This window comes from Lontra canadensis, unplaced genomic scaffold, assembly GCF_010015895.1.
Source record: "Lontra canadensis isolate GAN:19392208 unplaced genomic scaffold, GSC_riverotter_1.0 scaffold68, whole genome shotgun sequence".
In the NCBI taxonomy this organism is placed as follows: Eukaryota; Metazoa; Chordata; class Mammalia; order Carnivora; family Mustelidae; genus Lontra; species Lontra canadensis.
Window position 1 is genome coordinate 392,392 of NW_022631062.1, and position 144,179 is coordinate 536,570.

At 40.1% G+C, this 144,179-nt stretch overlaps 1 pseudogene; it reads left to right on the forward strand.

Moving 5' to 3' along the window:
* The first annotated feature begins 1,302 nt into the window (after positions 1–1,302).
* On the forward strand, positions 1,303–69,660 carry LOC116880841 (annotated as a pseudogene).
* Positions 69,661–144,179: the final 74,519 nt, after the last annotated feature.

Genomic DNA, 144,179 nt, shown 5'->3' on the forward strand with positions numbered 1-144,179 from the left:
CATTACTGATTGCTTTTGAATGCAACTAAAATACTATAATTTCAAGTATGCTTTTGTTAAAAATCTAAAAGTATCAAGTATTAAAATAGAAAAATGATGACCGTTTTGAGATTGCTAGAAGAAAATTAAGTGGAACAAAAAACAGTGTATCAGTACAACAGTAGACAAGTAAAAGAAGAAATAAGGGCAAAGTCATGGTAAAGAGAACAAATGAAATAAGATGGCAGGAATCAATCCAAGAATAATAACAGTTGTATTAAATGTAGATAGGTTAAATATACTTTTTTAAAAAAAAGGAAAAGAGATTGGTTGAACAATTTAAAAAAATCTAGCAATATGCTGTTTACAAGAAATAGCCTAAAGGTGAAATAACATCAAAAAATGAAAAAGTAAAGGTTAAAAAAGATACATCATCAAATGCTAGAGTGAAAAAAAAAAACACAAGGGCAGAAATGTTAATATTCGTAAGAGTGAAAGTCAAAAGTAGTAAGAGAAAAAGAAATGATGCTGACAACAGATCCATGTCTTGAAGACAGTATAATGGCTCTGAACAGCACAATTTTGAAGTAGGTAAAGGAAAACAAATAGAAATACAGAAGAATAGACAACTTGTCAAATATATTGGTAAAATTTAACACAACTTCCCAGAAACCAATATCCACAACTCAAAAGTATTGGTATGTAGAGCTTTTCATTGCACATTTATGAAGTTTAACTTGATATATTTTCATAACCAACAGACTGATGATAAAATTCTTTCCAAACATGAAAGACAACAAATTCTCCAAAGCAGGAATCACAGGCCATGTTTTCTGATCCCCATGCCATAAGATTAGAAATTAGTGACAAAATAAAAGTCCAAATACCCCAAATTACTTCTGCAATGAAGAGGACATGAATGCAAATTATGAGGTTAATCAAAGTCAATGACAGTCCTACAAAAAACAAAACATGGCAGGCTGGGGCTGTCCATGTTGCTGGCGCTGCCCATGGTGCTGGCCCTGAGCCTCTGTCTCTGCCCAGAGGCCAGGCCCTGTGGCCTATACCACTCCTGGTGCAGATGTCTCCAAGCCTTCTGCACCTCTCCTCCTAGAACTTCCACATCAGCCACAGCCCCTCGCCCACCACTGTCCTGCTTGCTCCCTCCTGCAAGAAGGGATTTAAGGAGCGTGTTTGTTGTGATGAGCACCAGGTGATGTATGGAAGTGCAGAATCACTATCTTGTATACCCGAAACTAATACAACACTGTTAACTGTTAACTAACTGGACTTAAAAACTTAAAAGCAGCATTTCACCGGTATCATGACTATATTTTTGGTCTCTACAAGGCACCATGGCCCTCCTAAACTTAATACTGCAGTCAAGTTACAGCAACTTCTAGTCTAGATTGTCCTTGATTCAGAATGTGATGTTTCCCCCAATATCTCTGCAAATGAATTCTATACTTTGAAAGGACCTGTGGCTTTATGCAAAGCCATCAGAGTGTGGGGAGTATTACGAGGATGCCATGGCTTTTAATAAGTTTAATGTTCTGCCCTGGTTGATGACTAGTCTTCCCCTTTTCAGAGCATCGCTTTTCCCAAGTCAAGCAACAAAGGAAGCTATTTTTTGTCTCCTGTTTCTACACCGAATGATGTCCATATGGTGATCTCATATGCCCCACTACAAGGGACCTGAGTTATACCAGAATTTGACAACCCTGGATATACACAGTCTTCAGGAGAAGTTCAGAAGACCTTGTGACTCCACGTTACGGAGGACCTAACCTGTCTGGGATATTTAGAGCTATGAACCCTATTCTGAATTCAACTTAACAGCTTCCTATCTAAATTTTTCAAAGAAATTAGTACAGTGTTTCCAAATATTTCATTCATTTGGGAGGAGATGAAGTGGAATTTAAATGTGGGGAGTCCAATCCAGAAATCCAATTACTTCATGAAGCAGAAAGCCTTTGTGAAGATTTTAGAAGACTAGAATCTTTCTACATTCAAAAGCTTGTGGGTCTTGTTTCAACCATAAACAGGGATCCATAGTCTGGCAAGAGGTTTTTTGATGATTGTGGGAAGCTTCAGCCAAGGACTTCAGCTCAAGTATGGAAAGAGCAAATGTATAGTGAGGAACAGGGCAAAATCACAATTGCTTGTGGTCCTTTCTGCTCCTTGGTACTTAGATTTGATTAGTTATGGACAAGACTAGAGAAATTCCTATAATGTGGGCCCTCTTGATTTTGATGGTTCTCAAGAACAGAAAAAAATCATCATTGGTGGAGAAGCTGGTCTATGGAGAGAATTTGTGGATGCAACTTGCCTCGCTCTGAGATTATGGCCTTGGGCAAGTGCCACTGGTGAGAGACTCTGGAGTCAGGGGAACGTCAAAGATAGAGAGGATGCCTGGACCAGACTAACAGTTCACCTCTGCAGGATGGTCGGATGTGGAAGATCTGCAGAGCCTTTTTATTTTTTTTTAAACTGGATTTTTTTAAAAAAAGATTTTATTTATTTATTTGAGAGAGAATGAGGGAGAGAGAGCATGAGAGAGGAGAAGGTCAAAGGGAGAAGCAGACTCCCCAAGGAGCTGGGAGCCCGATGTGGGACTCGATCCTGGAAGTCCAGGATCATGACCTGAGCCCAAGGCAGTCAGTCACTCAACCAACTGAGCCACCCAGGTGCCCTAAACTGGATATTGTAACCATGAGTACAAAATATAAAAATGAGCCCAAAGAAGAAAATAGGAGGGGACAAAGCCCACAGCAATCTGTACTACAATCAACTTGATTTTGAAATCATAGAAATAAAGATTTTGTATTCTGTTTTTGAATAAAATGTATCATTTAATGATTTAAAAAACCCCACATGGAGTACAGCCAAAAAAAGTGCTTGAAGAAAAATAGAGTTATAAATACATTTCCTAGAGAAGCAGAGAAAATGAAATTAACAGTGAAATCTAAAATCTAATAAAAGAACAACAGAAAAAAATTTTAAAAAGAAATAAATATAAAGGCAAAGCAGATGTTAATAGTATTTTTCTAAAAATTGTAGTTAATCAATATAACACAAATCTGATTCTTTTAAAAGATCTCCCAAATAGTCTATCCTTTAACAAGTTGTGATGTCAAGAAAAATAAAGACATAAAATAAAAATAAAGACCTCAGGTGCCATTTTTTTGAGTAATTGTTCCAAAACCTCACAAAATCTCACATAGATTTCATGCTTTGTAAACTATTGCAGAGCGTTAACAATCTGATAAGCTCACAAACTCACTTTTTTTAAAAGATTTTATTTATTTATTTGACAGACAGAAATGACAAGTAGGCAGAGAGGCAGGCAGAGAGAGGAAGGGGGGGGAAGCAGGGTCCCCACTGAGCAGAGAGCCCAATGTGGGCCTCGATCCCAGGACCCTGAGATCATGTCCTGAGCCGAAGGCAGAGGCTTTAACCCACTGAGCCACCCAGGCACCCCCAAACTCACTTTTTGATGCTACTATCACACAGAAAAATCAGAAAACTACCCTCCTCCTCCAACCCCAGCATTTGGCTAACCTCGCCTTTGAACTTCTATGCAAAATCCTAAGTAAATTCAGCATTTTAAATCTGGCAGTGTATTGAGCCAATATTATATAATGGTTAAGTAGCATTTATCCTTGCCAGGAATGTAAGGATGGTTTAGAATTTGGTCATTATAGGTTATTTATGACCGCAACAGATTAAAGGAGTCAAACTCAGTAATCATCTAATGCATGCTAAAAAAAAATACTTGATAATTAAATTTAAGTCTGATTTCTCCTGTGCTTAATAGAGAAATGTAAGAGGCATTTTTATTAAATCCAGGTAGGATACAAAATGTCCATTTTCACCACTGTACTTCCAAAGCAGGAAGACAGGAAAAAGATACAAGAGGTGTAAATATTGGAAAGAAGAGAGAAAAGTATCTTTGCTTGAAGATAATACTGATTATCTGCTTTGAAGATCTAAAAGATTTCTCTGAAAAAATGATTAAAACTATGAATAACATTCCTATGATTAAGGAAATAGAAAATAAAAATATGAACATCAATACCTTCTTATACTAGCAATAACCTATTTGAAAGTGGAATTTTAAAAAATTACACTCACAGTATGAACAACCATAGCAAGTATGTTAAAGAATAAGTAAAACCAGAGCTAAGCCCAATACAATTTGTAAGCCTTAGTTGAAGAAATTAAAAATGAACTATTTACTGAAGGATATAAAATAATGCCTGAAAAATGTAGTTGTGTCATATTTCTGAATGGCAAAACTCAATGTTGTAGAAATGTAAGCTTTTGACAAATTCATCTATAAGGTCAGTGCTTGCCAACCGAAATCCCAACAAGGAATTATAAAAGGAAGTTGACAGTCCAATCCTGAAATTCATATAAAAGTGAAAATGTAATAAAAGGAAGCAAGAGAGTTTTTATTTATTTATTTAAAGATTTTTATTTATTTGACAGAGACATAGCGAGAGACACAGTGAGAGAGACACAAGCAGAGGGAGTGGGAGAGGGAGAAGCAGGGCTCCTGCAGAACAGGGATCCAGAAGTGGTGCTCAATCCCAGGACCTTGGGATCATGACTTGAGCGAAAGTCAGATGCTTAATGACTGAACCACCCAGGAGCCCCAACATTGTAGTTTTTATATCTTTAGTTAAATTTTTCATTTCCTAACAACTAAATTTCAGTTGGATTCAAGAGCTAAATGTAAAATCAAAATATCAAAATTATTAGAAAAGATTTAGGAGAATATAAATGACTAAAATAAACTCCAAACTTTAATATTATTTAAGTGGAAAAAGAAATCACAATATAATACATATGGTGTATTTTATCAAAGTAGACAAAAATAGCTGGATAAAGAACTAGAAGGATCCTTATCAATATGCTGAGAAGCTAAGAAGTAGTTACTTCTAGAAACCATCTAAGTGTTCATCAGGAAAAAAAAAATGATCTCTAGGACATCCTGTTAGTTGAATTAAAAAGGCAGGTCACCGGGACACCTGGGTGCCTCAGTCAGTTAGGCGTTTGTCTTTGGCTTGTATCCTGATCCTGGGGTCCTGGGATTGAGTGCTTGCTCAGTGGAGAGCCTGATTCTCTCTCTGCCTATCTTTCCCCCCACCTCTCTCTCTTTCTCTCTGATAAATAAATAAAATCTTTGTTAAAAGGCAGGTCACCAAGTAATATGTTTATGTACAAATGTGCATGATTTTATATTTATAGTGTAAAACCATAGTAGAAGTAATTTAAGGTAGAAGAAGGACTAGAATAACATTTAATAGTTTTTAAGGAATGGTAGCATCTTAGGGAGGGGCTGGGAATGGGGTATGGGCAGTGATTTGGATCCTTTGCTGTTTAGCCCTTGCGCAGAAAACAAAACTTTCTGTATGAGGGAAATGTTCCACTGTCTGTGCTATCCCAGGAGCCCCTAGTGACATGTAGCTATGGAGCCCTCGAAATGTGGCTAGTGTGATGGGGGAAGTGAATCTTTCCTTTTACTAATGTTTAAAACTTAAATAGCCATGTATGACTAGTGGCTAATGTGTTGGAGAGTGAAGCTCGATATACCTTTATATTGTTTGAAAAAAAAACTTTAATTTTTTTAACAATAAAAATGTCTACCTCTGTTATGGTTTAGGTTATGCTGGGATGACACACTGCCCTTTAAAAAAATCTGTGACTTGGGGCGCCTGGATGGCTAAGTGGGTTGAGCCTCTGCCTTCAGCTCAGGTCATGATCTCAGGGTCCTGGGATCGAGCCCCACATCGGGCTCTCTGCTCAGCGGGGAGGCTGCTTCCCCTTCTCTCTCTGCCTGCCTCTTTGCCTACTTGTGAGCTCTATCGTCAAATAAATAAATAAAATCTTAAAAAAAAAAAAGAATGGAAGAAGGAAAAGCCAGGTGAGAAAACTGACCTCTATGGTAACATTCATAAAGGCTTAATTGGTGTTTGAAAGTTACTCACCTATCCAATTCCCCTTTTAAGTAAAACACAGTTATCTTCAGAGTTCCTGGTGGCTCAGGTGGTTAAGCATCTGATTCGATTTCGGCTCAGGTCATGATCTCGGTGTCATGAGATCGAGCCCCATATGGGGCTCCATCCTTAGCTTGGAGCCTGCTTAAGATTCTCTCTCTCCTTCTCCCTCTGCCCCTCCCAACTTGTGTGCCCCCTCTCCAAAAAGACAAAAAACAAATGAAAAAAAAAAAAAACCCACAGTCATCTTCATTTGTGTAATTGGAGAACTTAGCATATACTGAAAACGTAGGTTGTTACTTCTCGAGCTATTTTGGTTGACGACCTGGGGAAATATTTCAATAGGATTTAGCAGTTCTCATCTCCTAAAGCATTCAGGCTGATACTGAATACACATCTGTTTTTTCCCAAATAATAATTTATTTTGAGAAAATACACCAATTACCGATAATACTCTGATTAATGATATTTCTGCCACAATGTGCATGTGTCTTCTAGTAATATGATAGTGTACAATTTTGATGGCATCTGGAAAATTGGTAGAAGTGAGAATTTGCTGCTCATTTCCACTCTTCTGTGACTGCAAATGAAAGCAATACCATATAAGAAAGTATAAAATACTTATTGCAAAAAATGTGAAGGTAAATGAGCCAGGAATTTGGAACACACTAACTCTAAAGAATGAGTCTCTGGGTCCCTGTAAGAACGGATTTTGCTTACTATGCACAGGGTTGAATCTTATAAGAAGCCAATATGCGGGGGGAAAATCCATTTTATCTATGGAACCTTACTTTGTCTTGTTGGAGTCTAGGAATTGATGGGAGAATATGTTACTGACTATTCTATTCAAAACTTCTAGAAAAGGGACATTGTACTTTATCGGTGACTGCTTCCTGCATCTGTCTACTCTCAGCATGTTGCCTAGCCTGGGCCAATCCTAAATTCACCTGGTGATACTATTCAAGGATCCTTTGTGCTGTTGAGCAGTGCTTGAAATTCAGTGTTTCAAACCAGACCTACATCAGAGCGCTTAGCCCTTTGAATGGGAAGGAGTTAACTGAAGGCCCGCTGAATGGAAGGCCTAAGAACAGAGCATTACTCAAACAGTGTTAGGTGCATGGAGCTTGTTGCCATAAGAAATACCATCCCTTGGAAGAACCGTGGCCATCTCAGTAAGAGGGATCTGGGAAAGGCCTCCTTAGAGGGCTTACGCTTGTGCTAAATCCTCTAAGGAGGATTTAAGAAATCAGGGGCTCTTCTGGCTTGCCTGTTACCAAGGAGCCGTGACAATTTGGTGACTGGGTATTTTAAAATGATGTTTATTTAGGAGACAGGAGGATTAAAGCAAGGCTAGAGTGGTCAGTGGTAAAGAAGCAGCAGTCACTCACGCTGATCATAAGAGAGGAATGTTCAGTCATTTCTGTGGTTGTGGATTGACCTTGTCCGAGCATAGATAATTTTTTTTTTTTTGGTCAGCTTTGCTTATCATCAGTTGAGCATATCAGCCTCCAATAGGGCTGTTTTTCGCGGGCACATGGCTGCCTCCATGTTTAGGAGCTGCCCCTTATCTCCTGTATTTAATTACTTCAGTAGATTGAATTTCAAAGAAAGAATGCATTGTTGAGGTATTTGGAGAAAAGAGGACATTTAAACAGATTTCAGTAAGGTGTAATAGGGCTTCTGGTAGAGGACAAGTATAGACAAAGAACCTGAACCAGACAACTATTCAGTTGTATAAATGACTTGACTGTTTGTAGATGAGGGCCAGTACGTGCTAATCATCACAAGTTGGGGCCTGATCATGGCTTGTACGCACCTGGAAGAGGAATGTGGTGATTGCAGAAATGGCTCCACTTCCTTCCTCTTCCCCACATCTTTACTCTTTGCCTTGGCCTTATCATAGTATTTATCCACCCCTTTTGACTTTGGACTTGGCATATGACTTGCTTTGGCCAATGGAATTTTCAGCAGATGTAATACAAGCAGAAAAGACTTCTTTGAGGAAACAAATTAAAACCATGATCTGAAAAATGAGAAGGGATCAGCTAGGCAAAGGAAGGGGGCAGGCATGGGAAGCATGAGCTTTCCAGGAAGAAGGAAGAGTAAGAGATCCAGAATAGGAGAGCACAGAATTCGATGGAGAGGGAGTGCATTGAGACTGACGGGAAAGGCAGGGCCTAGAAAACACTCATCTTCTACAAGCTGCGTGACAGATTTGGGGATTTCTCCTAACAGTAATGGAAAGCTATGGAAAAGGTTTAACCTGGGAATGACACGATCTAATTTACTTTTGTGAAAGATTGCTTTGGTTGCAGAGTTGTTATTATAATTAGAGATAGAATTTGGGACAAATGAGTCCCAACATTTTCCTATCTTTGTCAGGATGCCATGCAATTCAGATTGGTTCTCTCATTTGTTCTATTAAAATCAATGACTTTGTTTAGGCAAAGTGGCTTCTGGACATTATCCCAGAGAGGGGTTAGAAGGGTTCTTCATAATATTCTAAATTTACTAAATTAAAATTAGAGAGTGACCAAGAGGATTGATTTTGGGGTGAGCCAACAGTCCTTGGTGGCACTAGGCCAAGCAAAGGAGGGCCATTAGGCTGGGCTTAGAAGGTTATGGCTGTGGGTAATGAAGGGCTGCCATTTTCTTAGAGTGGTGACTCATTGTGGAAATGAGGTTGATAAGAATAAATGGAATTTTTCTGTATGAGAACTAAAAAGCACAACCCTTTCCAGCATAGCCTCTCTCTAATTACTCAGATTTGACTATCATCTGGAGGTACACTTTGAGGCTATGTCCTATGTCAGAATATTAGATGCTCTCATTTAGAAACTCAAGAGAGCTGATATCACATAGCCTTTCATAAGAACACACAATTAAGACAAGAGTGAGCTCAGATGACACGAAGTCTCAGAAACTTGAAGTCCTGAGAACAGGAAATAAAATTACAAGAAGAAATTTGGCTTGCTTTTTGAAGTTGGCTTATTTGTTTTTTAAAACAAAAAAATTGAGAAACATTCCCAAAACAGGCTTGCAGATTGCTGATTTTACTGGCTACTTAAGTTTTGGGGCCTGGTTTATCTTTATAACCTGATGTAGCCATGTTTTTATTTCCAGAATGAATGACTTACAAAGGGAACTTTGGTGGCACCAAAGTCGTCTGCAGGCTGAAATGTTACAAAATTGTTAGGAAAGCTCAATTTTAGGAAGTGGAATTATGCAAGCGTAAATTGTATTAAAGTGTTGACAAAGGTTTTAAGGGTTTCTCAAGTTTCACCCTGTTGACATTTTGGGCTAGATAATTCTTTATTCTGTGGGTCCTTGGATGTTCAATACCATCTCTGGCCTCCACCCACTAGATGTCAGTAGCAATCCCCCCACATGCCAGGAGTGACAAATACAGATGTCTTCAGGCATTACAAATGATCCCCGTGGTGCCAAATCACCCCAGGCTGAAAACTGCTGGGTTAGATACTATCTGTTTTTGAAAAAAAGGCTTCTTAATATCTTGTTCTGTGGTTTCCATCATGGCTGAAGCTGTATGAGTGAGCACAGAGGTCAAATATCAGAGGTGTTTGTCGCAGTTTTGGAAAATGTGTTGCTGGCCTCTGATAAGGGAGAGAGAATTTTAAAAATGTGTGTGTGTGTGTGTGTGTGAGAGAGAGAGACCCTCAAGATCTACTTTTTTTTGAATATTTATTTATTTGGGAGAGACAGAGATAGTGACAGAAGCACGAGTGAGGAAGAAAGGAGAAGCAGACTCCCCGCTGAGCAGGGAGCCTCATATGGGGCTCAATCCTAGGACCCTGGGATCATGACCTGAGCTGAAGGCAGACGTCTAATCTAACCGACTGAGCCACCCAGGTGCCCCAAGATCTACTTTTTAAAGAGTTTGCCAAGGTCTCATGATTCAATGTATTTTGTACATGTGACAGAGCTTAAAAAAATAAATATTCATTGAATGAAATATTCATTAAAGTCAAGTTTGCTTTTTCTATTTACCTTTAGATATTAGAATAGGAATTGAGAAATGCTATGGATTACCAGGATGAAGGGCTGCTGACTGAGGTCATGTGATTGTGTTTAAGAGCACGTAAGAAGGGCCAAATAAAACTGGTGACTACAAACAAGTGATAAAGGAAATTGAGAAGATGGTTTTAGAAATGAGTTTCATTTAAAGAATTACTGGAATATGAAATGCAGAACGAGGCTCCTTAAAGAAATAGCTGAAGTCACCAAGCGTCAAGTAATTTGAAATTGGGAAGGGATGACTCATAGCATGTCTTCAGAGAATTTGTCTAGCCCTGAGATACTGATGGGATGATTAGCCCAGAAAAATTAATGAGATAAATGTATGTGTCACCAAGTTATCACAAACAGCTAAAGATGAAAATGGAGAATACAAGTAATCCATTCTTTCAAAAAGAGTGAAACCCACAGGTGCCAATAACTTTGTAAGGGGCTAACATGGAGTCATCCTCCTCTGGCTGGAGGAGGCCCAGCCTCCCCACCTGTGGCTAATACTGGGTGCGGGAGGAATGATAGCAGAAGCACACATGGGATTCTGGGAAGCATAACAGAAGGAGTCTGATGTCCTGTGCACAGCGGCCATCAGGGAGAGTTTGCTGGCAGAAAAGGGCATCAATCTAAGGCCTTTCTTTTCTTCTCCCCAAGAGCTCTGAGATCCATTCATTTAATTCCAATCCCCCTTCCATGTTTTCTATCATCTCTTATCTTCTGACTACTCAATCCATGTTCTGCCTGCAGCCGTATGATGATTCTAAGAAACGAATCTGCTCACGTCACTCCCATCCCCATCTCCACCTTCACCCCTTTACTGACTTGTCATCCCCTCCAGAGCAAGCCAACCTCCCCCAGGGCAATTACCATTCTTCAGTTCTGGTCTGTGATCCTTTATCAAGACCTGTCTCTCCCTACTACCCCTATGCTCTCTCCACACTAAAACACATTTCAGCTGAAACCTGCTCCACATCCTACGTCATAAGGAAAATGCAAATTACAGTGGCAATGAGATACTACTACCCACCTGTTAGAACAGCCAAAATCGGAATGCTGACAGTACCAACTGCTGGTGAGGATGGGAGCATCAGGAGCTCCCCTTCATTGTGGGTGGAATGCAAAATGATATAGTCACTTTGGAAAGCAGTTTCTTGGTTTTCTACAAAACTAAACGTATTCTTACCATCTGATTCAGTAGTTGCACTCCTTGGTCTTTACCCAAAAGAGCTGAAAACTTCTATCTACACAAAACCCTTGCACATGGATGTTTATAATAGCTTTCCTTGTAGTTGCCAAAACTTTGAAGCAATCAAGATGTCCCCCAGTAAGTGAATAGATAAATAAACTGGGGTCCATCAGGGCAGTGGAATACAGGAACACCTTGGGGATACTGCAGGTTTGGTTCTAGACTACTACGGTAACGCAATTTTCACCATAAATGGAGTCAAGTGAATTTTTTGGTTTCCCAGTACATAGAAAAGTTGTGTTTATACTATAGTGTAGTCTACTAAATGTGAAATGGCATTATATCTTAAAAAAAAAAAACCCTCCAAGGTACATACCTTAATTTAAAAAATGCTTTGTTGTGGGGGACCTGAGTGGCTCATTTGGTTAAGCATCTGCCTTTGGCTCAGGTCATGATCTCGGAGGTCTGGGGATCGAGACCCCACATTAGGCTTCTTGCTCAGTGGAGAGTCTGTTTCTCCCTCTCCCTCTGCTCCTCTCCCCTGCTTGTGCGCGCGCTCTCTCTCTCTCTCAAATAAATAAATAAAATCTTTAAAAAATGCTTTATTGCTAAAAACTGCTAACCGCTCATCTGAGCTTTCAGCCAGTCATAATATTTTTGCTGGTAGAGGGTCTTGCCTCAGTGTTGAGGGCTGCTGACTGATCGGGGCAGTGGTCGCTGAAGGTTGGGGAGGCTATGGCAAATTCTTAAAATAAGATGACAATGAAGTTTGCTGCACTGATTGACTGTTTCTTTCATGAAAGATTTCTCTACGGTATGTGATATTGTTTGATAGCATCTGACCCACAGTAGAATTGGAATTTCTTTCAAAATTGGAGTCGGTCCTCTCAGACCCTGCCGCTGCTTTGTCAGCTAAGCTCATGTCATATGCTAGATCCTCTGTTGGCATTTTAATGGCCTGTGTCCCATCTTCACCAGGAGGAGATTTCATCTCAAGAAACTGGTTTCTTTGCTCCTTCATCAGAAGCAGCTCCCCATTCATGATCCGAATCATGATCATGATTCATGATCTGTTAAAGCGGATCATGAAAGTACAGTGATTTAGTCCCAGTTCTAAATTATTTAGTCCCAGTGATTTCAGGCTCCAGTTCTGATTCTAGTTCTGTTGTTGCTTGAACCCCATGTGGAGTCAGAACCCACATAGCATGTATTGATGAAGGTTGCCATCTTAAATAGGTGCGATTCACAGGGCCCCTGAATAATTACAGTAGTAACATCAAAGATCACCAATCACAGAGCCCCATGACAAGTAGAATAATCCTGAAAAGGTTTTGAAAGAGTGCAAGGATGACCAAAACATGCCACAGAGGCAGGAAGCAAGCAAACGCTATTGGAGAAATGGCACCGACAGGCTTGATGCAGGGTTGCCACAAACCTTCAATTTGTAAAAAAAATGTAGTATCTGCAAAGCACTATGAAGTGAAGCCCAAAAAAATGAGGGCTGCCTGGACTTTCAGTTTCCCCATTTTACAGATGAGAATACTAAGGCTCAGAAGCCAGGGTGGACCTCGTCCTAGGTCTAGAACTAGAATTAGGTCTACCCAATAGTGATCGTCCAATTGCTCTTAGATGTTGAGTGCTAAAATTATTTGCTGAACTTAAGGGCTCAGCTTTGTCCATATGGCACCAGCTTATCCTCCAGTCTATGGCATGAGTCAGTTACAAAGATTTAAGGAAGGAACTGTACTTGAACTAAGTCTTAAAAACCAGGGGATATTATGCTAAGCAAAATGAATCAGAGAAAGACAAATATATGATTTCACTCATATGTAGAATTTAAGAAACAAAACAGATGAATATAGAGCCTGATGCGGGGCTTGATCCCAGGACCCTACAATCATGACCTGAGCCGAAGACAGGGATTTAACTGAGCCACCCAGGCGCCCCACCATAAGAGAGTCTTCATGATGTAAAACAAACCGAGGATTGCTGGAGGGAAGTGGTTGAGGGGGTGGGCTAAATGGATGACAGGCATTAAGGATGGCACTTTATGTAATGAGCACTGGGTGTTATATGTAAGTGAGTAATCACTAAATTCTACTCCTGAAAACAGTACTACACTAGATGTTAACCACCTTGAATGTAAATTAAAAAACAAACAACCAAAAGTCCAGTGGCTAGCTAAGATTTGAATTAACAGAAAAAACAAGTAAGGGCCATGCAAGGGAAGAGAAGTAACATTTGGAAAATTAGGAACATTAATACCTGACCAGTGGCTTATGTATTAACCTCAAAATGTGATTCACCAGCTTTTTGTTTTAAAGGAATAATGGCCCCAGATTTTCATTGCCTACTCTAGCAGATCTGATCAGTTACCAGCTTGCCAAGAAACTTCTAAAATCCCCTTCCTCCCTGAGACACAAATTTCAAACATGTTGAGACATAGGGTACTGTAAATGGTTAAAGGCAGAGATAATTAAACCCAAGACTGGGTTCTGTTTTGAACTTTTCCAGGGAAAACAATGGAAGCCTTCACATGGAATCTATTCAATAAATATGGTCTGAAAGTTGAGCTGAAATTAGCATGTTAATGTCATCCATGATGCAATCAGTCTGATCAGTTACAGCACCTTGAGAAGAATCACCAATAAAAATACTAAAATAAGCTTCACAAGAGATGGGAGTATCGTGACATCTGTTTTTAGAATTACTCTGCTGTAGTTGTTGAACCTCATTATAGATGGTAAAAATTATTTTCTTTCACCTGGGATAAGAGTATGTGCTTTTAAATAGCATCACTCGAGAAATGAAGAGTAGTAAATCCCTGCTAATTGCACCGTCGTGTCGTGCCTGCCGTAAAGAGAGGATCCTTGCCAATGATTTGTATCACTAAGGATGGTTCTGGCTATAGGCAGTGATAAGGCTCACATCAGATTGACTTAGGGAGTTAATGTAAGAGCACGCGCAACAGGGTGTCCAGAAGTAGACTGAGCTTCAGGGAGTCAATAGCGCCATTAGGGATGGGAGTTCTTTCAATTTCTCCCCTCTGAGGCTGTGGTTGCTGGATGCTCTGGTAAGAGCTGGATGACCGTGGGTGGCCAATCTGCCTCCCACCCACCCTCCTTTGGTTCTATCAAGTGAGGGGAGGCCCCTCCTGGGTCTCTCCTAGAACTGAGGGAGCTTTTTCTCAGATGCCGTCAGCAAGGCTCTCCTAACTAGCGTCTCTCTTTGGTCCAAACTGGCTTAGGCCTGCCCAGATCTGAACTTATGACCGGCAAGAGGGATGGAATTTCCATGGTTGGCTCCAGAGGGGGCAGGGGGAAGGAAAATGGATTCTGGAGAATTCCCCACAATATCCACCACACTCTAATATTTTTCAACTCCATGTTAAACCTTCGTAGGACAGTAAGAAAGGCCACTCTTGAAAATGGCAGTAATCCCAGGAAGCAAGATTTAATTTAGCCACCAAATCGGTCTCCTTGGATGCATGGCAAACCATCAACGTTAGAAGTAGGACTACCCACCATCATAGTCCCAAAGATTTTGTGGCAATATAGGCCACGCTCAGAGAAGTAGTTCCTTCAGCAAACTTCCCTAGGTCTGTTCCCTGATCTCAGTATCCCTTTGCTCTGACATTTGCAAAAAGAAGGGAGTAGTTTCTTCTTAAAACTAGGCCCCATGGTTCATGAACTTTCCCTCTATTCCAGTGTCCAGCAACACCACATCATTCACGTTTACTGCTGTGGTCCACTCTGTTCAGGTATACAACTAAGTTTAGGATAACTCTGGAAAAGTGTGGGATCAAAATAATAACTGCTTACTGGTTGGTTGCTGTACAGTTAAGCTAATTCACGTGTGTAGTCCTGATTGGGCCACAGTTATACATCCCTAGGTCTATGCCTCTCCCCCTTTCATGTACATATGAATGACCATGATCTTGTTGGAGCCCAAATTCTGGTACAGTGAATCCTCAGAAAGGATTATGTGAATGTCAGAGTAAGGAGAGTTCCAGGAGGGCTTGGTAGGATGATGGTACACGAGGACAAGGGTGGGAAGAACAAAATAAACTTCGAGGGAGGTTGCCTTGCAGTCGTGTATGTAATTCCTAGAGAAGGTGGGAGACTGAAGTGGGGGGATTGGGTTGGCTCTCTGTGGTCCACGAGACTTAGCACAGCCTTCCCTTCTGCTCACACATGCCTCTGTCACCCATAACAGACGACCTCGGGTATCCAGGTTGCTTTGACTTTTTCTGCTCTTGCATTTCCGGGTTCTAGATCTCATATTGAGTAATATACTGATTCACAGTACTGCAGCTAGACAGCTTGCCAGATCCTTCACCCAGTTTCCCAGCTGGACACCTGACCTCAATTCATGGCCCTTGTCAAGTTGCTTATGAAGGTGCCAGCCAGGCACCGGTGGTCCCACGAAGAATGATACCATCTGCTCCTCTGTCTTCTGGTGTGACATTCTTCATCACATACCTGACCTCAGCCTCTGGAGACCCCACAGGACCAGGTTTGGATGACCAAACCAGAGCGCACATCCTCTCCAAGATCTTCAGTGAATCTTTTCCACTCTCCATTTGAGACGCATCCACACGGGCATGATGTTCATGAGATCTAGAGGGAATCTCTGTCACCTCAGTGCTCTTTGCTGGAGGGGCCTTCAGAACCATTTGAGTGGATTCTTGTTTCCCCATTAGACTGGAGTTAGGAAGAGCGATTGACAGAGAATGATTCTATTTCTCTCATCTAGTTCAGCACCTTTTCCAAAATAAGCATTTCCGTTTAAGCGTTGCTGGAAACCATTCATCCAGTTTCTGCTTGGACTCCTCTGAGGCAACCCATTCCTTTTTTTTTTTTTTTGACAGCTCTATATTTTAGAAGTTCTATATTCTTAGCTGGGAACTGGCATCACTGTATCTCTTTCTCACTTTGGCTCTAGTACTATTTTATTTTTCATTCCTCTTCTACTAGGAAAGCCTTCAAAAGTTAAAGGCAGTTATCAATTTCCCTAAGGTTTCTCTTTTCCTCATAAAACATGAAGGGTTCCTTTAGCAATTCCAAATATAACATGATTTCTATACTTGATTATCTGTAACTCTTGCTTGTGTCTCTTTTACTATTACCCATCTCAATACTGCCCAGGACTTTACCCATTAAATTTAAACATTAGGACCATCTTTTTTTAAAGACCATCTCTTTTGATGTGAGTACTAGATAATAACCCAGAATAAGAATCACTTCATGCTTGCACAGACTTTAATGGCATTTGGGCCAATTAGAACATCTAGAACATCTAAAAACATCCTGTTTTTTTCTTTTTCTTTTTCTTTTTCCTTTCCTCTCCTCTCCTCTTCTCTTTTCTTCTCCTCTATCTCCTTCCTTCCTTCCTTTTTCTTAAAAAGGAGCAGCTATTAAATAAGCCATTTCTCATCTCAGGATATGGTTGACATAGTACAAAAAGCATGGTACTTAGAATCAGAAGACATGCATCCAAGCTCTGGCTCTCACCACTTACCAACCTCGAACAAGTCACTGTCCTCTTTGGGCCTCCATTTTCTCACTTGGAAAACAGGACTCTTCAGAAGATCTGCCTTACCTAACAGATTGGGTTCTTTGGAAAATCAGGCAATACATATCAGACACTTTTCTTGATTGAAAACATGATATAAACTTTAGTAAATCTTGGATATTATTCCATGCCTGTGTTATTCCATTCATTAGGACAGTACCTATTCTGTTACCCCGTTCATCCAATCCTATTTAATTCTTGAAGATATTAAGTCTGAATTAATGCATTGAGATACTTCCTGAGTTCAGAAAGACAAAGTGAGTTAATAAGTTTTGAACATAAGTTTTAACCCTAGGTTTATTCTAAACCAGTTTCAAGATGATCACTCTCCTTTTAAAGTCCATTTTGGTTTTTATGCTTATACTTTGAGAAGAATTTGAGGCAAAAAGAGAAATAAAGTGTCTGAAAAGAATCTGTGAACAGACGTTGTTGTTTTGTGTGCCATCTTTACTGTTGTGTTTTTACATGTCTAACAAATAGAACATTGCAGATGGAGTTGAAATCTCCTTTGTCCTCCTTTCTGGTCCCATCTCCCATCCTCTCCAGAGTAGACTGCCGGCACAGAGAAGTATGCACCTGCCCAGTCCGTGTTTCCATGTTTGACCACACAGATAGACATCTGTGAACAACATATAGTAGTGCTCTGTGTGTTTAAAATGACATGGAGGCTATTGTACTATGTGTATCACATGGCAAATTGTTCTGTTTACTCAGTGGTACGTTTTAGAGCTCTATCTGTTGTTGAAACATATAGTTCATGTATTCATTCTAGGCAACATATTCAATCTATGCACATAGCATGCTCCATTTATAAATTCCTCTACTGACCAATATCTAGGGTGTTTCTCAGTTGTTTTGTAGTTAAATGGATGCTAAAATGCACATTATTCTAGAACTCTCCTAATGTTTCTGTGGCAGACTTTTCTCTGGGGTTAATCCCTCAAAGTGAAACTCTGGAGTTCCAGGCCATGAACATTTTTAATGATAATAAATGCTGTCAGATTGGTCTCCAGAATGGTTATATCCACTTCACTTCTACCAGCAGTGATGAAAGTTACTTTAGCCCTACATCGTTTCCAACCCTTTGTATTTATGGGTTTGAAGTAGCATCTCATCTTAATTTCTGACTGTGAGGGTTTCTAAATTCTATTTATTAGGCATTTATGTTTCTTGTTTTGTAAGTTGCCTGTTTCTATATAAATTCTTTTCCATATGCTGCTGTATCAGATCGCTATAAGTCAGGGCAGTGGCTTAAAACAACACAAACTTATTATCTTCTTTTTCTGGAGGTCAGAAGTCTAAAATGGGTGTCACTGGATTAAACTCAAGGTGATGGCAGGGTTGCACTTCTTCTAGAAGCTTTGGAGAAGAGTCCATTTCCTTGCTGTCCTGTGTCTTGCAGAATGTTTAGTAGCACTCCTGACCTCTGTCCACTAGAGCCTTAGACATTGCAAATGTCCCCAGGGGACAGAATCATCCCTGGTTGAGAAGCATTCATCTAGAACTTTATACTTTGAATTAGTATTCTTCTTTTCCTATGATACTAACTGAAGGTTTTGCCAAAGGGAGAGCTGGGTACAAAGATGGGAAAGAAAGATCCCTTATTATGTGGCAGTTAGAGTCATATAGATAAATTAGACAAGTATACATAAGACTTTAAATCTTAGTAAAATGAGATAACCTGCCACAAGAAGGTTTAACAAAAATGAAACAAATATGTATATTCTAGATCAGTTTATATTTGAGAACATGAGTGGAGATATCTCTAGTTAATAATATGCTTAGAAATAAGACTTCTGTCTATGTTTATTAGGTTACTTATAGATGAACATTGTTTCAACTTTCATACATACAAATGAAGTGAAGACCTCTTTTACATTTTAATCTACTTTCATTTTATATTAAAAAGAAACCATAATCACTTATTATAGATAGTGGATGAAAATAGGTTCTTTCAGATTTCACTGTGAACCTGAAAATTGGCTGAGAAAATAATTATGGTGTGAACAATTTCCAGATAATTATAGGATACTTCTATAATCTCTACAATTTTTCCTTTTTAAAAAGCCCAGGGTCTCATCAGGTTTATATTATTAAATTGCCCTAAAGATCCAAGACACTTGCAGTTAGAATTCTGAGTTTCTGTCTATCTCCTTCTACACTTGAGTATATCTGAAGAACCTAGATCATGTCTCCCAAATAAATCTTTCTTTTCTTGGTCCAACTGACTTAACTTTTTTTTTTAAAAAGATTTATCATTTATTTGAGAGAGAGAGAGAGAGAGCACAAGCAGGGAAGAGAGGGCAGAGGGAGAAACAGACTCCCAATCCAACAGGGAGCCCGACGTGGGGCTCGATCCCAGGACCCTGAGATCATGACCCAAGCCCAAGGCAGATGCCCAACCAACTGAGCCAACCAGGTGCCCCAACATTTTATGATTGTAAGATATGTCCAGATAGACCAAGGTCAGTATAATTACACACACAATTCACGAACCCTTTTGCCATTCCTGTTGATCGTGAAGATCCAAATTAACCCTGAGGAGTAGGAGAAGCAGGGTCTCAGAGTGGCAAGAGGAGACATGGTGAGCAAAGCCATGTCTTGAACATGCCTGGAAGGAACTGAGAGCTGGAGGAAGAGGGCTGAGAGGAGTCACAGGCCTTGCCAGCAGCTCCCGCTCTTCTCAGTTTCCACTCCTGGAAAATGAGGGAAGAAAGACCATGCAAAGGTGTGGATTCCATACTGTTTGGATACATGCCCAGACTTGCAGGAGGACAGGAGGACAGACTGCAAACCCACCCAGATGTACCTTTTCTGAGAATCAGAGAGACCTGTATGTTGGGAGAGGATGAAGTCAGGGAGAGCAGGCCTCTCTGGGGAGAGCTTTTGGTTTTTCAATTCACAAAGGGTAAAGGAGCCTTTCTACAATGTTAGCTCCGACATTAGAATTTAAGCACATTCCACTGGCAGAAAGTATAACTCTTACCAGGGCCACTTATAGCAGCCTACTCAGAGCAATCAAGTTTAATTCATTTTAAATATTAATAATGTCTGATTTTGCTAAGGCCTTCTGCCCAAGTTTCCTTGCCTGATGAAACTACCCAATTTTAGGGTCCACAGGGACAGTTAAAATACAGTGTGTTGAATGCTGCAAGAAGGTCACATGTAGAGAGCAGGAAGAACAGAAACCAGAGAAGATTGAAATATACATATATTTTTATTCTGGATTATCTTAATGTTATCATATAACTTGCTTATAATTTATATTACATTTTTTAAAAGATTTTATTCATGTATTTATTTGAGAGACAGAGAGAGAGGAAGCATGAGCCAGGAGAGCGGGGGAAAGGGAGGACAAAGGAGGGGGAAGAATCTCAAGCAGATTCCTCTCTGAGCACAGAACCCAGTGCGGGGCTTGATCTCAGGACCTGAGATCATGACCTGAGCTGAAATCAAGAGCTGGATGCTTGACTGCCACTCCGGCGCTCCTATATTGCAATTTTAAATAGACATTGGTTTTAATGTTTACTCTTTTGTGTATGTGCTACAAGATTTTTTATTAAGTTTCTTATTTTAATTCTGGTATTGTTAACATGCAGTGTTATATTAGTTTCAGGCATATAATACAATGATTCAGCAATTCAATACATTTCTCAGTGCTCATCATGACAGGTGTACACTTTAATCCCCATCACCTATTAGACTTTAGGTTTGTTTGTTTGTTGGTTTTTTTTTTCAGACTTTACCTTTAGAGCAATTTTAGGTTCACAGAAAAATTGAGCAGTGGGTACAGAGATTTCCCATAACCCCCCTGGCCCACACATGCACAGCCTCCCCCATTAGCAACACCCCCCACCAGAGTGGGACATTTGTTAGGGTTGATGAACCTATACTGACACATCATTATTGCCCAGAGTCCATAATTTACATTACAGTTCAACTTTGCTTTTGGACATATGCCTAATGAAATATGTCCATCATTACAGTATCATACAAAGTATTTTCAATGCTGTAAAAATCCTCTGTGCTCTACCTATTCATCCCTCTTTCCTTTCTAACCCCTAGCAACTGCTGATCTTTTCATGATCTCCATAGTTTTGCCTTTTCCAGAATGTCAGGTAGTTGGAATCATACAGTATGCAGTCTTTTCAGATTGGTTTCTTTCACTTAGTAACGTGCATTGAGGGTTCCACCATGCCTTTTCACAGCTTGATAGTTCATTTCCTTTAGTGCTGATGTCTAACTCAAAAGGTCGTTATGAGGATGAAATGACATAAACCAAATAAGGTCTTAATCCAGTGCCAAGCATATGGAGAATGTTTGGTAAAAGTTGTTATAATTATAGTTTGCACGTAAGATTTTAGTGGGCTGAGATATATATATACTCTTGGGGTTGAGGGATTCTGTATTTTATTTATACACTGCATATATATACATATACTAATTTTGCTTATTAAAAAAGGAAAATCTGTATTTTATCTCCTTGGCTCAGCTCAGGCTCTGGGTTTCATTTTAACGACAGCAACTTCTCTTTAATCAGATGATTTGGAATCTTCACAATAGAAAAGAGGCTCTTTTACTGATGTGGGCATCTTAAAATACATGTGCATATACATATAAAATCAAGATTCATAAGTGACAACGAACCCCTGAATTTTCTTTGAGATTTTGAGTAGCAGCGAGAGTTCATTCAACAAATACCAAGCATCTGTTGCTGAGAGGGCATGGCATGGCGCCTGGACAACTGTGGGAAGGAGGAGAGTATGTGGGAAAACCAGTCAGTTCTTATAAAGAAATGTTTCATGGGTTGTATAAGCAAAGTAGCTCATTTTAGAGGCAGAAACTACTGTCTTTCAAGATAAATGAGGATCAATGACACCCCGCATTTACCTTCAGTGTATATTTTGCCTTACATGAATATCCTCCTTGGTTTCTGGATTTTTCTTTTGAAAAAAAAAACAGAATACTGGCTGCAGTCCAAACTGAGAAATTTGGATATGAATCCTGGCTCCACCACTTACTCCGTGAGTGACCTTGAGAAACTCATTTGACTTCTCACTACTCATTTTTTTTTCCAGCACCATTTGTCAGCAAAAGGGAGTAAATGGTCTTTATTGGCTAGTATTATACATTAAAGGGCAAACAAACTCAATTTCTAGTTTTGTCCATTGTTTTTGCTTTTATTTTGGAAGGCCTTTTTGGGTAACCAAGTCCGCTGAATGCCTTCCTCAGTTAACTACTGTTGGAAATTCTATTAGTATTCAGGAAAGATAGCACGATTCACCAATTCCTTCAATTACTCTCAGTTATTTTCCTAAATGTAATAAGGGAGAATAGAGGCCATCCGGGAAGTTACCCAGTATTTCTTAAAAATGATTCGACCAAAGTGTTCATTTCTTGTAGAGCACATCTGAGATGAATCTGGGGGGAGACACACGCTTGCGTGTTTATCAACGTTCACCAGGCAAGTGCTCACAATGAAGATGACAGATGTGAGCTGAGTCATTTAGCCAACTCTTGCCACTCTTTCTTTGTTATGAACGAGATAACGCATGCAGAAGCCTTTGGAAATTCTAATACCCTGTGTAGAAAGAAAACATAGGAGAAATTTTATTATTGTGGAGTGGATAAAATAAAGCACATGGATTTTGTTTTTTGGAAAAAATCCTGTATATCAAGAAATACCACAAATATAAGGCAAACAAGAAAAAAATTAGTTGCAACACACATCAGAAGAACTCATTTATTTCCCTGCTCTATAAATTGGTCATGTAAATTAGCATGAAAAGAACAACAATTCAATAGAAAACTGGTCAAAGGTCACAGAGTTAGCTCATAGAAGATGAAGAACAAATGTCTTATAAATAAACAAAAGGACAAGGTTTTGCTCCTAGTTAAGAAAATGAAAAGAAAACAACAATTACCATTTTTGACCTCTTATACTGGCACACAATTTTAGATTTAGATCACACCAAGTTGGTGTAGGTTTGGGAAAACAGGTAGACCCTTGGGGCATTCTCTTTGAAGGTCAGTGTGTTAGTTTCTCCCCAACCAACAATTCCTTGTATAGGAATTTGTTTTCCATATACATATATATATATATATATGTATATATATATATATACATATATATATATATATGTACACACACACACACATACACACAGAAAACTGGATATTTGAGATTATTTACTGCAGCATGGTTTATAACTGTATGTGGCTGAAAATAAGCCTCACCATCCATCAGGTGGGACTAGTTAAAATCTGTTATGGGACAGCTGTACAATGGCAAAATCTGTAGTCGATTACCTGTCTGACTCTTGCTTTGGCTCAGGTCAGGATCTCATTATCTCAGGGTGGTGAGATGAGCCCTGTGTCGGGCTCCATGCTCAGTGCAGAGTCAGCTTGGGATTCTCTCTCTCCCTCTCCCTCTGCCTCCTCCCCCTGCTCACGTGTTCTCTCTCTAGGTCTCTCAAAATAAAATAAAATCTTTAAGAACAAAACAAGACAGCATATAGGGACTAATGGGACTAAGACATTTCAACTAAATGCAGTGTGTGGACTTTGAATCCTTATGATGGATCAACTTTAAAAGTTCATTTATGGAAAGGGGACCCTTCCTACACGGTTGGTGGGAATGCAAGCTGGTGTAGCCACGGTGGAAAACAGTATGGAGGATCCTCAAAAAGTTGAAAATAGAGCTACCCTATGACCCAGCAATCGCACTACTGGGTATTTACCCCAAAGATACAAATGTAGTGATCCGATGGGGCATACGTGCCCCAATGTTTCTAGCAGCAATGTCCACAGTAACCAAACTATGGAAGGAGCCCAGATGTCCATCAACAGCTGAATGGATAAAGAAGATGTGGTGTATATATACAATGGAATACTATGCAGCCATCAAAAGAAATAAAATCTTGCCATTTGCAACGATGTGGATGGAACTAGAGGGTATTATGCTGAGTGAAATAAGTCAATGAGAGAAAGACAATTATCATATGATCTCACTGATATGAGGAACTTGAGAAACAAGACAGAGGATCATAGGGGAAGGGAGGCAAAAATGAAACAAGATGAAGCTAGAGAGGGAGACAAACCATAAGAGACTCTTAATCTTAGGAAACAAACTGAGGGGTGCTGGAGGGGAGGGGGGAGGGAAGGGAAAGGGGGGGCTGGTCGATGGAGAAGACCTGCAACTATGAGAAACAAAACAAAATGAAACACCCCCATCGAAGCGGAAACGTGTTTAAATTCTTAGAATGGTTTCTTACTTTACATTGACCATCAATTGAATGTTTTCTCCTAAAAATGATACATTAGAGCGCTGTGAATTGTGTACGACGGATGAATCACAGACCTGTACCCCAGAAACAAATAATACATTATATGTTACTAACAAAAAGTGCATTTATAAAGTTATTGGGGGACATGTGAACACTGACTGGAAATTCTGATAATACTAAATCATTATTTTTTTAAGTTTGGTAATGATGTTCAAGTTATATTTAAAGAAGAGTCTTTCTATTTCAGAGTAGCCTAATAAACATTCTGGGGGAAGTCATCTGGTGTTTGGGATTTCCTTCACAGTCATCTATAGATTATGAAGGTAATAATATATTCAGCTCCAGGCAGGAAGGAGACCACAGATGACACAAGATTGACCCTGAGTTTAAGACAAATGTAGGCGTTGATGGGTACACGGGGTTTCAATATACTCTAGTTTTGCTACTTGAGTGCTTCCCTAATACAAGTCAAAACTGAAAGGTAAAACCTAAAGCCAAAAATGTTCAAATCAAAAGCTAAAAATTAAACAGAAACTAAAAATGAAAAAGCAAGGTGGATAATTGTCAGTGTAGTAATCTAACAAGTAATGTGCCCAGAAAAATTCTGGAAAGAAAGCCTGTTGCTGTTTTCCTTCTTGGGAAGGCTAATGGAGGCCCAAGATACTTACTTTTCAGTATTTCGATAATGTTTTAAAACAAAGCTATAAAAACACAGTGCTGTACAAATATTCAATCTCCTATTAGAAATAATGTATGCTGCAGTTAAGTCCAAAGGAGCAAAGGTTCTCAGCAGGGCTCTCCAATTAGCACATTTATTAATTTCAGGTCCTGCTCAGACTTCTACTGACGCTGTTTTAATTAAAGTCTTCAGCCTACTTGCAGTCATTTAGTATTTGGTAGAAAATGTTAGTTAGCTCTATTCTTTTATATTTATGTATCATTAAATATAAATATAATTAAAATATATATTGATGCATCTTTAATTAAAATATATATAATTAAATCTGAAGGCTTGATCTCATTCATTAAACTTTTATTGAAATACATATACATTTTTCAAATAAACGGAAAAATATAAAGAAATATAATGGACATCTATCATTTGATTTTTTCCCCATATTTGCTTCATCTATTTGTCTAAAGTATTTTCAAGTAGCTGAAAGACGTTTTGACAGCTCACCCTTAAATAGCTCAATATGCATCTCTCAGCTATGTCCAGTCTCCTAATAAGCCCATTAAAGGCATTCTTCATTTCTGTTACAGTGTTTTTGAGTTGCAACATTTCTTTTTGGTTCTTAGGATTTCCATCTTTTCTTACATTGCCCATCTGTTCGAGCATGATGTCTGTCCATTAGAGCCCTTAGCATATTAATCACAGTTGTTTTGAATTCCCGGTCTGATAATTCCAATATCCCAGCCATGTCTTTTTCTCTTCCTTGCTCTGTCTCTTCAGACTGTGTTTTTTGTCCTTCAATATGTGTTCTTAGGTTTTCTCAATAGCCAGACACAATGTACCAGGTAAAAGAAACTGTGATAAAAACAAGCCTTTAGTAATTTGGTGATACAGTATGGTGGTGGCGAAGTATTTTATAGTCCTAGGATTAGGGTTCCCCCCCCCTCAAATGGCTGTAGAATTTATTTGCTTGATCAATAATGGTCCTGGCAAAAATTAGTTCTAGGATTGGGTCTTAATATTTAGGGAGCCTGTGCCTCTAGACTGTGAATTTCACAAGTCTTTCTCAGTTTCCCCTTTCTCCCCAAGTGGAACAGGATGGCTAGAGTGGGCTGGATATAGTCGGGTGTTTCCCTTTCCCCAGGACATTTGGGTTCCTGTTAAGTGACTTTTCCGGAGGGTAGACCTATGTTAAGAAAAACAGAGCACTCCTGTGTATTTCAAAATGGTTCCTTTCCTCCTCTCCCTGTTGGAAGCACGATGGGATTTTTCTCCAGAATTTCCTGTGGGATCCTGGTCTAGCTCCTGGAGTTAAACCTCACGAGTGTGAGGGCCCTTCTGTGACTGGGTCCCCCTAGACTTGGTAACTCTCGGATTTGTGCGCTCTGGCCTCTAGCAGCTGGTCAATTACAGTTGGTCAATTACAGTTCCGCTTTTCCTGCTCCTACCCTGGTTCCCGAGGCTGCAGCTCCTGTTTCTGCTCCGGTGAGTTGTGACTCTCCTTATTGGCCTGTTTCTCCAATTTGGGGATTTGCCTGTGACCTTACTTTCTCACAGATCTGAGTTGGTTTTGCAGTTTGTTCACTTTTTCACTTGTAATGTTAGGATGGATTGGTGACTTTCAGGCTCCTTATAAACGGGACCAGAAACTGCCAAGTCCCATTTCTCTCTGTCTCTCTCTCTCTCTTTTTTCCTCCATTGACTGGAAGAGGGCCCCATTGGAGATTTAGGGATTATTCCCCTAAGGAGACAGAAAGAATCGCCCACTGACCGCACTTAACTGTTTTTTTCCAGGTTTCCTGCCGCCTCAAACTGGCGGCTCTCCCTCCCCTTTAGCAGATGCTGCTTCACATTGTCTCAGTGGCCCACAAGCCTGTCGGGTGCTCTCAGCAGAGACATCCAATGATTCAGTACTTATTGACCACTTGGCCTGAGTCCAGAATTCCCAGATTCCCTCTGCTCACGAGGCCACTCATGAAAGGGAGTCCCTTTTTTGTAATTTCACCCATGATGCTTTCTGCTGTGTACACATCCTGCTGTAGAACTCTCGGCTTATGCGTGCCAGCCTATATTGTGAGAAGATTGTAGTTGTTTGTCCAAAGCCTGGTCTGATTCATAGGGTCCAACCTGAAGCTGCGCTTCAAATGATAGTTCCGTAATAGTTCCTCTTACAGGACTTGTTCCCGTTTTACCTCGTGGAGTCATTTCCCTTGCCCCGCTGTGCCCTGTACTTGCTCTAATATGGAAGTTGGAACTTCCGGCTTGGTTCACTGCACATTAGACATTTACTGGGCAGAATACTTCATAAGTGATGGTGTGTGTTTCCCACTGCATCACCTCAGGGGACTCATAAGATCTGATTGTCCCATTATTATTTGAAAATGCTGACTGATCACTGGGTTAAAGTGGTGACAGCCCAATCCCTTGTAAAGTTACATTTTCCCCCTGGCAAGCAGCTTGTAATCTCTGGGGTGATTCTTTGATACCATGTGATTATCCAATTCCCCATTAACATTTTACCTAATGACTTTAACATCTGTGGTTAATCCTTGCCCTAATGAAGGACTACATAAGAGGCTACCGATTGGTGGTTTTTTACATCAATCATTCCTTCTACGTTCATCAGCTGTTACTCTCCTTTGAGAAAGAACTTTCTCGCCAGTTGTGTCAATTTGATTACACTGAGACATAGTTCCTTTTGCAAACCAGGATAAATGTTTTCTTCAGTACAAATTCCAAAGTAAGAAGGAGGTGTAGTAATCTTTGTCGGTGATGGCAAATGTGTGTTTCGTTGCTGTTTTCTTCGGGCACACTCGTGGATTTTAATATAGTTAATGCATTTCAGTCAGCGATAGTCACATTTTTCAGAAGGCATGTGATTTTCATTTATTGCAGGAGAGATTGATAAATATGCCAGCTAATTTTGATTAGAATATTATGAAAATTAGTTTGCATTCAAGTGTATATCTTTGTTGGGTCCATGGTCAAAGGAGCGAGACTGATACAAAGCGAAGGTCAAGCAAAGCTTTATTTCGCGCCAAGCATCGAGAATCAAACTGACCGGCCAGGGCCGTCTCTTGCAAAGAGGCAACCCCTCCCAGCCTCACAGACTAACTTTTATAGAGTAAAGGCCATGTGGTTGAGCCTGGCCACACACACAGGTGGCCAATTGAATTACAATTCACCCTATAGTAGTTATTTGAACTAGCCTATCACTCTGGTCAGAATTGGCGCCCAAAAGGTAGGGCCCACATTCTTGGGTGGTTAGGGAGGTGCTTTCCTGATTGGATGTCTCCACCTGGCTTGGCTCATCCTTGTATTCTGGGCTCTGTTACCTCCCCCTGACCTGACATGTCCTGGTATATGGGCTCTGTTATCAGGGCCTGGTCATATTTTTCTGGTTTCCCAGACTTGTTTCTAAGTAAGTTCCTCTGGGGGGGCAGGGTCAATCTAAGTTTACTGCATAAACAACAAAATGGCTCGCTCTGGCTAAGTAGGCCCTTACAATCTTTATTCTGTTGTTCGATTTTTAGCCCCAGATCTGGTTAGTTTTTGAGTACTTCCTTACTTTCTAGCTCAACAGGCCGTCCCGTGTTCACCTAGCATTTCCCATATCCCATATCTAGACACCACTCTTTCTCTAAGAAGTACTGCTTTTTTTAGTATTTAATGGCCTTTAGGAATCATAGTTTCTGGTATCTCATTATTTCCAGGTGCTATCAGCAGACAGCCTTAGCACACACACACGCAATGAGTTTACATTGATTTTTACAGCATTCAGTTATTTGGTTTTATACTTAGGACTCTTTTCTCTTACACTGAAAGATTTTGGATTCTATCATTTATTTATTTTATTCTTTAATATACAAAAATGGCTTCAAAATAGTAATACAGTATGACCACTAACCATAAAGCTTCTGAATACAATTTAAGATTTTTTTTCTTTTTCTTATGATGTATCACCGAGGATGCAAAACAAAATGCTGTGTTTTAGAGACACTTGAAATAATTATTTCCTATGGTTATAATGCCAGTTTGATATATAGCTGGGTTCATTTGTTTTAGTTTGTTTTCAACTTGAGGAATTACTATTTTTTTGACATTCTGAAATGTTTCTTAGCTTTTTTTAAATTACAGAGGAACCCATTAGTTTTTATGGGCATGAGTACCTAGCCTCCTTTTAGTTAATGTCCCTGTGGATATCTACACAGAACGTCTAATCTTAGAATTTTTGGTTGGTTCTCCCAGCTCTCGATAATGGCCTCTGTGTCAACTTTTCTAGTAATTAGGCTCTTATAAATATACAATTACAGATACTTACTGAATTTGATAAGTGCCTGAAATTATTTCATCTATAGGCACCTGTTTTAATTCCCTCCTCCCCCCAAATTCCAATTCTTTTTCTTTTCTTTCCTTTTTTTTTTTTTTTTTTTTTTTTTTTTTTAGAGAGAACGCACCTGTGCATAGGAGCCAGCCCTTGAGTAGGGGGAGAGGCAAAGGAAGAGGGAGAGAGATCGCCTCTGCAGGAGGCACCACACCCATCCTGGAGCCCCAGGCGGGGCTCCATCTTAGGACCCTGAGGTCATGACTTGGGACCAAATCAAGAGTGGGACACTTAACAGACTGAGCCCCCCAGGTGCCCCCAGTTATTTTTTTTTCAATAGGCTTGGGGGTTTTAAACGATTGGTAGAATAGCAACTGAAAGAAGACTCACAGGCTCTAAAGAAAGAGGAAGTAGGGGTGCCTGGGTGGCTCAGTGGGTTAAAGCCTCTGCCTTTAGCTTGGGTCATGATCCCGGGGTCCTAGGATGGAGCCATGCATCGGGCTCTCTGCTCAACAGGGAGCCTGCTTCCTCCTCTCTCTCTGCCTGCCTCTCTGCCTACTTGTGATCTGTGTCTGTCAAATAAATAAATAAAATCTTAAAAAAAAAAAAAAGAAAGAGGAAGTAGCCGAAGTCCCCTGGCTAGGTCTCCTGGAGAGGAGGTTTCTCACCGCAGGACTTTTCAGGGGCTGCACACCCACGTGGCTGAAGGAAATATTGTTTACAGCTGGCACCCTATTGATTGGTTTCCCTGCCTGACTAGTCATAACATATTTTTAATAACGTTCCTGTTTGGAGGCCTTAAGATTTCATTTCCCAAATCAATTCCTGTCCTTGTCGGGATCTCTTTCAAATAAAGATAAGCAAGAACAAACTTCTTATGTGATTAGAAACTTCATAAGGAGTCTGCTGAGCAAATCTGAAGCAATTGAGTTTTCTTCATATCCTTTTATCCAAGAAGATTAAATACAGTCGTTTTCCAGTGCAAGCTAATTAGCGTCTCTCTTGTGTCCGGGGATGGAACACACATTTTGCTTTCATAAAGACAACACGCTTTTCATGGTAATGTGCCTCTGGCTCCAGAGGAGAATGAGAAAAGTTGCTGTTGAAAAATTGATTGCCTTCTTTCCCCCCTCTAGATTATAGAATCAAATACTGAAGGTTTTCTGGCAATGTGTAATTTGGATGTCCTTTACCTTTGAAGAGTGAGGGTGGAAAAGAGCAAAGAAAGAACTCAATGAAACATTAAAATCCCTTTTGAAAAATATGGGCCCTAGAAATAAAACTCAGAAAATAAGAAATAACAAGTGGAAAATATGTACCTCATTTTTGTTAAGGGCTGTACCTGTGATTTTTAAAATAAGGATTTTTTTTTTCCTATCCAAAAATGTGATTCCCCAACACAAAATACTTGGTAGCGGTATTAGCATAGTTAAATAGCTACTTATAAATAGATGTTGGAAGTCCAAATTCGTCAGCCTATCTGGAAGACAGACTGGAAATGTGCCTCAGAAAGCTAGATACTCATTTCCCAGGAATATATTCTAAGGACATGATAGGAATGTAAGCGTCAATTTATGGAAAACAATAGTCATTGTAATACTATTATGGCAGAGAATTAGAAATAAAAGACATGTAAAGACAAAAATGGTTATAGAAATTTGGTATATCTATGTAGTAAAATCTTAGGTAGCTTTCAACTATTTTGAAAGAACGTAGGATGGCATGGGAAGTGTTTATAGTGAAATAAGTGAAAAGGGAAGATATAAGGGTTACAATTTTGTAAACAAAACAAAAAGCAGAAAACATTCTATCCCCACTCTTTCCCTCACACTTCCGTACACATAAATGAAATACTGGAAAGAAATACACTAACACATAAAAATAACTTGATTTATTTCTTTATGACTTGAGTATTTTCCAAATTTTTAACAATAATGATATATTACTTTATACAAAGTAAATGGAGGATGATTTCTAGAATATTCATTGGAACAGGCATATATACTTTCATCTTCCAATTAATACCCACCAAAATGTACACAGGAAAATCTTAACTCCAGTCCTTACTTGGAAACTAGGAAAAGACCCTAACTCTTTACCAAGTGTCTGGAGAACAGTGACCAGGTACAATAAAATTAGTCAAAGTTGAGAAGACTTTGGAGCCAACAACACTTATGCCTGCGTGTGAGGCTGGCGCTAGAGGTCTAAAGGCGATAGAAGGTTCTAAGGACCAGTCCAAGGTAGAGCTGAGGTGTGAGTGGTCTTTAGCAAGAGTGATGAGGAGAATTACTTGTTTAAGCCTTTAAAGTCTCTAGTTTGCAGCTGAGTCTAAATTTTCTTGATACAATGACATAAACAATTTTAATATGAGTAATTGGGTTAAAAATCACAGAGGCAGTCACACAACTGGGGGGTGAGGAGAGTTAGAATTTTCCCTCATCTCCCAAAAAATTGTTAGGAGATATCATTCCATTTCCATTTAACATTTAAAAAATTAATATATTGTATACAGGTGATGTGTGTTTGTTAAAATTATAATTTAAAATAAAATATATACCTATAAACTTACCAGAGAGGGACTAAGAGCTAACAAAAGAATTATGCATGTTATGCTCCCCCAAAAATGGGTCCCTGATTAAAGGAGGGAGACTGATAAAAAGCGAAGGTCAAGCAAAGCTTTATTTCGTGCCAAGCATCAAGAATCAAACTGACCGGCCAGGGCCGCGCCTCTTACAGAGAGGGTGACCCTTCTCTGTTTCACAGACTAGCTTTTAAGGTCAAAGGCCATGCCGTTGGGCCTGGCCACGCCCAGGTGGCCAATGAGATTTTAACACACACAGGAAACTCCACAGTGATGCTAGGTGACCAACTGAATTACAATTTACCCTGTAGTAGACATTTGACCTAGCCTATCACACCTTGGTTAGAATGGGCGCCCAAAAGGCTCCCAAAGGGCAGGGCCCTTACTCCTTGGTAGCTAGGGAGACAGTATGCAACCTCCCACTGACCGGATGTCTCCACCTGGCTTGATCCACCCTTGTATCTGGGCTTTGTTACCTGGAGCTGGTTTCCGGGACTTGTTTTTAAGTAAATCCCCTGGGGAAAGGGGAGCAGGGACAGTTTAAGGATTAAACAAGGTTATTGTTTAACCTTAATGGAAGCCTCTTGCTAAATAGGTCCTTACGTGCAAAAAAGAAAAAATAAAAGGAAATGTCAAAAAGCACTTAAAAAGTAAATACCATGGAAAATTTATAATCAAGCATTTGTTTTCTTATAATATATAAACTCTTTTCCATTTAATAAGATAAAGTTCCAAAATGGGTGTTTAAAAAACAAAAGTACATACTCTGTGCAAGAAAAAACTATAATACAATTATATGCTGAATGTAAGAGAGAAATGCATACAAATGAATTGGATTAAATGATTTAAAAATAAAAGAATGTGGGAAATACATTAGGCTGATACAAAGCAAATAGGACTTCATTAGTGATTAAAGAACATTTAGCAGGACAAAAGGGTCATTTTAAAACAATGAAGGGTAAAATCCACAACAAAGATGCACCTGTCAGAAGCCATTATATCCCAATTCACATAATAAGAAATAAAAAAAAAAGTTTTGCAAGAAATGGGATAATAGTGGAAGAATATAACCTCTCTGTGTGACAGATCAAGTACGTAATAAGAAATTAAGTTCAGATTCCTCTCCTTGCCTATTCCTGCCTTTCTTAGTATCAGAAGCCCCTGATAATTGGTAACACCAATGTGCCCAGAGTACAAATACATGGCATTGTTCAGCATTCCTTGAAGATGGGGGAGGCTCAGTAAGAAGTAAGCAGAAATTGTGGGTCAGCTTTCCTGGAAAGTTTTTTTTTTTTTTAATTGCCATAAGAACACTTAACATGACATCTGTCCTCTTAACACGTAAGTGTACACTATTGTTGACTAGAGAGACCGTGTGTGCAGCCGATCTTCAGAGCTTATTCATCTCTCTTAACTGAAATTTTATGTCTATTGATTAATAACTCCCCATTCCCTTCAATTCCTGGCAACCGTCATTCCAGTCTTTGAGGTTATGAAATTGACTGTTTTAGATTCCTCCTATAAATGGAATTGCACTGTACTTGTCTTTCCACGCCTGGCTTCTTTTCACTTAACATAATGTTTTCATTATGTAGCACGGTGCAGAATTTCTTTCTTTTTGAAGGCTGTTTGAGCAAACATCGATTTGAAGGGGGCAGTGTTGCAGTGGAATTGTTCGGGGGACTCCAGCAACAGGAGCTAAGGGAAGTGTTTTTACAGAGGAGATGCAGAGGCGAAGCATATATATGTATATGTATATGTATATTGTGGGAGGCCGCAATAAGGCTTGAGACGAGGACCAAACCAGGCCCTGACTTGTGCCTCCTTTAAAGTCCGAATAACCTAACAGAAGGTTTAGGACGGAAAAGTTGAGTAGCACTGAGGAAGGGTCTGTGCTATGTGTTGTGCGCTCGCCTATGTGACTTCCCACACGCTTGCTAAACAAATGAGAACAATTCGGTTGGGGTCAAAAGTTCATTGCTGGTCCTTGCTGCCCTAATACTGCTCATAAATTACTTTCAGGTTTGCTGTATCAATACAGAACAATTGTACTATCATCAGCCGTTTGGCGTCATGAGGTCTGCTTATAGTTAAATGTGAAACTTATTATGGGAACTCGTGGTTGTTTAACTAGACACAGGTGTATTGCTTCTCCTATCACTATATATATGGCCTTAATGCTTTGAATAAACTTAGCACTGTTGGACATCCTCCTCAGTGCTCCTCCTACCCCCATCTCTTTGTCTCTTAAGTTCTTTTCACCATCCTCTTCCCCTCACGTTCCTGGTTGATTTGTCGCACTGGCCACGAAAGTATATGTATACATTTTTTTAAAGTAAACTGTACCCGTAGTGTGGGGCCCGAGCTCACAACCCCAATATCAAGAGTCATATGCTCTACCTCCTGAGCCAGCCAGGTACCCCAAGCAAGGAGATTATTTGATTGGCTGTAGCTTAAGTGGTTACCTCATTTGGGAAAGCCTAGTTGGCTGTTTATAACTGGTGGTTCTTCACTTTTGATTTCTTTTTTTTTTTTTTAAAGATTTGATTTATTTGACAGAGCAAGAGAGGGGGAGAGAGTACAAGTAGAGAGAGCAGCAGAGGGAGAGGGAGAAGCAGGCTCCTGCTGAGCAGGGAGCCCATCATGGGGCTTGATCCCAGGACCCTGAGATCATGACCTGAGCTGGAGGCAGCTGCTTAACCAGCTGAACCCCCCCCCGCCCCAGGTGCCCCTAGTTTTAATTTCTTAACCTTGAGGCATTGATAGGAATTGACTCTGGCTTTGGATTCATTCTGCTTACGTAGGCTGTCAAAGCGTTATTGCTAGGTCTAATAGCCTCCCTATTTAATTACATTTTATTTTTTATTTTAAAAAATAATCCCAAGATCAGGAGTCATACGCTCCACTGACTGAGCCAACCAGGCGCCCCTCCTGGATTAATTACTTTAACAAAGGCCTAATAGTTTTCTTTTATGTGTACACGTTTTTCTTATCCAGTCACCTGTTGATGGACATTTAGGTTGTTTCTACATGTTAGAAACATCTTATTACAAATAGTCTTACAATGAACATGGGAGTATTCAGTCTCTTTGAGAGTCTGATGTCAATTCTTTTGAATATGTACTCAGAAGTATGGATCCTATGGTAGTTTTATTTTTAATTATTTGAGGAGCCTCTGTGTTGCTTACCATAGTGGTGGCACCATTTTGCATTCCCACCAACAGTGTGCGTGGGTTCCAAACTGAGGGGCGCCTGGATGACTGAGTTGGCTGAGCGGTTGCCTTCAGCTCAGGTCACGATCCTAGGGTCCCAGGGTCGAGTCCCAGGACTGAGTCCCGCATCGAGCCCTGCATCCAGTCCACATCTGGTTCCCTGCTCGGCAGGGGGTCTGCTTCGCCCTCCACCTGCCCCTTCCCACTCTTGTGCTCCTTCTCTCTCTCTCAAATAAATAAATAAGATCTTAAAAACAAAAGTTTTGTGGGGCACCTGGGCGGCTCAGCAGGTTAAGCCTCTGCCTTCCCCCAGGTCATGATCTCAGGGTCCTGGGATGGAGCCCTGCATCGGGCTCTCTGCTCAGCAGGGAGCCTGCTTCCCCCTCTGCCTGCCTCTCTGCCTACTTGTGATCTCTCTCTCTCTCTGTCAAATAAATAAATAAAATCTTTAAAAAAAAAAAAAACCAAAAGTTTTGAAGGAGACTGGTTCAGATGAGAAGTCAGTGGCCTTTTTCTATCCTGTTTTTCTCTTCTTTCTTGACCTGATAGGTATTTTTTCGTTGACCTTTCACTATAGTAATTGTAATTTATAATTGTTGATACCCAAATATTAAAAAAATTATTGAATTTCTAGAATGAAAACTAGTTAAGATGTTCTAGTCACATACTGGTAGATTTTTTAGGATATTTAATATTTTTACATCACAGTTGAAGGGATTTAGCTGTAGTTTTCTAGTGCTTTTTTAATCAGCTTTTGGTATTGTTATTTTATATTTATCTGATAAATACAGTCTGATCTTACCCTGAGGAATTCCCTTCCCCCATGCCTTAAGATTCTTAGAAAGTGTCTCTGTCAGGGCTCTCCAACTTTTTCTTCCTTAGCAGCATGGGAGAAAAGATAATAAATCCAGAAGGCAAAGAGAAGCAAAGTACAGTGAGTACAGTGAGAAATCATTAGAGATCGATCCTGGATGATATTTCAGCCTGAGGATCCAGTCATTGTTGATCTACCCATTAGATTTTCAGTTACATTATCCAGCAAATTCCCCATTTTGCATAATTAATCTGAATTTGTTTTTATCACTTGTGGTCAAAGATTCCTGATCTACAGCCTCAACATACATTGATTGGAACTGATTAAAAATATCATGGCAGATAAATGCAGTAAAGAATTGTTTAGCCTCTAGAAAAAAATGTTATAAATCATTGATATGGAAAGGTGTTCATGACACATTACTGAGAATAATTAGTACTTGTAGTATGATTCCATTTAAGTAAAATAACATAGATACATATATGTGTGTGTATGTGTATATATGTAATTTTTAATACTCAGTGTTAAAAGAACTCAGAAAAGAAGAAAGCTGAGAAGTTTGGTGAAGCAAATCAGAAATGGGCTGTTGAGTTGTTTGTTCTTCCATGTGGCTTTATTTAAGACTGAGTAATGGGAATTTTAGGAATTGAACTTATGTGATAAATGGTTAAAAAAAATCAGAGTATGTCTTCATTGGAGAAGTGTCTGTTCATATTTTCTGCCCATTTTTTGATATGATTATCTGTACTGCTCCAGTGAAGACATACAAATGGCTATCAGACACATGAAAAAATGCTCATCATCACTAGCCATCAGGGAGATTAAAATTAAAACCACATTGAGATACCACCTTACACCAGTTAGAATGGCCAAAATTAGCAAGACAGGAAACAACATGTGTTGGAGAGGATGTGGAGAAAGGGGAACCCTCTTGCACTGTCGGTGGGAATGCAAGTTGATGCAGCCACTTTGGAGAACAGTGTGGAGATTCCTCAAGAAATTAAAAATAGAGCTTCCCTATGATCCTGCAATTGCACTACTGGGTATTTACCCCAAAGATACAGATGTAGTGAAAAGAAGGGCCATCTGTACCCCAATGTTCATAGCAGCAATGGCCACGGTCGCCAAACTGTGGAAAGAACCAAGATGCCCTTCAACGGACGAATGGATAAGGAAGATGTGGTCCATATACACTATGGAGTATTATGCCTCCATCAGAAAGGATGAATACCCAACTTTTGTATCAACATGGATGGGATTGGAAGAGATTATGCTGAGTGAAATAAGTCAAGCAGAGAGAGTCAATTATCATATGGTTTCACTTACTTGTGGAGCATAACAAATAGCATGGAGGACAAGGGGAGTTAGAGAGGAGAAGGGAGTTGGGGGAAATTGGAAGGGGAGGTGAACCATGAGACTATGGACTCTGAAAAACAATCTGAGGGGTTTGAAGTGGCGGGAGGTGGGAGGTTGGGGGAACCAGGTGGTGGGTATTAGAGAGAGCACGGATTGCATGGAGCACTGGGTGTGGTGCAAAAACAAGGAATACTGTTATGCTGAAAAAAAAAAATCAGAGTAGTCCCATAACTGAATTTGTTGTTTGTCTCTGAAAGGAGAGCTGTGTTGCTCAGGTGTGAGTTCAATGCACCCCTCTGCCTCTCTGAACAGAAATTAAAAGGGTGAGATACAGAGCAGAAAGGAGGGAATCTACCAAATGAGACAGGTCATACGTATAGTTCTCTGGTTGGGACGAGGGCAGGCTGGCTGTGATAGGATGCCTTTAAGCTGATTCCAGGAAGCTGATTTCAAACAAGTTTGGGATGGATTCCTTACGTGTCCAGTGGGCCCAGGGTCAGTTGCTGGAAGTGCTCATATTCTCATGCTTGATGCCGAATAGACTTTTCCATTAGTAGATGTCCCCTGACTTCTGTTGAGGCCATATGGTTGCAACACATCTTTGTAATGGAGTAAGTGTTTGTATCTACATAGCATGTCAGTTTTCCTTGTGATCAGCCTGTGAAGAGGCTCATTTGGCTCATTAAATGAGGAGTGAGATGGCCACTATGACGGAGTAAGGAATTCTTCTGTTTCTGGAACCTAGGGTCAAAATTAGACTTGTTCCTCGTGGTGGGAAGTGTCATATGCCATATGGAGGCTGGGAGCAAGGCTGAGAACTCCCCTCCTTGAGGGACTCTAAAGATGGGTCTTCATTTGGGTACTGCTATCAAATGATTCTTCTTCTTTTTTTTAATTGTGTTATGTTAGTTACCATACAGTACATCATTAGTTTTTGATGTAGTGTCTTTTGATTATCACCAGCTTTACAGGAGAGTCTTGGGAAAAGGCATAGCCTGGTTTGTGATATGCTGATAAGAGATCTGGAAAAGGGTATGTTCCTAGTGTGACAAGGATGGTGATGGGATGATAGCATTCCATTGTGGAAAGTTAAGAAGCAGCAGTGGTCACCCAGCAAGGATAGCCGTTCCCTGCAGAGCCAAGACCCAGCTCACAGTACTCTGTAATAGGGGCGGCAGCAGGTTGGCCATGTAACAGGGATGCTGGAGTGGAGTACACTCCCCATCACATGTGAGGTGCTCCCTGAACTTCTGATAAGACTGGTGGAGGACCTTTGGCAATCAAGATATATACGTGCATGACCCCAACAGTTACACTTAGGTGTGTGTGTGTGTGTGTAGACCATGAGAGACAAAAGTGGAGGGGAAATTGAGAGTGAGCAATTCAGAAGGATGTCTAAATGTTCCAAATTAACTGTGGTGTGACTTCAACTGATTTGTAATTTCCTTGTGCTTTTCTGATTCTTTGACTTCTCTTTTTGAATAATGAGAAGAGGTCACTAAAATATGTAGACATGGGCTGAAAAAGGAGCCAAATTCCCGGGTTACCAGATTTAAAGCAGCACTTAGTAGGAATTAAATTTTCTATTTTGTGTCTAATTTTGGAATAGATGCCACTTTGGAAAATACTCCTCACAATGTGGAAAAGCCAGTGGGTTCTTTCATAAGACAAGGGCTCAGATTTTCTCCTTCCCAGTCAATAGCTAACATGCATAACCTCAGATGAGTTTCTTTACTTCCTGAAACAATTTCAGTTGCCAGTGAAAAGAGAAAGGTAATTTCTACCCTATGGAGTGGTAGTAAGGTGTAGTTGAGTTGTATGTACCTGCTATGAATTATTACAAAAATTTGGGGTTTTATTAGTGTTATTATTATTGTTGTTACTCATATTGGAATTATGATGATGTCAAATTTCAGGGAAATAATTTGCTTTCCCATTTGGACATCTGGCTGCTAAAAATGATGAAAAGGCTTAATACAGGCTGTCAAAAGAACACAAATAAAACTTGGGTCAAAAAAGAGGAATTGAATTTGTGAACTGGAATTTAATATGTAATGCATGAAATGCCTTACAGAGATGACTTAGAGCACTCAATAAAGGCCTGTTGGTTGATTTGATTTAGAACAGCAAAATCCATGAAAATAAACACTGACCCATCTACCCAGGAAGGGCTTTGCAAATCAAATAGCTTTTGGTCAACAGGCCTGATGACAATATGAGAAATTCAATATAGTTCACATCTACTTTCATATATTGGATTGGAATATTGAGGCTTTTTTTGTAGGACTCTGTGGCGGAAATTGAGTGTTTCAGCTGCAAGTTGAAAGTATGAGTCAGTTTAGTGAGCAAAGAAATATATGTTGTATTACTGCTTAGGAATATGATGTGGGGTGTAAATTGTGTATGTGGGTGAGGCATTAATAAAATACCATGAGCCAAAATACATTTATTCTGGTCAAATGTTCTAAAAACTATTTGCAAGGCTCTTTTTAAAATATGGCAGGCTCCAGAACCCCTACAGCCCAATAAAAGGACAGAGCTCAATAAAAAGTGGGCAAAAGACTCAAGCAGACACTTTTCTAAGGATACTGTATGAGCAGTCAATAAGCACATGAAAAAGTCCTCAACATCATTAGTCAACAGGAAGATTCAAATTAAGTGCAAATGTGTGAGATACTCCCTGGGACCTCTGCTATGGTTCCAGGGACTACCACTACCCACCAGAATGGCTAATGGTAAAAACAATGACCAGACCACGTGTGGCAAGGGTGCAGAGGTTGAATTCCCTCATACATTACTGGTGGAAATGTGAAATGGTACAGATGCTTGGGAAAACAGTTTAGTTTTCTTATACAGTTAAACACCAACTGGGGTGCCTGGGTGGCTCAGTAGGTTAAGCATCCAACTCTTGATTTCCATTCAGCTCAGGATCTCAGGGTTGTGAGATTGACCCCTGCATCAGGCTCTGTGCTGGGCATGGAGCCTACTTAAGATTCTCCTTCTCCCTCTGCCTCCCCCCTACCATGCATGTGCTCTTTCTCTCTCTCTCTCTCTCTTTCAAACAAACTAATACAACCCCCTCCTCCCCAACACACACCTACTTTTGTCTTAGCAATTCTACTTCTAGATATTTACCTGTAAGCAGTGAAAATGTATTTTCAACAAAGTGGAATTGAACAAGCTCTGGCTCAGAGTTATGTCCTGGGGGGTGAAGCTAGTGGGTTCAGTCTTCTTTCTGAGCTCTACTTCATTTCACAAGGATTTGTGGGATTAGGTGATTTATAAGGTTCCTTAAAGCTCTACTTTCTAGGAAATACTCCCTTGGGATGTGACTCATATTGCAGAAGTCATGCAAGCTTGGCGTACTTGCTGCCATCATAAGGGCTCAGATGACAAGTTGTTCCAAATGTTTGGTAGCTCTTCAGGTGTTGTCTCCTTTTCAGGGAAAGCTCTTCTGATCTTCTCCCCATCAGGGCTTAAGGAGAATAAGGATAGAGGTGTGTTAATATATTTAGAGTCGCTCTGATCATGTGTGTGAATATGTTAAGAAACCCATTCACTAACAAGTATGGATAATCAAAACCATATAAACATATGAACTAGATGACATTTTAAAATAGATGCCTTTTGTTTCATGAAGATATTTAGAAGTAAAATAAGTTTGTCATGTCACCTAGCAAAGCTCTTGATGGTTCTATTTAAGGAACAGAGAAAAATGGTGTAAAACTAGAAGTAAGTGTATCAGTATGAATCAAATCCATTTTAAGTGTGTGATATTAACTGTCTCCAATCTATGTGGAGTTTATTCAACAGAAGCAAACTTTGGCCCAAGTCTCAAATCATTCACTGATGACGATAAATCAGTGGAATCTGAAATTGAGACTCTTAGGCATTTAATGTCCTCTAAATAAAATTCAAGCAGTTGTTTCTAAAACTGATCCTTGACCTACCACAGTGTGGCCATTTTACCCTGCAAGCTGAATCATGTTAGCAGGAGTCATCCTCTTTTTCATTTCTGAATCAATATTTGTCATTCATTTTTAAGTAACCATTCTTTAAGCTGCTATTGCTACCACGGTCAATGAATCTTTGACATCATTTAGATTTGTACGCCTTAAAGAGCCCTCCACAAATTATGTAAGCTTCTCCATCATCCACTGACCTTGCACTTGCCCCTCATTACTCACTCTATTGTTAATAGCTATCCAGACTGTCTTTGCATACATAAATAGCTATTTTTTTCCTTATATAAGTGAGGGCTGAAAATCACTGAGGTGGATGGTAGGGAATAGAAGAAGGCAGAATATTGGGAATAATGGGCTTTTTTGTTCCGTTGAGATACATGAGTGGGAGTGGAAAGAGATCCTAGAATTAATTTGTATTTTCTCACAGATGTTTGGCCTGGAAGTTAAAGAATCTTAATTAAATAACTGAGAGAGGCAGACTGGCTTGGAGCAATAGCCTGAACCCAGGTAGCATTAGACACAGAATGAGAAGTTCAGAAGCTGAACGGTTTTATTCTCTGCCTTGACAGAAAATCATTTGGCATGTGATCATTGAAACTTTTGAGCAGTCAAAGGGCTCAGAGCTATAGCTGTGGCCTTGTGAAAAGATGTTAAGGCATAAAGCATTAACATAGACTTCGTACCATACGGAGAATTTTTGTGACGTTTGTACCAGATGGGGGAACATCACTGGACTAGGAATCAGGAAACCTGGTCCATATTTTGGCTCTTCCCCTATCTGGCTGGGTGACACTGAACAGCTCCATTCTTGGAGTCTCACTGTCTGTCTGGAAAATGAGGATGAGCTTGGAATTTAGAGTCTTACTTCTCCGACCGTATGGCTGAAGCATCAGCATTGTATTTCCAATTCATCATTGCCTGATGCTTTTGTGAAATACAGCAAGAATGAATTACTACAAAAATCATGTGCTTGGCTGTTGACAATAATGGCAGTGCAAGTTTCTAAATGCTTACTGTCAGTTTCTGTACCTATCTCATTCTGGACTCTTGAGAATCACTTGTTTTAGATGGGCACTGGTCCATGACTGCATTTTAATAGGACCTGGTTCAGTGTGAACAGGTGTGGCTGTGTGCAAAGGAAACTTACACATTGTCTATGGTTGCCTCCAGTGTTACGACGGCAACCTTGAATTACTGTGACTGAGACCCTGTGGCAGCCAAAGTATTGACTTGCCCTTTATGAAAACAAAACAAAACAAAACAAAACAAAACAAAACTTTGTCCCCTCTGGTTTAGAGGGAACAGAAAATAAGGGAGCTAAATTAATTTTCTAAGGCCCTTTCAAGCACAAAGAGATATTAATTCTGCCAAGATGCTTGGTAACAGGGAAAATTGGCTGTCTGACCCCAAAAGAGAAATAGCCACAAAATGCTGTCCCTTCTGGTAAATTGGATCAGTATGTTCTATAAAGATGTTCTGTTCTGAAAGGAAATATTTCCTTTTTTTCTATCCCTTTATATTTCCAATATTTCAGTGTATTCTATCTATGCACTCTGATTACATATATAATTGTATATTTAATCAGTTGGGGCCATTCAAGGTTAAAGCTCTGTTTAGATTTCTGGCTTAGCTCGTTGCTAAATTCCTGGAAATGTGTGCTCTTATTTCATTTCTGAAACCTAGGGTATTCCTAAGTAATCATTAAGTCTCTATTTACTGCAAAGACCTTTCTGGAATAAACTGCAATTTCTGGGCAGGACTTTGGAGGTTCTTTCTGGTTAAATGGCCTTCATTTGTAGGTGTTCAAGGAGTCCTATTAACATCCCTTTTTACTCTCTGGGCTCTAAACTCACAGGGAAAAACCACTATTTAGGATATTGGAGAATGTGGTTTATATTTATGGACAACTGGATTTCCAGAATCAATCAGATTTACTGTATCAAGTGACCAGTGTCCCTGGAAAACCACAAGTCTCTGATAAAAGGGTGGGCTGAGAAGTCATTCTTAGATGGAGAGGCCAGAAGGACAACACTAATGGATATCCCTCCATATTGAAATATCAGACATGGAAAGAACTAAATACTCCCAACCCCAGCATCACTTAATATGAAACCTACTCATTGATTTATCTTACTGTTTGTTACAGAAAAGGAAGCTGCACTAATTTCCCACTTACTGTCCTAGGTTGAGAATGCCATTGCCACAAGGGAATTAGAGTTCTAGAATCACATCATAATGATAAAATATTTGCCTTTCTTAACATTGTGGAAACTGGAAAGTGAATGGATTCCTTATCTTCAATACAGATTCCTTATGCCTCATACAGATCTCTTCATTTTTCTTCAACAAAACTGACCTAGCACCATATTCTTACATTAGTGATCAACTCAGTTCTCTATCTAGCCTTTTAGCTAGAAGTATCAAGTTCATTCTGGAGTTTTCTATTTGGTCAGTCATGAGCCTTGTCATTTCTTTCTCAGATGTCTCTTGAAATCTTCTTCCCCACCCCCACTACAACTGCCTTGGTTCAGGCTATGAACAAAAAGCATTTAAAGTCTATTTCCTGTAACAGACACCTTTTTCCCTAAGTCGCAACCTTCTAGTTTCAGCACCTCTGAGGTGGACAGTTCCACGTACCTTAAAAGCATCTGACCTCAAGCATTGCTTTTTTTTTTTTTTCCTCCTCCCTGCCCAAAGGCCCCAGAGGTTCTGTTAACCTCTGGAAGGCACAACTAGAGGTGCTAGGGAGTTAATATCTGGTGGCAGCCTTCAACAAGTGAAGTCTCTCTGGATAAATGCATTAGTCACTGCCCTCTGCTTCCTTTAGAGAAACAACTCTGAGAATCTTTCTACATGGATGCTTAGAGAATGCCCAGTGGGTGTGAGTTTGAGTTATTCATGGTGGTAACAAGATGATTCATGAAGTCTTTTTATTGTATGTTTTTCATTCTTCCTATTCCCTCATTCCTGCTTTATAGGACTACCTCCCAAGTAAACCATCTGCTCTCCAGTCCTTGTCTCAGGCTCTGTTTTGTAGGGAACACAAACTAATATATTTGCTCATTATTTATGAAGTTGGAAGGTTTTATTACTATTGATTTAACGATGAGAAATCCAAAGAATGAATAGATGAAGTAACTTCTTGAACGTTTTATTTCTAGGACATGTCATAGTGAGAATATATCCTAGTCCACTGTTTCCACACCAGTGTCTCCTTTCCACCCAAGATCCAAAGCATTTTCCATGCAATACCTCATTTACCTGTATAAAAATTCAGTGGCAGAGCCTAGGGTATTTTATAACTCATTTGTAGAAAGTGGTCCCTTTGCAATTAGGCAAAATGGTAAATACTTATTAGATGAGCTTTGTTCAAGTGCTAGGACACATTCATAGTGAATCAAAGAATGGAAATTTTATTAGCTCTTTATCTGTTTGTTTTCTGAGCCATTCATATTACAAGTATTGTTTGCCATGTTGCATTTCTTGAAATACAGCCAAATGAAGCACTTTATAAGCACAATAGTCCACTCAAATGATTTATTTTCATTCACAAATCAATGAAAATGCTCTAAAGCTGAACAATTAAGCTTTCAAATATAAGTACTCAAGGTCGGCTTCATCATTTAAAAAAATTCAAATTAGCTTTAAAGTCTTAGCTCTAATTTCTGCTAAGCAGGGAAGAGAATCCCTATCAAATTGTGAACACTTTTGCCTTTCTTGGTCTTTTAAAACATTGGAAGGATGAAGACAAGAAATTTTGCTTAGCATCCTGAATGGTCGTATATAATGGCCAGGAGCTAAGATAGCCTAGCAATGCCCCCTCTTGTAATCTTGTAATCAAACAAATGAACTGGGAAGTTGGGCTAGGGAAAATGAGTAATAGGTCAGAGTCCCATAAGAAAGCAGTACATTTAGTTGAGAGTTTCAAACATATCTTTTTAGTGAAAAAATTATTTAGAGGAAATGGTAGAGTTGAGGGATGCTGGGGTACCCCCCTCCTTCTGCCATAAGAATTATTATCACAGAAGAATGGTATGGGACTAGGAGAAAGCCACAGGAATAATTATTTTGACCTTTTTTTTTTTTAAATCTGTGCTCTGATTACTCTCCAGGTGACCCCCATTAGCTAAACCTGACCAGAAGCCAGAGGTTACAGAGGTCTGAGTGATGCAGTCCATAGAAGTCAGCCTCCTGGGGCACACAGAAGAACAGAGAAAGATGGAGGAGAGATCTAGGGGCTGGTGAAGGAAGAGGGAGGTTCTCATTTTGTTTACCCACTTGTGAGTCAAATCTGAAGTATATACAAGCAAAATCAGTTTTAGGGGTGCTTTGGCTCCCCAAAGGATAGGACTTAGACATAGCAGTTACAGTAACCAATTGAGGCACACCTGAATTAGTTTTTAGCTTATACTTTAGATTATCTACTAACAGTTGTGAAAGTCTATACACATTTGGGTACATACTTAAGTAGAGAACTGTGATAATGACTGTTCTAGGGAGAGAGAGTAATAAGTACTGATGAAACATAATGGTTTCTCTCTTCATTAATATTTGAAATACTAAGGTTACACATATATTGGGTGACTAACTATTGCATCCATCTATCTCTAAAGTTTGTTTACTCTAATTAGAAAAAAATACTTCATTTTCCCTCCACATATTCTTGTTGAGAAAATGGGGAGATCACCAGTTGAGCTTCTAGGTTTTGCCCTAGGGGACTTTGGCTTTTATTGGAGTGTGATACTATGCTTATGAGTTTGCTGCCCTTCATTCATTTATTCACTCATTTATTCAGTGGACACTTTGTGAATATCAAGCAGTGTGCTCAGTATAAGCAATAAATTGCAAGATGGTCCTTGCCTTGTTCAATATTACATGCTAGTTTGGGAGATAGATAAGAAACAAGGAAATTCTTTAATAAAATATGTGCAGATTATGATCAGCATGGTACAGGAAATGAAACTGTGAGGGGCTGAAATAGAACTAGACAGAAGAACCAATCTCAAGTAGACAGGCTCGTATTTTGAGATCCTTTTTGAGAAGAGAACATGACAGACAACTAAAGCCTGAGGGATGGGGAGGAGCTGGACCTGCGAAAAGCAGGAGAAGGAGTAACCCAGGCAGAGCAAACAGCAAATGCAAATGCCTAGTGGTAGTAAAGGGCCTAAGTCTCAAGGCAATGTGTCTTCATCTTTCCTTAGGATAGGTTGACCTGTACTTCTTAAGGTACTTCTTAAGTATGGATTTCTGGGGCCCCCATCCCAGATTCATTGAATCAGGACCCAGAAGGTAGAGTCCTAGGAAATAGGTGAATACTATCATTAGGAACATTTGGGAGACCCTGCCCGTAAAGAACTATCAGTGATATTTGGACCAGAGAGTAGTCAAGGAGATGGGGACTGAGTGTAAATAATACTGGGTAATCTTGTCGGTTTTTCTTAGTGCTCATTTCTGTAGTGTTCAACCTCTCAGAAGCAGTGATCAAAATTAGCAAGTTCAAGTGTATCAGACAACAGCCTACTCCCTGGGCCCTGAGTCTGCCATCTGTTTTAGATATGTAAGTCCTAAATGTGGTAGATGAAATTCCAAAGCTGTCTCCTCAAGATTCCAATCCCCTAGTTGTTCAATCAAACACTAATCTAGACATCGTAGTGAAGGGATTTTGCCAATGTAGTTCTGGTTATTGAACCTTAAAATGGGGAGATTAACCTGGATTACTTAGATTGGATTACTCAATCTAATCACATGAGCCTTTATAAGCAAAGAAATTTCTCTGGCCCAAATCAGAAGAGAAATGCAACAGAATAGGATGGCAGAAGACGCATTCAGAGAGATGCAACAGAAGCAAAGTTGTAGAGATTCAAGGCATGAGAAGGACATGACCTGCTGGTGCTGGGGTTGGAGGGCATGCAGAAAGCATAAGAAAAAATGTGGGCAGCCTCTAGGAGCAAAGGCCAATCCCCGACTGATAGCTGGCAAGGAAATTAGGACTTCAGTCCTACAACCATAAGGAACTGGATTGGGCCAATAACTTGAATGAGCTTGAAAACGAACTTTTCTTAGAGTCTTACAACAAGAACCCAGTCAAGTCAACACTTTTGTTTTGCCCTTGTCAAATACGAAGCCAGGGAACCAACTAAACTTACCAGGATTTCTGACCTACAGAACTGTGAGATGATACATTTGTGCTGTCATAAGACACTGGGTTTGCGATGGTTTGTTATGGCAGCGATGGAAAAACTAGTACAGGAGGTACCAGTCAAACTTAGCTTCTAACCTTAAGGCCACCTTTTATACCACGCATCATTAGGATTCTCACCAGTGGTTTAGTGAATTGAGCCATGCAGCAGTCACTTAACTTCTCTGAGACTCATGCTTCTGATTTGTAAAATGGAGATAAAATCATCCCTAAGTCATAGGGTGGACTTGACACTCTAATAAGATGAAAGTGCTGTATAACCTTTGCAACAGCACACAAACATCTAGAGATTGCTTCGTTGATTTGGAGGCATCAGGATGCCTTTTAGCAAGGTGCTTGCTCTTAGGCTCTCCTCATTTAGTACAAGCAGGGTTGCCTGGGCAAATGGTCTAGGATGGTACTTGGAGTTAAGGGCTGAGGCATTTACTAGGGATTGTTGGGGATCAGCACTTAGAGCAGGGAAGGAAAGGAAGCAGGATTGAGCTAGAGAGAAATCAAACTGGGATGCACTCTAAACAAAGGGGTTAGCCCATCCCTTGGGGGACATTAGAGCTGGGATGGCCCTTCAGACTTGTCCAGGCATGTCCCTCCCAGAATATAGGCCTTTATGCCTCCTGCATTATTCATCATTGGATGAAGTTGCCCTGAAAAGGGAGTGTGAGCTTGGTGCAGTCTCTTAGATTCAGCTGACATAGTCCCTTGCAGAGAGCTCACAGAATCTGGAAATATAAGTCCTTCATTCCTGAGGGGACATCTGGGAAGTCCATCATAGTGTTCACCACAATATTTCTGACCTATATAGATCTATAATAATGTGTTTTTCCATAACACAAGGGAGAGCATATCTTCTCCAGGAACAATTTTGACTTCTAAATCTTTCCTATGGGTCAGCAGTTCCAACTCTCAATGGTCTCTTGAATCAGCCCATTCTGTAGGGCTTGCTAATACCCGTATATTTCTTGGCCAGATTGAAGCCTGCTTAAACTCTCTAGCATATATGTCTGCCAACACTGTGTCAAGGAAATAACAGTGGGAAGGAACTAAGGAGAATCCCTCAGGAACCATCGTAGAATGTCTGTGGGCTAAATGCTTAAATGAAAACTGCTGGGGTCCCCAAGTCTCCGATTTCCTGTAGTAAAAGGGAACATCTTGTGCAGTGACAGCCATAGGGTTCCAGGAAAAGTTTCAGGAGAGGCCTTTTAATATTTCATTTTCTCAAGCCTCTTCTCTATTTCAAGTGGCATAATCAACTGGAAATGTCTTACGACCTTGGAGTGTTTTTATATCCTACTGCAAGCCTTACAACTTACCCTGGAGTATGAGAGCTGAAATGTTTTGTTAATATGTGATTAAAAAGGAAGGAACTAGAGAAAGAAAGGAAAAGGATAGAAGAGACATGATTTTTAAATTTCTTTTCAGTGTTCCAGAACTCATTGTTTATGCACCACACCCAGCGCTCCATGCAATAAGAGACATGATTTTTAAAAATCTTGTTCAGTTCTACTTCCTTGGCTGCCAGTTTTATGCCTTTGGAGTCAGCATCAATTCTTCCCTGTCTATCCTGAATGTTATTGTTTGGCCATTTCAGGGAGTGGGAAAATGTTGAGTTGCATTGAAACCTTTGGCATAATTGAAAAACCATATTTTGACAGATGGAATTTTTGGTAAATATACTTTTCCCCCTGGGGCACCTGGGTGGCTCAGTGGGTTGAAGCCTCTGCCTTTGGCTCAGGTCATGATCCCAGGGTCCTGGGATCGAGCCCCACATCGGGCTCTTTGCTCAGCGGGAAGCCTGCTTCCTCCTCTCTCTCTGTCTGCCTCTCTGCCTACTTGTGATCTCTGTCTGTCAAATAAAAAAATAAATAAATAAAATCTTTAAAAAAAATACTTCTCCCCCAAAATTTCCCAAGTGAATGTTTTCCCCCCAATGATACTTCAAACAAAGACATATTCCTCATTCTTAGAGAATAATAGACAAAGGGAGAGGAAACCATTCTGACTAGAGAGCATATAATCTTGATCTCTACCTAGATATCCCATGAGCAAAGCTTTTTCCAAAATTGACTTCTTCACTGAATCTGCTTGTATGTATGTATGTAAATACTGAATGTATTTATTGTTTTGGTAAGTGGCTCAAATACCCTCTCAGTCGCCTAAACTAGAAACTTAAGAATTAAAGAAAGTGAGGTAAGAGAAAATGGAGAATAGGAAGTTTCCCACGAAATTAGGAAATACAATTTTCTTTTTTAAAATATTTTTATTTATTCATTTGAGAGAGAAAGAGAGAAACAGAAGGAGTATAAGCAGGAAGAGAGGGAGGATCAGAGAGAGAGGGAGAAGCAGTCTCCCCACTGAGCTGGGAGCCTGACGTGGGGCTTGATCCCAGGGCCTGGAGATCATGTCCTGAGCCGAAGGCAGATGCTTAACCGACTGAGCCACCCAAGTACCCCGGAAATATAATTTTCTATAGCTGAATAATAAGATACCTTCAAATTGAAAGGGAGAACTAAGTAGCCATTACAATAAAATAAAAAAAAATACCTACACATCCTATGATTTTTTTTTAGAACATTGAGGATAAAAATAAAAGTCTATATACTTTGAAGAAGAAAATATGTTACCTAGAATGGAACAATAATTAAATGACTCTTTTTATTCATCAACACCACCAATGCTGAGAGCTACAAGGACCATGTAATTTATTGTCCAACCCAGGATGTCCCACCCGGGATAGCATATATAAACCATGACTATCAGAAGCACACTGGGACACACGATCACTCTACTAAGTGCTGTTAAAGGAAGAATCTCAAAGTATTTTATTTAAACAATATTGTATTTATTTTAGAGAGAGAGAGTGTTGGGGGGCACAGAAAGGGACAGAGAGAATCTCAAGCAGACTCTGTGCTGAGCACAGAGCCCTACGTGGGACTCCATCTCACAATCCTGAGATCATGACCTGCTCTGAAACCAGGAGTCGGATGCTTAACTGACTGAGCCACCCAGGTGCCCCAGAATTTCAAAGTTCTAAGGGAAAACAATTTTAACCTAAAATTCCATGGAGAATATATAAAAATCATGTGAAGACAGAATAAAAACTTTGAGAAAGTTTGGCACCCATTGCATTTTTTCTTAAGCGGTTACTTGAGAATACATTTTATTTAAAAAAAAAATGACAAAATAGGGCATGTGGGTGGCTGAGTTGGTTAAGTGACTGTCTTTGGCTCAGGTCATGATCCTGGAGTCCCAGGATCAAGTCCCACATTGGGCTCCTTGCTCGTCAGGGAGTCTGCTTCTGCCGGTGACCTCTCTCCTCTCATGCTCTCTCTCTCATTCTCTCTCAAATAAATAAATAAAATCTTTAAAAAAGATGCAATAGAACCAACTATATAAAAATTTTTAGAAACTAAGAATTATGACTGCTGGCCAAATTGCTTGTGTGATTTCACATGCCAGATTTGGTTAGGGATGAAGATGTCTGTATTAGATGGAGAAAATGGTAAACCAGGAGCTCAGAAGACAAAGCAACAGAGGACATAGGGGGGTCTAAAAAAGCAGAGATATGAAAAAGAGTTCCATGCTATTGGGGAAGGGAAGCTGAGCCTAACAAAGATGGGAGCTGACTTAAAGTACATCCAGCTCAGCCTAAGGAGGAGGGACACAAGGGGACTCAGGTGTCCCAGGAGAAAGTGTCCAGATAAAGGGGATGAGCAAAACAGACAAAAGGAACAATTTGGAGATGAAGTAGAATAAGGAAAACGCTATTGGCCAAATATATAAAAAAGATAATCAATTTGAACTTGACGCTGGGGACATTCTCCTCTGAAAGCCGTAGGAAGGAAATGTAATAGAAGCTAGTATTTATTGAGTAGTTACTATGTATATGCACTATATATTTTACATGCACCAATTCACTGAACTACAGCAACCCTATGAGGTAGGTAAAATTATTATCTCCTATTTTTTTTAGATGAAGTAACAAGGCACAATGAGGTTGTTCACTCAAGTTCGCATAGGTGATACCAGCAGAGCTGGGATTTCAACAGTCTGCCTCTAGAGAGAGTCATTTTGTTCTAAAGTGTATAACATTTGGTCAAACCAATGTTAACACAGCTTATAGGTTTTTAACCTTTAGGATCAATCTATGGGCAAATCACAGGTAACTTAACTGTGGTTGTAATTCAGGATATAAATATTATCATGCAAGGAAAGGGATAGCTGACACTAGTTGGGAGATGAAATGGAAGGAGGGGACATTGAAGGAAGGTTTTGGGGTAGTACTGTCTTTGTCTAATAAAACGAGAGAAAAGAAAAAGAGCTTGTGTTTGATAGCTCCAGACATGGAAATTTAAAATGCTTTGAGCATTCGTAGGTGACCACACTTGTCACATGATTAGGTAGAATTTAGAGGGGAAGTGAGTAGTTGATAAGAGTGTGAAGTCTACATCTAAAAATCAATAAATTGGTACAAAATGCTTAAGGTTGATACATACAAAATATCGGCATAAGCAAATTGAGAAATACAGCAGTATCTACCAGACAAAATCAGAAACAGTGGTTTCTTCAAAGGACGACAACTGCAATGTTACATCATAAGTTCTTTTGTCCTATTGTATGTTTAAGTATATTACTTTGTACAGATTAGTTTGATAAGCCAGAGAAACAGAAGATACAACATCAACAACATCACCAGTTTGGTTTCAGGAAAATAACATCATCCCTTACATTAACTGAAAGGTGGTTAACTGGGAGTCCATTGATATTGTCACTTTGATCTTACTGATTTTGTAAATTTGTTTTGATTTTAGAATAAAAGCATGAGGATTTTATACCTAGTTTTATGTATGTGCGTTTCAAAATATCACTGGAATAAAAAATACTGTAAGTCAACTCTGAGAGGCCAAACCATTCCTTTTGCTATCGTTTTATCACTCAAGTTCAAAAAAATACCACTTCACTGTAAGGGGGTTAAGCTACCTTGGTACCAACATTACTCAAGGCTTGGTTCAATTTCATGCCTTCCGTGAAACCTTTCCTCAATCTTCTAGGCAGAATTGACGATGGTTTCCTTTGGGTCTCACTATACACTGTACATGCATTTATCACAGCTCATGTCTTTCTTTACAGCATTGTTTACCTAATGTTCGGTTAGGATTCCTAGACTAGAAGTGCTCATGAGAGGGGCCTGTTAACTTTTTCAGCTGTATCCTTGGCACCCAGCTCACAACCAATCACATTCAAGGAGCCCAGTGTATGTTTGCTGAATCCAGTGGGTGGGAGCAGCAATGATCTTCTCTTGGCTTTTAGAACCTCCTTCAAAGGTTAGCCATCAAATTAAAAAAGCACAAGGCACTTTATTCACCATAGCCTAAAAGCTTTTTAGAAGTAGGAAAACATCAAGATGAACTTTAAGTCTTATAGTCCGATTTATGGCACATTAAGGGCATCATAAAAGGAGTTGTCTTAAACTCCTCTCCTGAGTCTCTGTATCTCTATAGCAATAAGGTAATGGTGTCATTATATTCAGGTATAGTAAATATTGCTACAGTGGTAGGATATCCTAGTGTATAACGACATACCATCGTTAGATACACATGATCAACTTTGTTGCGATAACATGGCAACACTGAGATTTGTGCTGCTACTGCAGGAAGGGGGAAGGGCGCTGAACAGATTTCCTGGCCCCATTCTTAGGTCCTGTACAATTTATCCTTCCCCCAGGTGAAAATGAATTTGGCTTATTGGTATATTTACTTAAGAAAGCAGACAATAAATCTGCGATACTAGAAAGCAAAGAGGTGAAATTGTTGTATTTTTCTGAAAAGGCCAGATTCAAAGGAGGAAGTAGTAAGTTCATGGAGCAGTGTGTTCCTACAGGTTTTCATGGGTGGGATTGTCATTCATTGCCTCCTCTGTCCCCACAACCGCTCCCACTGTGTATCACCAGGGCAATCACCCATTCATTCATTCATTTGACAAGATATCGATTATAACACACCAGTTAGGATCTGCATGGTGCCCAAGGCACCACGCTTGATTTGCAACTAAGACGTGACCCTAATAAGCCAGTTAGAGCTTCGTGCAATTTGTCTCCTGACCAACCAGTCCATATTATTTCCGGTTTTAGGACCTGGCTCTGACAAAAGGGAACAAGTCTCTATTGATTACAGTTTTTCAAATGGAGCTAAGTAACTCACAGGCAGGTATTTAAACAAAGGCCTGAAACCTCCTTGGGAGCCATTAAAGCGGGCTTAGTTGCTTTATTCTCAAGAAAAAAAAAAAAACTTACTGTGATCTCAATTATAGTACTTCCTCAAAGGATGGTACCTGACAGGAGCCACTGTGTATTATAGTAAAACCATTATGTGATACTTAACCCTCTGCACTATTTAAACATCTCATTTTATTCCCGCTCCTGAAAAAAAAGTTGATTTCTTTAAAGAATGAGGAATAAGCCTCTTTTCTCAGATCTACTTTTTTTTTTTAAGCTTGGAATTTCTAGATAGTGATCTAGTTGGCAACATCAACATTTGAAAAAAAATGAGGTTGATATAGTTCCTCCTGAATGTTATTTTTCACAGAAATTGCTTCAAAACATTCTTAAAGATCTGCGTTCGGCATTTATGGAAACTTCTTACTCTCTAAATTATATCTATAATAATAAAGTATAACTTCTTATCCAGGTGGCAAACAAGACTATCTGAAGAATAAGAATTCTGAAGTCTAAATATGGTGCCTTTTAGTATAACGGCACCTTTCTGTGAGCACTGGGGAACACTATTAACCCAACACACGTGTTCCATGTTTCACCAGGCCTGGTCATAAAATAGTGCCTCAGTAGTAATTATAAAGGAGTGTATCTTCATCCCTTAATCAGACTTGACAAAGCCAATTCTTCCCTCAAGTCCCTCCTGCTACTCCAGGAAAAACTCAGAATATTCCTGAAGCTTCCCCACATGCTAGCAAACATTGTTCTTCTAGCATTCCTCTCTGTTGCCTTTCACTTAAGAACTGCTGGGGCTCGGGTCTGCTGCCCTCAAGTTCCCTGTTCACCTATTACGTGAGGGTCTAGGCTCATGGAACTGTGAGTTCTTCTCAAGTTGGGGGCTGGGAACACCAGTGGTCACACCACTGAGAGAAGGAGGAGGAGGTTGGGGGGGGGGGCAGTGATTCTCCTCCAGGTTGGGCACAGGACCAAACTAACCTCAGTGATGTGACTCTTTTTTTTTTTCCCACTGAAGATTCTGGGGGAACTTGCTGGGGGCTTTCCATGTCTGAGAATTAGTTCAGTGAAAGGAGAGGTGATAGAGAGTTGTTTTAGGCTGAGAACTGAACCATTTGTATGAGGTAAGGGAAGCATTAAGTTGGAGAGGATGGCTCATCTTTGTGCCAGCTGATCTTTCTAGTAACAGTGACTGCTCTGAAGTTACCATATTGGGTAACCTGGAGGTTTGGTTAAGGAGGAGCAAATTTCTGCCCCCCACCCCAAATTACAGTTTGGGGAAAGTGGTCCTTTTCTGGCTGGACCTCAACTTTTTCAGGCGGTATTTCACTGTTTTTCCAGAAGGGTAGTGCCCACTTTGCTGCTCCTTTTGATAGAGAAGAGCACATGAACATGGCAACTAGAGGGTATGTCTGACCGTATCACAGAAGAAGGGTCTTAACAGGAGCTGAGGGACGGCCCCTGAATGGGCCTTGGGTTCTGAGTCCACTGGTCTTTTCTACTTTGCCTGCCTGCTGCCGTTGGGTGACTTCAGGGGGCTTCAAGCCCTGAAATGTACACTGGATACCCAAGAATTGTTTACCAAATTGATCACCTATTGGTTTGTCATCTTGGCTAATTAATTAACCTTTCAGAACTTACTCTTTTTTTTAAAGAATTTTTATTTATTTATTTGACAGAGAGATCACAAGTAGGCAGAGAGGCAGGCAGAGAGAGTGGGGGAAGCAGGCTCCCCGCCGAGCAGAGAGCCCGATGCGGGGCTCGATCCCAGGACCTTGAGATCATGACCTGAGCCGAAGGCAGAGGCTTTAACCCACTGAGCCACCCAGGTGCCCCTTGGAACTTACTCTTTTAATGCAGAGTAGAGATTAGGACACCTCCTTTGTAAGGTCTTTGTAGGGTGTAAACAGGATCTGTAAATGGATATTTGTGACTTTGCCTACTTGGTAAAATGTATTTGTCACCTAATAGCAATACTTCAGTCTCTTTCGTCATCATGCACAGAAATGCATGGAGTAGCAAAAAGTTCGAGTCCCCCAAAGTGCACGTGCCCAACTGAGGCCAGATAAGATGATGATTTGCCCTCTAGTTTCAGCTCTCAGGCTAAACAAATGTCCATTTTTTTTTTGATCTCTTAAGGGCACGGGTTTTGTATTTTTGCAATTTTTTTTTTGTGTGATTTCACTGTTGAAAATGGCCTGCAGGCATAGAGCTAAAGCACCGTGTGTTGTTTTTAAGTGTAAAGGAGCTGGGACTCCCCTTATGGAGAAAATACGCGTGTCAGATCAGCTTTGTTCAGGCCCGAGTTACAGTGCTGTCGGCTGTGAGTTCAGTGTGAATGAATCAGGAATATATACTCAAGAAAGTGTCTTTACACAGAAACACACAAAACAAAGTTATGTATTGATTAGGTGATGAAAATAGGACCATTACTTTTTTTGTATAAATTATGGAAAAAATAAAAAGAAAAAGAAAATGTTGTGACCAGACAGTCGCAGGAACTTCGCCCTGTGTTTCCCCTGGGGTAGGGGTTTAGTGTTTGTTAATTCAGTGTTTATGGTGATTTTATAGAATGTAACTGCTCTGGGTAAGGAGAATTGACCAAACTCTGAATGCCTGGTACTTAGTTGGGGCTAAACATACACTTACTCCTTTGACTTCTCTCCTAATCATAGGAGGAAAATGATGAATTTTCTTTGAAGGGGGAGGATTGGCTGCTTCTTTACCCTCCTTTCCTTCGAGTGTTTCCTTGAAAACTGAAGAGGGCCAATAAGAGGCCTGACCTTTTTAGTCTACAATGAAAGGTCAGGAGCCTTCTGATCCTTGACACTGTGTAGTCTTACCTCCAAAATTAGCTTTCTCTTGAGGTTTATAGGAGGCTGCCACAAAGTGAATGCATTTATTGCTCAAGGAGATAAGAGAAGACTGAATTATTCTTTCCTTGACTTCACTGTAGAAACGTATATAAAATTCTGTCTGAACTTTGTAGATACTTTTGAGCTTGTAAATCTGGTCATGCTTACTCTTTAATAAAGTGTCCTCCTTCCCTCTTGTATGTTGATACAGAGAGGTAGTGTTGTTTTCTTTCTCCAACATATGTTTGGGCTTTATTTTGGGAAAGCTGGTCTTTGTCAGTTTTTTAAAAGATTTTATTTGTTTAATTGTCAGAGGAGAGAGAGAAAGAGAGAGCAAGCACAAGCAGGGGGGAGCGGCAGGCAGAGGGAGAAGGAGAAGCAGGCTCCCTGCTCAGCAGGGATGCAGGGCTTGATCCCAGGACCCTAGGATCATGACCTGAGCCAAAGGCAGACGCTTAACCCACTGAGCCATCCAGGGGTCCCTGTAAATTTCTTGGGCTTGTTTGTATCTGTCAATTACCAAGTGGCTTTTTGGCTTTGCTGTAATGCAGTTCAAATTATTCTAATGCATCTATTAAGTTCAAGTGGCTATGCTTGTGGGTTCTCAGTGAATCAGTTTCATTGCCGAATAATGAAGCACCTCAGGTTTTCCATATTTCTTTGTCCATTTAGAAAAATGGATGTCCAGACATTTGATAAGGTACCAAATGATCCTAATTGTGGACTGAGGATGTTGTAGGCGTGGGGTTGCAGGCGTGGGGAGAAAGATCCCGTAGACTACATTTCATGGCCTGATTCTCAACTGAGAATAGATCCAGCTGTGAACCAGGTATCCGATTTTTCTAGGAGATACAGAACACTAATAATTTAAGACAGAAAACGAGTGAGGGCTCCACTGCTCATCTTGTCGGCTGTTTTGAGGAGCCCATTTCATCAAAGGATGAGACAGGCAGGGCTTGATTTTATTCTCATTAATCTGTTGCCTCCTCCATGCTCTTTTTTCCCCTGCAGATGTTCAGAGTGGTGTCTGAGTCAGTGACTCAGCACACTACTTCTTGGGCAAGATTTCCAGTCGTGTGTGTGTGTGTGTATGTGTGTGTGTGTGTGTCTTATAGGGGAAGGTTGCCCCATTGAGAAGCACAGCTTTCAAGAGAGAACGTGCATTCTGTGACAAGCAGGGATTTCTAGCGTTTTCCTATCTCTGAGCCTCCAGGCCAGTAACAGAAACTCACTGGTACTTGCCACTAAGGAGGCTCACCCGGCTGTCCCCGGTAGGAATGTGGCCACCACAGGACAGAGGTTCTTCTTAGTGGGCTGTCCTCAGCCTGCCCACATCTCGGGAACAACATTTGTTTGCTGCCTCAGATTTCCTGTCCAGAGAACGAAGAAAACACTGCCCCTCCCAGCGGTTTCATTTTGTTTTGATTTCCGGTTCTTTATTCCTCTGTGGAGGACAACAAATGGAACAGCTTCTTCAAGGTGCAGAACAACCCAGTCATCTGACTTCCAGCCTTCTCCTTCTCCAGAGCTCCTGACCATAAACATCAGCAACTTCCCTTTTTCCATCATTCCTTCCTCAGGACCTTTGTCCAGCCAAGCTCCTTGGCTCAGTGCAGAGAGGTGGAGGGCTGTAGAGGCTACGAGTTCAAAACCCGGCTCCGCCATTCACATTGTGTGACTTGGAATGGCACAATGTGACTTGGAATGGCTCAGCTTACCTTCTTGGTACCTTACATTTCTTCTTTACAAAAGGCTGCTAATGATACTACCACCCTTAAATTGTTTCCGTGAATCTTAAATGAGTTAATACCTGCACAGCGCTTGGCACAGCAGGGTAAGGAACATCTGTGTTTCGGTGTGGGTCTCCACACCTTTCCCCCTTTCCCTGCTTCTGGCGATACAGGAGCTCTTGTACAACTCTGACCTGCAGATAATGGAGAGTGATGCAACACAAACCTTGTCCATAGACGTGAAATTGTCCCGTCATTGATGCTGCCATTAGCTAGCTGCTTTTATCTCGGGGTCTCCCTGGGTAAGGACCACAGGGAGCCGATATCTTGGCTCTTCTTCCTTTCAGTGTCTATGTAACAAATTGAGTGTACAAAGGGTTCATGAGTGGCAAACATCTGTGGCCTCCCAGACTATGTCATCCCAGCCCATTTGACTTAACTACCGCTGCGTAACATGCTACCCCCAAACTTCGCAGCTTACGACAACACACATTGGTTACCTCAGAGCTGACGTGGGTCATGAATTCAGCCATAGCTTAGATGTGTGCATAGAGTTTTACAACTCTGTGATCAAGTTATTGACCAAGGTTATGGTGTCAAATCAAACTCAGCTGGGGAAGCATCCCCACTCGCATGGTGGTTGTCAGGATTCAGTTCCTCAGGGGTGTTGGACTGAGGGGTTGGTTCCTTGAGGGTTATTGGCTGGAGGCTGCCCTCAGTTCCTTGCAATGTGGGCTTTCCTACATTTGCTTGATCAAAGAATACAAGCTACAAAGGCAAGAAAGACAGTCGCCCAGCAAGATGGAGTCACTGAAGAGATGTCCCATGACTTTACCATATTCTGTTCATTAGGATCAAATCACTAGGTCCAGTTCATGCTTGAGAGGAAAGGAGTATGCAGGCTTGTGAATATTAGGAGGATGGGAATCGTCAGGAACCATCTTAGAAGCCTGCCTGTTCCACAGACAAATGTGAAGCCAATCTAATGGGGGAGACAAAATGTGAAGCCAATCTAATGGGGGAGACACGTAACATTATTATAGTGTCCAAATACAGTCAACCTTGTTTATTTCTGAAAGTGCACCAAGAGTACCTACATGGTCTCATACAGTCTCCGCCCACCCTGGTCTTTGGCTACAGCTTTTAAGAACAGCACCCAGGCACTGACATCAGTACCTGCACTCTCCTGCAGAAGAATTCCCAGAGATGGAGTTTCTTTTAGTCCTCATTGCACTCTCGAAGCATCGACAAAACAAACGCTTGACAAAATGCTCCCTCCCCTGAGTCACAACTTAGATACCCAAATGGTGCTGCTTGTTTCCCAATGTTCCTGCCGAGCATTGCCCCTGAATTTGGTCAAACCCCCTCATGCAGGTCAGTTTGGGAAATGGGTATAACAACATCCTTGTTGCCTTTTGAATCTGTCATATTAATTCCCAGATGCTTAAAATGCCCTCACAGGTTCCCTCACAACTTCCCATGTCTGTTAATACCTAGAAGCAGTTGTAAATGTTTAACAATCAGCTCTTTAGGGGAAAAAAAAAAACAACAAGCTCTGATTTAGAGCATTTGCCAGTTTCCATGGTATAAGTCTCCCAGCATGAATGATTACGAATGACCAAGGTGACGTCAGTGAGCTTGGAGTTGGGAGGATATGTGTGCAGTCTGCTCTTTGCAGCCATTATAAGCTGGGTCCTGTGAACCAGTATTTGGAGGGCCAATAGCTCAGAACACAGAGCCACAATATGAATTTGAACCTGGCTAGCTGGAGCCTCACTACATACCCCACAGTGGTATTCACCTCCATCTGATAAGGCGTGGGATTAAATCACTCTACTGATACTCTAGCCATGACCCCAGAACTCTTGTGCATTTCTTTAATGGAAGTTGCTTCCATGGCAAACTGGGCCTAGACCTCTATATACTTAGAGAAAAGTCTGAAGTCCACAAATGGGCCCCCAAAGTTAGAGCCCCTTTAAGATCTTGTTTCCCAAGACCCTCATGGACTCCGGGTTATTTCAGAGACCTGGGTTGTTTCTTTGGGTCTTTGATCTTTCTACTCTCTCTCCCCGCCATGTTGGCCCAGTCTGAAGGACTGAGTTTCTACCAAGGTTCTTCTTCCTTGATTCTAGCTAAGATCCCAGTTTACTATTAAGGGACACTGCTACCCCATATAAATTGATCCAATTTATTTTCTTGAGGCTTCGTTCTGCCCCCTTTGCAGTGAATATAATCATAGTCTCAGAGCTTTTTGACACACAAACCTACTAGAGATTTTGGGAAGAGTCAGACAGATAGGCCCTTATAATTCAATAGAAATGTGACCCTGGGTAGATCACTTAGCTTTCCTGAGTCTGAGTATCTCTCTGTGTTTAGTGGAGATGAAAATACCTACTTCCTAGATTTTTGTTATGGGGTTACAAATCAGAGGATGGATATAAAGTTCCAGGCACGGGGCACCTGGGTGGCTCAGTGGGTTAAAGCCTCTGCCTTCGGCTCAGGTCATGATCCCAGAGTCCTGGGATCGAGCCCCACATTGGGCTCTCTGCTCAGCAAGCCTGCTTCCTCCTCTCCCTCTCTGCCTGCCTCTCTGCCTACTTGTGATCTCTGTCTGTCAAATAAATAAATAAAAATCTTTAATAAAAAAAAAGAAAAAAAATAAAGTTCCAGGCACAGAGTACGTGCATTACAAAAATATCTCCAAATACCCCATTATTACTTTTACTGATTGCGTACACATGTTCTCTCTCGCTCATGCATGCTCTCTCTCTCTCACCCTCCATCTTTAAGTATGAGTGAATCTCTGTCTACAGACACAAGGTTAGGGTTGGGTTGGGAGGGGCTGAGGGTGAAGCAGGAGACGGAGAGAGCTCTCACCCTTACAAGGAGGCTCAGGGCCTGGTACCATGTTAACTTGTGTGTGTGTTTTCTTTTTAATACACTTCTGTATTAATTTTTCAATACAAAGGTATAACCTCATCTTAAGACTTGAAAAATAGACACTCATGTATTTTAAAAAGCTAATTATCCACTCCTCCCCCTTTCCTACTCTTCTGTCGTGAGCAATGTATGCATCCTTCTGAAATTTACACATGCTACACAAACATAAATGCATATACTAGGGCTTTCCTTCATGCTTATTTTTATAAAATGGGTCCCTAAGATATGCACTACTCTGCAACTTGTGTTTCTCACTTAATAATTCATCATATGGACATTATTTGCTTTTTTTGTAGGCTCTCAATACATAGTTACTGAAATATTCATTTGTGAAGTAAGACTATAAAATTCTTCTGTTGTAACAACTTTATTGAAATATAATTCACATACTATATAATTCACCCATTTAATATGTAGAATTCAGTGGCTTTTAGTACATACAGAGTTGTACAACAATCACCACAATCAATTTTAGAACATTTTATCACTCCCCAAAGCAACTCCATACCTTCCGCAGTTGCCTTCTATTTCTCTCCCAGCCCTCTACCCTCTCCACCCCTAGGTAACCACTAATCTGCTTTCAGTCTTTGGAGACTTGTCTGTTCTGCACATACCCTATACATGGAATCATATATGTTTTTTTTTGTAACTGGCTTCCTTCCCTTGGCATATTTTCAAGGTTCATCCATACTATAACATGTATCAGGGCTTCATTCCTTTTTATTGCTTAATACTGTTACATTGTAGGGATATACTTTATTCTATTTATCCCTTCATCATTTGATGGTTATTTGGACTGTTTCCATTTTTTGGTTATCATGAAAGTGCTTCTGTGAATATTTGCATATATCATTTGCTTTTTTTTTTTTTTTGAGTGGGGTGGAGCAGAGGGAGAGGAAGAGAGAAAATCTTAAGCAGGCTCCATACCCACTGTAGGGCCCAAGATGGGGCTGGATCTTACAACCCTGAGATTATGACCCGAGCCGAAATCAAGAGTCGGATGCTTAACTTCGCCACCCAGGAGCCCCTGTCATTTGCTTTTTGACCTCCAATTTTCTGGTCACCTGTTGACCTCTTTCTCATTCCACACCCATGTTCCAGGAATGCCTAGTGCTCAGCAGAATGGCAGAGTCCCTAATTTAGGGGTGTGGACAGATGACAAGCTTCCGTTATACACTAAGTCTGCGTGTTTTATGGCAGACCATGATACTGGACACTAACTTTGAAAATAACAATTTTTTTTCTCCAACAACAAAAATAAATCCGTACCTCTCCTAACAAGTTGGTTTCATGATATAATCAGAAGTAACCCTGCGGTGAAATGATAACAACCCCAGCTCTGGATCTTTAGTACAGGTCTCTCTCCATGTCAGATACCTGGCTGTCTGAGCCATCTGTATTTCCTATAGGCTTCTCTAGAGAGCCCATCCAAGATGGTGCTTGTCACAGTCCCTGACACTCCATCCCCCACAAACACACTCCGATTCCTACATGCCCTACATGGGTGGAAGGCACCCCCCTTTCATACTGCCACCGAGTCAGACATCTGTCTGTCCATTCCGCGTATGATCAGTTACCCCAGGCACATCCAACTCTCTGAATGAGTTCTCTGATCCATCCTCTTCTCTTTATCCTCGCTGCCACGACATCAGTTCAAGCTTTCACAATATCCCCTTGTGCACCGTGACCTCCTGAAACACACAGTGTTCTGTGTCGCCCCATTTTCTTTGCCCACGGTATCCTTCCACCTCTCACGTGCCTGGTTAGTGTTAAGTCAGCTTGAAGGCTCAACTCAAATGTTACCTTGTCTCCAATGTCTGTTTCTGCCTCCAAGTCAAGTGAGTTGCCCTTTTTGCTCCTTGGCATGCTGTTCTTACCTTTATTTTAGCACTTAACCATGTTGCAGTGTGGTAACTGGTTTATCTTTCGGCTTTCATTTGATTCTGAAATTCTTTGGTTTTTTATTTTTAATTTTTTAAATTTTATTTTTTTAAAGATTTTATTTATTTGACAGAGAGAGTGAGCACAAGTGGAGGGGGAGGGGCAGATGGAGAAGCAGACTCCCTTGCAGAGCAGGAAGCCTGATGGCCAGATGCAGGCCTGGATCTCAGGACCCTGGGATCATGACCTGAGCCCAAGGCAGACGCTTAACTGAATGAGCTACCCAGGCGCCCTTCTTCTGTTTTTTAAATCACTGCAGCTCATACATTATTAGTAGTAGACAAATGCATGTTTAATAAATGAGTGAATAAATAAGCTTGTATATAAGGAAAAATTTGGATAAATGATCAAGTTTTCAAATATATTTGAGGAACTCCCCTCCTTATTGGATCTCAGCTGTTGACTTGTTACATGTCTTAAATTCAAGGGTACTTACATAAATATGTAACTGTTTTCATCTATGCTTTCTCCATCTGATTTGATGAATTTTAATGATTAAATTCTGAATAATTGGAGAGACTCCTTGAAATGTGCATAATAGAACCATTAATAGTAACATCTAATTAAAGAATATTTTTTAAATGAGCAAAGTAATAGAATAAATCCATTAAGTTCCCATTAAATCCCTCCATAGAAGTGAACACTTTGCATTTGTTAAGGGTTCCTTAATGAAACATCATTAACCCAAGTACTTCAGAAATTAATACGAAGCCCTTTGCACAGAGTAATGTCTTTCAGAAGCATATGCCTTGTTAGGTGGCCCCACGGTCAGAGCTCATCAATTCCATAAGTTTATCACACTGAGACTCAATTTAATGCTTTGCTAAATATTAATAGAAAAATATCATTAGAGTTGTATACATTATTTATTAATCTAAAGAGGTAACATCTCTTAGCAAAAAGAACCTCAGATTTCAAGTATGGACTTGGGCTCTTCTGTGAAAGGGAACACTAAGCAAAATACTAATTTGTCACTTCTCTACCAGGAGAGCAAAGTTCACTGCTCTTTGCCCTCCAAGCTTCCACTAATGTGTCAGAAGAATTTTTAAAATTCTGATAAACTCATGGCACTTCTGGAAAGAGACTCAGGCGCCACCCACCGATCATGCATTTAGGGGACTGTGTGGAGAATTGAAAAATACAGGTGGATTGATAGAAAAAGCAAATGTGAAAAACCCCGAAATCTCCGGGGCAGATGAGGAGACTGTAGAGAAGTGAGCACATGGGATCTCACAGGAAAGTTTGATGCCGCAGAGGCAGTGGGGTGGTGGCAGCGGGGTGGGGGGGGTAGTTGTTGGGGTGGGAGAAGATGAGCAAGTGGCCCGTTGCATCACCAGAGCGGAAGTGGAGAGTTGGAGTCTGTCCCGACTTAGGTAGCCTTTCTGCCATGGCACGAAATGAGATTCCCCTGTGCTACTTTTTATTCAAGGTAGCTACTCTTAGTAACAAAAATCTACTCTGGGCTAGCTATTTGTGACTCACTTTTGAATGATTCAGAGTTGCTTCTGGTATTAAATAAGAGAACTTACTGAAGGAGGGTCCTCTGAAATTAATCCCCAGTTGCTTGTACAGAGAGCACAAAATTCAGCAGAATATAGCTGTCTCGGTTGGAACATAATTGGAGTTTTTGTCTAATCTTCCTTCATCCAATAACCTAATCTCCCATCATTTCCAAGAAGGCCTCTTCCGCATTCAACATTTCTAGGAGTTTAGTGATATCTCTTGAACAATTTCTCCTTTAAGTACTATCCTGTTATCTAATTTGGGTTTAAATCCTGGATCTGATGCCCTCCCTACCCTATTCCCTCCAGGCTCTCAGGCCTGCAAGAGAAACTCTCCTCTCTGAGACTTGCCGTAGCTGCATTAAGAGGAAAAGAGTGAAATCTGTTTGATCTCAGAGACATGCTGTTTTGTGGATAATGAAAACAAATGAAGTATAACAGTTAATTTTGTTCTTTCTATCACAGATGGGGTCTTCTGTTAAAGAAAGTTCTCGATCAAATAGATTCTTTTATTTGCCACTGAAGGCCCAGAGAATCAGACAGCTAACGTGCGCACCCTCTCCATTTTCATTTAGAAATAGATCAGCAAGGACAAGTTGTATTTGCTGCCCGACCTCCATCATTCCCTGAGCTTGAGACATTTTTAAATTCCGAGAACTCTGATCATCATTGCCTATTTTTAAACAACAAAAGCCAAGAAAATTATTCTCTTTTATAGTCCGTAACATAGATACCAAACAGGATAAAACAAACACTAGAGACCTTCATGTTTTCAGTGGTTTGTCTGTCCCAAGTTCCAAGGTCACGTTTTCTTTTCTTTTTTTTAAAGTCAGTGCAGAAATAAAGGAATTGCCACAAAGAGAAACACCGAGTATATACAGCAGAAGGGCAGCTCAGGCAGTCACGGAAAGGGCAGTCATGAGGGGTAAGCTGAGGGGTGTCTGCTGATGGGCTCTGAAATAGGAATTTTGCCCTCAGAAAAATTCTTCTAGGAATCATTACGAATCTCTTTTGCCAAAGTTTAAAAACAATGGCCTCAAAGCCAAAGTTAGATGTCTTTCAGAGACCGAATATTCTTACAAAATGACTATCATTTTTTAAAATCAAAGTACAGCTGACACACAACATTGCTGGTTGCAAGTGTATGACATGGTGATTTGACAACTGCGTATGTTGTGTTGTGCTCCCCACAAGTGCTCCTTGTCACTTTCTGAATGTCTTCCTCACAAGTCCTTTATCATTTGGATGACATGGCAGAGAGAGGAGAGATCTGGAGACTCAGAGAGGTCATGTGACTTGTTCATATCAAACACAGACATTCTTCACATCTAGGATGAGAAGTTCAGGATCATCCCTGTTGACCATGACTTTACCAGGGCTCTCCCTGATGTTTTCCTGGGGACCCAGCAGCATGCACAAATAATCGTGCAAAAGTATATGTATTTGTGGGGGCGCCTGGGTGGCTCAGTGGGTTAAGCCTCTGCCTTTGGTTCAGGTCATGGTCTCAGGGTCCTGGGATCAAGCCCCACATCGGGCTCTCTGCTCAGCAGGGAGCCTGCTTCCCCGTCTTTCTCTGCCTGCCTCTCTCCCTACTTGTGATTTCTCTCTCTGTCAAATAAATAAATAAATCTTTAAAAAAATTATATGTATTTGTGAAGATCAGATTACATAGCACATAATGTGCCACAGTCTCTCGTCTAATTTAACTGTATCCCATGCTTGCCTTTCCACATCAGGGCGAGTGGCTCTGACAACATTCTTTCTAAAGTCTCCATCCTATTCACTTATGTAAGTGATTCCTGAGTGGGGGGGTTGATTTCACTTCCCAGGTGACAACGGGCGATGTGCAGATAAATTTTTGTTGCTTGTAATTGGGTACCAGCTGCTGGTGGCATGGAATGGTGGGGGGCAGGGAGGGAGCTCAGCCTCTGAGAGGGCAGGACCCCTTGTTTCCCCAAGAATGATCTGGCCTGCATGGCAACAACGGTGCTGAATTCTCTATTGGTGGGCACTGGGGGTATTCCCAATTTTTTTTTTTTAGATAATGCTTTCATTTTTATTTTAATGATTTTAATATTGGTTTTAAACTTCTAATTTAACTGTCTTACTTTGTCTCAAAGTATTCCCAATTTTATCTACTATAGTAGCAGTGAATAAATATTCACAAATCTCTACGTTTGCATTGTCATTCCGAATATTACTTCAGGATAAATCCCTAGAAGGACCATTTCTTAGTCAAAGATTATGCCACTAACTTGAACCACTACAGGTTATGTGAACTCACATTTCTTCCGAGAGTATGTGAGGCTGTGTGGCTTTCTACCCCTTCTCCTCCGTGGGGCATTATCCACCTTTTAAAGCTTTGCCAAGTCTTTTGATAAATGGCTCTCTACTTCTTTATTGTCATTTTAAATTTATTGTTAGCCATCTCTTCAAATGTTACTGGACTTGGATTTTCTCCATAATTGTGAATTGTCTCTTCACGTCCTTAATGATTTTTCTATTGAGCTTGTTATCAAATCTTCTTGATTTGAAAAGTTTTGTCTCTTACACGTGTCACACAGATTTTTATCCCCCACTTTTTCATTTCTCTTTTACCGGCAGTGGTTTTTGGACATGTGAACGGGTAACATTTTTATAAAGGCGAATTTATCCTCATTCAAATATTTCCTCCTGGAATTTGTCACGTTTAGAGACGTTTTCCCCACCCAAAGAACAGGAAAATACATGGCCGTGTTTTCTTCTGCTCCTTTCCCAGTTCCTTTGGGGTCTGTTTGTTTGTCTTACATTTCATCCTCTCCACCACGCTGGAACTCACTTCCGTGTAAATGTTAACCCACTGACTCTCCTAATAAAGTCACTGCGGCTTTATGGGAACCAGCCAAGTGGAGATTCTCTTTGCAGAGAATAAACTCCTAACCTTGCCATCTGTAATCCATTCAGGAACACCAGCCAAGTTTGTTCCTAACGTCACTCACAGGCAGGAATGAGGATGCCCAATGCTGTTAAGTGTTAAGCGTGTGAAGCCAAAGAATTTGCAAGATTTCATGTTAGTTTTATGTTTCATACTGTTTGGTTTATTTATGCTATTTCATTTAGCTACATTTCATATTTCCTTTTCATCTGTAATTGGCGTAGAGTGATCTATTAGTTTCAGGTGTGTAACCTACTGATTGAACACATAGTTGCCACCTGTCACCATATAAAGTTATTACAGTGTTATACTCTCAGTGCTGTACTTTTCATCCCTGTGACTTACTCATTTTGTAACTGGAAGTTTGTATGCCATTGTTTTATTTTATCTTCATATGACACCTTTAAAGCAAGCTGTATTATCCCCACTTTATGGATGAGGCACGGTGAAGGCTATCTGCTTGGCTGTTCATTTCTTGAGAACAGTAGCTGTGTTTCTTCCTCCCTCTCCAGTGCCAGGAATATATCCTCTATTGGATAAATTCCTGCTTGGCCCAAGGGTACACTTTACTATGTAAAGGAGATGAGCAGGTTAATAGGATAGTGACACTTCTCCTATCTCCTTGATTGAGCAATAGCTTAGCCCCAAAATACCATCCTTGAGAGAAACTGTCTGCAAAATACAAGGTGATTTTGTTCTCTTCCAGTTGATCTTTGTATTATCTGTCTTTTCTCTGCTTTTATGTATGTATAAACTGAAGATAGAAAAATTTGAACCTGCTCCAATTTAAGGCGAGCATACGATATGGATGTTTAAGGGTCAATAAATAATGTTTCTGAGACGTTTAGAGCCCATCAGCTCACGTGTTTGGCAGGGCTGAAATCCTAAATTTACCGCTAGCGCTCTAAACAAGATACCTTAGTTAGAGAGAAGGAAGATGGGATTTTTACCCTAATGGACAACACTAGTAATTTTATCAGAAAGCATTTCTACTTCAAGAAACACTGTTCAGTACCTTGGCAAGTGACTTGATATGATCTCCTGATCAAAAAACCCCTCTTAAATGTCATGTTCCAAGAAAGCAAATTATTTCTTGACTGCCAGCCCACCTGTAGGCAAGTTCCTAGGTTTTTAAAAAATACTTACAACTGCTTTCCCCCTCAACAAACCAAGATCAGGGCCACCATTGAGCATGGCTCTGGAAATAGACAGTGGTGTCGGTGTCCTTAGGAACAATTCTGTCCAGTTGGTTGAAAGGATCCTGGGTCAAACCAGCAAGCATCACTGCACACATGATGTGCAGAGATTTTCGGAAGCATGCTCCTTTGACTTGAGGTCGAATGGCCATGACCATGACTGGATGGATTCTAACTTGGTCAGTGGTTGGTGCTACAGCTGTTAAAAAAAAAAAAAATCATTCTTTGAGAAAATGCCAGGAGCACCTCCAAGCAGAAGCCTTTTTGTATTCATGGCTAGTTGCATCCATAACCACCAGACGAGAGATAAAAATTGATAAAACTACAGCCTTGGGGATATAACTTTATCCCTGAGGTCTCCTCAGGGCCCCAGCTTTATATAAATTTTCCATCACACTCTCAGCCAGCCATTGAAAGTACAAGAATCTATTTCCCTGATGGGTAAGGAATCTCAGGATAGAAAACATTCAGAACAAAATTACAGAATTGTACTTCTTCCTCAATAAAAATTCATTTCTTTCCTTACTTTCACAGAACATCGATAGTGGAGTCTAAAAAGGTTTCCAGACTGGTGTCCTTAAGAAAACAAGGTCTCTGAGGTGGATTTGGGACGGACCATGAGGCTCTGTCTGAAACTACCTTTCCCATGTCCGTTGTTTCAGTCGGTACTTTTGTCTTCCGCATCCTTGAGACTCCAGTCTTTCAGATGTGCGTTTTCTTTGGATTTGCTGCTGCGTTCATTGCCATCAGAGGTTTTTCCCAGTTCCCAATGTTAGTCATTTTGCTGGTTTGTTGTTGCCACTTATGGCCTTTGCGCTGATCCTGAGTGTTGGTCTGAGCTTAGCCCTGGATGGCAGCAGACAGGGAGGGTGGGTGGAGATGGCTGAAAATTAGACCAGGGACATCAGTTTGAAGTCATGTTGGTGGTACTTACATCTTCAAGCAAGAGAATTCCAGCCCAGACTGGCAAAGAAAGGAGATTTGCTAGTTATTGTAACCTGAAAGTAGTAATCAACACTTTACAAAACAATGCCACATGTAGTATTTCCCTTTATTCTCAAATAATCCTCTTAGGCCGACTGCGCCATCCCTAGATTTCGAAGCCAAGTGCGATTCCGAAGGTGGGTTGCCAATGACCGCACGGCCACTAGGTGGCGCGGTGGGATTCGGATCCTGGCTTAGGCTCTCCTGCTCTACTACACCTCCTTGCCACTCCCAGGATTGTTTTCTGTGAGGATGGAAGTGGGAAGGAGTAGGCGGGACGTGCAGACTAAGATGGGAGGGAGGGAGGAAGACCCTGGTGCATTTCAATTAAGGACAAATTTACAGAACTGGGTTAAAAAAAAAATTGAAAGCAAATCCCAAAGAGCAGAGAGGGGGAGGTTGCTGTGGGGATCTGGCTTTCCAGAGAGGGATGGCACTTGGAGAGAAAGGAAATGGTGTCAGTAGGGGAGAATGTTCCAAAGGGTCAATCCCTGCTCTTCACGGTCGAATCTCTGGCTGTCGCGCAGTGATCTGAGACTCTGCCTGTCCCAATGTGTGTCCTACATATGGGGTTCTGTTTGCTTACATTGACACAGGTCTCTGTGGGTTCCAGTGTGAAAATATGGTCTCATATTTGCAAAGACAATTGTCTGAAGTCACACAAACCGTTTTCAGAGCCCAAGGGCTTTGGTCTCACCTCTCATAATAGAAACACTTTCATTCAGAAGCAAAGAATCCAAGTGAGAAAGGGCAGAAAGGAGTCACTCTTTATACTGAATTGTATAAAATGAGATTGGCTAGTCTCCTGAACTTTCCCGGGGCTGCCTTCACAGCTGAGAACAGCTTTTGGTTTTCAAGTTTTATTTTGCTTGAAAGATTAAACACAAAAACAAAGCTCCTTTCTTCCCAGAGTTGTAGTCGATTCCGGTTTCTGTTTTTCTGCCTGGTGATACAATTTGTGGTCAGATGGAGGCTCATCATGAAGATCTTGTAGCTACAAGGAGGTTGTGGGAAGAAGGAGGAACAGAAAGAACCGGGAAGGGGGTTGTGTAAGCCACCCCTGTGATGTAGCGTGACTAGGTGAATGGTGTGGCATCTTTGATGAAAACCCTTTCCAGAATGACCTTTTCTCTACTCACTTACACTGTGCATCTTTCCGAACCAGAGCTAGAAGGCTTGATAGGAAGGGACAAGCCTTAAGAGCTCCTTTGGAGGGTGATTAACTTGAGAAGCATGCAGACCCCTGGGGCAGCATTTGGAAAGCATTGAGGAGAGAGGAAATCACAACAGAAAAAATCTTGAGGGCCAACTGGGCTGTGTGTGTGTGTGTGTGTGTGTGTGTGTGTCTGTGTTTGGGGACACAGAGAGGACACTTCCTTAATCTCTGCCTTGCTCTTGAATGACAAAAACTGGTAATCCAGAGGTGTCATCAAACATACACATACCCTATGATTTCAGTTTAGAGGGACTCAACTCTTAGGAAACTCTTTTAGGGATCCTAGCACATAGATTTACTTTAATATACACACATTGTCCCATCTGCCTGTCTGTCTGGACATCTTTACTTATTTTTTTTTAACATATCTGCAATGTGGGTTTGATGGTGAGGGTTTCAGAAGTATTTTGTGAGACGAATTTTTATGTATTTGTCTTACTGAAACTTAGAAAGCTGGTCAAGAGGAAAATCTATAAAAGGATGATAGGTCCCTTTATACTATTTTTTGAGGCACTTTTGGAAACGATTTCTGATTTTTTTTTGAAATTATATCCAGTCATTGGACTATGACATTTTCTGTTAATGTTGCCATCTTAGGTTTCCAATTTTAAAACAAAGCTAGTGAGTCCAGAGAGACTGAGAATCTTTCCTTGCAACAAAAACGTATGATCCCTTCTCTGTGCCTAATCCTGGGACTCACGTTGCTAATAGCAAACTAGTTTTCTCATTTAGAGAGATAGTTTTCAAATTCCATGAGAAGATTACCACATGAGATGCTAAAGGCTAAAAAAGTTACGCCTTGTGGCTTTCTTTAAACATAGCTTTGTAGATTGCAATTCTTTCCAATTTCTTTCTATGAAAGGCTGTTGGACCCAGAGCAGAGGTCAGAGGGAGGAGGTCATGCTGAGAGGCCCCAAAGGGCAGAACTCATGATTATATCTTGATTTTCACATCAGCAGAGCTCAGGATGACCTGGCACTTGGAAGACTTCCTCATCTTGGCCTCTATGAATTAAAGAAGAGAAGGCATTAGCAAGCAAAGACTGCTCATTTTCTGTTCTGTTTTTGTGCCAGGGCCTTTTTGTTTCTCAGCTGCCTCTTTGACTCTGTAGGTATTGAACATTTGTTTTCCTTCTGCCGACTTCTGGGGTCCTTTATCTCCAGCTTCTGTTGTAATTACCGGGAAGATAGTGCCACGAAAATGCTAGATAATGAACCACCCAAACCTCAGTGACTTCAAGCAGAAACCGTTTATTCTGTGTGGTTTGGGTGCACCTAGACTGGGCAAGCCTGGTATCCAGGCTCCGGGTTCTGAGCTCTAGGTTCCAGACTTGAGGTCCTGGGCTCCAGGTTGAATCTGGTTCTGCCTGGAAGGCCTCTTCTCTTCCATGGACCAGAACTTACCCAGGGCGTGTGGTGAGCTCAACACGTCTCATTCATGGACCCAAGATGAAGAGGCCGTGTCTATGTGGGCATGTACTTCTCATGTCTGGGCACCAGACTGAAGAAGGAGAGCCTGGCCGAACAAACACACGCCGAGCCTCTGGTTGAATTAGGTTCACATCTTTTTGTCCCAAAGTCTGGGGTGTTGGTGGGGAGGGCAACAAAGCAACTCTGGCTTTGAAGAGGATTTGGTAAGGATGTGGAGATATAACGTACCCTCAGATGAGCGAAGAATTGGGGACAAAGAATTCAATCTTCTATAGACAGGAAGTGTCACAGTGTACTGAAATAGTTTGCTTGCCTAGATCATTTAACATGGACTGATGAGCTTGAGGACAGAGCGCCATTTGTCCTCACCTCTGAATTTCTGCATCTAGCATAAGACTTATATTGATCTGAGGTACCGAATAGATTATTCTGGAAATAAGTTGCTTAATAAATTATTCCAGAGCCAAATCAGATAGAAAGGATGAGAGTAATTCTCTCCCAGCTCTGTTTAAAAAGAAGGAAAGAGAAAGAACAGCAAGAAACAGGTATCCCTTTTTGTTGGTGACTCTTAGAGCGCTTTTTTGTTTCTCCTTTACTCATACATAATCTTTTTGGCAAACGTTAAGTTTTCTTGGTTCCAAAACTGTTGGTTACTCTAGCAAAAGCCCCTCATGGCAGGCAAAGTCCTCACTGTGATTTTCATCTCTCTATATTACCCAACACCTGTGTGGACACTTGCTGTTTTTGTTTTCATAAACAGAGCAGCAGTGTTCCCCAGGAAAACACATTTTTAACTTTTGGTGAAACTTCTTGAAAATTGGATGGCCCCCGAAAATAAGACGTGATTGTCTTGAGGCTTTTTGTTCCCCCCATGAAACTGACAAGAAATGGAAATTCAGGCATTTAATTTTCCTTTGCGATCCCGGGCCTCGTAACGTGTTAACACTGAGGCCAAAATAACAACTAGATATCCCCCTTGATATTATGTGTATTAGGCTCTTGCAATGAAGGATGTCAGTTGGATAAAAGGAACAGTTATCTATGCACCACCTACTTTTTCTTTCCACAAAGTATTTGAAAGCTGATTAACCACATTCATCTTGCAAAGTCCTACCTTCATCTGGGAGGAAACATCAGTGTCCCACATTATCCCCTGTGCATTCAGTATTCTTGGGTTATCTGTGGAAGGTATAGAACCGTTGGTCCTCAAATGTCCATGTGCTAATTCCCAGAGCCTGTGAATGTGTTACCTTATGTGGAACAAGGACTTTGCAGACATGAGTTGGTTAAGGACCTGGAGAGGAGGTGATCATCCTAGGTTATCTGTGTGGGCCTGATGTCATCACAACGGTCCTTGCTAGGGAGAGTAGGGAGGCTCAGAAACAGGGCAGGAGATCTGGTGACAGAAACAGAGGCTGGAGATGTTCTACTATTGGTTTGAAAGATGGAAGAAGAGGCCATGGGCCGAGGGACCCAGGTGGCTCCTAGAAGCCGCAAAGGCAAGGAAATGGATTCTTCCCTCGCGTTTCCAGGAAGAATGCAGCCCTGCCAATGACTTTTTTTTTTTAAGATTTTATTTATTTATTTGACAGACAGAGATCACAAGCAGGCAGAGAGGCAGGCAGAGAGAGAGAGAGAGAGAGAGAGAGAGGAGGAAGCAGGCTCCCTGCAGAGCAGAGAGCCCGATGTGGGGCTCGATCCCAGGACTCTGGGATCATGACCTGAGCCAAAGGCAGAGGCTTAACCCACTGAGCCACCCAGGCGCCCCCTGCCAATGACTTTTAAACTTCTGATCTCCGAAATTATATGATGATGAATTTGCGTTGTTTTAAGGCAGGAAGTATGTGGCAATAGGAAACTAATACACCCTCCCCACAAAGGCTTCCTTCTGCAAATACCAAACTCTTTAAAACCTGATGACGTTTTCTGGCTATGGAAGCAGATTTGTCCATGCACTGGGCGGGCCACATGTGCCCAGCTCTTGAGCCTCTAAGAATGCCCTCAACCACTGACTGATAAAATGAACATGCTAGCTTTCTTGGCCCTCAGGTGGGACAACTCCGAGACATGTTCCAGATGTTCTCTGGAAGTCTCAAACTGGAGCGAGACTGCTCCGCCCACGGCAGTGATCTACCCAATGACCGCATCTGCTGCCTCCCTTTCCTGTCTCATTTCTGCACTCTCATACCAGTGCTTCTGGGAATCCCCTCCCTACTATATTATGGGTTTCACGGTCCATTTGTTGGGGATCACAGCCTAAGACACCCACACACATGCCTGGAGAATCAGTGGGGTAAGGAGGTAAGCGTGGCTGGGACAGAGCTTGATATGACTTCTCCGAGAGCCCAGATAGTGGAATGCTTGGGACCCTCTTGGGTAGGGACGAAGGGGTTTCATAAAAAATCTTCCTGGTATTTTTGGGAGAAGACAGAACAAGTTTTTAATCTGTAAAAGGTTCGATAAATAGGAAGCTATAGAATGATCATGTAAGATTAATTGGAGTGCTTGAAAAGGAAGTAATTAACTTACTTTAAAATTTGCTCATTAATCTTATGCTAGTAACTTACCCATAAGATTTCTATGAGCCTTTACAAATAAAAAAAATAAAAACACCATGCATAGGTGTTGTTCTGTTCATAGGTCAATGGGAAAACAAAAGATAATCACAAGCTAAGTGAAATAAATAGGCAAAAGAACTGTAATATTCTGGGTTTTGTGAACATCACTTTGCAAGTGGGTAAAATGGGGAGGTTCACATGTATATTCTGAAGTTGGCTTGTTAATAACAGCATAGGGTTCATGGCCATTCCTGTCTCTTATCTCAGGCAATCCACATGCTACATTCAAAAGTACAGTTCCTTTTGTGTGAGTCCTTGAACACCCACGATGCAGGAGTGCTACTGCTACAGAGCGAGGGGTGTGGTGTGTTCTAGCACCACTCAGAAAAAGTAACCTTAACCACCATTCTTTCAACCGCTCTATCTTACCAGCAAAAGTAGCGGGCAGCTTTGCTCTTAGCAGTAGAACTGCTGTAGCTATAAAGGGGTTTTCCCTATTTTCTTAAAATTTCGAAATGAGGCCCATTGCTTACTTTAGGGCTAGAATACTTTAGCTGTAAAATGTCAGTACTTTGACATTTAAATATGAAATGACCAAAACCTGATCATTGTAAAGCATGAGAAAGTAATATCTGTATTACTGCACTTAAGAGCCATCTAGAAATCTCTCCTGTTTAAATGGCTGATTTAAATACTTGAGAATCTTTATCTGCAGGTTGCTTCAAAGAGTTAGAAACTAAGAATTAGAACTCTCAATATGAGTTATTTTAATATTCACTGTAGAGAAAAAAGCACATTGATGTAAATAATTCCAAAAAATAGAAACCACTCTTCTACAGAGAGAGAGAGAGATTTTTACGGAGATAAATATTTTTCATTTGTTGACTTGGAGAAATCAGTACAAGCAGAATTAAATCTCTTTCCCTCTCTCTCATCCTTTTCTCCTCCTTCTTTTCTCTCAAGATGGTGTATCTGCTTCCTATAAAGTCTTGTAGGCTTCTGTTTCCGTGTATAGATCCTTGACATAATATATCAGTGTGTAGGTTTTAAAATGTCTGCCAACTGTGGTTTATTTTTGCAATGAAGTACTTTTTGTAGTTAAAGTGGATAAACTTAATCAGTATTTATTTGGAATATATTTGGAAAAATTAATATTAAGTAAAGATAGGCCTTTAGTAACGCTGTTCAGTGAGACTTCCTGTGATGACGGAAAAACTCTATAGGGGCGCCTCTGTGTGACTAATGAGCATTTGAAATGTAGCCAGGCAGATGGGAAAATTGAATTTAAGATTAGAGAGCTAGACAGTGAGAGCACCTGCACGCATACACCAGTGGAGGGGGGAGGCGGCGCAGAGGGAGAGGGAAAGAGAGAATTTTTTAGAAGATTTATTTGTTTGAGAGACAGAGAGAGAGAGTGCAAGCATGAGTGGGGGAAGGGACAGAGAGAGAGAGAGAGAAGCAGACTGCCACGAAACAGATTCCACACTGAGTGTGGAGCCCAACATGGGACTTGATCCCACAACCGTGAGATCATGACCTGAGCCAAAATTGAGAGTTGGATGCTTAATGACTGAGCCACCCAGGCACCTCTGAAGAATTGAATTTGTTGTCAATTGATTTAAATTTATTTATTATTATTATTTTTAAAGATTTTATTTATTTGACAGAGAGAGATCACAAGTAGGCAGAGAGGCAGGCAGAGAGAGAGACAGAGAGGAGGAAGCAGGCTCCCCATTGAGCAGAGAGCCCGATGCAGGCCTCGATCCCAGGACCCTGAGATCATGACCTGAGCCGAAGGCAGGGGCTTAACCCACTGAGCCACCCAGGCGCCCCTCAGTTGATTTAAATTTAAATAGTCTCATGTGGCTAGTGGCTACTGTAGTGGACAGTCCAGCTCTAGAGTCTTGTGATTTTCCTTCAAGCCACTTTTCTGTGGTACTTACTTGTTTACCTGTGTGGGTGGTTGCTTCATGTCTGTCTCCTTAAACTCTAAACTTCACGAAGTGAGGATTGTGTTTGCCTCTTTCCTCACCAGTATTTAGCAGAGCGTCTGGCATAAAAGAGCCACTCCATCACTACTCATTGAATACATGAGTGAGTCATTTTGCATATCCCTCTAAGGAATTTAGAGTCTAATTATGAGACAAAGCAGAGCCCTTTCAGATTTGTGAGCATGGAGGCTGACAAGGTAAATTTTGCATTTTATTTTATTTTTTTCAAGATTTTATTTATTTGACAGAGAGATCACAAGTAGACAGAGAGGCGGGCAGAGAGAGAGAAGGAAGCAGGCTCCCCGCTGAGCAGAGAGCCCGATGCGGGGCTCGATCCCAGGACCCTGAGATCATGACCTGAGCTGAAGGCAGAGGCTTAACCCACTAAGCCACCCAGGCGCCCTTAAATTTTGCATTTTAGAATGAGCACGTGGGCAGCCAGGGGAAGGATGGATGCAAGTGCCTGAGAGATCTGAAGATTGGAAGATCAGTACATTCATCTGATCAATCAATGGTGCAGACTTAAATTATGAAAACGTTATCGGGGATGCAAGAAATACTTAGGAGCTTGGGCATTCATTAAATGTGAGGCATAAGGCAGGGAAAGGGAGTCTCGGTGTATCTCCCCCTTCCCTAAAGCAAGTGAAGGCTTGGGTGATAGCAGTTCTATAGGGGATCGTTCCAGGATATACAAGTGAGGAGGGGGACATGTAAGGCTGAGAAGGAAGACGAGCCAATAAAGGGTGAACTAGTGATCAGGCCAATGCTGAGGGGCAGTTGGGACTCAGTGCCACTGGGACCTTCTGAGGAACTGTGTGAAATCCACATCATAGTTAGACAATGAGAAGGCAGGGGGCATTTACTCCTTTTTATCCCTTCTACAAGGTTTTCCCTGAGGCTATTAGCTTTCCCTGCACATCTGTATTAGGCACTTCAGGCCGAGTGAGCTTCTCTACCATCAGAGAAAGTGCTCAGACGGAGAAGTAAGATGCGAGTGCTCCAGGAGGGAAGCTGTCAGCCAGCCAGGAACCATGTCCTTCCACGGCAACCCTGAGGGATGCATAAAAGGGCATTGGCTGCATCTGTCCCGGATGGTTTGAAAAATACTTTTCACAATTCTGGAATGGTGTACTAGTCCTGAGATGGGAGAGATGTGAAAGAACATGGGGAGAACTTAGAAGCAGGTGCCATGCTCCACTTCTTTTGCATTTTCACGCATGTCTCCCCTGCTTCACAATGGGTGTGGCAGGGCCAGGTGGCCAATGGTGCCATCATGGTGCCCTCACCCAAACTCTCCCTATGGGAGGTGATTTCAGGATGAATTAGTATTGGACATTCCCATATGCTCTCTCCTGACATCCAACGTGCTTGTATTTAAATAGGGAGATATGGTCCATGGAACTCTAAAACGGTCCCTAAGATCCCCACCTCTTGGTGTCATGTCCTACGTAATTCTCCCCACCTTTTGAGTGTGGGCAGAATTTATGAATATGATGGGATATCACTTCCATGATTAGCTTACATTATATGGCAAAGGTAAAGAGCTTTTGCAGATATAAAAAAGACCCTTAATCAGTTAACTTTGAATTAATTAAAATTCAGATGACCTCGGATGGGCCAGAACTAATCGGTGAGCCTTCTAAGAGAGGGTCTAGAAATTAGAGAGGTTCTAGTGCTTGCTTTGAGGTCACAAACTGCCATGTTGTAAGAGGGCCTATGGAGATGGCCACTTGGTAAGGAACTTAGGGCAGCTTCGAGGAGCTGAGAGTGGGCCTCACTTTACAGCTAACAAAAAAATGGGAGCCTCAGTCATATAACATCAAGAAAATGAATTCTTCTAAACACCACTAAGAGCTTAGAAGTGGATGCTTCCCCAGTCAAGTCTCCAGATAGGAATGTAGCCTGGCTAACACCTTGATTGTATCCTTTTAAGACCCCTAATGCAGCACCCAACTAGGCCATGCCTGGACTCGTGACCCATAGAAACTGTGGGATAATAAATGTATGTTCTTTTAAGCCACTAAGTTTGTGGTAATTTATTACACAACAATAAAAAAACCAAATATAGGTAGTAATTAAAAGAAGGAGTTCTCAGGGCACCTGGGTGGCTCAGTGGCTTAAGCCTCTGCCTTTGGCTCAGGTCATGGTCTCAGGGTCCTGGGATCGAGCCCCACATCGGACTCTCTGCTCAGGGGGGAGCCAGCTTCCCCCTCTCTCTCTGCCTATCTCTCTGCCTACTTGTGATCTCTGTCTGTCAAGTAAATAAATAAAATCTTTAAAAAAAATAGAAGGAGTTCTGGAATTTAACCCACTTTGTTTTAATCAAAGGCCTTGAGCTGAATATTTGTGTGCCTCAGTTTCCTCATCTACACAATGAGAATAAAAATACAACTTAGAACACAATTGTGGTATTAAATTCAGTGCCTGGCATTAAGCCAATGCTCAACTAAGTCAACTATTACTATGATATTTATTATGGCATCATTTTTATTATCTAATTTCTTGCTAGGTTGTAGATTATCTGACCGCTTACCAATTAGATATTGAATTAAATGAAACTGAATCTAATTGATTTTTTTTTTTTTTAGTTATAAGCTATGATCGGCTGACCCAAGCTGAATGGAATAATTTTATGTTCAATTTTATGGAAATTAATTAGGTGTCTACTATGTGCTTGGGAGAGGAAAATGAGTGAAACTATATCCTTGTGCTTAAGGAACATATGGTGAAGATTTGTTGCAGAAAAATGTTAAACAAGGTAGCTTTTAATTACTTACAGAAACATAGCATACATGCATAAAATGGCACAAATCCTAAGCATACAGCTGAAAACAAATTTAAATAAACTTCCTTGTAACTGACACCCAGATGAAGAAAACATAACATGACCAGCATCTGGCTGTCCCACCTTGTTCCTTGATCAAGTGATTACCCAAAGGCAACGCTTCTTCTGGTTTCTCATGCCATAGACTAGTCTCTCATGTTTTGAACTTTGTATAAATGGAATCACACAAAAAGCTCTCTTTTGTCTGGATTCTTTTGTTCAACACTGTAGTGGTAAGATTCAGCCGTACCATTGCGCATATTTGTAGATCATTTATTCTCATTTCCATATAGAATTCCATTGTGCAAATATTCCGCAATTTATCCATTTGACTGATGGACATTTGCATAGTTCTCAGTTTTTGTTGATTACAAATACTGTTCTATGAACAGGCTAAGGGACATGTTTTAGTGAGTCTATATGCACATTTCTGTTGGAGAATATACATAGAAATGGAATCACATTTTGAATTTTGAAACAATAGTATGACAAATCAACACGAACAGCAATAAAATGACCTGGGTGAGAGAAAATGGCACATTCAACAACATGTCAGCAGGTAGGTGGGAAATACGGGGGGTTGTACATCCTGGAGTAGTACCAGAAGACTCAGTCAATAAAGACTGAACTGGGGGTACTTGGGAGGCTCAGTCAGTTAAGCATCTTGGACTCTTGATTTCAGCTCAGTTTTTGATCTCAGGGTTGTGAGTTCAAGCCACACTGGGTGTGGAGCCTACTTTAAATAAATAGATAGGTTAGATCCAAAAAAAAATTACTGAACCAAATGGAGTAGATTACCCCTTCCAGTATGGAAAGAATGGAGACCACACACAAAGCTTATAGGGACAGACACATCATTAGTGATTGAAAGAGCATTCTCAATATTGAAGGACATTGAGACATACATGTTGTATGACATTTGGGTGGAACCTTTACAAACTAGGGAGAAAAACAAGGTAAACTTACTGAGCCAAAGCACAAAACTCATCAGTTTCTAGTAGTAGGTGTGTGCACTACGGCAGAGGAAAATCCTTTCTTGACCATGTACAGTTTCACTTCCTGGGTACACAGGAAACTATACTTCCCAGCCTCCCTTGCAGCTATCTGAGTCCATATGACTGGGTTCTGGCCAATGGGATGTAGCCTTAAAAGTGCATGTTACTTGCTGGCTTGGATATAAAACTTGAATTTGTGATCTTCCACTCAGTCTCATTTCCTGGGGCAAGAGCCAATGAAGACAGTCCCTCCCAACTGTTATTAGATTGTGATGACAGGAAAAAATAAACCCTTGTTGGAATAGACCACTGAGATTTTAGTTTATTGCTGTTGTGTAGCTTAACCTACCATGATTCTAACTGTAGGCAGTAAGAGAGGTTATAGAGAAATTTCATAACTTCCTGGAGCTGTCCAAAACCTGGGAGTAATCAAACTATGCCTGGACTGCCATTGACAAGGAGTGTTAAAAATCATCGCTTGCTAGCATGTGCCGGCCTTTCTTATCATCTTTCATTCTAACAACTCTGCAAGATAGTCAGGTAACATGAGGAAAGTCAGACTCAGAGAAAGTCTGAGCCAGGGTTGTCCCAACACCAGAGCCCTTTTGACTTGTTTCTTCACCTGCCTTTTCAGGTATCTTTGTTTGGGTTCTCTCTGAGACAAGGATTCCAGTACAAGTAGTTTGTTTGGGAGGTGACCCAAGGAAGTATCCATGGAGAAGTAAAAAAGAGAAGGTAGTCAACAAAGAATATGTTTATCAATCCAGTTACCATTAGAGACAGCTGGGTCTCATTTGGTGAGAGAATCTCTGGGATTAAGTGTCAAACACACTCCTCAGGTCTTCTCTCTCCAGGGGTGAGAGAGCTGGGGTATTTATACAGCACCATTCTTCAAACTTTAGTTTCGATCAGAATCCTCAGAGGGCTTATGAAAACATTGCTGGGTCCCATCCCCAGCTTTCTGATTCAGTAGATCTGAGGTGGAACTTGATAATTTGCATTTCTAACAAATTTCCAGGTGATGCTTGTCCAGGGGCCCCATTTTGAGAACCAGTGTTGTTACTGTTTCAACGTGGAATGTCTTCCCTGGAATCTCCTTAGGGAACATACGTGTTTTTCTGAATTTCAAATTCTAAGATGAACCCCTTGGGAAAATGGGGCTAAGTATTATAATTCTCCTGTAAGAATTAAAACTTAACTCTCAATCCAGTGACTTTATGATTTCAAAGGAATCTACTGATGTTCGGTCAAAAGCTAGAGCAGAAGTATGAGCAAAAGCTTGCTCATGAAGTGAAAGTTTAAGGTCAAAATTTCCAGGAGCAAAGACAGCGGCACATGGAAGAGAAGTGGCTATGATCTAATTGGTCAGTCTCCTATCTATTTCTGTGTTAAAAAGTGTGATGTATTCATACCCCTGTCAGTTGTTAATGGTGTAATATTCTTGCAAATAAAATATTCCTAAGTTTATACCAGTGACCACACTTTGTACAGATCCTATGATTTGTACATTAAAATAACATGTTTTAGGAGCAAAATAAGTCCTTAAATTGTCAATAAAATATGTGATTTTGGGTAGTGCCCTTAACTTTGTTAAGCAGTCAGAATATTCAGATAATATACAAGAAATATGTAATTTTTTTGACATTTCTAATCTTTTAATATCCACTGTAGGCTACTATTATATGTAAGTACTACTAAACTTAATATTTATCATTCATTAAAATTTTTAAATATCTGTAATAATGAGTAAAGAGTGTGAAAAACATTAATGTATTTAAAAAGAGTAATTTATAATTTGGGGAACTCTTGAGAAATCCCTAGTATTTCAATTTATTGCTTCAAATGTTGAAGAGGGACTCCTGGGTGGCTCAGTCAGTTAAGCGTCTGCCTTCAGTTCAGGTCATGATCTCAGCGTCCTTACATCGAGCCCTGCATCTCCCTCTCCTTCCCACTGGGGCGCTCTCTCACTATCTCTGTCACTTTCTCTCTCTCTCAAATAAACAAAAATCTTTAAAAAAAATGTTGAAGAATTTGGAAACACCATTGTGCACAAACTCCCATCCCTTATTATCAGAGACTATACATAGAGCTCATTATCTGACTTTTCCTCTTGTGGACAGCATGGGCAAAGCCAGTTCTATCAATGAAAACCAGAGGAGATATGGTGAGGCAACAGACAAAAGAGGGGGGGGCGCCTGGGTGTCTCAGTGGGTTAAAGCCTCTGCCTTCAGCTCCGGTCATGATCCCAGAGTCCTGCGATCAAGCCCCGTATCAGGCTCTCTGCTCTGCAGGGAGCCTGCTTCCCCCCTCCTCTCTGCCTGCCTCTCTGCCTACTTGTAATCTCTGTCTGTCAAATAAATAAATACAGATAAAAGAGGATACAAATATTGGGGGAAGGGTTGGACTGAATTACCTTAAAAAATAACTTAATGGTTAAGCATCCAACCCTTGGCTTTGACTCAGATCATGATCTCATGGGTTGCGAGATTGAACCCCGCATCAGGCCGTGCTATTAGAGGGCAGTCTGCTTGGGATTCTCTCTCTCCCTCTCTCATTGCCCCTCCCCCTGCTCTCTCAAATAAATAAATCTTTAAAAAATAACTTTATTGAGGCATATCTGGTATGCCATAAATTTTAGCCATTGAAAATGTACAATTTAATGATTTTTAGTAAATTTATAGTGTTGAGCAACTATCCCCACAATTCACTTCTAGAACATTTTTATTGCCCTCAAAATATCTGCCATGCCTATTTGCAGTCATTCCCAGTTGCCCAGCCTAAGTGCCAAATGACCATTAATCTGCTTGAATTACTTTTAAGGAATCTGTCAACCCTAAGATTCTATTGAAGCTAAAATTCTGAGTCTTGGGCACAGTTACGCTGCAGAAAAATGTGAGCTCACTCCAGGGAATTCCAAAGGAATTTGCTTTTCTGAGAACACATGCCTTTAGTGAAATTGCCATTTTGACAGCTTTCCTCATGAGCACAACCTTTCACACTGAGCAGATTCAGAGCCACCTGTTGATTGTTTTGCTGTTAACTGGGACCCTGGCATCCTAGGAGTACTGAGGGCAAAGGGGTTCTGCCACATCTTAAAAACATCAGCTTCTTTGTTTATGTAGGCCCTTTGCTTCCAGGTTGTTCTTAAGGATAAACTCAACAGAGGAGAAATCTTTTAAAACTTTGAAGTACAGATGTTTTCTTCTGGGCTTTCCTTAGAGTGTGGTCTTGTCCTGACTTCATAAAAAAATGAATTTAAAGCCAGTTCTCTCCATTCCAGTAGTAGAAATCGATGGTGCAACTGGAGATAACCTGGAGTTCTGCTACTCATCCCTAAGAATGTGCATTTCAGTTAGGCACTGAGGTAACCTCTCCAGGGCTGGGAAAATTCTGTTATTGTGTTCTTTGGGTGGCTCAGTTGTCAAGTGTCTGCCTTTGGCTCAGGTCATGATCCTGGGGTCCTGGAATTGAGTCCCGCATAGAGCTCCCTGCTCAGCGGGAAGCCTGCTTCTCCCTCTCCCACTCCCCCTGCTTGTGTTCCCTCTCTCACTGTCTCTGTCAAATAAATAATAAAATCTTAAAAAATTTTATTTATTTGACAGAAATAGCACAAGTAGGCAGAAGCAGCAGGGAGAGGGAGAAGCAGGCTCTCCACTGAGCAGGGAGCCTGATGGGGGATTGATTTCAGGACCCTGGGATCATGACCTGAGCCGAAGGAAGACACTTAACTGACTGAGCCACCCAGACACCCTGTTACTGTGCTTTTTAGCTCTCTTAGAAGTTCAGGAGTCCAGTTTTGTTGAGAGATAACTACAGTTGTGGTCAGATCCTTGATCAGTTCCATAGTATCAAATCATTATGACTAGAAAAGTCATGGCAATCAAAATCAAGAAATAAGGGCACCTGGGTGGCTCAGTGGGTTAAGCCTCTGCCTTCGGCTCAGGTCATGAGCTCAGGCTCCTGGGATCGAGACCCACATTGGGCTCTCTGCTCAGCAGGGAGCCTGCTTCCCTTCCTCTCTCTCTGCCTGCCTCTCTGCCTACTTATGATCTCTCTCTCTCTCTCTCTGTCCAATAAATAAATAAAATCTTCAAAAAAAAGTAAAAAAAATCAAGAAATAAACTTAAATTTCCAAGATAATACAAGATAGCAAATTCATTCCCACATCCTATAAATGAATACATATTTTTCACGAGCCTTGGTTTTCTCATCTGTAAAGATAAGCCCGATCGTAACACACTCTAAAGTGTAAAGGCTAAGTGTGTTGAAGAATAAGAAAGTATCTGGAATTGTCCAGAACAGTTAACATGAAGTGCATCCTATTTCCCCTTTTTTGCCTTGTTGACATTGATTAAATGAAAAGTTGTACTCTGCTATTCTATATAAGACATAAAAAATTACAGGTTTTGTTGTATATCTATGATAGCAAAGACTGAAGCTATAAATTTTAAAAAAATGCATTAGTATGTCTTCATAAAGTAGAACAAAACACTTAAAGAAACACCAAAAAGCATAGTTTTTAAAGCATGTTGGTCAATTAGGAAGCATATTTGTAACATACGTAATAGAGAAGTTAATAGTATTATTATATAAAGGGCACTAACAAAACAATTTCAGTGAACATTGGAACAAAAAACATAAATAAAAAATTCACCAAAAGATGCACCTATAAACATATTTTAAAAGTTCACCCTTTTATTTTTTTTATTTTTTTATTTTTTAAATAAACATATAATGTATTTTTATCCCCAGGGGTACAGGTCTGTGAATCGCCAGGTTTACACACTTCACAGCACTCACCATAGCACATACCCTCCCCAATGTAAAAAGTTCACCCTTTTAAAAAAAAATTTTATTTTTTTAATTTCTTTTCAGTGTTCCAGAATTCATTGTTTATGCACCACACCCAGTGCTCCATGCAATACGTGCCCTCCTTAATACCCACCAACCACCAGGCTCACCCAACATTCAACCCCCCCCATCCAAAACCCTCAGTTTGTTTCTCAGAGTCCACAGTCTCTTATGGTTCATCTCCCTCTCCAGTTTCAATTAAAAAAAAAAAAAGTTCACCCTTGCCAGATTAAAAAAAATGCAAATTGCATCTACAAGAAGATATTATTTTTAACCCACAAGATTGTAAAAAATTGAAAGTGTTAGTAATTTTCAGTGTAAGGACAGTGTAGTTAAGTAGACATGCTCAAACCCTGCTGGTGGGAGTGAAAATTAACACAGCCTTTGTGTGTGGGGAATTTGTGACATGCACTTAAATCTGTTGTCCTCACAATTCAATTTCTAGGGCTTCTTCCTAAGGAAATAATTCTTTTTTCTTTTTTATTATTTTATTAAAAATTTAATTCCATTGTAATTAACATACAGTGTTATATTAGTTTCAGGTGTACATATAGTGATTCAGTAATCCTATACATTACTCAGTGCTCATTATGGTATTTGTACTCTTAATCCCTTTCACCTATTTTACCCATCCTTCCCTCCATGTTCCCTCTGGCAACGAGCAATTTTTTTCTTTATATTTAAGAGCCTGATTTATGGGGCACCTGCATGGCTCAGTCAGTTAAGCGTCTGCCTTTTGATCTGGTCATGATCTGGGTTCGAGCCCTGTGTCGGGCTTCTTGCTCAGGGGGGAGCCTACTTCTCCCTCTCCCTTTGCTGCTCCTCCTGCTTGTTGTCTCTCTCTGTGTCAAATAAATAAATGGAATCTTTTTAAAAAGTCTGTTTTTTTGCACTACTGGATATTTACCCCAAAGATACAGATGTAGTGAAAAGAAGGGCCATCTGTACCCCAATGTTTATAGCAGCAATGGCCACGGTCACCAAACTGTGGAAAGAACCAAGATGCCCTTCAACGGACGAATGGATAAGGAAGATGTGGTCCATATACACTATGGAGTATTATGCCTCCATCAGAAAGGACGAATACCCAACTTTTGTAGCAACATGGACGGGACTGGAAGAGATTATGCCGAGTGAAATAAGTCAAGCAGAGAGAGTCAATTATCATATGGTATCACTTATTTGTGGAGCATAACAAATAGCATGGAGGACAAGGGGAGATGGAGAGGAGAAGGGAGTTGAGGGAAATTGGAAGGGGAGATGAACCATGAGAGACTATGGACTCTGAAAAACAATCTGAGGGTTTTGAAGGGGCAGGGGGTGGGAGGTTGGGGGAACCAGGTGGTGGGTATTGGAGAGGGCACGGATTGCATGGAGCACTGGGTGTGGTCCAAAAACAATGAATTCTGTTACGCTGAAAAGAAATTAAAAAAAAAAAAAAGTCTGGTGTTTGGTTTGTCTCATTTTTTCTTCACTTGTTTTTTTTTCTTAAATTCCACATATGAATGAAATAATATGGTATTTGTCTTTCTCTGAATAACTTATTTCAGTTAGCATTATATATTCTAGATCCATCCATGTTGTTGCAAATGGCAAGATTTCATTCTTTTTTATGGCTGAGTAATATTCCTGTGTGTGTGTGTGTGTGTGTTTACCACTTCTTCTTCCATTCCTTTATTGATGGACACTTGGGTTGCCTCCATAATTTGCCTATTGTAAATAATGCTGCAGTAAACATAGGGTGCATGTATCTTTTCAAATTAGTGTTTTATTTTTCTCTGGGTAAATACACAGTAGCAGAATTACTGGATTCTATGGTAATTTCTATTTTTAATTTTTTGAGGAATCTCCATACTGTTTTCCTCAGTGGCTAGACCGGTTTGCATTCCCACCAACAATTCACAGAGCTTCCTTTTTCTCCACATCCTTGCCAATACTTGTTGTTTCTTGTGTTTTTATTTTAGCCATTCTGACAGGTGTGAGGTGAAACCTCATTGTGATTTTGATTTGCATTTCCCTGCTGATGAGTGATGTGGAGCATCTTTTCATGTGTCTGTTGGCCATCTAGATGTCTTCTTTGGAGAAATGTCTGTTCATGTTTTCTGCCCTTTTAATTTATTTGTTTCTTTGGTGTTGAGTTGTATAAATTCTTTATATATTTTGGATATTAACCCCTTATTTGCAAATATTTTCTGCCATCCAGTGGGTTGTCTTTTTGTATTATTGATGGTTTCCTTTGAAGTGCAAAAGTTTTTATTTTGATGTAGTTCCAATAGTTTACATTTGCTTTTGTATCCCTTGGGTCAGGAGACATACCTAGAAAAATATTGCTATGACTAATGTCAGATTATTGCCTGTGCTCCCTCGTAGGATTCTTTTTTTTTTTTTTAAAGATTTTTAAAACATTTATTTATTTGACAGAGAGATCACAGGTAGGCAGAGAGGCAGGCAGAGAGAGGGGGGAAACAAGCTCCCTGCTGAGCAGAGAGCCCGATGCTGGGCTCGATACAAGGACCCTGAGATCACGACCAGAGCCGAAGGCAGAAGCCCAACCTACTGAGCCACCCAGGAGCCCCTCCCTCTTAGGATTCTTATGTTTTTGGGCCTCACATTTAGGTCTTTAATCCATTTTGAGTTTATTTTTGTTTATTGTGTAAGGAAATGGTCCAGTTATTTTCTTTTGCATATAGCCCATCAAGTTTTCCCAACACCGTTGAGGAGACTTTTTCCCCACTGCGTCGTCTTGCCTCATTTGTTGTAAATTAATTGACCATATCATTGTGCATTTATTTCTGGGTTCTCTATTTTTGTGCCACTGCCATTATTATTTTGAGTACTACAGCTCTGTAGTATATCTTGAAATCTGGAATTGTGTTACCTCCAGCTTCATTCATCTTTTTCATGATCACTTTGGCTATTCCGGGTCTTCTGTGGTTCCATACAAATTTTGGGATTAATTGTTCTAGTTCTGTGAAAAAATGCTGTTGGTATTTATGTAGGTATTGCATTAAATTGGTAGATTACTTTGGATAATATAGACATTTTAACAAAATTTGTTCTCCCAATTCATGAGCATAGATTATCTTTCTATTTGTATCATCTTCAGTTTCTTTCATCAGTGTTTTATGGTTTTCAGAGTACGGGTCTGCTACTTTCTCGGTTAAGTTTATTCCTAGGTATTTTGTTCTTTTTGATGCAGTTTGTGAATGGGACTGTTTTCTTAATTTCTCTTTCTGCTACTTCATTATTAGTGTATAGAAATGCAACAGATTTCTGTACATTGATTTTGTATCCTATGACCTTACAGAATTCATCTTTCAGTTATAGAAGTTTTTGGTGGAGTCGTTAGGGTTTTCTATATGTAATATGTCAGCTGGAAATAGTGAAAGTTTTACTTCTTCATTACCCAATTTGGATGCCTTTTATTTCTTTTTTTCTTGTCTGATTGCTGTGGCTAGGATTCCAGCACTAGGTTGAATGAAAGTGGTGAGAGCAGGCATCTTTGTCTTATTTCTGATCATAGAGGAAAAGCCTAAGAAAATAATTATTAGTATGTACAAAATTCAGCCATAATAATACTCAAGATGTTCTATATGGGATTTAAAAAATTATATCTATCTAAAACTTCAGCAAACCTAGATAGTCAATAGAGTGGATGAAGTAACTACTATAGTCATTCACCTGAATACTATGTAGTAAATAAAAATTACAGAAAAATAACTAATGACATAGGATGTGTATTTCTTTAAGGCATTAACCTAAGTCAAGGTGACTGTTGTAGTTCAATGCACCAGAGCATCGCATGTCCACATTCAAGGCAGGAAGAGTAAAGGAGCTGTATCAGAGGGTGCTGTTGGCATATTTATTCCTTTATAAGGAAAAAAGATCTTTTCCAGAAGTTCCCAGCCGATTTCCTTTTCCCTCTTTTTGACCAGATCTGTGTCACATGGATACTTTTTTTTTTAACCTGTTTAATAGAAAGTGGCAAGGGAGAAGAGGGCTGGGATGGCTATTGTATAGCAATGGACATGATCCGTCATACTTTATTCATTGTTCTGAAACATTATTCCAGGGCTGCATAACCCTAACTTTAGAGTCTCTCAACAGTTTTCCATAGGGCGCCTGGGTGGCTCAGTCCGTGAAGCGTCTGCCTATGGCTCAGGTCATGATCTCAGGTCCTGGGATGGAGCCCCATGCTCAGTGGGGAGTCTGCCTCTCCCTCTGCCCCTCTCCTACTTTGTGCTCTCTCATGCTCTCTCTCAAATAAATAAATAAAATCTTTAAAAAAAACAGTTTTCCAAATTTCTAGGTGCCTTGAAAGAGGGGAGAGATTAATTCCTTTTCTCAGAGAAATTTTGTTTAGAACTCTTATGGGCATATTAATTTAGTATACTTTCTTACCACTTTTGAATTTATTTTCATTTTTGTTTGTTGTGGAGTTTATTATACTATACATATGCTTATGTATAGTATAACTATAGTTATAAGGAAATTATATATTTATTTTAAATAGCTTAGACAAGAAAGCAATCCAAAGACGTAATTTATTTTTTGATCATATAGTAAAGGGATTTATGTGTCACCTGTTGTGTATTTTTGGACAGAGGCTGTAGGGTGCTATGTTAGCACCAAGTAAGAACTTAAGGAGGTAAGAGCCTTTATTTTTAACAGCCAGCAATGATCTTAGGACACCCAGCTGGAATGGAATTTACTGTGGCTCTCTACCTTTGAAATATAACTGGGCTGTTATTGAGCTCCCCAAATAGCAAACACTGAAAAGAAAGACTCAGTTTTAACTAATAACACATCTATACACAAAAGCCTTTTGCCTGACCCTCATTAATACAACTTAAAATCTATTTCCATTTCCTTGTGGAGAAAAAGGTTGATTTTTCTCATTTCTTCCTTAATAAACACTGATAACTACACCCTGAAAATATACCATCCACATGTAGTGTCTTCTTCCCCAGGGTCCCATCAAATTAAAATTATTCAACTCCCTCAGTGCACACACAAATTTCTCATCAGAACATATAAATTAGGGCCAAAAATACAACCTGAAAATTAGAGTAAATAATAAAGAACACTCTTGCCCCCATGCCAGTAGAGCAAGTTCTAAAAATTGGCAGCTCTCTCTAAAAGTGTTTTCATCCACATATTATGAAAGAAAATGAAAAGATCCAAAAAACTAAAGGAATTTTTACTGAAATTAATTTTATTTTATTTTGGAATTTGAATTTATGATTAATTCTACATTTCGATGTCTTATTTTTAAGGATACAAAGGAAGCTGATGACCAATCCTTAAGTAAACCTGCTTAACATACCCATACAAAAGGAAACCCATCGCTTCTTCAAGGAGCCCATTTCTACCTATGACCAAACCACACTGCCGGACAATACCAGTCCCTGTGGTTCCTTACTGACCACTTCAAAGATCAGTCCAGTTTTTCCCTTGAGACCTTAAACTGTTCTACTCGGGGCTAAGTTGCAACATGGTAACTAACATTTGTCAATTCTTATTCAGTGTCCTGCATTCTTTTAAGTGTTTTATATATGTCTTCTCAGTTAGTCTTCAGGATGATGCTATAGCCATGTGTTATTACTAATTATTGTCATTATATCTATTTGGGGAATCCATACCTTAATCAGTAGGAAGAAGATGTTTCTATATGTCCTTCTCCAGCTCTATTTCTTGACCTTACAAATTGTAAGAAAGGTGTACTCAAAACTGAAGTACCATATACTCACCCACAGATGTGGTATAAGGTGTGGGCCAAAGGTGGATTGGCAGTTATCAAGTACAGCAGTGGGATAGAATGTGGGGCCAGCTTAACCTTGTTTTACTTTATTGTTGCCACCTTCCCGAAGGCCCAAATCGGGACAGGTAGATTTTAAGAGTAACATAGGTAGATTGTATCTATGTGGATTTCATAATTTTAAGATGCAACACAAACATGTCTTTATTTGAACTTGAAATTTGATGTCTAAATCCACTGGAAGGGAGACTATCGTGTTTTAACAAAATACCGCACAACCACCAATTAGGGTAGGGCTTTGAGTAGACTGTCTGGGGTAGATTTGACCTGCTCCATGAAGATACACCCTACAAGGGTGACAGTCATATCAGTTGTTTGTGACACGTGTCTTATTGTCACTTCCTGCTACTGGCTCTTGCTGACTATTAGAGAACAGCATATATTCCAAGCCCGAGCAACCAAATTCTCTGGCGTAGGAATTAAAAATCAGGTTTCAGAGGAGAATAGGAATCCTCTGTGTCTGGCTTGAACTGAAGACATGGAAATGTAAGGTCTGTGGAGGGATGGCCCTGAGCATGGAGAAACAAAGATAACTGAGGAAAGAAAGAAAAGGGTAAAACACATCAACAGGGAAAAGCCATGCTGAGAGATCATATGGTATAATATGGTAGGAAAAAGGGAGAGACTGCCTTTCTATGGGTCTGGACGAAAGTATAAGGACATATATCCACCATTATAGTATCATGGAGAAAAATTTGACTGCCCTAAAAATCTCCTGTCCTTTACTTATTCATCCTCCCTCTCCCCCACCCTTTGCAACCACTGATCTTTTCACAGTCTCCACAGATTTGCCTTTTCAAGAATGTGATATAATTGGAATCAAACAGTATATAGTCTTTTTAGATTGGTTTCTTTCATTCATTAATATGCATTGACTTTCCTGCCATGTCTCGTCATGGTTTGATGACTCATTTCTTTTCAGCACTGAATAATATTCCATCATCTGGATGGACCACAGTTTATTTATCCATTCACCTACTGAGGAACATCTTGCCTGCTTGTGAGGCTTGATGTCTTTATAAATAAATTATAATTATAAATAAATTATAAATAAAGCTGCTGTAGACGTCCGAATGCAGGTTTTTGTGTGGACATCGTTTTCGACCCCTTTGGGTAAATACCAAACAGTGTGATTGATGGATTGTATGATAAGAGTATGATTAATTTTGTAAGAAACTGACAAAGTGGCTGGACCTTTTTGCTCTCCCACCAGCTGTGAGAGTTCCTGTTGCTCCACATCCTTGCCAGCAGCTGAAGATGTCAGTGCTCCAGAGTTTGGGGATTCTTCTAGAATCTAGTGGTATATCATTGTTTCAGTTTACATTTACCTGATGACATATGATGTGGAGCTCTTTTGACATTTGTACGGCTTCTTTGGTGAAGTGTCTGTCAAGGCCTTTGGCCCGTGTTTTAATTTGGGTTGTTCTGTTTTCTCGTTGTGGAGTTTTAAGTGTTCTATGTATATTTGGGATGATAGTCCTTTATCAGATGTCTTTTGCAAATGTTTTCTCACAGTCTGTGGCCCATCTTCTCATTCTCTTCACAGTTTTTGCACAGCAGAAAAAGTTAATTTTAGTGAAGTCCAGCTTGTCATTATGTCTCTCATGGATCGTGTCTTTAGTGTTGTGTCTAAAAAGTCATTGTACTGTTGCCGCACAACACTTGTAGGAGCGCCCCGGGTGTAATCGGAAACTGGCCCCCATACTCCCAGGGCAGAGAGACCGAAGACAGAGACAGGCCACTTCAGGTTAGTCACTGACAAGTTTAATAAGCAAGGGAACTTACCTGTGTGGCTTGTCTTGAACAACAGCAAGATGAGTAGCTCTCCACACTTGCCCATCAAATCTAAAAAGCTTATATACAGGAATTAACTGGGTCTAGTCATGTACACTGTCTGGATGGTCTTCACATCACAGCACTATCTCAAAGCTGTGTTGTTGGAGCAGCCTCTGGGAGTGGGGAAGGCAAGTGACATCCACATTCCAAGGAGAGGGGAAGAGGTGTGGAGCCTCTGATTGCTGCGGTCCAGCTCACGGCTCAACTGGGGATCGTGTCCTCTCAATGACTTCCCCCAACACCAAGCCAAAAGCTTTCTCCTATGCTATCTACTAGGAGTTTCGTAGTTTTGTGCTTTATGTTCAGGTCTGTGATTCACTTTCAGTTAATTTTGGATGTGGTTGTGAAACATAAGGCGTCCTTGAACTTGTCTCATTAGAACTGTTCTGCATCTTGACTGTGGTGGTGGATATACCGATCTACACTTGAGATAAATCGTATAGACTTAGTACCCATACAAGTATAAGTAAAACTGAGGAAGTCTGAATAAGATCAGTAGAATACGTCACCATCAATATCCTGGTTGTCACATTACATTATAGTTTTGCAAACCATTGCCATTGGGGGAAATGGATAAAGTGTACGTGAGATCTCTCTTTATTATTAATTCTAATTTCATATGAATCCCTATAATGATCTAAGTAAAAAAGGACCATAAGTTAAGCCCAAGAACTAAGCTATATGGTCTTTGGAACCACGGAATTAACGGTAGAATTGGGAAAGTCCTTAAAACAACATTTCCTACATCATGTTCTCAGAATGGTATTTCCATAACATACTCCATGAAAAAAAAAGTGAGTTCATGTTCAAATAAGCGAAGGATGTTGTATATTTTAAATTATCTCCTAGAGATTTACTGTGCTTATGACTTTAATAATAAAAGTTCTGAAAATTTCTGCATATTGGTCATACATGACTTTGAACATCCTGAGTTACAAACATCCCCACAATCTCAAAATCATAAAAAGTAAACCTCTGAGTGGCTGGGGCTTTGCCTATCTACGGTGGGCTTGGCTGACACCATCTGCTTCTGTTCCATGGGACTCACATCCTCCTCTTTAACTCTGTGTTTCCCCAAATTATTTCATTGTGCTTGGTGCTGGGAGTAATGGTGATCAAAGTAGACAAAATTTTAACCATCTGGCAAGGAAGACAGAGAATCAAATTATCACAGAAACAAAACATAAATACACACTGTGATAGATGCTTTCTGAAAGAAAGACGCACGAGAGTCTAAGTGCATTTAAAATAGGGATTTGACCTTGTCTGAGAGAGTGAGGTTGGTGAAGGAAGTTTCCCAATAGATGGGACATTTGGCTGATGTCTGAAAGATAAGTAAGCATTAGTCAGAAGAAGCATGACGGCGGCTGTGTCGCCGCAAGCAGTATGAAGCCTGTGGCTCATTCGTAGTCATTGTGGCTGGAGTGTAGATAGAAGAAAAGAATTATGAGGCAAAGCCAAGAAGGAAGGGGGCGCCTGGGTGGCTCAGTCAGTTAAGTGTCGGACTCCCGATTGCGACTCAGGTCATGACGTCAGTGTGATGACGTGAAACCCCGCACCGGGCTCTGTGCTCACTGCGGAGTCGGCTTGAGGTTCTCTTCCTTTCCCTCTGCCCCTCCCCTGTGCGCATGTGCGATTTTGCCCATAAATAAATTAAAAAAAATCAATCTTTTAAAAACCCAACCAAACAAAAAGGAGGGCTGGGCTGAGCTGGATAGAGCCTCAGGGTTCAGGGGGCAGATTCAGGGCTTCATTGTCAGAGGTGTAGGAAGCCACAGAATGATGCTCATTGACAAGTGACAGGACCGGTTTCTTGTATTGAGACGCCCTTTGTGGCTGTGGTGCGGAGGTGGGTGGATGAGAGGGAGGAAGGGAAGACCAGTCAAAACACGCTCATTTTCATGTCTTGTAAGCTGTGTAAACATCCCTTAGTGCATGTTTAGAGAAACTGTGTGGCAAACATAGGTTTGCCGGTATATTGTAAATGTTTTTTGTAACTGTTGTCCTAGAACCATTTGTAGCATTCACATTCCGGGGATATTCAAACTGTGCCCTCAGGCTTGAGGAAAGGACACACGTTGGGCTTCCTCCAGGGGCGGGTTAGGGACTGTGTTCTATACCTTATATTTGCTTTTACACGCGTGACAAGATTTTCTTCTTAAGATAAACCCATTAGGTTGTGATTTGTCATTTGGCAAAACTTAGAAAAATTGGATTCAGCTGTGATTCTCAATCAGTTATTATGTCCTCAAGGTTTTGGAGCCCGCTGTGGCATCTCAACTGATTTTTCTACTTAGAATGAAAGTTTAAGCATCTGTCATTCTTTGTGGCTGAACCATGTACAACTCCCAAGAGAATAACCGAGTATGTCCCCAATAAGAGGATAAATAGAAGAGGCCCTCATCCCCCCGCCCAAAAAAGTTATTATAACAGGCCTGACAGAGACATCAGACTGGGTGGCTCGAAATAGTTCCCAGGAAACCCTGGAAGGAAAGCCAACTGGAGCAGGAGGTTAGGTGAGATGGCATTTTCTAAAGGTTAGCAGTGGGAACCTGGCAGCTGAAATGGAAGACTCACTGAGAACTTTGGGAGGGGGAGGGCTGTCCACAGTAAGGAAAGAGCCAGAATGGAAAGGCAGCCCATGTGCTCCTATGGCTGTGAGCTGGCTATAGGTCTATAGGTGGCCGAGCCGGTTCCTGGGCCAAGGCCTCCATCTCCTCGCTGCTGGGAATGTTGGCCCCTAGCAGCTCACAGCTGCCCCTTTCTCTGGAGATTTGCCCTCCGTTGCATGGCAGCTGCCTCACGGGGAAGCACAGCCCACTATCCCCACCCCTAGAGGCCAGAGCTAATGATTTATTGTCACGGGGGCCTGAAAGAATGCATAAAGAATGCATATCGATTCTGATGGGATCTGATTGAAGCTAGTCTCTAGCCAAGCCCACTCCCCTGCACCCCACCCTGTCCTGCTTCCATCCCTCCCCTTCTCTCGAGAGCTCTCCTTCCTTGAACCAAATACCTTCAAAGCTGTCTCAGGCCTGGCTTCTAGGGAACTGATTCTAAGACAGGGGCTTGGCAGTGATCAAACAGTTACTTAAAAGTTTTTTTCGAGAATAATTTACTGATTAACATAGGTTTGGTAAACATACCTTCTCTGCCTTACAAATACTTCAACGGGCCATTAAGAGGGACCTGCCAAAAACTGATGCTATCCAATGAATAGGACACCTGGACAGCTTGGCTCAGGCACAGGTGTTCAGTCTCAACACCTGGTAGCCTGGGAAGCTTACATTAAGTCCCCGGACTGTGGTTCCCCAGGAGAGTTCCTACAGAGCGTGGGTGGGCAAAACTACGACACGATGGGGCAATTCTGGCCCACAGCCCATTTTTTTTTATAACCCATAAGCTAAGAGTAGCCTTATATCTTTAAATGCCCCCCCCAAATCAAAAGAAGAATATTTGTGGGGTATGCAATTAAATGCAATTGAAATTTTAGTGTCTACAAATACAGTTTTATAGTCTCCCATCTACCCCCATTTGCTTCCTTATTATCTGTGGCTGCTTTCCCCCTGCAGCAGTGGAATGGAGAAGGTACAGCAGAGGCTGTAGAGCCAGCAAAGCCTAAAATACGTACTATCTGCTTTTATAGAGAAAGTTGCTGACTCGGGCTGTAGAGGAATGAGGGGCTTGAGTCCTGCTCTGTTTGACAGGGTTTGCTCTGAATAGCGAGTTCCAGCTGTTAGAGGATTTTTCTATTTTTTTTTCTAACGAATCTGAGCTGAGCAGAGCATAGGGGAGTAGTTCCGTATGTGGGTAATGGAGTAGGGAGCACTGAGTCAGAGGTGCAAACCCACAGTGAGCATCGCCGCCTTGAGAGGAGACCTACAGGCAGTTTTTGTCAGTAAGAGGAATGAAGAGGTTGGCTTACAGCAGCAGAAGGGACTTGGACAGGTGGGGAGAATGGTGTGGGCCAGTAGGGAACTCACAGAGCTGAAATACGTGAAAATCAGTGATTGCATCTGCATAGTGTTTCAGCCCCAGGAGCCCCACTGAAGCAGCCAGAATGGATGGAATTTGTACTGCGGGCAGGGCTTGCTATTGATCATGCAGGCCCATCCACCAGTTCTGCATCTTTGCAGAAAAATCATTTCTCTCTAAGAAATCCTGTCTAGAAGTACGATCCCCCATCACTTTCCTGATGACTTGAGTAAGCATTCTAGACAGGATGAAATCAACAGGATGGATCCCCTCAAACGAAGCTAAAGAGGGGAGAATTATGAAGGTGAGTGGGAGCCCATTCAAATTCAACTCACACTTGTTTGATACACAGCAACGTGTTTGTGTGTGTTACCCGTGCGCATTGTGAGCCCCGATTTATGGATGGAGAAACTAAGACTCCGAGAGTTTTAAAACATTTTTTTACAGGATCACAATGCCAGTGAGGGAAATGAGCAGAAAACAGCAATGTTGGCAAACTAGACAGGCATCATGGAGCGAGAGGGGAAAGAGGGAGGTGGTGGGGGAATTCAGCCGCACGTAGGGGCCCAGGTGGCCAGACCTGGGTTTTGGCCTTGAACCCTGTAGATTCAGACCTGTTACCAGAGTGGGCCTGGGACCAGGGGGAGCACATTAAGGAGGTTGGAGACAATGAAAACAACTCAGGCTCTAACTATGAGTGAAGGTAGAATGTTGCTGTGTTTTCGGGAAAGGCTCCATACCCAGTGAAAAAGAACATGGAGCCTGGCGCCAGACTCCCCACCTACTAGCTCTGTGAGCTTGGGACATCACTTAACTCCTCTGTGCCGCAGTATAAATGAGGCCAACAATAGTACCTACCCCATGGGGTTGCTGTGAAGATGAAAAGGGGTTAATATTTGGAAAATGTAAATATGCCTTGATTACATAAGGTAGATAATGGAGATCATTAGTGCTTGTAAACACTGAACAACCAATTCTCAAAAACAGTGTTTAAAGAAATCTGATTTATAGCATTTGCTAATTCCCATAGTGTCAGTACTCCCATCGTAGCAGGTATGAAGCTACTGATGGAGCATCATAAGCAAAATGGGAGAAGGTATGTATGGTAGCACACCATTATATGGTATTTCCAACATACAGATACAACACATGTACTTGATCTCAAGAGCATGATCATACAATGCAGTAAGATAATCAGAAGAGCGATGAGTTTTGAGTACTAACCTTGTTTTTAAGATTATTTAATTTTAAGTTTATGTTATTTAATTTTTAATATAGGCTGTGTTTAACAATTGACTCTCACATCCTGAAATTTTTTTGGAGAGAAAGAGAGAGAGAATGAACAGGGGGAGGGGCAGAGGAAGAATCTTAAGCAGGCTCCACGCTCAGCACAGAGCCAGATGTGGGGCTCAATCTCACGACCCCGAGATCATGGCCTGAGCTGAAATCAAGAGTCAGATGCTTAACCCACTGTGCACCCAGGTGCCCCTCCTCTTCTGACATTTTAACAATTGACTTTCTCAGGCTTGTATGAGGCAAGTTCAGCGTGCTTTTACTGAATGGCATGTAGTTTAGAAGCTGTAGTCTGTGGCAAAGGAGAGGTGTGTAGGATGAGTTGCTAAGTAGAAGAGCCAAACCTCTGTGCTCCAGTGGCTGTGAACAAGGGTTAAAATGTGGAGCACAGGTGATTGCATCTTTACAGGTAGACCTCTCCCGGTAGCAGCAGGAGGTGCCGCCACCTCAGCACTGTCAACTTCTGGAAACCATCCCAGACCACACATCTGCTCTTGCAGCTTCCCCCTGAAAGGGGGTGGGTTTTTGGAAGCCTTTCTTTATTGTGGAACACAAAGGAGCCATGCTGGATTATGTTGGCTGCCCAACGGAACACAATGAGGGCTTAGTTTGGGAATTTGGGTGGTGCTTGATCAACACTGGGATAATTCAAATGTATAATGACAGGAAAACAAAGCATGTTGTTATCTCACCCATGTTTTCCCCTGCTTTCCTTGTATTCTTTCTTGAGGGTTATCAGTATGTTGAATCATTGTCTGGGAGAGGATGGTACAGGATGTGTTAGAGCTGTCCTTGAGGAAAAAGGTCAACCTCTGAATATAGCTGTAGATTTATTCTGAGAAGTACTTTCAGTCTTCCCATTTCCCTCCCCCCCAACACACACAGCATTAGTAGCTATTCAATAAAGTGTTTTTTAATGAATGAGTGGATAAATGAATGGAACAGAGCAATCAAAGCTTTTTTTTTCAAGAAAAACATTTAACCTTTGATGTGAAAATAGTTCTACAACACTGTGATAGAATTATTATTCATAACATACTCTTCCCTTTTCCCACCTCCACTAGAGGAATACATTTTCCTGTTCCATTGATGTTGGGTTCAGTCATGTGACTTAGTTTGGCCAATGAGGTGTTAGCAGGCATGACGACAGCAAAATTTTTAAGCATACTTGAGGGTTGGGTGTGCACACTTCTGCCTCTGCTATTAGAAGAGCTCTCTCTCTCTGGGGAGTTGCTACATCTTCAGCCTGAGCTGAAGAATGAAACATATTTTAACAGAACAGAGCCTAGTCCACAGCAAAGCAAGTCTGGCTGGGCCCACAACTTAAAGTAGAACAGCCTTTTAGAGGCCATCCAATCCGAACTCAGCCAACTCAGACACACAAGTGTAGTTCGTTATGCAGCAATAACTGACCAATACAACCAAAGGTGGACCTTAAGACTAAATGCTTCAGGGCCATACACTGAATCATGGTCCTGGTAAGAATTAGTGGGATTAATAATACCTTTGTATCAAGACGTTATAGGCAGATGGAACAATTTTTAAATTAATTGCCCATCCATTATCTTTATTGAGAGCCTAACATGTGCTTCACAATTTGTTAGATGCACAAATACAGCATGGCATTGAAAACCCAAATCCCACTCTTGAATTCAAAGGACCAGTACTCTACTTTCATATAAGAAGCTTGGGTCATAGTTATTCTGAATATATGTGGTCCCTGCTTGCATTCTCTCCATTAAGAGAAATATGAACCTCTTGAGACTTTCTACTGGCACTCTTGAGAGAGGAAGGGCTGGAAAGAAACTCTTTTCCTCTCTTTGCTTAAAAAGCCACTTGGTTAAACATCAGTTAGGGTTCTTATTGCTGCAAGATCTAGAAAATTGGCATCATGAAAAGATGGACCCAGGGGTTCAAGTTATAGCATTAGAGTTCATTTTCTCTCTATCCCCTGGCTCTGCTGTTTTCTGCGTTGGCTTTTTTCCTGTAGTCCTTATGGCAAAAAGCAGCCAAAAACTCCAGGTCTTCATCATCCCAGATTCAAATCCAAAGGAAAAGATTTTTCTCTTCTGTGGCTCCCACCAAGTCCAGGGGATTGACACCTATTGGGACTATTGCTTCACTTGAGTCACAAGCATATTCCTAATCATTGTGGTGAGGGAATTAAATATTCTAATTGGCCGGGATGAGTTATGTATCATGAGCATGACTTTCTCTCTTAAAGAGTAACCAGCAAAGAAGGAAAAGAGAAAATGGGAGTATTAGAAATACGGTAAAAGAAAATTTTATGGATAAAAAAGAAAAATATAGGTAGGTTACTTTAAAAAAGTAAGTATGTTGGCAAATAGATTTTTGACAACGATGCTATGTGTAAAAGAATGAAGTTGAACCCTTACCTCATAACATATACAAAAATTAACATAAAATGGACCAAAGACCTAAATGTAAGAGCAAAAACTTTAACACTCTTAGAAAAATACATGGGACCAAATCTTTGTGGTCTTGGATTTGGCAGTGGATTCTTAGATACTACACCAAAGACATAAGCAACAAAAGAAAAACTAGATAAATTCAACTTCACTAAAGTGGAAAAAAATCTTGCATTTCAATGATTATCAAGAAAGTCAAAAGACACCCCCACAGAGTAGGAGAAAATATTTTCAAATCATGTGTCTGATAAAGAACTTATATCTAGGATATATAAAGAACTCTTATAACTCAGTAATAAAAAGACATAACCCTATTTTAAAAATGGGCTATGGGTCTAAAGAGATATTTATCCAAAGAAGATAATCAAATAGCTAATAAGCAATAAACATCAGTAGTCATGAGAGAAATGGAAATCAAATCCACAATTAGATGTCACTTTACACCAATGAGGTTGGGTATAATTTAAAAAAAAAAGCAAGATCATAAGTTGGCAAGCATGTGGGAAAATTGGAACCTTTATACACTGCTGGTGGGAATGTAAAATGGTGCAGCCTCTGTGGAAAACAGTGTGGTAGTTCCTCACTCCTACATATACACCTAAGAGAAATGAAAACACATCCCCACAAAAATTTAATGCAACTCTTCGTAGCAGCATATTCGTAACAGCTAAGATGTGGCATCTATCCAAGTGTCTATCAACTATTGAATGGATAAACAAAATGTGTCACATCCATACAATGGAATATTATGTGACCACACAAAGTAAAGAAATAGTGATACATGCTACAACATGGGTGAGCTGTGAAAACATTATGCTAAGTGACAGATACTGGTCATAAAAGATCACATATTTTATGATCCCATGTATATAAAATGTCAAGCATAGGCAAATCTATAGAGGCAGAGAGTAGTTAAGGGTTACTAGTGCTGCAGGGGATATGAGAATTAGGAGATGATAATTAAAAGGTCTGGAGTTTCCTTTTGGAGTGATGAAAATGTTCTCAAATTGGGCAATGACCACACAACTCTGTGAATGTACTAAAAACCATTGAACTGTGTATTTTAATTTTGTGGTATATAAATTGTATTTAAATAAATCTGTTACACAAGAAGAATAAATATCTATCAATGTGAAATAGTCCAGTTTCCTGAAACTAATAGTTAATGATCCCAAATGTGAAGTAGATATTGGAGTTATGTATTCATAAGATAGCTTATTTGATATTTTCCATTATAAAGATTTGGGTATCTACATCTAATTTCCCTTTTTCTCCTATTTTGTTTCTTATTAAGGTATGTTCTGTATCCTGGAAACTTCCTCTTATATGAAAAATAATAATAAATCATAATGAATCATAACAAAATGACAAAAAATGGACTGATTTGGGAATTATTTCTCAATTTACATTTATATTATGTTAGGAATTTCAAATTATGCAAGGATGATTGCTATCATTTATTAATAGAATAATCCATATAAAACAATCAATGTGTATTAGGTTTGGTAATCTTTTACAGGCATGGCTAATTAGCATTTTTCTACTTATATTTCTTAATAAAAATACAATCTCCTAGCATTCTGAGGATTGCATGAATTTGTAACACATGATGGCACAAAAAGAAAGGAAATTTTAAGTCTTCATTATGGTCTGGAAGACCATTAAATTTTCCACTGATACCAATTAGAAAGTTTTCTCACACTGGGGAGGCCAATAAAGTTATAAAAATAGAGCTAGAGAGTTTGAGTTGATGTGGATAAGAATCAAACTAGGGGATTTAACTGGTTCCATGACAATGTATTTGGAGGAGATAAAATAACTGGCAGTAATATATTTGGAAGGTAGTATGGCCAAAGCTAGCTAGAATTGCAGAATAAATATAAGCAGACGTAAGCATGGTGATATAAAGAGGCTGTACTCTGTGTTGGAGAGAAGATCACAACATAGGAATTTAAATGATAGAAATTGAATATATTTTAATGAAAACTCCACTCAGATAGTGATTGAGGACTTGGGATCTGGAGTCCGCTTGAGTCTCCATCTCATTTCTGCCATTGACTTACTTGAACAAGTTAATTTACCTTCTACTTCATTTCCCCCACATATAAAATAGAGATAATAATTTCTTTTCTCGCAGAAATAAAGTATATAATCCCAACTGAGGAGCCTAGTGCAGTGTCTACCACCAGGGAACCAATATGTGCTAGCAATTTTAATTATTATTTTTATTATTTTATTATTCAGCAGCCCCCTGATGATTATTCCTGACTCCTATCAACATTCCACTTTGGCACTGAGTGATATTTCTAATAAACACATGTGAGACTTATATTTTGGCTTAAAATGCCTATTGGCTGCATGAAGCCTATGAACCAAAGTTCAGATCATTTGCATGGCCCAAAAGGCTCTTCAGGGTCCAGGCCCAGTCCCGTTTTTTTGTCTTTATCTCCAGCTAGTTCCCTTTATTCACTCTACCTTTTAAGTTTACCTAAGCTTTAACTTCTCTCAGAACCCCAAATTTTTACAGAAACTATTCCTCTTTCCCCAAACGGGAGAAAAGAAACCTTCTTCTTGTCAAGAATTGTGAAGGTTCTGGGGCACCTGGATGGCTCAGTTGGTTAAGCAACTGCCTTTGGCTCAGGTCATGATCCCAGAGTTCCAGGATCGAGTCCCTCATTGGGCTCCTCAGGGAGTCAGCTTCTCCCTCTGACCTTCTTCTCTCTCACTGTCTCTCTCTCTCTCAAATAAATAAATAAAATCTTAAAAAAAAAAAAGAATTGTGAAGATTCTGTGAATTTTGTCCTACTGGCAATCTGACAAGTTAGCTTGGATTTCTTGGGTGCAATCAGGAGACAAGAAATCCCTGAGTCAGAGATCTTTATTACTCACAGTACAGCAAGAAGCATGAGCTTCATGTTTGTGCCAGTTTCCCCTGCCCACTGGGTCCTACAAAGACAACATAGAGGGGCCCAGATGGATACTATATACAGAGTGGGTTCATGTCACAGCTGAGGAATTCCAATCTTAGGAAACGAAAATATTCTATAATGGGCTGCAAGGAAACGTGACTGAATTTTGCCCCAAGTGGAGACATTATCTTTATTATATTGGACAGTAAGTGTCCAAGTATACTGGACAGTGGGTGTCCAAGTATATTGGACATCCTTTTCTTCCAAGGCTATAAAAATATCCTTGCCTGATACCACACATCATTAAGCAAACAACAGCAGCCTGTCTTTATTTAAAATGTTGGTATTTATCATCATGAATTTTCCCCATTAATTATGATTTTTAAAATATCACATTGGGACACCTGGGTGACACAGTCAGTTGAGCACCTGACTCTTGGTTTCAGCTCAGGTCATGATCTTAGGTTCATGAGATTGAGCCCTGCGTCGGGCTCCACGCTCAGCACAGAGTCTGCTTGAGTTTCTCTCTCCTTTTCCCTCTGTCCCTCCTGCTCATACATTCTCTCTAAATAAATGAGAAAGTAAGTAAATAAATAAATCTCCATAAAATTCCTCGGGATTCATGCAGTATACTTTCTTTAATCAGCACTCTATTGATGGACATTGAAGTGCTTTAAGTTCTTTGTCATAAAAAAGTGGTGTCCTAAACATCCTTCTACTGATGCATGGGACAAGCTCTGAGAAAAAAATTGCTGGATTAAAGAGCCTGCATAATTCTATATTTGATATGTACTACCAAATTGCTCCCCCAAAACTCATTATACTCCCACTAACAATGTATGAAAATGCATGTTTCCCCTACACTCTCCAAAATACTGAGTACTAACAAGCCTATGAAATTTTTGCTGACTTAATGCATGAAAAATATTATCTTTTGATACATTTTTTCAAATTACAAATGAATTTCAGCATGTTTTCTCATGTATATTGGCTATTTATAATTTGTTTTCTGGAAACTGCCTCTGTGTGTATGTGTGTATTTATATATATATATACATATATACACATATATTCATATATATATATATATATATGCACATATATATGTGGCTCCATGCCCAGTTTGGAGCCCAAAGTAGGGCGTAAACTCATCACCCTGAGATCAAGACCTGACAGGAGATCAAGAGTTGGATGCTTAGCCGGCTGAGCCACCCGGGTGCCCCTGCCTATTTCTATTTTTCTATTGTCAGTTCTGGTTTTTCTTATTAATTAATGTCATAATGTAAATGATTCACAATATGTTTTAAGATTCTTTTGTTTGGAATTTTCCCATGCATACTTTTTTTTTTAAATTTTTTTTAAGATTTTATTTATTTATTTGACAGAGAGAGATCACAAGTAGATGGAGAGGCAGGCAGAGAGAGAGAGAGAGAGAGAGAGACAGAGAGGGAAGCAGACTCCCTGTCGAGCAGAGAGCCCGATGCGGGACTCGATCCCAGGACCCCGAGATCATGACCCGAGCCGAAGGCAGCGGCTTAACCCACTGAGCCACCCAGGTGCCCTGCATACTTTTTTTTAATAGTCACATTTAATGAGCTTTGTCTGGGTTTTGTATCTTTTTTTCAGACCCAGGATGCTTTTAAATTAGAAATAATAACAGTATTGTTGTCCTCAAGCAATCAATTTTAAAAACCAATTCAAAAAATAGACTTACAAAGTAAAAAGTTAAATAATACCATACTTCCCACTCCTATCCCCTATCCTCAGGAGTAACAATTGTTAACTGCCTCCTGGTTTATAAATTAGGAATAATCGTATGCACACATACATCCACACCACACTTCTATGCAGAAATGTTTAATACATATTATATATGATATATAATGGCCAAGAACTTAATTTTATTAAGTTTATATAATAACTTTTATTATATATGTATTAACTTTATATATAAATATATTTTATGTATTAAATTTATATACTATGTAAGTTTATATAATAATAAAATTATTAATTTTATTAATAATTCTATGATTTCTCCCTGTTCTCTTAGGCAAATTACTTCACCTTTTCACCAAGAATTTCCCTGTTTTTGGTGATGTCTAATGACTTTCTCAACTCTGTGATTCAACATGATTTTTCCTATATCCTACCTTATGGAAATCCAATTCTAATCACCTGGATTTTAATATTTCCTGTTGTTTGTCTTATGAAACTGACACAGCTTCTAGAATACCTCTTTTCTATGATTTGCAACTCTGATGTCTATCAACTTCCTGTATTTCTGCACCTCTTGAATAGTATGAGCCAGCAAAAATCTAAACCTCCCTCCCCAGTGATTATGCAGAATTAAAGTCAGTTGGGTATTTGTTTAATCTATTGATTTATTGCTTCTATATTTTGAGATAACCAATATCCATCTAGAGATATTTTTAGAATTCATGGGGAGGCGATTCTGGTCACAATTTGTCAAAAGCCATTGAGATTTCTGAGGGCAAAATTTATAATGACAAACTTGGTCCTTTCAACCTTTGTGATATGGTGGGCCATTATACTGATGCAACCTGAAATGGAATGTGTGTATAAAATTGCTGCATGAAAAATGGATCCTCTCTCCCACCCTTCCTCCCTCCCTTCCTTCCACAATCCCACATAGAATTAATTACAGAGACCTAAAAAAGGAAACATGAGACCAGTGTATGTTTCCTGAGAAATCTATACTCCGTAGTGCAACAACACAATTGATTTGGGGGAAAATTTTAAATATGTATAAGCTAACGAGTCTCATATATAACCATTCACTTAATTGCAGGCTAAATGACACATTTTGCCAAGTGAATATTAAAGAATGTTTAAATCACTTATTTTATTACCTGTGTATCTCCGGAGGGAATAGGGCAATGAGAACAGAAACAGCTAATTAAATGTCTTGGTGAAATGGCAAGCAGTTGAAACTTGTTTACAAACTTGGTATACTGCATAGTGAGATTGCATTTTGGGGAAGATAAAATCCCCAACTGCTTAAGATTCTCATTTCTCTCCTTGGGGATAAACCTATAGATACATACCATTGGTGGAAAATAAACAGGGCTTACTTTCTGGAAGAAACGTACATGACACTCTCACCTGGCTTCTGTTCAACAGCTTTCTCCATACTTAAGACTTTACTGTTGGCAATAGCATTATGAAGTCAGCTGACTCAGAGGTTGGTAACTTAATGTTACATAGGATGTCTGAACTTCTCCAAAGGAAGCCCTTTAGTGTCTACTAACCCTAAGCAAATGCCTAGCTCATGACCCAGCAATTCTGTACTCCCAGAGACACACTTAAGAGAAATGAGTGCTTATGCCCGTCAAAAACAAGAAACAAACAACAACAACAGCAAACCTGAAAACATGGCCAAGAAAGTTCATAGAAGCTTCTTTCCTAATATCACCAACTGGAAACAGTATAAATGTCCATCAAGAGTACAGTGAAAAATAAATTGTGGCATATTCATACAATGGACTACTGCACATGAAAAAGTACTGCTTTTTTATGGTGGTGAATGGAAGAAGCCAGACACAGAGAGTGCATTCTGTACCTGACGTTCAGAGTAGTGTTTACTGCTGTGGAGCAGGGGGAGGGTGATGGCTTTTGACAGGGGAAGAGCCTGAAGGAGCCACCCGGGGCGTTGGAAGTGTTTTTGACTTGGGTGGTGGTCACTCAGCCTATTTGTTGGTAAAACTCCTTTGAACAGTACATTTTTACACACTTTACACATCTTACTGTGTATGTGTTAGACCTCAGTAAAAAAAAAACAAACCACTAAATCAATAAATAAAATTTTACAAGGGAAACACTTTTTCTTCCTACCAAGCATGTACTTGGAGAAAGACCATAGGTATCCGGTGACTCGTGCAGATTTAGCATGTGACCTGGATGAAGCTGTGGCCAGATGTCCATGGTTGGGAGTAAACAGAGGCAACTGTGCCCAGAGGTCCCAGCCTCTCTCTTTGTTTTTGATGTATATCCCTTATCCTCTTTGGCCCTCTTGATCATCTGGGCGACTACACCCTATGGAAAGGGATGTTGCAACAGGAGGCTGGGAGGACAGTAACAGGCACTTGGTTTCGTAAGCTTAGATCCTGAGGGGCCTTGGAGCACAGACAGAAATTAAGCTGTGATAAGACAGAGCTAGGCTTCCTCCCAAGCAGACTAGATAAAGACTTGCCAGATAAGGGAGAGTACAGGAGATGGAGGGAAACCAAGGGGTGGCAAGATGTGAGTCCTTGGGACAGGGCTGGTGCTGGTGGTGGTGGGGAGCCGTTCTTCACAGAACTGCCAGGTAGGATAGTGGGATCTGAAAGGCATCCTGCCTTGCTTCCCAACCTCTTCCAAATTTTCCTTTCCTTATAGATGATGAGTGTTCTCAAATGATCAGTCTGGAGTCGTCTGTTTTCCTTTCTCTAGGCTCCCCTGGGCCCGAAACATAAGTTTATCTATTTAAATAGTATCACAAATGAACAAAGTGATTTTTGATAGTCATACTCACATTCTCCTCATGAAATTTAATTTTCAAAAATTTGGATCAAAACTCTACCAAGGATTCTAACACCAAGGATTTTTCTGGCATATGTATTCCTTTAAATTTTATGGCTGATTGCTATTATTACCTCAAATATATATTTTCTTTTAGTTAGAAAGAATAAATTAAAAATACAAAAAATTGGGAAAATGAAAAAATTGCCTTCTAACAGATATTTTAGTGCTGGAAAGTAGAACAATTTTTGGCTCGCCTATGTGAGACAGTTGGGAGAGTGATTTATTCATCTCTGCTATGATAAATGTCCTCTGTGTTCCATTTGTGCTGGGAGAGACTCAACAGCTTGTTTACAGCAATTTTTTTTTGTCTTTTTATTTTTGGCACCTTAAATAGATAGAACTAGAGACATGGGTAGATTTTGGTCTTCACTGAAAGCCTGATTAGGGAGGCCAGCACTTATTGATTCCTATGCCTGAAAGGTTTTGGATTTGAGAATACAGAAGGGCCCAGCACGCACAGGGCAATTAACCTCAGATGTGAGGACTTTCTGATGGACAAATTAATGCTAGATTGTGAGACATGGTGATGCTTTGACCTAAAAGGTACCATTTTCTCGGCCCTATGTTAGTTTTCTTTTAACATTCCATTTCTCATTTCATTGAGATAATGACAGTGTCGTAACAGAGTTTTATATTCGCCTTCATTCTGAAGTACATGATTGAATTACACATACAAATCAAGTTTACTGTTGCAGCTCTCAGGCGCAGATCTATTCCACTGAAAATGGGCCAAATTGAGAGCATCACTGCATTTGTGAAATCCACCATGCATTTCAGATTTGATCCTTCCCACATCATCAAAAGGTTGTCAGCAAGTCAGGAGACACCGAAATTGAGAGCTGGAATATAGCATTTCTGAGTTCCCTGTCAGACTTGTCAACTTCCTGTTTCCCAGGCTTTGTAGGAAGAAAAGCTTAGCAGTGTGATGGGGAGAAATCTCTGTATTTCAAAGGTATAGCAGTGTTTTCTAGTATTAGAGTTAATAGTCAGGTTGCGTTTATATTGTACAAAGTATCTCCAGTTGTACATCACAATAGTTAGGTCTATAAAACCAAAGGCAGCGCGCTGTTACTGTTGTTTGCCTTCTTCACAAAGTGTATGGAACAGGAGCTGGACATTTGTAACCCAGTGACGCGCACATTCTACCCAAAGTCGTATCTGTTAGTAGGAATTGTTTTGCAGATATGCTGGGGGAAAAGTTAATGCCAAGACCGATGGAAACCTTCCGCGGTTTAATTGCATGTGTATGGGCTAATAGCTTTTTCCCTCACCATCTTTTCTAGAACGAGAAGAACAAGAGGCATAACAGTCTCTGTCATGTTTTTGGTTTTTTTTGAAACAATTGATGTTCTGAAAAGGAAACATCACCTGTTTATTTAGGCACTCTCTACAGCCTACCTATCAATCATTGCAGATTTATTTCTGGTTAGTGATGCTTACGTTTGTATTATCTCTGAATCATAGGCGTAAAGCCATAAAGTCATTTGCCCTCCCTCTTGCTTCCTGGGCCATCCAGCATTTGCCATGGCTCAAACCATAAAAAAGCAATTGCACACAAAGACCTGAATTTCATTAAAGAAGATCCTGGGGTCACATCTCAGTAATGCTGAATTGGCTTCTCTTGGAGATGGTGGTTTCTGATTTTCCATCGTCTGTCTCTGGTACCAGATTCTTGAGGGCCTACTGCTGCTTCCCTTATGCCTCCAGGAGTTTCCTGGGCACCCTTTCCAGGTCCTTGAAAAAGGGAAGGAATCACACTCTTAATGGAATTCCCACTTGGCGTCATCTGTTTGAGACAGGATCAGGTATTAAAAAGGACCTGGTCTTCAGAGTCAGGGCAGCTAAAATCTGAGTCATGGCTCTGCTTCTTGATCTTGAATGAGTCAGTCTAACTTTTCTGAATACCAGCACCTTCCTCTGGAAAAAATCAAGGAGAAAAACATCTACCTACACAAGGCTGCTGCAGTGACCTAAAGTACTAGAACATTGTGAAACCGTAGTAATCATAGCCCATCCTCAACCAATGCAATTCTAAGCTTTGCCCATCTTCTCACAAGCTTAAAAAGCATCAGTTGAGCATCTATTATGGGATTCACTCTGGGGAAGATCGTAGGGAGAATACGCAGATGGATAAGACAGTCCTGTGCCCAAGAAACAAAATTCTAGCATGTTGTTTATCAACCTTGGCTACACCTTAGAATCACCAGAGGAGCTATAAAGAATGTCAGTGTCCAGGCCATGTCCCAGTTCAGTTAAATCAAAATCTCTGGGTGGTGAGGGTGTCATACCAGGAAAAGCATTTCTTTTATTTATTTTTTTTTTAGCAGGCTAGACATAGATGTTGTGAGCCTCCTTACACACTTTATTTTTAAATTTTAATTCCAATGTAAATAACGTACAATGTTATATTAGTTTCAGGTGTACGGTATAAGAATTCAGCAATTCTGTACATTACTCAGTGCTCGTCATGATGAGTGTATTCTTAATGCCCTTCACTTATTTCAACCAACCTCCCACCCACCTCCCCTTTGGTAACCATCAGTTCTCTGTACTTAAGAGTCTAGTTTTTGGGGCACTTGGGTGGCTCAGTGGATTAGGCCTCTGCCTTCGGCTCGGGTCATGGTCTCGGGGTCCTGGGATCGAGCCCCACATTGGGCGCTTTGCATGGCAGGGAGCCTGCTTCCTCCTCTCTCTCTGCCTGCCTCTCTGCCTACTTGTGATCTCCGTCTGTCACATAAATAAATAAAATTGAAAAAATTAAAAAAAAAAGAGTGTAGTTTTTGGTTAGTCTCTTTTTTCTTTAGTCATTTGTTTTGTTTCTAAAATTCCGCATATGAATGAAATCATATAGTAGTTGTCTTTCTCTGACTTACTTTGTTTAGCATTATAGATCCATCCATGTTGCAAATGGTAAGAATTTATTGTCTTTCATGGTTGAGTAATGTTCCATTTTATCTCTGTCTATTATCTATCTATCATCTATCTATCATCTATCTATCTCACATCTTCTTTATTCATTAATCTGTGGGTGGACACTTGGATTGCTTCCATACCTTGGCTATTGTAAGTAATATTGCCATAAACAGAGAGGCACATATATCTTTTCAAATTAGTGTTTTCATTTTCTTTGGATAAATCCTCAGGAGCAAAACTAGGGGATCATATGATAATTCTATTTTTAATTTTTTGAAGAACTTCCACACTGTTTTCCATGGTGGCTATTTCTGTTTGCATCCCCACCAACAATTCACAAAACTTCCTTTTTTCCCCACATCCTTGCCAGCACTTGTTGTTTCTTCTGTTGTTGATGTTAGCCGTTCTGGCAGGTATGAGGTGATATTTCATTGTGGTTTTGATTTTTATTTCTCTGATGATAAGTGATGGGAGCATCTTTTCATGTGTCTGTTGGCCATGTGGATGTCTTCTTTGGAGAAATATATGTTCATGTCTTCTGCCCATTTTTAATTGGATTATTTGGAGGTTTTTTGGTTTTGTTTTGTTTTTGTTTTTTTGGTGTTGAGTTGTATAAGTTCTCTATTTTAGGTATTAACCCTTCATCGGACATGTCACTTGTGAATACCATCTCCTGTTCAGTACTTTGTCTTGTAGTTTTGCTGATTGTTTCCTTTGTTGGGCAGAAGTTTTATTTTGATGTAGTCAGGTTTTCTTTCCCTTGTCTCAGGAGACACATACAGAAAAATGTTGCTATGGGAAATGTCAGAGAAATTATGGCCTGTGCTCTCTTCTAGGATTTTTATGGTTTCAAGATTTCATAATTAGGTACTTAATCCATTTTGAATTTATTTTTTTATATGCTGTAAGAAAATGGTCCAGTTTCATTCTTCTGCATGTAGCTGTCCAGTTTTCCCAACACTGTTTGTTGAAGAGACTGTCTTTTCGCCCCTACATATTCTTGCCTTCTTTATCATAGATTAATCGACCATATAATCATGGGTTTATTTCTGGGCTCTCTATTCTGTTCTGTTGACCTGTGTGTCTATTTGTGCCCATACCATATTGTTTTTATTACTACAGCTTTGTAGTAGATCTTGAAATCTGAGATTGTGATACCTCCACTTTTCTTCGGTTTCAAGATTGCTTTGGCTATTCGGTGTCTTTTGTGGCTCTGAACAAATTTAATATTTCTTCTAGTTATGTGAAAAATGCTGTTGGTATTTACATGGGTTTGCATTGAATTTGTGGCTTGCTTTGTGTAGTATGGGCATTTTAACTATATTTGTTCTCCCAATCCATGAGCCTAGAATATCTTTCTATTTGTTTGTATCATCTTCAGTTTCTTTCATCAGTGTTTTATGGTTTTCAGGGTATAGGTCTTTCACTTCCTTGGTTAAATTTATTCCTAGGTATATTATTATTTGGGGGATGGGATTTGTAAATGGGATTCTTTTCTTAATTTCTCTTTCTGCCATTTCATTATTAGTGTATAGAAATGCAACAGAATTTTGCATATTGATTTTGTATCCTGTGATCTTACAGAATTTATTTATTAGTTCTAGTAGATTTTTTGGTGAAGTCTTTAGGGTTTTCTGTATATAATATGTCATCTACAAAACGTTTTACTTCTTTCTTACTAATTTGGATACCTTTCATTTCTTCTTGTCTATTTGCTGTGACTAGGATTTCCAATACTATATTGAATAAAAGTGGTGAGAGTGGACACTCTTATCTTGTTCCATATCTTAGGGTAAAAGCTCTCAGTATTTCACCATTGAGTATGATATCAGCTGTGGGTTTTTCATATATGGTCTTTGTTTTGTTAAGGTACATCATTCCCTCTAAACCTACTTTGTTTTTATCATGAATTGATATTGTACCTTGTCAAATGTCATTTCTATATCTATTGAAATGATCATATAATTTTTATCTTTTCTTTCGTTAATGTGATGTATCATTGATTTGAGAATATTGAGTCACCCTTGCAACCCAGGAATAAATTCCACTTGATTGTGGTGATTGATATTTTTAAATGTATTATTGGATCTGGTTTGCTAATATTTTGTTTAGGATTTTTACATCTATGTTCATCAGAAGTATTGGTCTGTAGCTCTCTTTTTTCTGTCTTTATCCAGTTTTGGTATCAGTGTAATGCTGGCCTCATAGAATAAATCTGGAAGCTTTCCTTCGTCTTCTATCTTTGGGCTTAGTTTGAGAAGAATAGGTATTAACTCTTCTTTAAATGCTTGGTAGAATTCACCTGTGAAGCCGTCTGGTCCTGGACTTTTGTTTGTTGTGAGTTTTTTGATGACTGATTCAATTTCATTGCTAGTAACCAGTCTACTCAAATTTTCTGTTTCCTTTGAATTCAGTTTTGGGAGGCTATCTGTTTCTAGGAATGTATCCATTTCTTCTAGGTTGTTCAGTTCATTGGCGTACAATTTTTCATAATATTGTTTTGTAATGCTTTATATTTTGGTGCTGTCCGTTGTTACTTCTCTTTCATATCTGAGTGTGTTTATTTGAGTGCTCTCTCTCTCTCTCTCTCTCTTTTGGATGAGTCTGGCTAGAGATTTGTCAGTATTGTTGATTTTTTCAACCAAGAGACTCCTGGTTTCATTGATCTGTTTTGTTGCTTTTTAAATTTTTTTTAATGTTTTTTATGTTTGTTCTGAACTTTATTCTTTCCTTTCTTCTACTAGTTTGGCTTATGTTTGTTCTTCTTTTTCTAGCTCCTTTAGGTGTAAGCTTAGGTTATTTATTTGAGATTTTTCTTGCTTCTTAAGTAAGGCCTGTATTGCTATGAACTTCACTCTTAGAAATCTTTTGCTGTATCCCAAAGATTTTGAACCATCGTGTTTTCATTTTTATTTGTCTCCATGCATTTTTTTAAATTTTTCTTTGATTTCTTGGTTGACCCATTCATTTTATAGAAGCTTTTTATGTAGGTGTGCCTGGGTGGCTCAGTCAGTTAAGCATCTGACTCTTGATTTTGACTCAGGACATGATCTCAGGGTTGTGAGATTGAGCCCTGTGTCAGGCTCTCTGCTGGGTATGGAGCCTGCTTAAGATTCTCTCTTTCTCCCTCTCCACCTCCTCTCTCTCTTTCAAAAAGAGGCATGTTATTTAGCTTCCATGTATTTCTGATCTTTCCAGACTTTTTTCTTGTGGCTTATTTCTAGTTTCATAATGTTGTGGTCAGAAAAAATGCATGGTATGACTAATCTTTTTGAATTTGTTGTGACTTGTTTTGTGGCCTAACAAGTGATCTATTTTGGAGAATGTTCAATGTGCACTTGAAAAGAATGTGTATTCCACTATTTCAGGATGGCATGTTCTGAATATATCTGTTAGATCCATCTGGTCAGTGTGTCATTCAAAGCTGCTGTTTCCTTGTTGACTTTCTGTTTGGTTGATCTATCTATTGACGGAAGTTGGGTGTTAAAGTCTCCTACATTTATTGCATCACGATTGATTACTTCCTTTATGTTTGTTGTCAGCTGCTTTCTTTATTTGGATGCTCTCATGTTGCATGCATAAATATTTGCAATTGTTTTATCTTTTTGTTAGATTATTCCCTTTATGAGCATATAGGGTCCTTTGCGTGTATTACAGTCTTTGTTTTAAAGCCTCTAGTGTCTGATGTTAGTATTGCTACCCAGCTTTCTTTTCATTTCCATTTGCATGATAAATGCTTTTCCATCCCTTCACTCTCACTCTGCATGTGTCTATAGGTCTGAAATGAGTCCCTGATAGGCAGCATATAGATGGATCTTTTTTTTTTAAACCATCCCATCACCCTGTATCTTTTGATTGGAGCATTTCATCCATTTACATTCAAGTTAATTATTGATAAGTATGTACTTTATTGCCATTTTGTTACTTGTTTTATGGTCGGTTTTGTAGTTCTCTTTTCCTTTCTTGTTCTTTTCTCTCATGGTTTGCAGGCTTTCTTTAATGATGCACTTGTATAACTTTCTCTATTTTTTGCATATCTGTTACTGGTTTTTGATTTCTGGTTGCCATTAGGTTTATATATAACATCTTATGCAGAGAGCAGTCTATATTAACTTGATGGTCCCTTAAGTTTGAACCCATTCTTTACTCCTCTCCCTACCATGTTTTAGGTATATGGTGTCTGTCATACATTACATCCTTTTAATTTGTGAATCCTTCAACTAATTTTTATTGATATACTTAATTTTACTGACTTTCTGCTTCATACTTTTCTTACTCCTACTTATGTGTTTTTTTTTTCTATTCAAAAGGTCCCTTCAGGGGCACCTGGGTTGCTCAGTGGGTTGAGCCACTGCCTTTGGCTAGGGTCATGATCTCAGGGTCCTGGGATCGAGTCCCACGTCAGGCTCTCTGCTCAGCGGGGAGCCTGCTTCCCTTCCTTTCTCTCTGCCTGCCTCTCTGCCTACTTGTGATCTCCCTCTCTCAAATAAATAAATAAAATCTTAAAAAAAAAGTCCCTTCAAAATTTCTTGTAAGGTAGTTTAGTGGTCATGATTTCCTTTAGTTTTTGTTTGTCTAGGAAACTTATCACTCCTTCTATCCTCACTGATAGCCTTGCTGTATAGAGTGTTATTGGTGGCAGGTTTTTTCCTTTCAGCACTTTGAATATATCAAGCCACTTTCTTCTGGCCTGCAAATTTCTGCTGCAAATCAGCTCATGGCTTATGAGGTTTCTCTTATATATAATTATTTTCTTTTCTCTTGCTGCTTTTTTAAAATTCCCTATCACATAAATTCTCTACCACATAAAATTCATAAAATTATCACATAAAATTCATAAAATTATCACATAAAATTCTCTATCACTTAAAAACATGTTTTTATGTGTCTTAGTGTGGATCTCTTTGGGTTGATTTTGTTAGGGGTTCTCTGTGTCTCCTGGATCTAGATTTTGATTTCCTTCCCCAGATTAAGGAAGTTTTCAGCTATCATTTCTTCAAATATATTTCTGTCCCCTATTCTCTTTCTTTTCCTTCTGGGATCTCTGTGATGTGAATGTTGTTATGCTTGATGGTATCACTGAATTCCCTTAATCTGTTCTCATTTATTATTATTGTTTTTTTCTTTCTCCTGTTTAGCTTGATGACTTTCCATTACTGTGTCCTCAAGGTTGCTTATCCATTCTTCTGCTTCCTCTGGTCTACAATTTATTCCATTTAGTGTATTGTTATTGCATTACTGAATTCCTCATCTCTTATTGTTTCTTTTTAATGTTCCCTGTCTCTTTGTTGAGGGTCTCACTGAGGTCCTCCACTCTTCTCCAATCCATTGACTATATTAATGACCATTACTTCAAATTCTCTATCAGGCATATTGCTTATCTCCATTTCATTTAGCTCTCTTGCTGTGATTTTTGTCCTGTTCTTTTATTTGGGACATATTCCTCTGTCTCATTTTATCTCATTTATCTCTCTGTATCCATTTCTATTAGGAAAGTTAGCTACATTTCCTGCTCTTGAAAGTAGCGGCCTTCCGATGAAGAGGTCTTTTGGTGCCCTGCAGTGCAAAGTGCCCTTCTTGCCAGCATGTGGCTCTTCAGGGGTGTCTCCTATATGCATTGCATGCACCCTACTATTGTGACTGAGCTGCTTTTGCCTTCAGTCCAGTCATCTGCAATGGCTCTGTTTGCCTGTCGTGGGCAACATTTGGTCACCGTATTGTTAGTTGGCCAATCTGGGGCCACCTTGTGCTTGAGTTAAATCAGACCAGCTGTTTGCCAGAGAGGCAGTAGCACTGGACTTCATTGTGTTTTCCTGTGTTGTCCGCTAAGAAGCTTTAGTTGTTGGGCTGGACCTACACTTAGGCCAGATGTCTGCTCCCAGCCCACTGCTGGGGCTCCAGTCAGACTGGTGTCAGTGGTGACCATCCCCTCTTCCCAGGGCAGAAGTCACTTTGCAGTGGTGTTGGCCCATCAGGGCTGCTCACACACTGCCAAACTTGTGGTGCTACTTTCATGGGGTCTCTGGCCGAGGCGGTATTGGAGGAGGCAGGACTACAGGACAATGTAGGGGTAGGGCACAGAGTGTTAGCAGGATTTGCACAGGTTTCTTGTGGGAGGGGAACAGAAACTGCTTTAGAAAACTCCTGCCACCAAGCTGGAGGAGGAGAATCCACAGGAGAGCGTGGTGCCAGAGTGTGTGGTACTAGTAAAACCTGCACAAGTCCACTGTGGGAGGGGAACTGCAGCTCCCAAGGAGGAGGCTGGTATTGGAGGGGGCAGATTTGCAGAAGACCATGGGAGTGGGGTGTGTGGTATTAGCAAGGTTGTCAACGGCCTGCTGTAGGAGGAGACTTGGGACCTGGCTGGAGGCCAGGCTGGAGGGGCGTGTCCACAGAAGCTTGCAGGGGCAGGGCTCACTGTTAGTGAGCTGGGTGGAGAGTGTTGTGCTGTGCTGGTTCACACAGATGTCCATGTGTCCAGGCTAGTGGGGAGGGAAGTGACATCTACCAGTTTCTTTGTTCCTGGAGAAGTTCCCTGCCCCTTTAGCACATGCTCTGAAATCGGTGTATACATCTCCTGTCCATATACCCTAGGTGGTTTTTTTTTTTAAGATTTTGTTTATTTATTTGACAGACAGAGATCACAAGTAGGCAGAGGCAGGCAGAGAGAGAGAGAGGGGGGAAGCAGGCTTCCTGCTGAGCAGAGAACCCTCTGCGGGGCTCGATCCCAGGACACTGGGATCATGACCTGAGCCAAGGGCAGAGGCTTTAACCCACGGAGCCACCCAGGTGCCCCACCCTAGGGGTTTTTATAAACTGCTTTCAAAGGGTGGGGATTCAGTTTCCTCTCACCTTCCTGGTTCTCCCATAGCCAAGGCTGCTGATTTTCAAAGTTTTGGGTGTTAAACCCCACTAGTTGCAGGAACTCACAAAATTCTGTTTGGGTTTCAAAGCCAAGTATTAAGGGGATTCATCTTCCCCACGGGGATTCCCTGTGCCTTTTGGTGCTTTGCATGAAGGTCTGTTTTCTCTCTCCTCCTTGTGCCCGTAGTGTTCCTCCTTCCCTCAGACAGTCCTGCCAGTCCATTTAGCTCCCAACCATGTCTGTGTGCTTCCTGCCCTCTTGGATGTGAACTCTTCTCTACATTTAGCTGAAGAGCCTGTCCTGACAGGCTTTGGGTCATTTTGGGGGGTTATTTATGCTTATGTGGGTGTTATCTAATTGTATCTTGGGACAAGGTGAATTTAATATCTTCCTGTTCTGCCGTCTTCCCCAGAAGTCTCCAGGAAGAGTATTTCTTGCAAGCACTCTAGGTAATTCTAACGTGCATCCGAGTTGGTAATTACTGTTCTAGAGGTAGTTGGTATGTGAAACCTAGAGTTATAAAGTCCAATTCTGTTTGATACAGAGGACTCGGGACCAATGGGATGGATAGTGTTCCATCATGGAGTGTCTGGTATGCCACCTTATAGAACTTGGCTTTCATCTTAAGGACAAAGGAAAAATCAATGAAAGAATGTTCTAGAATGACTCTTCTGGCATTACCATTGCAGACTTCTGACCAACTGAGTGATGGACTTCTGTAACTGCTAAAACCTTATTCTTTCCCTGCTCCCATACACAGCAGACTAGAAATATGGGAGAATTAGACAACTCATACTTTGCTGCAGTATTCACTGATAACTTACAGTGGTTAGCATATAAATTCCCTTGCTCTCACACCCCTGTGTAGGATAATTTTTTTTCTTTTTTAAAGATTTTATTTATTTATTTGACAGAGAGAGAGAGATAGCACAAGCAGACAGAGCAGCAGGCAGAGAGGGAGGGGGAAGCAGGCTCCCTGCTGAGCAGAGAGCCCAATGCGGGGCTGGATCCCAGGACCCTGAGACCATGACCTGAGCCGAAGGCAGAGGCTTAACCCACTGAGCCACCCAGGCACCCGGTGTAGGATAATTTTGAGGCATGTTGTCTATACTGTCTCCTGGAGTTGCAGGACTGAGCTATGGTTGCCCATAGTGTTAACTAGTTAGATAATATACTTTTATTTGGCTTCTTTCTCTTCCCTGTTTCACTTTCTTACTTCTCAACTGCAGTGTGTCTCAACATGGGTGCTAATGACATCTGAAATTGGCTAATACTTGGTAGTGGTTGTTGTTGTTGGGGTGGGGGTAATGTCCTGTGCATTGTGGGAAGTTTAACAACATTCCTGATCTCTACCCACTGCAGTCCAGTAGCGCCCCCCCCCAAATTGTAACAAACAAAAATATATTTGGATATTGCCAAGTATCCTTGGGGGCCTAAATTGTTACCCCTTGTGGTCAAAACTACTGTCTTACTGATGTTTTTCTAGGTTCACCTCCCCAAATGAAACTATTTGTCTTTGAATCCTTGTCTTTCTCTCTGCTTCTGGGGACCCGAAACTAAGAGAAGTTGAATAAGGACATACCAGGGATATAGAGACAAACCGTGAGATAATCGTGTTAGTCTGAGACAGAGAAGATAATGATCTGAACTTCAGATGAGGCTGAGGGAATGGGGAGAGTTGATTACAAGATACCAAGATGGATGCCGATTGATGGAACCTGGAGCCTCAGTGTATGTGGGGAATGAGGAGAGAGGCAGAAGAAGAAATGTGGAATGACACTGATGGTGTTGTTCAATAATGGGAAACCCAGAAGAGCTGAATCTTACAATAAAATCTGTGGCTTTTTAGGGGATTCGTGGGAAAATTGTGATGTTGGGTTCTATATCGTATCTCAGCTGGGAGCTATATAGTAATGTCAACATTCCACTAACTTCCCAGGAGGAAGGTCACTTTCAATCAGTATTTTTGAATCTTGGCTACACACTTGGAATCACTTGGGAATTTGAAAAGACTCTGATGCTTCAGACCCTATGCTCAGAGACTTTGAATTGGTCTGGAATGTAGCCTTGGCATCAGGATGTTTAAATCTCCCCAGGTGATTCCCATGTGTAAGTCAAGAATCCAGTAAAATTTAACAAGATTAGAACAGTTGTTTAGAGAGAGGATTACTCTTACACGTGCATGCATGCACAAACACATACACACCCCTCAACGTTTCATTTTATACTTTCCTATTAGAAATATGGCAATGCTATTAATTATAACTTTATTAAAATGATGCCAGAGATAATGCTTAAGCAGTTATAAGTATTGAGCACTTCCTCTGTCCAGGTACTTTTCTAAGCACTTCTTACGCTTTATCTCATTTAACCTTCACAAAAACCTTATTATTATATCCATTTTACAGATGAAGCAATTGAGCCTCAGGGAGTTTGGCTTGCATAAAATCTTGCATGTGGCACTAGGGCTTCCTGACTCCACAGCCTAACTTCTCAGTCATGACACTAGATGATCACTCCAATTTCCTCATTTTGTTCAAGCCTCTCAGCTTCTTGGGAAATTCACTTAGTAGGTGAATGAGCAGTTTTGCAGGAAAAAATGTAGTACTTTAAAAATGTAAGTGGCAACCTGGAGCTTTTGCACAGGTCACACAAATCAGAACGCTTTGACCTGATCAGGACAGAAAATGACCGTTACCTTCCCAGGACTGAAAATATGTTTCTGCTCTCTGAAATCCAAAGTGGAACACCTGAGAGTTTATCTCAGAAAGACTGATGGTCCGGGTGGAATTTTAGAAAGCTTCATGAGATCGTGTTGTTTTATTTGACTTTCTTTTTAGTAGATAAATCGATGATTGTAATCATTTGTTTGTTAAAAGTTCTGTGTGAATTTGAGGAGGAGGATGCTAGTAATGAAAGTAACACCTACCCTGTTTTTCAGCCATGGTAATTCCCAAGGGTCTGTACCATCCCTTGATGCTTGTAAGCTTCCCACTGCCTTTTGATGTCTAGTTATAAAGGGAGTAGCTTGACTGGCGTTAGACACTTTGCTGTGGAGCGTATGATACATGGCCCGTTTACCTATTTCCCTGTGCTTTTTTGTAGTATCTTTTTGGCAAGGAATGTGGAATACTTCACAACTATTTATTTTTATTACAGTTCTGTGATGTTCAGAGTGGACAGGCATATGTGAGTTTCATATTTTCTTTTTATTGCACTGATGTTGGAGAACAAATTTACCAAGTGGCCTTCATTCTTTAAGAAGGATTGAGGGTTATGTCTTTTACGCTAAATTCTCCAAGCCTGGTGTCCACATTTTAAGAGATAACCCCTTTAAGCAAATGGTGTTTGATGCTCTTTTCTACTACATTAGTTTGTGGACTGAGACTGCCAAGACCAGGGGTCAACAAACTTTCCATAAAGGACCAGATAGTAACTATTTTAGGCCTTAGGGGGCCATACAGTGTTGGCTGTATACTACTCCAAGAGTCTGTGACAGCATGAACGTGCCCGTAGCTGGTACAGGAATGAGAGAGTCCGCTTGTGTTCCAGTAGATTTATTTACAAAAATAGAAGATGCTCTGAATTTAGACTGCTGGGTTGTAGTTTGCTGACTCCTGGCATAAAATCATACAAGAAAGGCTATAATCTTGGGCTTCACAGTTTCTGAGTACTAATTCCACTCCACTTGTATGTGCACTTCAAAGCTCTCAGATACCAGTCTCTAAATAGGAATGGGTAGATGAAGAAAACCAAACAAACACAGCTGGGAAAATTCTATTAGTTTTATCCCAGATGACTTCAACCGTTTTGCCAGTTTCCTTGGCTTCAGCCTCATCTCAGAAACTGGGAGAAAGTTGGGCTAGAAACTTGACCCAAGTGAGTGAGGTCTGGGTGTAGCTTGCTGCCCGGCAGCAGTATGCTTAAGGAATCCAGAGGATTTTCGAGATTCTTCCACCTCCAGCTTTCAAGGGCATGTGCGAGGCCATCCACTCAGCTCTTACAGAAGAGGACCAACGGCCACAAATGCAGCCTGTGAGGTGAGCGCCCTCAGAACATCACTGCGTTCTGCCGGTCACTGATTTAATGCTCGAAAGAAGGATGGTTACTACATATCGAGCAACCTGTCAGTTTTCTCTTGCAAACGTCCTCAATACCTCTCAAGTGAGGCACTCTCATCCTTTATAGTTAAGGCCGCTGAGACTTAGTTTCCTTCAAATCTTTCAACCAGTCAGTGGTGGAATCGGTACTTTGACCCATGTGTTCCGACTGCAAAGCCTATATTCTGTTCGCTTCAAATGCCCCCTCCCCATCCCGTGCTCTGGTAGCAATAACAGTAGCATCATGAACAACAGGAGCTGATACTGACCGAGCTTACAAGGTGCCTGATGCTGTTTTGAGGTTTTTATAAGTGTGAACTCATGTGTCCCTCCTGGCAGATCTGGGTCATCCTGCCACCCCCATTTTGCAACTGAGGCACAGACAGTGACCCAGATAACTGATCTCCAGGCCATTCTGAGAGTGGGAAAGCAGCACTCACTCCGAGTGGAAATGGCTGAGGCAGGAAATGCTTCCTTCACTTGCAGTGTCCGAAGAGGACGAAAAACCCCCGGGGTCTGGAGAGGCAGTGTAGTCTCAGCCCGGCTTTGTATTCTAACTGCGTCCCTCCTCTCTCACCCTTTCATGCCAGTTCATTTTGTGCTGATAAATTCCAACCTCCCCGGAGTCTTTACCAGCTGCCAGACGAACCTCACATCAAAGCCACACAGTCTGGAGAAGCGTCACGTGAACAACAGCAGAGAATAGATTTGTCTCTCTGTCAGAACGTGAGATGAGCCAATTACTGTCTTCTGCCTCTCACTTTCCATTGCTTTGCTGAAAGCCACACAATAGAGACCCAGAGCAGCTCATGCAACATTCTGGACTCCAGGTACCCCGGACTTGTAAGGCAGGTGGCTCAAAAGGAGAAGGGAAAATGGATCATACCAATCACCCACTGGCTCAAGTAGCTTCAACGATGGACATGGCGGAGGTACCTTTTCAAAATGTCTTCATGGCACATACGGGCTTTTCCTTGTTTTTACTGATGTTGTCAGTGATAATAGTGATGACATTGAACTCCAATCTAATCCCTGCTGTGAAAGAAACTTAGATGGCCTCTGGATCCTCTTTCTGTTAAGGGATTTGGAGGGGACAGGCGTTAGCCAACGTTTCTTTCTTTGCCTATTTCCTGCTGTCCTCCTTCTTTCTTCATGTACTCTGAAGACCTTTCCCTGCCCGAGGACAAGAGTTGCTGATCTTGGAAATGCCAGATGAACTGAGGCCACTTGTGAACTAACCAATAACTAAACTGAAGTGACAGTTACAGGTTATCTACCGGGCTCGCAACCTTGCTACTAGATGATGGTGTCAGACAAAATGCTGCTACCCTGAAAGGTCTTTTAAATGTTTATTTTTTAAAGCTTTTTACTTGTAAAGAATTTTAGACCTAGAGAACAGCTCTTGGAATAGTACAGAGAGTTCCCAGATAAATCCTTTTGTGCAGCTTCCCCTAATGATTATATTTTGCATGGCTGTTGTATGACAATTAAAACCAGGAAATGAGGGGATCCTGGGTGGCTCAGTCGGTTAGGTGTCTGCCTTTGGCTCAGGTGATGATCCCAGGGTCCTGGGATCAAGCCCCACATCACTCCCCTCACTCCCTTTCCTGTTGTTCCCCCTGCTTGTGCTCTCTCTCTGTCAATAAATAAAATATTAAACATTAAAATATTACTAAAATATTAAAAAATTAAAATATTTTTTAAAAACCCAGGAAATTGATACTGACACAGCACCATTAACTAACCTACAGCTCTTTTGTGACTTTCTCCGGTTTCCCCACTGATAGCCTTTTTGTGGTCCTGGATCTCACACTGAATATAGTTGTGTCTCCTTAGTCTCTGCCTGCCTGCGATACAGAACCGTTAACTAAAGTGCCAAAGTTTTCACTGTTATTAAGTGGTAGAGTTGAAGTTTTGAACCCAGATGTTTCCCTATGAAGACCACTTTCTTAATCTTAATAGCATTATCCGTTTGGCCATTGACTGGACTGTATGTGAGTAAAAAATGGGTGTCTAATTTCTATGCTTTTAGCAGTCTAAATATTTGTATCAGTAGCTGGTATCATAGTAACTCATATATGGGCCCTCTATGGGTCCATATAGTATAGTATAATAGCAAAGAATTATACTAGTAGGTTAATAGCATACTATAGGATTAGCCTAGTACTTTACTGTACTTAACACAAGAAAGCAACATAAGTGTACCTGTCCTTTAATCTAGTCCTTTGGTTTTTATATACCTTCATTTGTCTTTGATTACTTTAAGGACTAATCTATGTTAAAAGTACAATTTTAAAATAAATTTACTTTTCAAAATAAAGAGATTTTATGAATACTTATTTAATGGTGAAGGGGGTAGAATAGAGGTTCTGTGTTAGGAAACCCAAATATACTTAGAGTATTAGGCACTATCTTATTTCATAAAAGTGGGGAATCTCTACTTTAGTATATGGTTGAAGCCAAGGATTTTTAGACTTTCTACTAAATGTGCATTTTAAGTCTCATATCAACAAATTTGATAATTAAATTGAAAGGTAGACTCATTACTCAACAAAATGAAGCTAGAGCTAGGACATTCGTATAGGAGCCAATTAGAACATAGCCTGTAGTATAAAATTTAATAAAAATTCAACTGTGGATGTAGCACCAAACATTTTTCCCAGGAGAAACACTTCATAGAAGTGATCTCATCATTTCTAGCATCATGTTTGGTCAAGGATTTGGAAAACAGCCCAATTATACTATAAAAGAGCATTTACTAAAAAAAAAAAAAACAAAAAACTTTACTTGTATAAACATATGGGCCTTTCATTTTCCAAATAATATTTGGTCATAGACCAAGTACTCGATGAGATACAAGGAAGAGAAAAACATTTGAAAAATTGAGAGAATCATCTGGAAGTTGGATTTTCCTTCTGTCTAGCCTTCCATTTATCCCCACAGCGGACTCATGATTTACACCCTCAGTCTTCACTGTTAATGGGCTGTGTGCTGTGCTGATATCCCTCCATACTCAGCAAACAGGTAGGTGGGCTGCTGTGTAGGCTTTGAAGATGCTGATGTAGGCCTGTGCCAGCAAATTTATTTACAATTGCATGAAAGGCAGGAATGGCTTCACTTATCCTGGTGGCCCTGAACCTCACAGAGAACCTGGCAACACCTAGCAGCTTTGTCTATTGTATTGCTGTAGTGACCATGAAAACATACCTCTTAGATCTCCGCTGCAAAGAGTGATGGCCTCAGCTTCTGTGCTCTGAAATCCATCACTGCATTTTATAAGACCTTCATTGCCTACTGCCCATTGTTTAAAAATTCCATTCACCATTTATGCCACAGGTTTTGTTGTAATTTGGTTATTAATTTCCATTTTCCATGACAGAAATCAGTCCTTGCCAGTTTATGGAAATTTTGCATTTTGCATATATTTTGATGGTCTTAAAAGCCAGTAAATCTTGGGATTTTAAAGATATTTTTCAGTTTAGAATATTCCATTTCAAGACTTTTCTGTATATATTTATGATAATATTTTTATGTGTGATGTGTTTATCATTTCTGGTGACAAAATTACATAAACCTAGACATTTTCCCAAACATTTCTTTTGAAAATGCTCTCTTCATAAAATATCTCTGAAAAAAATCAGCTACTTTTGCACACTTTGCTAATATGTTATTATGTAAGAGACATTAGTGCATTAGTGCATTAATTCTAAGTCTGCTAAGTAGCCAGCTAATGACAGCCACTTGTCATCATTCAAAGCTTCCTTTCTTTGCCAGAAAATGAGGACAACAGCTTTCTTATGAAAGAAAAATAATTAACTAGTTTTTAAGTTGATAAGTATTTCAAGTACTTGAAGTGCCACAAGGTAAACAGAAAATTCTGTAACAAACACAGTGGAATGTGTATCATCTTGTTCACAAAGCTTTATAAAGATTCTCCTGTTAAAGGTCTTGATTTTGTAAAAGAAAGCTTGATGACATCCTGTAATACATAAACTGAAATGTCACGCAGTACCAATGCTGAGTAAAAGAGTGTCAGTCCCTCAATATTTTTATATCCCCCTTTTCCTTCGGGACATCTTCTGGACTGACTGTGACCATCTGACATATAACTGAATGAACATGCCAATGTCAGTATTTACGTAAAATGTTAGTGATATTTAATTTCTTACATAGATGAAAATAACATAAGTTGTTTCCATATTTCCCCCTGTATCTCTGTGATGAAAATTATAGCCAGAGTGGGAAGCATCTAACTGGCTAGAGTGTAAGGAGGTTTTCAGTCTGGGTAAGCTAGGGGTTTGAATTGTACCACCCATGCAGTGACTGAATACACGGCCTTTTTCATGCAAGGCAGATAGTAGGAACCAAAATCCCTGCATAAAGCCAAGATTCTTGAAGGGCTGCATATATAGGGACAATGTTGAAAAGTTCCATCTATTATCATAATAATGCAATAAAGAAACTGTTCTGCTCATGAAGGTGCTTTTGGTAAAGATAAAAATTCTCTCCCTTTAGATTGTGTAGTGATGGGTCTGTATCTCACATGATTTAGGGTTAGAATTTAAACTTCTGGATCAGGAATTCTGGAGCTGAAAACTAACACAGAACTTGGGTCTAGGCCAGTGATGCCCTTAAGACATGTAAAAAAGCAAATATAAAGCTTCTCTGGATGGGTATGCCTGCCCCCACCAAGCCACAGGGGCTTCTAACAGATAAGACAACACTGAACACAAGCTTACAATGGTGCCCAGTGTCCTCCGGTTGCCCCTCTAGATCTTTGCTTTATTCTTCTCCATGCTGCTTTGTTCTCCAGTAGATTGACCTCTATATATTGCATTGCCTGGGCTTCCTGGTTTATCACTGGGCTCAGCCAGTGGGATGTAATAGCAAGAGATTGAAGACAATGGATTAGCAAGGTCATGGTATTTGTTTCTCCAGCCACACCTGTTCTGGGTCACTGGTTGATAGTGTCAGCCTACCACTACCAAAGACCATGGCTCCTGTCAGGCAGCCCTGTCTTCTACCTATAGATCTGGTGATCACTTCCTCCCTGTGCCACGCGTGTTGGGATAGCAACAACTTCATGTTTCATTATTGTTTGGCTGCTCTTAGACATGCCCATACATTTGAAAATGGTCTTTTTATGAAACTCTCTAAAAATACTTTATTTGATGTGTCCTATGTTTCCTGCCAGGATTCTGACTGATTTATTATTAATAGTTTTAAACCTTAATGATGATAATTGAGGACAAAAATCCACCACAAGCCAAGAGTCCACACACCTAACAAATAGGCTTATTAAAGCTCAAAGGACTTGAAGTAATAGAATAATTAATGGAAGACTATAAAAATGTGTTTAACATAATGAAAGACAAAAGAAGTGTTCAAAATCAGAAAAAGAACAAGATAATTTTAAAGAAGAAGAGACATTTGAAAAATAGCCAAGTAAAATTTCTAGCAATTAAAAAAGGGTTATTGAAATTAAAAACCCATTGGACAAATTAAATAATAAACTATATGTAGCCAAATAGAGGCTTAATGACAAAGAAAGTAAATCTGAGTATATTGATCAGAATGAAGCATGAAGAGATAAAGGGATGGAAAATATGAAAGAGAGATTAAGAGACATTGAGAGATTGGCAGAGAGGCAATATTTGCAGGATAATAACAGAATATTCCATAATGAATTGAAGACATGATTCCTAAATTAAAAAAAACAGAACATGTTTTGGGTAGGGTAAGCAAAAACAAGCTCATATCCAAGCATATGTAGTGAAATTGCAGGCAAAGAAACAAAGAAAACATTTAAAAAGTAGGGTGGATAAAGCTGAATTATTACAATACTAACAGTAAGACAGACAGTGGACTTGGCAACAGCTATAGTATAGACCAAATAACATTGGAATAATATCTTCAGAATAGTAAGAGAAATTAACTGTCATCTATAATTTTACACCTAGCTAAAATAGCATTCAAAATTAAGGACAAAATCCCGGGGCGCCTGGGTGGCTCAATGGGTTAAAGCCTCTGTCTTTGGCTCAGGTCATGATCCCAGGGTCCTGGGATTGAGCCCTGCGTTGGGCTCTCTGCTCAGCGGGGAGCCTGCTTCCCGTCCTCTCTCTCTGCCTGCCTCTCTGCCTACTTGTGATCTCTCTCTGCCAAATAAATAAATAAAATTCTTTAAAAATAATTAAGGACATTATCCAGACTTAGAAAAATCATTCATTTCTTACTAAAACATAAAGGTTATAAAATTGACTTAAGGAATAGAAAACATCACCACTAACAAAGTAGAATCAATAATCTAAAATGTATTAATAAAATGAGCAGTAGGCCCAGATGGTTTTACAGGCAAGTTTTACAAGGAAAACAACCCAAAAGAGACATGGGCAAAGAATGAGCAGAGAATTCAGAGAAGAGGAAATTCTCAGTGGTTAATAAGCCATATGGAAATTTCCTCAGCCTCATTTATAACCAGGGGGATGAAAATTCAAATAATAATGAAATATCATTTCACCACTCTCAGATTGGCAAATATTATGCAGGTCTGAAAACAACAAATGTTGATAAGAGTTGAACATAGAGAAACAGGAACTCAAAGGCATTGGTGGTAGACTGCAAATTGGTTCACTTAGTTTGGGAAGCATTTTTGCAATCTTTCATAAAGATGCAGTTAAATATAAACATTAACTGGGCAATTCCATTTCTAGAAACTTTTACCCCATACACAAGAACGCAAGTACAAGATAACTAAGTGAAACACTGGAGATAATCTAACTCTACTGCTCAGTAGGACAGTGGATAACTGCAGTATTCAGAAAATGTGCATCATACAATAGTGAAGATGCATGGAGTAGGTCTCCATGTATTAATACAGATAAGTTTACAAAACAAAATGTCGAGTGAAAGGAGCAAGGCACGCAATATGCATCATTATAGTATTATGTAAGAATTTAAAACAAAAAACAATGTAATTTACTTACGGACATGTGTTTGTGTTATTAAATTTAAAGTATACAGGAGAATAGATATCAACTTCAGGCCGAGGGGAAGGAATAGAGCAACTATAGCTGTGCTGGTAACACTTTATAAAGAAAGGGATGAAAAAATGTAAATCTATTTAATCTTGTTAAATATTTAACAAAGGTATATGATTTTTCTATACTTTGTATGTTTGAAAATATTTTATACTCCTAGATAAAATAATACTAGTGTGTTCTTTTAAATCACCACAGTATTTTTGCTGGGGATTACACTCTTAATATTTTCTTTACACCTGTAACAGAGAAATAGGATAGACAAATCTAGTACTAAACAGTTTTACCATACTTAAAATTTATATTATGTACATTGGTATTCAGGGCTACTTTAAATCTGCTTCCTGCCCTCTGGGATATAAGTAGGGTTGAAAATGATTAGCATTGAATTTGAGGATGAGCATCTGACAATAAATGTTTCCTGTGAGACTATGCCAAATGCTTACTGTATAGCCTGTTAGCAAGCTTAAAGGAAGCCACAGAATTACCATGTTTCCACTTTCCCCCCGAGACGCTCCTTGCTGTTACTTATTCTGGCTGCTGGGTTTCCAACCCTTTCCTCTCCTATTAAAATACTGGCTAGTGATGCTAACTTTGAGAGAAGAAAATGTGGAAGGAAATCCACCTGCAACCAATATATGGGTTCTTAAGAACTCCTTTGAGTACATCAAAGTTAGAAATGTTGCTTGAACTCAGCTCATTGAATTTCTATTTCTAACTTTTTCTACACTAAAGAGCCTGTTCCGTGCACACGCTGGCAGTTTCAAACTGCCTTGAAGACTTTGCTACATCCCAGAAGGGAAGGTTGGCAGTTCTTTCTGGGAACCTGTTGAAATTCAAAAATGAGTATGAATAGAGACTTGGACCATTGGGTCGAAAGAGCCTTGAACAGTATATTTCATTATATAATACAACATACTTGCTTTAGAGAAATAAAAGTATTCATCTTGTATGATTGAAAAAAAGTTTACAGCCACATTGTCTAAATGAAAAATCGCAACCCACAGATTTGTTCAGTTTCTAGAAAGACACTGTACCAGCACTGGCAAGAAATAGGGAAGAAAAAAAATTTAATAAAGCAATGACTAGATGTGCACTTCCTGCCATCAAGTACTTTCAAATCTGGTTGGGGAAGGAGGACACAGGTATGTAAAACAGAAGAACAAGCAGAAAGCTCTGATGACATTCTCATGTTTGCATGTATTAATATCCAGCTTGTCAGTAAACTTGTTCAGAACAGCAAATATTTATTGTATACTCATTATGTGTGAGGCATTGAGATAAGCACAAGAGACAAAAATTAAGTCAAAGTCCTTGCCCTCATCTATAGGTGGAGGCAAGACTGAAATGAATTATTCAAGATAATGTGAAATGTACCAGATGAGAGACCTATGGGGGCACAGAAGAGGAAACAGGGTGGATGGAATCGTGAGACATAAGTAATCTTTAGCCAGAAAAAGAAATTTGTTCTAGACACAATTAAAAGCTTAAGTTGAAGGTTCTGAAGAGGGAAACTTAATGGAGTTTGAGGGAGAAGTCCCTTTTTAAAAAAGATCTGAATTTTAACCAGTGGCTGAGGAAATAGTGGGGCAGTTGGGTAGCTCAGTGGGTTAAGCATCTGGCTCTTGGTTTCAGTTCAGGTCATGGTCTCAGGGTTGTGAGATGGAGCCCATGTTGGGCTCTGTGCTCAGTGTGGTGTCTGCTTAGGATTCTTTCCTCCTCTGCTCCTCCTCCTGCTTGTGTGGCATCTCTGTCTCTCTCTCTCTCAAATAAATAAATAAAAATGTTAACATAAAAAATAAAAGTGGGGAATAGAATGCTTGGAAATACTTTTTACAAAATTGTGTTTCCCTTTATTCCTGGCACCATAAGCAAGATGTATGGAAGAGGATAAGGGGATGAAAGAAGACGTAATTTCTTTGGCTCTTCTGTGCCTAGCTCGTTGGTATGGATGAGCTGAGATAAATGATGGATGGATGCATGCATGGGTGCATGGAAGAATACAGAACACAGAAACTTTGTACAAACATACACACGTCTCTATCTAATCTATCAGGAAGGCTTGCTGAATTGAATTGAACCACTAGTTAACAAGCACAGACTAAATTGTTATTTACTTCAGTGCATGGAGGTAAGATAGAAATTGCTCAATTTTCTAGGGTCTCCTATCTAATTTAGATGCTTTCTGAGATTGGGAATTAGGAGGCACTAAGTCAACAGGCTCAGACTTTCTATCAGGGTACAGAGGGGAGGAAATTCTCACTCCCGCATCAGCTTAAATGTGTGCGGGGTGTCCCTACAGGAACATAAACTTTCTATAATTATTGACTGTTCTCAATGCCAAGTATTTCTAACTGTTAAGTTTATTACTTTAAAATTTCATCCTGTGTCTTGGTGCCTGAGGCAAGTTGGGAACACCCACCAAGATGCTGATGTTTCACTGTTATCCAACTTAACTGAGCTATTTTTCAATGACTTCTGTATACTCCTGACCCCATGGGAACAAAATAATTTCCTTTTCACACAAAGGTGATTTCACTCAATGCATTAATTATTAGATATGTTGACAATGATATACATAACTATAAGATCTTTTACTTCCACATGGTAAAAAAAAATGACTTCTCACATTTTTCCTTCTTCACTGTTAATATGATGTGATCTGTCCTGGGTCTTCATTTTTCTTTCTCCTCAGATTACCTTCTCTGGTGTACTGAATTTAATTACTTCGGTGAAAGCAGTCTTTGAGTTTTTGTACTCTGAAAACATTGATAGTTATTTGCCCTTAACCTGTTTTTTTTTTTTTTTTCCGGGAAAAACCCAGTATCTGGAGAGCTAACGTGAATCCACACAGCCAGTAAAGAAGTCGTTTTCTGTAGGTAAATATCAGTCAGGGCCTAGTCAGGAGACAGAAATCACGGCAGTAATTTTAATAGAATTTAATATAAGGAATTGTTAGCTAGATAAAAAGTGGTAACTAAGTAATGAAAAAAAAGTATTGTAGGGATAGCAACTACAGGAAGGAGCTACTAACCCTGGGAGAACAAAGCAAAGAGGCTGTAAAATGGTAGAAGATGGGAGGAGGAGGGGCCCATGGAGTTAAACCCTGAGCCCTGAAAAAGGCACAGTGCTTGGCAGGTTCGGGTGGCTCAGGGTGTTGGTGAGGTCCAATGGGTCTGGCCCTGCATGTGTTGAAAGAAACTTAAAACTGAATTCAGCTGCTGCTACAGGAAGGCCTCGCCACCGCCAGGGTAAAGAAGTGAGACTGGGGTGATGATGACAGAAATAAGAATCCAACAAGAAGGCCATAGAAAGCAAACAGGAACCAGGAAAAATCAAGGCCCTCTCCCTTCTCTGGCCTTACAGTCTATTACTGATGCTCCCAGGGAGAGCCTAACTGGGATCGCCTGGCAACATAAAGAAATGTTTTGTAAAGGCCCAGCCCCAGCATCGAGGAACATGGGAAGGGAGGCTTGGAGCTGAGTGACAAGAGCTTAATAACTGACTTTTAAGTCCGCAGAAGTAACATCATTTGCAGTGTGAATTGCTTATGAAACTTAAGTACTTTCTGCAGACCAATCTGATGGCCATGCTAATTGATTCTACATCATCTAATGGTCCCTAACGATTTGTTGGAGCCCAAACCCATACCCCTGGCTAACGATTGGTATGGAAGTGACTTTTTCACATCTTATGTGTAACCTAAGAGTTTTATATGCTCTTCAGCAAATTAATTAAATTGGTCCAATGCCAGTATTTTTAATAAGCCACAGCCACTGGCATTAGGGCTTAGGTCCAGAGAGGTGTGGCAGATTTGGGCCTCTGTTGTCTGCTTCATATCAGAGACCTAGAAGAATTTGTCAAGACTTTAACAGAGTCACTTAAGTGGGAAAAAGTGCTGAAAAAGGAGCAAGAGGAGTTTGGTTCCTTCCATATGCTCAATCAACATTATCCTGGGATGCTTTAGCCAGTGCATTTAGACAAGAAAAACAAATAAGATATAGGGATATTAGAAATTGTCATGATTTGGAGGTTTTTTTTTTTAATCATTATCCACCTAGAAATGTCTATTCCATCAACTCAATCCCTAACAGAGTATTTGAGTTAAGTAAGCAAGCCAGATGCAAAATCAACACATACGAATCAGTAGTAGCTTTTCTGTTCAAACCAGCTACAACCAATTATAAAACACAATAATAAAATAAAGAGTTTATTCACAGCACTATTAAAAAAGAAATACTATTCAAAACGAAGTAAGCAGAAAGAAGAACCTTCTTTAGGAGAAATATATTCTCTGGGCTCTTTAAGAATTTTCTAATTTTGAAAAAAAGAAAAACTTTTAATTCTGTATTTAAAATTCTATGATAATCCATAAAAATAAATACATTCTGGATCATCTATATCAGGGTTTAGCAAACTATAGGCCATGGCCAGATCCAGGATACTGTTCCTTTTGTAAATAAAGTTTTATTGGAACACAGCTACACATTTATTCATACATGTGTCATGTATGGCTCTGTTTGTACAATGATGGGAGTTCAGTAGTTGCAACAGAGACTCCATGGCCCACAGAGTGGAGAATATTTATTATTTGGCCCTTTACAGAAAATGTTTTTGACCCTTTATCTGTATGATTACATTTTAAAGGAGCCCAGTCCATATTTGCCTTTGTATGTCTAATCACATCCCTGCCTGAAATGACTGTATTTAACTCTTTATGAGCTCTGATAAGCAGAACTCACTACTGCCAGTTTAGAATATTCTTAAGTCAAAATAGGAACAACCATCTTCTTTTTTTTTTAAAGATTTTATTTATTTATTTGACAGAGAGAGATCACAAGTAGGCAGAGAGGCAGGCAGAGAGAGAGAGAGAGGAGGAAGCAGGCTCCCTGCCAAGCAGAGAGCCCGATGTGGGGCTCGATCCCAGGATTCTGGGATCGTGACCTGAGCCGAAGGCAGAGACTTTAACCCACTGAGCCACCCAGCCACCCCAGGAACAACCATCTTCTGATCACCATTGTGCCCTTGTTAAATTCTATCAACAGTGACAAGGACAAAACTTAACTCTTGCAGTTATGACTTACACTTCTAACACTTTCCTAGAATAAGATCCGATTTAGAAGTTATTTAATAAATTAAAAGTGGGTTGATATAATCAAATCAATGTAGTGGAGATCAGTAATATACTACTTTAATTGTCATAGGATAAAGAGAAATATACAAAAGAGAACTTAAGGCAAAGTGATATGTGTTCGCCCAATAATGTTACAGTGTATGTCCATGCAAATGACTTATGGTAGGGCTATTAAAGAATACTGGGGAAGACCTGAGTCATTGCATGGCTCTCTCTAGCTCAGGCAGGACATACTCGACAGCAACCTTATCCTAATGTTAAGCACCTTTGTTTCCTTACGACCAGATGGGATGTGAATATCACATGTTTTATACTGACCAACAGGTTTATTTTCAGTCACTGTAACACTTAATATGCAAAAAATATTTGTTAAGAAGCATTTTAAAATAATTGTATTTTGGCTTTTACTATTTTATTTCACCCAAAGGATGTAGAACTAATAATTATAAAAACATTTGTGGTGAAAAAGGAAAATTAGCATTAATGATAATGAAAAGGACTAAAGCCATGGCCCACAGTCTTCAAAATAAAATAAAATAAAATAAAATCCTGTTGGACACTAGTATACCATGAATCACATGTATGCATTCCTCAGCCATAAAATGTAAGTTTCAGCAGAGTTACATCATTATTAACTTAATGTTGTTCAATTAAAGTTTTCTAGCAGCCTGAATTTAATTTGTAAGTCTATATTGGCCTTCTAGTTATATAAAACGCATGTGCATAAAAAGTTTACTTCCATATAATGTTACTTAATTATATTCAAACATAAAACTGAATATAATTAATGTCAATATTAGGGACATAGCTAATAAATTTTTTCTTTTAGAGAGGTTATTTTACTTTTACTTTTATTTTTTTATTTCAGTATAGTTGACACACATGATACATTAGTTTTAGATCTACAACTTAATGATTGATAAGTTTCTACATTGTGCAGTGTTTACCACAAATGTGGCTACCATCCAGCCCGTTACATTGCTATTAAGTGTCGTTGACTGTATTCCTTACGCTGTGCCTTATTACTTATTTCTCATGCTTATGACTTACTCATTCCATTAGAGGTGAGTTTTTTACTTTTTATTTTATTTTATTTTTTAAAGACTTTATTTCTTTATTTGACAGACAGAGATCACCAGGAGGCAGAGAGGCAGGCAGAGAGAGAAGAGGAAGCAGACTCCCTGCCAAGCAGAGAGCCCGATGTGAGGCTCGATCCCAGGACCCTGGGATCATAACCTGAGCCGAAGGCAGAGGTTTTAACCCACTGAGCCACCAAGGCGCCCCGAGGTGAGTTTTTTAAATGCTGAGGTCAAGCTATATGTTCAGATGTAGAATGTATCTGAGATATTTTATTAATAAAAATAAAGCAGGATAAAGAATAATGTATGATGCCATTTATATACAAATAGATATAAAGCATATACTTGCATAAGCATAGAAAAATCCAGATAAAATATACAAGAAAGTCTTAAAAGCAGTTTCTTAGTTGAATAAACTGGAGAGTAAATGATGGGTTGAGGGAGACTTTAATATCTTTTACATCTTTCTAGAACACTCAGTTTCTTTTACTGGGTACATATGACTTTCATAATAAAAAATATTGTAGTTTAAAAACAGATGAAGAAGAAATAGACATACTGTTATGCCATTGATTGGAAAAAATATTTTTCTAAGATTTATTTGAGAGAGTGTGTGTGCAGGGGCAGCGGGAGCTGGGGAGGAGTAGAGGGAGAGGGAGAGAGAAACTTAAGCAGACTCTGTGCTGACTGTGGTACCTGACATGAAGCTCGATCTCACAACCCTGAGATCAGGACCTGAGCCAAAACCAAGAGTCAGACACTTAACTGACTATGCCACCCAGGAGCCCTGGCAAAGATGTTTTAAATGATAATATGCAGGGGTGACCAAAGTGTAGAAAAGCAAACCATCTCATACCTTATCGGGGAAGTACAGCTATGCATCACATGTTCAACTAAAACAAACGAAACGGAATAATGAGTAATAATGGCAATACCTTGTATTTTATTATTTTTTTCTATTGATCACTTTGTCTCTGCTTGTGGAAGTAAGAAATGCTCAGGGTTAGGTTGTCAGATTGAGCAAATAAAAATACAGAATGCTCAAATAAAATTGAATTTCAGATAAATAAATAATTTTTTAGTACAGTGTTTCCCATAAAATGTTGGGGACCTACATATAATGAAACATTATTCACTGTTTATGTAAAATTCAATTCAACTGGGCATCCTGTATTTATGTGACAACCTTGCTCAAGGCAAATAATTCAGTTCTAGAGACGAGTATGTAAAGGACAGTGAAAAGCACCTCCATTCCAATCCCCTGAAAACAATGATCGTTAGTTGTCTGCAGACCTAAATTTTGAAGTACTTTGTAGCAACTACTCACATTGTGGACTCACTCTGAACCAGGCAACACTTGCAAGAGACTAAACCTTTGGCAAGCAAAAAAAAAAAAAAAGTGGGAAACCAGAAAAACCTGTTCAAAGGACATTGGACAAATTTATTTGACTGCATTTCCATGCCGTCATGGAGGAGCTAATGTCAGAGATTTCTGGTGGGACCAGACTGTGAAGGTCCTTGAGTTCCAGGAAGTGGGTTTTATTTATTTTTTTTAAGATTTTATTTACTTATTTGACAGGCAGAGATCACCAGTGGGCAGAGAGGCAGGCAGAGAGAGAGAGGGGGAAGCAGGCTCCCCACCAAGCAGAGAGCCCGATGCGGGGCTCGATCCCAGAACCCTGAGATCATGACCTGAGCTGAATGCAGAGGCTTTAACCCACTGAGCCATCCAGGTGCCGCAGGAAATGGGTTTTAGACAAGGAGTAGGTAAACTATGAATCACAGGCCAAATCTGTCCCACTGTCTGTTTTTGGAAATAGAGTGTTACTGGAACACGATCATATCCATCTGTGTACGTATTTGTGTATATGGCTGCTTTTGCTCTTCAGTGGTAGAGTTAAATAGTTGTAACAGAGACCATATAGCCCAAAAAAGTCTAAAATATTTATTATCTGGCCTGTAGTGGGTTGGTGATGGCCCTCAAAAGGATTTGTCCACATCCTAACACCCAGAACTTATTAATGTGAACTTACTTGGAAATCCAGTCTTCGTAGATGTAATTAAGGACCTTGAGATGAGATCATCCTGGATTATGTAGGTGGGTCCTAAATCTCATGACAAGAATCTTTATAAGAGACAGAACAGAAGAGGCACAGACACAGAGGAGGCCATGTGAAGACTGGGGTTGAGATTGGAGTTGAGATTAGAGTGATGTAGCCTAAGCCAAGGAACTCTAGGTGGTACCAGAAGCTAGAAGGGGAAAGATTCTCCTCTAGAGCCTTGGGAGGGGATGCAGCCCTGCCAACACATTGATTTTGAACTTCTGATTTCCAGAACCTTGAGAGAATACACTTCTGTTGTTTTAAGCCACCATATTAGGGGTAATTTGTTAATGGCAGCCCTAGGAAGCTAATACATGGCCTTTTATAGAAAATGTTTGCTGATCCCTGGTTTGCGTATTTTTTGGTAGACCAGAGTTTCTTTTTTTTTTTTCCTAAGGGTTTTTTAAAATTTTTTTATTAACATATAATGTATTATTAACCCCAGGGGTACAGGTCTATGAATCGCCAGGTTTACACACTTCACAGCACTCACCATAGCACATACCCTCCCCAATGTCCATAACCCAACCACCCTCTCCCTACCCGCCTCCCCCTAGCAACCCTCAGTTTGTTTTGTGAGATTAAAAGTCTGTTATGGTTTTTCTCCCTCCCAATCCCATCTTGTTTCATTTATTCTTTTCCTACCCCCAGGCCCCCCATGTTGCCTCTCAACTTCCTCATATCAGGGAGATCATATGATAATTGTCTTTCTCTGATTGATTTATTTCGCTAAGCGTAATACCCTCTTGTTCCATCCACGGTAGACAAGAGTTTCTAGTAAATTACAATTTGCCAGTTGATCTTAAAGCCTTTTCTGGTTGTCCTTTATCTTTCTCTCACAAATACGCGAACAGGCACAATATGCACGTGCAGACCCTCACACGCCCATACTCCACAGACACTCTGCGTGGGGAGGGAAAACCCGCGAGTAGCCTCTGCTCCTTTCTTCCCCTTACTGCCAACCTAAATAGCTTATATTATCAAGTTGGATCCCAACACCCAGCCTTTGAGGGGCTTTTGAGAGGAAAAGCAACCCAGCGGCTAGCTAGGCGACCCCCAAGGTGTTTTTTAAATAGAGTACATAATATCACAATATTGTGTGATTTTGGTGTGTATTTACAGTCTAGGAAAGTCTGTTTTGGAAAAAAAAAAAAACAACAAATTACCCACCAGCGTCTAAAGCAATGGTTCAAAAACTCCTGAAAATGCTAACTGGGTTTTTTTGCCTGGGTAATTTTCTTTTAATGACTACTTAGCAGGTAAGGGAAGAACAGAGAGACTGGTGCTTCTAGAAGAGTGTTCTCAAAGAGTCCCTTAATAGCTGACTATTACAAATAAAGCTATGGGCAGCTTTGGTTAACATGAAATTATAATGTTAGTAGAAATAAAAATAGTTACTATAGTTACCTTTCTCCCACTAGAAAAAATTCAGCTGCCCATAGCCATCCCTTGTAGGGTTTTTGTAACAAAGCAGATAGGTGTGGTTTTATCTGATAAATGTAGAATGCTGAGGCATAGGTGAAGATTAGTTTGGGGTTAATTATTAAAATATACTGTCAGTGATGTTGCTACAGGGGTGTCCCTATACACATCCCATCCTTAAAAGAGCAAAAATATCTCTCTTAAGGTCTGCGAGCGTTCAGTAATGAATGGGAGGAACGGACGACCCTGAATTCTAACTCCTGGTGCCAGCAAACCTCTTACTCTGTGAAACTTCAGAGCAGTGAAATTTCCCTTTGGTTTAACTGACAACTTCTTTGAGGTGAAAGTGACAAAGGAAAAAAAAATTGGTTTAAAATTGAGTTGTGGTCATTTTCATCTCCATCAAAAAGTTCAGGAAATGATGGCAGTTGGAGGATCGTGGATGTTTTTCAAGTAAGTGAGTTCAGCTCAAGTTTCCTTTAATAGAGAATTGCTGACACCAGGCTACATATTATTATTTAAAATGGGTGAAGGTACTATAGTGTGAGGTCACTCGGGGTGTAATCACTGGTTTCAGAGTGGTTTAATGTAGCCATTTGATATTTGGCAGACGGATTTACATTTTTTTCACAAATAATGATGCAATTTTCTCTAATTATCTCATTTGCATTTTCGTACTGCTAGAAACTCACAGGCTTTATTTAAAAGGCACAAAGCATACAGGCTTTGCTTTTAATATTTTTGTGATGACACGAGTAATAAGTGTTCATTGTTGAAAGTATGTGCAAAAATTTTAAAAGCCCAAAGATAAAAAAAATAAACTGTTCTCCATAATAAAATCCCCAAGTTTAACATGTGGGTGAATCCACTCCCAATGGTTTCTATGTAATATCATATATATTCATAATCCACAAATATTTAGTTTATATGTATACAATGTATGAATATGTACAAATTTAAAAAATAGAAATGTATTTTATGTGCTGCTTTGTAACCTACCACTTTTTACTTAACAGAAGATTAATGTTTTTCATGACATTGAAAATTCTCTAAAACCTTCATCATTTATTTCTACCTAGCAGTTTACTATATGACTATATCATAATTTCTTTTATATCATTATTTCTTTGACCAAGTCCCTATTGTGAAAAATTTAGGTTGTTTCTAATTTTTTCCAATTATAAACAGAGCTCTGAAAGAATGTCGATGTTAAATCTTTGTGTGTAATCATGGTTGTTTCTTTAAGAGAAATTTCTAGAAGGGGGATTGAGGATCAATAGATATAAACATTTTGAGTTTAACTGAACCCCAAGTCCTTTAAATATCCCTTCTCTTTGCAGTATTTCTTTAAAAGTTTCTTTATACTGAAGTTTCCAGATTGAGATAATGAACATTTCCGGCCCTCCAAAAGGCTCCTTTATGCTTCCTACCCACCTTTATCCGCTCCCCACATACCCCACATGTAACTTTCATTCTGATTTCTGTCACCATGGATTAGTTTGCCTGTTCTTAAACTTCATATACACAGATTCATACTGTACTATTCGGTGTATGGCTACTTGTACTCATCACTGTGTCTGTGAGATCTGTCCATGCCAGGGTATATATAACAGTACTTTGTTCTTTGTAACTGCTACATAGTAGTCCATTATACGAATTTATATATATCATTTGTATATCCACTTTCCTGTGGATGAACATTGGGTTTCCAGTTTGGAAACTATCACAAATAAGCTTGCTAAGAACAGTCTTACACATACCTCTTCTTGGACATACACACTCATTTCTCTTGGACTTGCTGGGTCATGGAGTAGGCATGTATTTAGAACTACATCTTCATAAATGATGGTAGGAAGTCCCATGAGTAAAGGAAACAATTGGTTAAGCCCCTAAATACAGGAGTGGATGCTGATAGGTGCCAACATAGAGGGAGAGCTGGTCCCAATCACCTAAGTTAAGTCCCTTTAATAGTCTTCCTCCATAGATGTGAAACGTACAAGGCTCTACAGTAATCAAAGATACTGTCTTTCTAGGAGTCAGCGTCATTGGACCTCGGTGCTACCCGAAGTGCTGATTCATAAGATAAGAGGCTGTACCAGAATATAAATCGATGCACTGTTTAGCGAGAAAATTATGACACCAAAAAAAAAAAAGATGAATTAAACCGTGTTCTTACTGATGCGGTTGATTTATATTCTAGCACAAGCTCCTTGTCTCATCAGTGATCAATACAGTTTCCCGACAGGCAGCCAGTCTGCAGAGCACGTAGACTGTGGGGTAACATGGTCTGCATTCAGATGTACGCCGTGCCCCTCCTGCCGTGACGTTGCCGACCTTTGGAACTACCTTAATCCTCAGTTTCCTCATCTGTAAAACAAGAATGCTAACAGTGCTGAAGCCACATGAGGGCCTATGAGGAATTGATTACAAACCTGGAAAGTGCTTCTGTGTTGTATGCAGGTCAGAATCTAGGAAATGTGATGGGCTCGAGTGTAGTTCAGCAGCTCGATCCTAGCTCTTAACCGTGCGGCACAGGCGCCACAGGCAACAGATGAGAAGAACATCTCTAGACTTGCTAAGCATTCATATTACCCTCCTACACAACACATACCATGTACTGGATAGAACACGAAGCCTTGCTTTGCCATCGCATTTGAGAAAATATGCCATCAAATTAGCATATGCCTTCTCCTTATCTCTACGTGTTAGGACTATTTATTTACTTGTCTTTCTATGAATTCCTTAAGGTCAAAGGCTTGGGTTAATTTTCTTCATATTTCTTGCACACCTGGCACATGGTAGACTGCACACTTTTATTGAATGCATGGAATGGCAGATTCCTGACATCACTAACTAGGAACATAAGACAGTACAAGCCTTTGTCTACTCTAATTGGGCTGACCTTTCCAAATGAATAAGTAATTTCCCTGCATTGTTTGGCCTTCCATGAATTTCAGTTGTTGGTATTTGACAATTAATTAGGATATGCTCATGTTAAAATGTAAGCACGATTAGGTGTGAGTCAACGGAAAAAATAGATGGATGGTCACGGGTGGTCCATGATGTATTCAATTTTCACAAGGTGGTTCAAGATTTGGGATCTCCGACTGCTTTTTTTTCTGACCAAGCAGAATTTTGATAATGTATTTCTGCACTATTGAAAGACAGCCCAAAGTTTGTTTGAGTAAGAAAGATTCTGGACTAAAATGTACTCCTCCGTGAAAGGTGGTAGATCTCATCCAACGTGTGTACGTCCCCACTTTCTCCTGACCACCTCCACCTCGCTGATCCTTGACTAAACACTTGAGAGGAGAGGCCCGCTGCCATCCTGTGGGCCTCATCTTGCAACATTGGCTCAGCCTCACTCCCAGGGAGGTCCGGACAGTGCCCGATGGTGCTGAACTAACAGAGGCTCTTACTCCTCCCAGCACTTCGGAAGTCAGCTGAAGGGCCCTGCCTTGGGAGCTGCGGCCCGGGGGAGTTCATATTCTGTGGGACAGGCGTTGTGAGGAGGCCAACGCATTTTATCCCTTTTGGCTCACCGTTCCATTGTCAACTAAGTTTCAACAAGGTAAAAAATCATGTCACTTGCCCTTTATCCTAAAAGAGGCGTCTTTGGGTTAAATTTTTCAACTTGGATTTTTTTGCAATAAAGAGCAGAGAGTCAGGGTCGGTGTTAGAGATGTGATGCACAATTAGCAATTCCAAGCTACTTATTTTAATCCACATTCTCCAGAAAACAGAGTCTGTGAGCTATATGCCGTAGACTGCATACAGCCTGTATGGTGCACAGGAGTGAAGGGGAAAGTGAGGGCCGCCTGGGTGGCTCAGTTGGTGAAGTGTCTGCCTTCGGCTCATGTTATGTTCCCAGGGTCCTGGGATCGAGCCTCACGTCCAGACTCCCTGCTCAGCGGGGAGCCTACTTCTCCCTCTGCCCCTCCCCCTGTTTATGCTTGCCAGTCATGTGCAGCTCTTTCCAAAGCCAAGTCCAGTGACCTCTCCCCTACTCTGCCCAGACCCGGGTCCCATCACCTCACGCCCATCCCCTGCAACAGCTTTCTCTCTGGCCTCCCTACCCACCTCTCCTGGCTCCTAGACTGTGGCCTGTTTGGGTTTCTAATTTAATGATTTGCATCCAGTGATGGGTAAGTGAACGCATCTCCCCTGCTGTCTGTAAATTCCTTGAAAGCAGGGACGCATCCCCGGGATCCCTGTGTCTTCTCAGACTGACAGTCCCTGGCACATGTTAAGTCACTGAATTAAACTCTAACAAATACCTTTGAAATAGCCCAGTGTGATGTAGATGTTTCCTGTATTATGTAGTAAGAACTAACACAATCGCAGAAGCACCTCCCTAAAAGCATCCTAACACTGATGAAAGTTTCTAAGCTGGAGTAAGAGCAAAGCAAATTTTAATTTCTTTTAAATGCAGTTTAAGTACAAAATGGAAGGTATCCAACTGTCCATGACCAATTCCTTTTAATGAAAGAGGATACTTTCTATTTCAATAAAAAGGAAAAAAATTGCAGTGTTAATTAAATAAATCACCCGCTTATCTAGTACCAAGTATCCAAAACATTGTATTGTCTGTAGTCATTTATTTATTTATTTATTTATTTTGAGCCCTACTGAGTAGTTTTTGTAACCTTGAGGGAAGAAATGCTATGATTTCAATCTATCCCATCAAAGTCCTTTAGCGTTAAACTGTAAAAACCATTGTTGAAGTCAGTCTCCAAGCACTGCCCATTTTCAGCTTGGAGCTTAGATTATCTTTTAGAAAAGGAAGCCAGAGGTTGTATTGACATAAAGGAGATGTCATTTGTAAAATCCCTGCATTAGCCGGGCACTTCTGGGAAGTGACTCACGCTTGGATTTCAGAGGTAAATGTCTATCTTTGCAGGGAAATGCACATTTGTGTCATGTCATAAAGTCCCCTAATAGTAAGTGACTGAGGATCCCTTCAAGTGATATTTTTTAAAGACTCTCTACAGAAGGGGGTGCCTGCGTGGCTCAGTAGGTTGAGCATCCCACTCTTGATTTTGGCTCAGGTCATGAGATCAACACTCAGTGGTGAGGGGGAGATGTCTGCTTAGGATTCTCTTTCTCCTTCTCCCTGCTCTCTCTCTCTCTCTCTCTCTCTCAAATACATAAATAACTTTAAAAAAAAGGTATGTCAACAAAAGGACGTAATGAACATAATATTGTCTGTAGAGTCTAATAAAGCAGTCGGAGATCACAACCGAAGCCAGCCTCCTCTATGAAACAGTAAGAGTTTATAGGACTTAATTGGATATCCTGATGAAGTTGTACACTTGAAGATTCATTACTTGGGGCAAAATAAGGTGCCATGTTTTTC